The sequence below is a fragment of the Emydura macquarii genome, unplaced genomic scaffold, assembly GCF_026122565.2.
Source record: "Emydura macquarii macquarii isolate MOO-44397 ecotype Brisbane River unplaced genomic scaffold, CSIRO-AGI_Emac_v2 contig_295, whole genome shotgun sequence".
Taxonomy (NCBI): Eukaryota; Metazoa; Chordata; order Testudines; family Chelidae; genus Emydura; species Emydura macquarii.
In genome coordinates, this window is record NW_027130432.1 from 7,904,073 (window position 1) to 8,048,251 (window position 144,179).

At 39.8% G+C, this 144,179-nt stretch overlaps 1 protein-coding gene across 1 annotated transcript; it reads left to right on the forward strand.

The window, feature by feature from the left end:
* The first annotated feature begins 2,926 nt into the window (after positions 1-2,926).
* SLC6A2 (solute carrier family 6 member 2) lies at positions 2,927-105,809 on the forward strand. Its single transcript, XM_067551456.1, has 14 exons — positions 2,927-3,233; positions 31,591-31,722; positions 35,777-36,014; positions 49,233-49,371; positions 50,689-50,823; positions 55,514-55,617; positions 58,911-59,035; positions 60,617-60,729; positions 66,070-66,198; positions 71,900-71,999; positions 85,770-85,870; positions 96,510-96,677; positions 102,614-102,685; positions 104,346-105,809. The coding sequence occupies exons 1-14, from the start codon at positions 2,927-2,929 to the stop codon at positions 104,367-104,369; spliced, it is 1,887 nt and encodes a 628-aa protein (XP_067407557.1). The 3' UTR covers positions 104,370-105,809.
* The last annotated feature ends 38,370 nt before the right edge of the window (positions 105,810-144,179 follow it).

The window sequence follows — 144,179 nt, forward strand, 5'->3', positions numbered from 1 at the left end:
CCTTCTCCTGCCTGTAACTCAAACAGCTGTCAGGCTCCATTAGGCATAACAGGACCCAGACAGATTCAAGATTAAGCAACTTTTTAAAAATTCAATTGAGGACTTTGTTACCTTGAGGGTGCAGCAGATATTACATTAGCCAGATTGCCCACACTTTCCACCTAAGAGCAACTGTCATATATATTGACAATAAGTGTGGGCTTCCTGGATCTCCCCCCCTCCAAACACACATCTCATAAGAACCAAGATCAACCCCCCGCTTCCAATGTCCCTTTGGGGGGAAAAAGGTGTTCCCATCTGCTCCTAGCAAGATTTTATCTTGTTTGTCCGGAAGGGACCAGCGAGAGGCATGCTCCAGGGCGGGAGGTCTGGGTGGATTATTAATACAGTAATTCAATAGTGTGCAGAGAGGGGAGCCGGGGTTAAAAAGCTCTTTGGTGGATTGCCCGCAGCTTCTGCTCCAGGAGGGGCTTCCAGTCCCAAAGGAAAGACGGGCTAGTGTGGTAGAACCCAGAGAGAGAGAGAGAGCGATTCCCCACTTTGTTACAGACCATCCACCTCTTCTGGCTGCCAGGGCATGGGACAGAGCCCTTCTCAGGGCTATCTGGTGAGTCTGCCGGCATGTTTGCTTCAGGGCTCTGCAAGGTGGGGTTGAGGGTTCAGTTTCTTTGTGTCTAAATTAGAAGCAGAGTTTGTTTTTAATCCCAATGTACTCCTAATTTGGGGGTGGGGGGGTATGCACATGCTCAGTGAGTTTCTGGAGACTGTGTCTAGAGGAGGCGATTGTTTCTAGGGGAGCATAAGTTGATAGGTGGCAGGCAGTGTGTGTGTATGAAGAGCAGGGTGGGAGCCCCCAGGAATCTGTGTGTGCTACGTTCACAGGGGATGGCGCATTCACCGGGTGCATGGTATGGGGAAGTGTGTGGCTAGGGTGTACTGGCATGGAGTGTGAGTGTGCCCCATCCGTATATCTAGGGTGTATGCAGAGAAGACGGTGTGAGCGTACGTAGGTTCTATAAAGGCTAGTTGGCTGGTGTGTGTGCATACGATGGAGTAGTTACAGAAAGAGCCTGTGCAGTATGGTCCTGTATGGGACAGTGTGTATATGGGAAGCGTGAGCAGTGTGTCTGGGCGGTTGTGTCAGGAGTGGGGGAGGGACTTCTGCATGTGATTTATTCAGACACACTGAAGGCAGAAAATAAGAATATCTGGCTGCCATGTGTCCCGAGTATGCTCTAACCCTAAAGAGTCACCACACGCATTGAGATGTGATGCCTAGATAAGGATGCAGGATCCAAGCCACAGCTGAGGATAATGAAGAATTCTAGGCTGCCAGAACCAAGTGTCTTCCATGAGAAGGTGGAGAGTTGCCATCTCTTGCTCACTAAGAAACGGGTCTATTTGTGATATGTGGTCCGGGGTGAGGGATTTCCATTCCCAAACATTACCTCTCTCCTAACTGGGCTCCTTTCTCACCCTCTAAACTCCTGTGACTCCTAGCCAGGTCACCCTGGCATTTCCACAGTGCGGCTGGCACGGGTAGATTATAAATCCATTCAGAACGAAGGAGGATGGCCCCCCGCCTTCTTCGGCTGGAATAGTAGTGGTGTGTGGGAAAGCCAGGGCGCCCTGTGACTCGATCTGCAAAGTTAGGCCGGGTCGGGGCTATTTATTATTGGGATCATTGGAAAAAAGGCAAAAGTTGGATCCTGCCAGTTTTTGGCCCCCACCCCGGAATTCCACTGCCTAAAAGGGGAACAAGTCTAGCCATTGCTGTGGGGTGGGGAAGGAATCAACCCCCTAGGCCCTGGTGCATCACAGCAGATCAGCTCTGGAGAATCCTGGATTCAGCCAGTGTTGGGCCCCAGACCCCGTAATTCTGCCACCTAATTCTACTCTTCTTACACCAACGAAATCCAGGCCCCACACATCCGGAGCAGCAGGGCTGCAGATATCCCGATCTGGCACCCGGATTAGACCCAGACAGATCCTGGCCCCGCAAATTCTGCTGGCTAAACGGTGAACAAACCGAACTACTCCTGCTCCGGCTAGGGACAGGAGAAGGGGGGGGGGGGCCAGCCGCCCGTGCACGCTGGTGCTGCAGTGCTACCCCCACCCCCCATCCAGCTCTGGCGGGTGCCCCCGCGAGTTCTCGATGCCCATCACCCAGATCGCCCCGATCCCGGGGCGCGTGCAGCCAGAAGCAAGCCTGGTCTCCGGCTGGAGCATGAGCCGGTTCCCTGCACTGGGCTATATTGGGGGGGGGGGGAAGGAGGGGAGGCGCCCCAGGACGGCCGGGGGGGGGGGGGGGATCGGAGGAGCCGCTCGGCGTGTCCCTTTGGAGGCCGGCCGGCCGGTTCACGCTCTGCATCTGTGGCGCGGCCGCATCGGAGTTTGGCTGGTTCAGGTGCAGTGGGAGTGGCTGGGTCTGCGCCCTATTTAGGCAGCGGACCGTGGGTCCCGGGGCCAGGGGCAGGCGGGATCGGGCTTTCCCCCAGCCCCGGGCTTAGCTCCCATGCCAGGGACCCCCGGCACGGGCGCGCTGCCGCCGCGGTGGGGCGGGCTCGCCTGGGCACTTGTCCCGCTGCTGATCTAGGCAGGGGACGCGGACGGAGCCCGGCATCAGGTGCACTTGGGAAGCGGGCACAGAGTTTGTGACTTGGGTTTCTCTCTCCTCCCCCCCCCCCCCGAGTCCAGGCTCGGGAAGCCCGGCTCCGTCTCGCACACCCCCCGCCGCGTGTGCAGCCCGCTCGGGATCCCCCCTCTCCCTGCTCATTTGCATGCCTTATTACGGCCTCTCCGACACCGCCGGGCTGGTGCGCACAGAGTCGCCTCCCGTGGAAAGTGCACTTCCGTTATCTCCTTCTCCCCCACCCCCTGCGCCGCTCCCCCTCCTGAGCTCTCTTTCTGGATGTTCAAGGCGAGGATGAACAAACAGATCCAGCCCGATCGCAGAGTGCCGGCGGTGGCTCTCTTGCAGGACGGCTCCGGCCAGCAGCAGCAGCAGGAGAAGAAGGATGTGGAGCTGATTCTGGTGAAGGAGCAGAATGGGGTGCAATACACCAGCAGCAGCCTCCTGCCCGCCGCCTCCAGCTCTCACTGCAGCTCCGGGGGGCAGCAGGAGCGAGAGACCTGGGGCAAGAAGATCGATTTCCTTCTCTCGGTCATTGGATTCGCTGTGGACCTGGCCAATGTCTGGAGATTTCCCTACCTCTGCTACAAAAATGGAGGGGGTAAGAGTACAATTTACTGGGTCTTTCCCATCCCCACAGCTATAGCTTTTGCAGACCGTATTCACTTGCCAGAGTTTCCAGCTATTTTGTATTTCAGACTGGCAGGAACCGCAGCTACGCTGTGTCTCTCTAGACTCTCCTTAATGAGCTGTAGTCAGATTCACTGGTAAATAGCTATAGCGGCCCCTCTGCGTAGGGCAGGGAGCGAGCGCTCCACCATCTACTCCAGAAACTCTGTTCCCTCCCTAATATTCTGCAGAACATCAGCCCACATGGTTCAGAGCTTCCTGACAGTTTCTTTAGTCCACTGAAATCGATCAGATAAGAATTACACACACATCCCACGGAGTAAAAGTTTTGAACGGATGCTACTAGCTTCGGCAGCCACTTTAGTCTTTTAGAGCTGGGTTTATGTCAAACTGCTTGTTTTGCAAAAGATCTCTGAGTGTAAGGGGCAAGCAGGGGAGGTGTGGGGGGGAAATACCTGTGAACAGTAAAGGAGCATCTGGAAAAGTTGTAGCTTGACAGGGAAAAGTTTCTGAGTGAGACACCGCTTTTGTTTTGGATTTGATTTCTACTATCCAGGATGCAGTTGAAAGTTTTTTGTTTTGTGGCCAATAGGCAGAAGACTTGTCAAAAATGAAAACCGTTTCTGCACATCACTGGCAAAACTAGATATATACTGTATATAGATATAGCTATCTATATTACCACCTTAATTACATTCAGTTCAAATAATCTAGCACATCTAGAGCAAGACCTTAACACAATGAGGCCCCTTTCATCTCTGTGAAATGTAACATGCTGTGATGCCTCCCCCCCCCCCCCCACTGCGATGGAGTAACACCATCTGCAGTTGCCTACAAATCACACATACGCAGAACAGATCATGTCTACCAGATGGAAGACAGTTTGCCTGAATGCTGAATGCTATGGGTAGAGGGATGGCTGGATAGAAAGCATGTACTGTTAGACACAGCTATTTATGTCTCAGTGATATGGTTGCTTGGTGATACAGGCTAACGGTTTCACATTTGTAACATAAAGTCTTCCTTTCCTATGAAAAAAATACTCTGTGTGGGAAAATCCCACTCAATGTAGACAGCTGAAACGGAGTTTTATGATAACTCAGTACCTTCATTGTCTCTCCCTTAAAACTTAAGCTGATAGTAGGGGCTGGCACTTAAAAACTTAGCCTGCCTTAGTACCACCAAATCTTTGGAAGGAGATCAGATAAACCATACTCCTGCTACCCATGAAGATGTGTGCCAGCTGTTCAGCAACTGGAAAAATAATCTCCAAATGTACTTTGATTCAATCCAAGATGAGACACTCCAACCTGTGGTGCCACGCACTGCCCCTTTGTAAGAAAACAGGTAGGTGATCCTTGAGGTTTATGGCAGGTATATCAACATCACTGTCCATGCCATTCTACCTGTACGCATCATTTGGAGAATGTCTATTTACCTGGCATTCAGTGAACAGATTTGATTTTATTTTCAGGGAGAGGGCAACATAGTCCCTTCCTTCCCCCCCGCCCATTTCACTGTAGAGTAACAGAAAGGTAAAGTCTACGATGGTCAAACTCACTGTGTTTACCCCATGATACTGAGTCACATCCAGGCAGATTCTTCACCTTGTTCCGTAGTAGTCTACTACTAGTTCAGGCAGAGTGGGTACTGGATTCTGCAGCTTCCTATGAATTCTGTGAGCTCTACATTAGCTGTTTATTGTAACTTCAGCCAGGACAACTGAGACATGGCTAGCATGGTTTACTGGAAAAAAGTGTGAGATGGCATCTGGCTGGCTTTTTAGTGTGCTTGGCTTTTTAAAGGATTCTGTCTATTGAACCAAAAACTCCCACATGATTTAGTTTTTGGGTTATATAACTTTAAAAAGTCACACAGTGACCCCTCTGCTAAACTCCTTGACAAGATGCATGCATGACAGAGCTAGTGTATGTTCACACGGAGCGCCCTGCGATCATCCACTCAAAAGCTTTCTCTCTCTCCCAACAGCAGGAAAGTGAAATCAGGGTTATTGGTAAGTGGCCCCTGAACATTAGGGGCTCCCCCAATGCTAACAAAGTCTTCAGAAACTGAGAGTGGCTCTGCTCGTTGATTTGGAGACTAACACTATTTTACTTCCTTCGCTCCTCTACCTTCCTACCTCAAAATAAGACTTCTCTTTTGCCTGATCACATTCTTAGCAGGACAGCTCCTCCTGGCCCTGGAGGAAATTTGTTTCATTGAGGAGGAAAGGATGGTTTGTCATTAATGGGCAGGAGTCTCAACTTCTGCCAGAAGGGCAGTCACTAGCCATTGGCTTTTCTTTAAGGGTGTTCTCAGGATGGAAGATAACCAAGGACACTGGAGGGAGCTGTCTCATGGAGCCTGTGCCAACATGAGGAACAGTGTGCTTTCCACTCCGGTTGGTTAAACTGCAGGGCTTAATCACAACTCCATACTGAACATGGTTTGTCTGGATCTATGCTGATGACTAAACCATGGCCAGCAGTATGTCAGCTAACAGTGTTCCGACCTGGCACAGATTCCTAGCGCAGATCAGGCCTGAGGAGTGGGAAACAGAACCACATATTGGGCTTGGCTACTACCTTCTTTCTAGTCTCACTCTATTACAATTATCACTCCGGTATCTGAATTCTTTTCCATCCACCACCACCATGTTTGAGATAAGCACTGAGCTTGCTTGATGATGAAGTAGAAGCATCTGTCTCGGTGAGTTGGGCAGAGGAGACTAAGGCTGGGTGAACCTGCTTTACGTAGTGTCAGGCCAACTCAGTATTTTGCCAGTGTGAAGTTTGGCTGCACATTTGGACATAGGAGGGTGCTTGTTCTACAGTTTTCCCTGCAGCAGCTGAGGAGTGCAACTCAATGTAGAGAAGAGGAGTGCCGTCTGGGTTTCACTCCCATCTCTCCATCCCGGAGAACCACAGGCATTCTCAAAGGCTTGATTTGCAAATACAGCAGCACCTGTGAAAGGTGCGATCCTAGGAGCAAAATGATGGCAACACTGCTTTTCTCTCACTGCTGCAGAAGAGAATCCCACTAGCATTCAAGGGAGTTTTGCCGACTCCATTTTAGTAGAGTTTGAGCAGGGATCATATAACTTCAGGTTTATGCATCCATTCAGGAGATGTCACAGGCAGAAAGAGACACACAAAAAATGTGATTCTAAAAGCAACAAAAGAAGCAAGTGATACCGTTATCAAAGTAGTTTTGGTTTGGCTGCTCAGTTTGCCAGAGGTGCAGTATCAGTTTGGATTTCTGGTGTTAGAGATGACGCCCGTTGAATAGAATATCCTGAGGCTTTTTTTAAAGGAATTTTAAAAGGAATTAATTATGGTTTTCTATTCTCCTTTTTGATGTTTATAAGGGTCTTTTTAAAGGACCTCATCGTACATGGGAAATTGTGAAACTGCATATATATAGAGAGTGCGCTGAGATCCACAAAGTAAATAAACAAAGATCTAGAGCAGGTTTTAGACAAATGTGATTTTCAAGTTGGTGTTCCTTTAATAGATTGTTGTGATAACTGCAACAAGTTATCCCAAATGCAAGACAGAACTAAGCCAGTCTGTTCTTCTTAAGGCTATATGTAATTTTTTTTTTTAATTCAGAGTAGCGTGTGATATATCAATGAACAGAATTATATTCCCATTCCAAAATCTATAATTAATAAGGCAATAGTAGGGGTTTACCACAAACAGGAACATACACGCATACGAAAGACTCATCCTGAAAGTGTAATGTAGAAAAAAATCCCCCTATTTCAATGGGGAGGGGGATGCTGTGTGTGTGTTGTCTGGGGTCCTGTTATTAAGATTGGCTCTGAATAGTTAAGACATTGTCAATGAAAGCTCAGCAGTACACATAGAGCCTTTCCAAGCGTGTGAAGATTAAGTTGTTCATGATGTCACAGTGAGAGCACTTGTAGGAAGCAGCATGTTTTACGGGAGGCAAGTCTGAATACACACTGTACTCACCTCATTCAAAGCTGAATTTTACAAGGATGTGTATGTATATACACACCCACCTCTTATTAGCCAAATCCTTGAATTCCTTTGTCAGGCAAACTCCAGGGGCTTTCCTGTGTAAGAAGTGGAGATATGGCCCTTTGGGATAGAATCTAAAGCTGCACACAAAGACAAATTTCCACATTAGCTTTAATGGGAGTAGTGCCCATGCCAGGAGCACAGGGTCAGACCACCTGGTTGTAGTTTGATTCTCTTCTGTCACAGTTTGCAAGTTCATAAACTTCATCACAGGTGTTTAAAAATAAATAAAAATGTCTCTGTTTTTACCAGCGCGCAATAAAATGCCAACAACAAACAGAATAAGACAGACCCAGTAGCATTAGAATGTTAAATGAATAGCTAGAAACATCTGTGTTTTTGGCGTATCTTACTGAGTGACTCCAATGGGATTTCTGCACAAAAGATAGAGGGTAGAACATAACTCTGTGTGAGCAACTGTAGCTCTCAAAAATATCCTTCAACAATACATTCAAAAGTAAAGCCAAACAAAAAATCTTGAGCAAGATTTAAAAAGTTTGAGTGTCCATTTTGATTTCACTTACCTGCTGTCGCTGATTTTGCTTATTTTGCAGGTGTAGACAGCATTCAATGTCTGAACAGGTCAAAGGTGAATTTAAGAGGCAACTTTCAGTTCAAATATACTGGGCCTAATCCTGCTCTCATAGATTTCAGTGAGTGCAGGACTAAAGCCACTGTATATATTCTAAGCTAATTTACTCAGTGACAGGGGAAAATTACATACAGATAATAAGTTACTGCAGCATCTGGCAGGCAGACAAGAGGATACCCCAGAGCTGGGAGGTTCTTGAAAGTTCCCACAATGGTTTGGGCTATCAGTAGTTATTATGGATAGTTTGTACTTGACCTACTGAAAACTGTAGTTTTCTTTTGTGTGGTGAAGGCTAGTCAAGTACTTTCTGCAACAATCCATTTTTAAATGTTTAGAAAAGTCAGGACTTCAAGAGAATAAGACTTTTCAGTGAGTAAACTATCAAATATGCCAGGGTTCGATGATTTCCCTCCTTTCATAAATCCTTGATGCTTATTAGAACTCATTTCTCTTGTAAACCTCTCGTAAGAGGTGTTTTTTACTCAGTTCTTGACTTTGCTTGTGTATATAGGGATCTGATCACCCTTTCCTTAATCAGGCAATATCACATTTGGTGCCTGACCTCTCACACATTTGTCAGGAGCCTGAATTCAGTTTTGCCTGAGTGATGATTGCTAAAAAGAGCCCTGAAGAGTTTGCCAGCACATCTAATAGCTTTAGAATTAAAATCTCATAAACTTGAAACAGGATTTATACTGGTAGTTTAGAATGTATCTAATATCCAAAACTGATGCCAGATGATGTTGAAGCAACTACATGCTGCGTAATGCCTGGTATGATTAATTGGTCTACTCCTTGTGGGTGTAAGGTGATACTTTGCAATAAATAACAGCACAATTACAACATATTTTTTTAATATTAACATTCATTTTTTTAAGTTTTCCTGAAGTTTGTAAATAAAATGAAATGTGATCTGCCATCTAGAATATTTTGAATTCAGATTTCTAAGAAAAAAGACTTGTTACACTATCGTGCATTTTTTTTTGTGATATTTGTAATATTGATAGTGTTCAGATTTTTCATTAGGAAGCATGTAATTGTCAGATTAGTCAACAGATCCTTATCATACTATAAGACTCAAATTAAACTTTTCATACATTCACAAAAAAGCCTCTAATAAATATTTTAATAGTTCCATGGGTATCATAATATATGTATTTTAATCTCTTCTGAGACACTTCCTCCCCCCCACTGTTTTAGACTGATTGATTTCCAGGACTGTATATTTGGTTCAAAGCATAATTCACCAACAGTCAGTACATTTTAGCAGAGAAATGCAGCCCACCGTTAAAAACCTGATTATCCCACTTTTTGGGTCACACTGAAGTCACCTACGGAGTACTGTCTCTTGCATTCCCCCAAAAGTATATGCTCACATCTCAAGTAATTTCAGTCAGTTTCACTAAAAGTTCTACCCTGGAGTCGGCCTCATTAAGCAATAAAAAGTTTGGATTCAAATGTAGCATTTAAATTTGGTTTCCTAATACAGGGTATCCAAGTTTCATTAGCAAAGCTGTGCCAGGCCAGTGAACTCCCATATATCCTTCAAAATGTTATGCTTGGCTCTCTCTGCACTGTATTCATAAGCCTTTGGTCCCAATGGATCTGTAAATGGCAGATTGGAAGAAGTTAACAGATTAAGGAGTTGCCGTGTTTCTACCACACAGCAGCCCCTTCTTTTCAGAGCCTCATCTACTTCGCCTCCTTGGCTGCTCTTCTGCTTCCACGTATGCCCACTTCTTCATTCCCCAATCCCTGCTTGCTGGCCATCAGTTCTCTGGCATATACAGAGCCATCTCTTCTCCTAGCTCACCAGCACAACAGCTAATGGGATAGTGGCCATCTGCTTCTTACAATCTCCCTGCTGCTTCTCTGTCTTGCTACCTCATCAGAATGGTGTCCCAGAATTGCAGTTTCCCAGGTCCAGGCATCATAGGGTTATATGTTAGCATTGCCGTGCCTTACACAGGATATTTAAGAGATGTTGCCTGTATCTGAGAAGGAATAATGTATTCTTCCTGTCTCAAGAGATCAAATCCCTACCTATTCTAAGTCTAGTTTCTAACTCTTGAGTTCAGGATACTATGAAATCTCATATAAATGACAAGATGCTAGTAAAATAGCACTGCCAATCCCAAATGTACAAAAATCATGAGATTGACTTTAAAATCATGAGAGTATGGTAAATATAATAGATTTGGTGTTTCTTTTATTTGCCTTCTGCTTTTTAAGCCTTTAGGGTGCACCGGGGGTCACATTTTGAAGCTTTCTCCACAGTCACTAGAGCTAGAAACTTACTTTTTCTTTAAGAATGAGGGCTGAAATCATCACATATCCACTTGACTCCAGGAGCTGTGGCTTTAAGGAAAACAATAATTATCATGAGACTCATGACAAAATCATGGGAGTTGGCAGCCTTGGTAATACAAACTTCCAGCTAAATCATCTCTGACTGGAAAACTTGCATTTCCCTAAACAGCTTCCAGCAGGCTTTAGCTCAGGGGTTCTCAAACCGGGGATTGGGACCTGGTCACAAGATTATTATGGGGGGGGGGGCGGGCCACAAGCTGTCAGCCCCCACGCATGTTGTGGTGTGGCTGTCAGCCCTGTGCATGGCTGACGGCCAGAGCCCTTCAGATATGGGTGGCCAGAGAGCAGCGGCTGCTGGCCGGGTGCTCCGAAGGCGGTGCCACCCCCAGTAGCAGTGCTGAAGTAAGAGTACAATGGCATGGGGGTGTGGGTGGCATGGCCTGGGGGGTCGTCACTTTTGGGAAGAGTCACATCCTGAAATATTTTCAAAGAAATAAAAATTTGAGAACCCCTTAGCTTGACGTTCAACAGAGAGTTAATGGTATATCCAATTGAGGTTTATCTGGAGGTCTGTGAGTGACTAAGGCAAACTGGATTTGCCACTAATAAATCCTTTTTGTGATCTCTTCTGAGAGAAGCCCCAATACATACTCCCACCAAAAGGAAAAAATGGTTTTTTTAGGAACTATAGTGGCTGCCTCACACCTTTCCTTAAGTCAGTGCTTGCATATAATAAACAAGGTTAGTGTTATTGTTAGCAGATTAATAAATTCTGCTGACAGAATGCAGATGTTCCTTTCTAACAGTGCTGAATGGAGCTGAAGGAATAGATCATGCACAATTAAGGATTAGAAATCCATTGATACAATTTCAGTAGCATCTATCACAAAACTGGCAAAATGGCACCAAATCCTAATTAAAGGGGGGTTTCCTCTGAAAGTTTAAAAGGTTTGGTTAATGTTTTCATTTTCACCCCCTTGTGCTTCTCTTGGTTCAGTTTGGAACTGGCAGAACTGAAGTATCACTAGAAAGCCTCTTCTCATAGTATTTGTAGTTTATCTGAAGAGGGAAGTCCTAAAAGTCACATTCGAAAGTCTTTTCTTGTAAGTATAACAGCCTAGTGAAGCAGACCCAGGAGTTCAGTGTAGTGTGGTTAAGAATGCTAATTTTTGGATACTTATCCAAGCTGAAATGCCAAACCCTTGAGGTTCACCCATTCACTCACTGATACCTGTTTAAATTCTTACTGAATTCAGTGAGAACTAGATGGGCAATGGAAAGCAGAAAAGACCCTTAATGAGACAATAATCAACAGATCCTTTTCATTGCACCTGCTGGAACATTTTTAAGAGGCAGCTGATGGAGGGAATTCATGCTGGTCTGCTCACATTATGAGCCTTGTTTTCACACAGTTTTTGACCAGTTTAATTATTTCAGTAAAAAATAAGTCACACCACTAAGTGAAATAGTTTTATCAATACACTGTGTAGCATGGATAAAGCTATACCAGCATAAAGATAGTTATATCGGTATAAATTGTTCTGCTGCCATATACTATATACCAGTATAAAGCACTTTTTCACTTGTGTCCATACAAAGGGGCGGCAGGCATGGGGGGGGGGAGGGGGGAACAAGGTGTGAGAGAGTTGTACTATTTTAATTTGTGTTTAGATAAGCCCTGATAGAAATTATTATTAAAATCAGCCTGATATACTGGACCACTTGCTGCGAATTTCAATGCAGGCAAATGTTTCAGAGCATTGCAAGTATTTTAAGAAGCATCACCCTTAAATGAATAAATTTCAAATAGACCGTGTCTTCAACCTTGCACTGCTTGGCTGAGAGTGCACTAACTGCTACCATTACTAGTGCCTTTGCCCCAATGCACTATCTGATTAAAATGAATAAAGAAACTTGAGGAGTCTAGGGCAAAAGTATGGAATTCCATTATTGGTTTCTCTTGTAATCACCATAGCATCTACATAGCTATGGTTATTGTGGACCTATTTTCTCTCAAAAGCATGAGGAAAATAAATCGTTTGTAACACACAAATTTATGCACGTTCCTATACTTTGAGAGGCACTTATTGAGTCATTGTAAAACATTGCACTGCAGGGGACAGGCTCTGATGAAAGACATTTTTCAATGAAGGTTTTGCATGAGTACTTTCTTGTACATAGGACAAGTCCAGATCTGTTAAATACTCCTACCTCATTCCTAGTATTTCCTGTCTCCTACATAGCATTCATATCATTCACATGCATATGTAAAAACATGACATGAGATTTTCCAGGGAATCTTGCATTGAAAACAAAGTCAAAGCTTGTTTCTGTTTCTTTGCAACTCATACCAACCCTGTCACTGGAGCATTGAGTGACTGTGAGTAATGTTAGTGGAAAGTTACCTGGGAGAAGATGGGACAGATCCTGATCACCCTAAACGCCCCACCTCAAGTCAGTGAAAGCTGCTTGGGTCAGCAGGAACAACAGGATTTGTCCTGATTTAAAGAATCAGTCAGTCCTTATCTGACAAAAGTCTCTATTTATTCACATTGAAGAGATGTAAATACACAGATACACTGATCCAATATTTTATGATTTTCTAGAGCTAAAAGAAAGAGCCTTATCCAGTTAAAAAGCTGAGAATCTTCCCTTCCCAATGATACAAGTCTCAAATGTCTAGCCTTGGTAGTCGTGGTATTGGAGCTTTAACCTGTCACTAGTCTGGTATCAAATCTTGCTGGTCCTGCATCTCAGAACTATGTTTCTTTTTGAGTGGGGTGTGAGTGGGGACTTCCACATCTGGAAGTGAAAGGGGAAACCTTTCTCTGACAGGCTTTTTCTTTTACATTTAGTCCTTGTTCAGGGGAAATATTGTCTGAGTGAAATGCATTTTACCTGAGCACTGATTGAGGAAAGACTCCAGTAGAAGACCCTAAGGTTGTAGTTGTAACTACATCCTTCACTTTCCCCTCCACATAGGTTGTGTGTTCACATGTAGGCCACTTATCTATTACCTGGACCCCACATCTTGCCTACCCAAAACACCACCTTCTCCCAACTCCCATGATGTGCAGGAAGCTCCCGAATCCTCCCTTTTCTCTCTCCTCTCTGCACCAGAAATGTGATAGTTCCACTGACTCTTGGCTCTTCTGTGCCAGATAAGGGACGGATTTCAGCCCAAATGCCTAATTCATCTGCACTGTTCCTAAACTTAGAACAGAGGTTTCAAATTAAAGGCATTATGCCAACATTTTCCAAATTTGGCTGTTTAAAAATCAGGCACCTCAATCCTTATTTTAGGGATGTAATCCTTATTTGTAGAGGTGCTGAGCTGCAATTGCTCAGTACCTTTAGGGCACTTATATGCCTGGATATAGGATTTGTTTGCCTAATGTTAGCCTTTTGAAAGAATTTGCCTTATTCCTTAAACAGTAGCAAGAGAACCACACAAAAGAGCAATGCCTACATTTTAGTATGCTATTGTTTTGTTATTTATTTATAGTAGAGAACTTCTCAACTCTATGTACCTTATCAGCATGGTTGAGTATTTTCTTTTCTTTTGTCATTGTCTTTTTTCCTGTCTTGTAATTAAATATACCTTGCAGTGTCTCTCTTGAAGTACGGCAAAGGTAATAGTGCAATACTCTGTGAGATTTAGGAATTACAATTCAGAAGCTGAACCTGTCTGCCAGAGGTTATTTATTGATTAAGTAATTTCTGTCTGTCTTATTCATTTTCATCCAAAAGATGTTTCAAAGTTTCCAGTGGATGAAATTCCATGAAACAAAGTGACATAAAATTCAGAAGTCAGCGAGAAATGGACAATTATCTATTGCCACCCTGTAAGCAGTTATTTATGATCAGAACTCTCTGATTGGTGGGGGAGCAATGAAGAAACTTGCTTTCATTGTTGACTTGCCTTTTGATGGAGGATGCTAATTTCCAATGCTCCCAATCTTTGCCTAAATCTTCACGAACACAATCATTTGCTTGCACAAAAATATAGACAGTTGCTGACGCTATTTTCTCGACATGTATTTACTGGTTTGCTATTGTTTAGTTATTACTATTGTTCGAGTTCATACTCCAGCTTTAAAGCATGTGTTAAATAGGGATTCATCACTATCAGACTGTTATTAGTCTACATATATATTATATAAAGCCTCTCAGCCTGCTCTGTTATAAACTCCTTCCTTAGAACATACTGTCACATCAGCGTAACAAAGAAACCTTAGATCACAAGAGCAGCCTATTGGTTTGATTCTGTCCCACTCAAGTCAGTGGGAGTTTAGATTCCGATGGTAAAAGGATCGACTTTTCACTTCTTTATAATTTTTTTTATCAGCACTTGGTGGGCAGGTGGAAGGTATATCCTTTGCTTTCCACACATTAAAATTAGGAGGAGAGTGATTAAAGAGCCACAGCTTGCTACAGCACCTTTAGTAGGCTCAGTAACAGTGGTATGTTTTGTGTGTCATTGATGTGCTGGGAGCACACCTGGTAGAAAACTGCCTTGCATTCATCTTCATATGAGCCTGCAGAATTGTTTGAGCTCAACAGCTGGTCTTCTGGTCCATCAATGGCATGGAAAAATGTACTCTATTTAAGTTGTCAATGAGCCAATGAAATAAGCTTTTATCCTGAGCGCATCAGACCTAAAGAAAAAAATCATCAAAGGTTTGCTTAGGAAATTTTTAGAATGGGACATATGTGGTACTACTGAAGGGCAAATCTTCATTTAAATGCAGGTGAAAAGAAGGGCTGGCATTTTCCCCCGGATGGTCTCATATTCTATAGTGCAATGTAACAGACCAAAACTTTTTTCAGACCACAAGGTGGAGCAATAAAACCTTATAAAGGGATAATTAATGTAAAGTCAATGTACTGTATTTAAATAGCCAGATGATTAAAAGCTCATCAGACAAAAAGTGACTCACTGCTTTCCAGTGTTGAACTGTATAATAATGGAAATGGTCTTTCACAACTGGCTCTTTCTTGGATCTTCTGACTCACTTCATATATTAGGGCATTCTAGGAATGGCACCTTTCAAAGTTGTCTAGTTGCACCAATGAGTTGACTTTTCCATAGTGCAGTAATGATGGTTGGAAAACTGCAAACATGATCCATGTGTTGCCCAAATTAACCCGCCATTGATCTACTTGAAAGAAGGCTAACATAAAAGTGGAGGCATGTCCCTTTACTGGAAGGATTGAAAGGGCAGGGATTATTTCTGAAAAAGGTTTAAATATCAGAGGGTTACCTGTGCAATCTTAAAGAATGATTTTAATTAGGGAAAGTGAACAATCCATGTTTCCTCCTAGAACACAGAACCGTATCCTGTATTTTTTACAATATTAAAACTTGCATCCCTCTCTCACTAGGTCTCAAAGTCTGATCCTACTTGTGCATAACAGTCTTTCAAAAAGTTGGTGATAAAAGTTAAACGTTTGCTTTGATGAGTGATAATAGTGAAATAAATTGGAGTAATTGAAATACAGTAGAACCTCAGAGTTACGAACTGACCAGTTAACCATACACCTCATTTGGAATCAGAAGCACAAAATCAGGCAGCAGCAGAGAGAGAGGAAAAAAAAGCAAACAGTACAGTACTGCGTTAAACATAAACTACTAAAAAAAAATAAAGGAAAAGCAGCATTTTTCTTCTGTACAGTAGTGTTTCAAAGCTATATTAAGTTGATGTTCATTTGTAAACTTTTGAAAGAGCAGCCATAATGTTTGTTCAGTTACAAACATTTCAGAGTTATGAACAACCTCCATTCCCGAAGTCTTCGTGACTCTGCAGTTCTACTGCATTAGAAATTTTCACATACGTATCATAGAAATGTAAGGATCATAAATCATTAGCTGAATCAGAACTACATTTGTTACCTGACTTTTCATCAAGACACAGGACTGCAACTGTCCATGGATGTTCAAAGAGATTGATCCTTCAGGAGGCTGAAAAGCTTTTGTGTCCCACTGTTAAGAGATTAGTGATACCCTGGCTGAAATTGGTTCATATGCACATCTTGTTTTAGGATTAATGAAAAGATTGAGGAATCTCATGTCCTAGGGGATGCATTTGTGTCTTATCTAAAGAGAAAGATGTGTAAGTGAAAGGCACACGTAAATGAGATCACTAGGGAGGTGTTGAGGAGAACAGGGCCCCCCAGGATTTTGTTTTTGGGAAGAATTTGATAGTTTGTTGCTTGTCTTTGTTACTCTTATGTATATATATATATATATATATATATATAGCTTTGTTTTATTAGTTTAAAAATCCATAGACATTTGTAAAATACAGGGGAGAAATCCTGGCCGCATGAAATTCAATGCGAGTTTTATATCAGGGGACAGGATGTTACAGCAGATAGCTGACTGGGATCGCTTAAGAGCTTTTGTGTAGACAGACTTCCAGATTTAGAGTTATGCAGGAGGAGAAACAGAGGAAGGCAATAGAAAAGTCTTAGTCCTAAACTGGTGTAGAAGATATTCACTTTATAAGAGCTCATCTTCACTCAGGACTCACCCTGTAAATAATGAGCAGGGTGTTAGATTTGTAGAAATTGTGGTTGTCATTAAAGGCACTAGATTTAAAGCAGGAGCATGAGGCACTCTCTTCCTGCCCTGCACAGGGCTTTCTTATTGCAGGTCACAGCACCCCGCTGAGATCAGCCTCCATTGGGCTTTTATTCACCTACCCATACAAGTTGGGGAATGGATGGAGTTTTGACTCTGCCCCTGGTCTCCCACAAGCCAGCCAGTACAGCTGAGCCACTGCAGGGTGAAGTAAACTTCACAAGGTATACAGGGTTCTTAACGATCACAATGTTATCATGAGACTTACAATGACATTAGGTATTTTACCTAGAGTCCCAGCTCACAGAGAAGTGATTAGGTGAGACTGTCAGCTTTCATTCCGAACTACAAGGAATTCTCTAGCTCTCACGTTGCAGAGGAAAGTCTGAAAATATGAACCAAGTGGTACACTCTAAAGCTCAGAAGGCAAATAAAAAGAACCTGATTTAAAAAAAAATATCTTGTGGTGTTAAGCCAAAACTCATGATTTTTCGGGACCTGATTCATACTTTGGGGTAGGCAATACTGAGTATGTGGCTGGCGCAGGTTACTTCTTCCCTGAAGTAAGTAGGGGAAGCTCGGGATCAGATTCTTTGAGTTGCAATTTGATTCTTTCTGATCTAGTCCTGGAGTCACAAATATACCTCACCTTTTACAAAGGACGGGTGACAAAAACATTCTCTAACCCTAAATTAACAGATCTGGATAGCTTAGAGGTCACTTAATTGTTTTCTACTTTTGCCGTACAATAGAAGTATTAAGAGACTGGAAACAATAACAATCAATGAAAGATTTCCTTTTATTGCTGCAAAACACAGTCCAGGCAACCTCCTGGCTTACTATAGGGTACAATGCAGTTACAGCATAAAGCTTACCTTACGTTTTCCATGTAAAACCTTAGTTTGGAAATATCTTGCTTTCAAATTAGACTGGGTCTCCATTTCTTCTTAGCAGGGAGTTATGATGGGCCCTGAGGTCATTTTCACATTCCTCGATGGAATTATAAGCTAAGAGGCCCCAGACAGTGGCAGTGACGTTGTGAGTACAGGCGAGTTTGTACTGAGGGGGCACTAGGCTTCTACATTTGTTGCTCATAGATGAATAAGAAAATAAAAACAACCAAAAAACCTTTGCTTCTAGCCTAGATAGCAGGCACACAGGGTTTTTTCTCCCCTCACCGAGCAAATGAGCAGAGAAATGACTAAGTCTAGTGCCTGGCCATTCCAATGCACCAGCTTGAACAGCTGAACCAATGCAGGGATTGTTGTAACTTGCTGTGGTCTAGTCCAGAATCGAATTCCTATCCCTTCTGATGTGGGGTGGGGATGGTGGCAAGAGAACAGGACAACAGGGTCTCAGTGACCCAGTCTTCCTGTGGCTACTGTTGGGCTGGTGCAGTTTACACAAGACGTTTTGCTGAAGGCCTTGCTGAAGGGTGCAGTCTATCCCAAAGATTCCTAGCTGTTCAAGGCAGGGGCATCATCTTATACGTGCACCGCATCTAGCATGTTGACATTGCTACCCTATCATACCTAATAAATGAAGCTTTCCAAATGATAGTGTTTTCAATAAAAATTAGCACGATTCTTGTGAAATTCTCTAGTTTCCCTAGTGGCTCTAAGTGAAGGGTGGTCAGATAAAGAATCCACAGTCAGCTGGCAGCTACTCTGATCCAGTGATTTTAAAAATCATATTGTGATCTGAGATGATGGTGTCTGAAATCTTTTAAAATACATTGGAGAATATTTTTGTATTGTCCGAGGCTGTTATGGACAACAGCAGCTGTTACTGTAATGGTAAATTTGCCCCCAACATAATCCCTTATTCAAATCACTGTAGCCAAAGAGAGTTTACAGACACGTTAAAATATTGTACAATGTCCTAATTAGCCTCACTTTAGTAAGGTATTATTTATAGTTAGTTAGCATACTTTTATTTAAATCCAAGTATATGAGGGATGTAACTGTACTTTATAAAGCTAAAAGCATATAAAACACAAACAAATTGTAACTGAACTATTGCTGGCAAAAAAAAATAGCTGGGCATCAATAAAAAATATTAGGGAAAGATTTTTAACCATCTGTACCTGTGTTTGACTACTACGTAGAAAAAATAATTATCTTCTTTGCTATATAGTACTGTATGAATATGCACAATCTTTGGTCTAGAGTATATTACCTCTGTTGCCCATACTGGTACCAGCAACAACATTGGCCCTGAAGACTCTATTATAAATAATGACTGAGAGCAAAACAGCATCCTGATTTGCTGGAATTCTTATTGGTAGGAAATTATAACTATCTTTCACTGCTGAGACAGAACATATCCCTTGACTGACAGCAAGAATTTGTGGATTCTGCTGCACAAGGAGCACAAGACAGTACAGAAAATATTCAGATATTACAAATAGACCTTGAATACAACCTGGAAGGACAGGGAGAATTTTGCTTTGGTCATTCAGTCCAAAAATTGGACTTAAGACTTAAAATAGGATTAATCACTGAACAGTAGGACAAGTTTTAAGTGTACCTCATGATGTTTATACTTGATTCTTCTCTAGCAGAATTTTAGAGCATTTACCTCCCATTGGTTTGTACATTAATCCTCTTGAAAGCTGCCTGGCACTTGTCTAGAGCTGATTTAAGATGTCTTGAGCACTTTGCTTCACCTTGGCACAGTTATAAATCTCATGCTGTCTAAAAATGGGTAGTTCATTCTCCCCAGAGGGTGCTGGCATTTTGGGTAGCTTTTTGTTTTGACAGGTAACTAAAGACAACCTGAAAAAAGCCATCTTTAAACGTGGCAGTCTCCATGTGAAGTTGCTCTGGAAAAAAGAAATGACATTACTCCTTTAAGCTTACAGAATGGCACAGTATCAAAAAATCCATTCTCTCAGATGCATAGCTTTGTAGTGGCACTAACGATTGAGAATTTGCTGAAGCGGAGGCTATAAGACAGACTCTGAGTGCCCTGCATTGGAGCATCAAGCCCATATGGGAAGCAGGGCCCAATATTTTTATCATCTGGAAGTCAATAACAAAAAACTCACTGCTGATATATTTTGCAGATGACACAGATTGGCAGAGTAGTAAATAAGGACTCAGCGAGAGCAGTGGTACAGAGCAACCTGGATCACTTGGTAAGCTGGGCCCATTCAAACAAAATGTCTTTTAAAATCTTAAGTTTTGCACTTAGGAACAGGGAATGCAGACCATCTGGAGCGCAGTGACTCTAGAAAGGATTTAGGGATCCTAGTGGACAAGCAACGACATGAGCTCCTAGAGCAATGCTGTGGCAAGAAGGGCTAATGTCCTTTGTTGTATAAACAGAGGAGAAGCGAGTAGGAGCAGGGAGATGATTTTACCTCTGCATATAGTTTTGGTGAGACCAATCCTTCTGGTGATCACATTTTTTTTTTTTTTTTAAAAGGATGTTGAAAAATTGGAGAGAACGCAAAAAAACCCACAAAAATGATTTAAAGGCTCGGGGAAAAAAGGCCTTATAGTGACAAATTTTAATAGCTCAATCTGTTTAGCTTATCAAAAGGAGACAGAGGTGACTTGATTAAAGTGTGTAAATACTTTCATGGGGAGAAAATATTAGGTACTGAAGGGCTCTTGATCTAGCAGAGAAAGGCATAAGAACCAATAGTTGGAAGCTGAAGCCAGACAAATTCAAATTAGAAATAAGACATTTTTAACAGCAAGGCTGATTAACTGCTGGAATAACTACCAAGGGAAGAGGCAGATTCTCTCTCTCTTGATGTCTTCAAATCAAGGCTGGACGCCTTAAGGAACAATATGCTTTAGCCAAACATAAATTAAGGAGGCTCAATACAGGGGTAACTATGAAATGTAATGGTCTGTGATATATAGGATATCAATCCCTGCTCCATCCTAGTGCCCTCATGGATGCTAACTATGTTCTAAAGTTCCAGAGGGGTAGCCATGTTAGTCTGTATACAGCAAAGACAACGAGAGGGCTGAGAAGGGCTGAAAACCCCCTGAAATAACTCCCAGAGCTGGCTGGTGCAAGCTGAACTACATAGGAGCCCCCTCAGGACCAGCTCTAGCTAACTTCGATGGAATTCACCTTGCAGGCCTCCAGCCGCATTGTGGATCTTCCCCATTCCCTTAGCATGCTCAGGTTTACAGCATCTTGCCCTATGCAAATAGGTACCGTGTTTCAGTTTGCATGTTCCAGCCGAAGCCATCCCAGAAATGCAGCATTGTCACTCCATTCTGACCAAACAAGTGACGTTTGAAGCATAAGTTTAACCTTTCCCCATAAGAGAGAGGCAACAGAGGGCAGAATCTCATTCCATTTGTACTACTAAGTTGTAATTTACCTGTCACATTCATTTTTCATAGCAAACCAAAGGTGGGATTTTCAAAAGTATCCAGTGCTGTATCTAACTTGACTCCCATGAAATCAAGGGTTAAGCTCCTAGCTACATTAATGAGAGCAGTTAGGCCAAGGATGAGTGTTTTTGAAAACTTAACAGCCAGTGTGTACTCTGTACAACATAGTTCTACACACTCAAACCACAGTGCTCTCTCTGCTGTGTGTGGTCGTGTACTTTGAGTTTCCTGAAACATCACTGTTATATTCTGGCCAAAAGTCATGCTTATTAAAAAAGCTAAAACACCACTTAGGACAGTCAAGCAGTATTGGCTACTGCATTGCAGGCACCTCCTACCAAATTTTCAGATGCTTGCAGAGAGTCTCCCCCACTGCAACTGTGCAACTCATAAAATGGCCCAAGAGCCATGGCCACCTCCTTCCTCGTCATGCCCCCGTATGAAATGAGTACACAAAGCCCACTGAGTAAACAGAGCATTTCAACAGAGAAGAGGAAAACTGAGACTACAGTACAGTAGTTTAGTTTGCTCTTCTCTCGTTTATCAAAAAAGGATTATTGAGAGGTGATTTGATTACAGTGCAAAAGTACGTTCACAGGGAGAAAATAGCAGGTACTAAAGGGCTCTTAAATTTAGCAGAAAAAGACATAAAAACATGAACCGAATGCTGGAAGTTACAGCCAGACAAATTCAAAACAGAAATAAGGCACACAGAGAGTGAATAACATTGGAACAAACTATCAAGGAATACCATGGATTCATCATTGCTGGATATCTTCATATGAAGACTAGATGCCTTTCTCTAAGATATATTTTAGCCATATACAAGTTATTGGCCTTAGTACATGTGTAACTGGGTGAAAGTCTATGGTCTATGATATACAGGAGGTCAGTCTACATGACCTAATGGTCCTTTCTAGCCTTAAAACCTCTGAATATATGAATTGTGAAAACATTCAGTCTTGATTACTCTGGATTGAGACAAACAAATAGGAATGAACAAATGGAGCCTCCATGAGAGCAAGTGAGAGAACTGTGAGTAATATTTTGCATCTGACCAGAACCAAAATGGCAGTTTCCTCAACCACCCTTTCAGCAAGCAGGGACTCCTCTATATTAAAAGAGGTAGTACAGAGAATATGAATTGACATCTCCTGGCAAATACGTAGCTACCTACTATACACCCCAGAAAACAACTACTCAGTCCACCATCTTTCAAGGGAAACCTAGTATAGGAGGGTCTGGTAACCGGTATTTCTTTTGGATTTTGACTTCTAATTTTTGCACCCAGTTACATGGATCCATGGACTGAGAAACCAGCTCTTTTCTGTTCTAATCACCAAGGGATGTTTCTTACCCACTTAAAAAAGTCTTGAATTTGTTGTCCTTGACACAGATGTGCTAATGTACAGGTTGACAAGCTCTTTGCCTGCTGACTTTTCAAGATGACCCTGCAGTTTGTGTTTTGGGCCCCATTGGCTTCATTCATTTCTAAATGAACTTATCGCTTAGACATATTGCTGTACCACTGATGATTGCAAGGATATGAATCATGCACCTATGCTAATGCAGTAATATATGACAAAATAGGAATAACTATGCTAATAACTCTCTTAAGCTTCTAAATACATCCATTGTGAACTAGATTTTTTCAAAAGCTTAGCAGTCTCACTCTGAGCTGGGTTTTTAGTACTGTGAACTTCCTTCAGCCAGCCCATCTCGCGTGCTATCTGAACATTAGTGATGGGAGAGAGATTTTCCTTAGAGATAGAACTAAATGTTCTGCAGGCAGCCTTTTCTACACTTCATCTTTTTTGGTGTTTGTGACCTGGCTAAACTGGCCAAATCACTAGCAAAAGAGGCACGATGCCAATGGAAAAATGTGGGCCTGAATGTTGGCAGCTAGACCTTCAAGTCATTAAAAACTGTAGGTTAATTTTATTTTTTAATGTAATTGTCAGAATTGACAGCACCCCACAATCTATGTGCCTATAATCAAGGGATTATGTTATTGTGATAGTAATGCAGCTATAAACTGGTATAATGTAAAAGATTACATGATCTCTGCAGCTCTGAAAAAATATTTTTGCCTTGTACGTACATAGAACAAAGGGTGGGAAAGGCCTTAATTATTCACCTGGCCACACCCCTAAACCAGCAGCAGTGGCAGATGGTAGAAAAGGAATCTTTCTATACAGCAGCGCTGCAATTTAGGACTTTTTCTAGTATGTCTTTTACAGGTTAGAGGAATCACCATACTTAAACAGTACAATGCTCCATTTAGTTCAGTGCCATGGAGCTGGCAATAGCCAACATCTGATGTTTAAGTGGAAGGTGTGCAGGGCACTAGCAGGATGTGACAGAGGGGTAATTTTATGACATAATGCACTACTGGAGGGCACAAATATACTATATGGTGATGAGTACAGTTTAAGAACCTATACAGAATAGAATACCAGACAAGGTAGGCCACTGGTCTGTTCAAGTACAGGAATTGCTGTACTTTGTGAGGAAGGAGGCTATACCAGGCACTATGTTTCATATTGGCACACTATGGAAAAGAGAATTTGTACAAAGCTCTTAGTCAACAGCTGTGCTCAGTCATTTAAAGAGAAAATTGTTTTATGAGTTACTTTCATTTTCTAGCATTTCAAAGTCTAAGCTGTCCTCCACAATCTTCCATAAAAATAAGTTAGATACCAGTATGGATGCTGCCCTTTTTCCCTCCTGGATTCATCAATATATATTTTTTTCTGGAGCTAGTTCCTCATTTTAAGCCTCTTCCATCTTTCCACAACCATCTCTTTGGTGATCTAATTACTACAGTAAGGCCTCCTCTACCTGAGAGAATTTCCCATTTCTGGACAGCTCTCCATTTTCCTCCACTGGAAAGACAGAGGAGGTAAGTGGATTTGATCGAGATGCTGCCTTTCTTCTTCTGATGTTGTTGTGTTTTTATGACCCCCCTTGCCTTACCCTCTTTCTCAAAGTGAAATCATTGGAGTGTGGCTTACATGCAATTATGCTTGAAGATCTCTCTGAAGCTTCAGCTACTAGCACTGCACTACGAGCATTACCACACTGTCAGCTCCATTAGCTCTTGACCCTTTTCCTGGATTGCCTATGTTTTCTCAAACTCATCATGTTTTTTGCTTTGATTACTCTTTTAAATTCTTGCTGAACCAGATGGGCCTTTGCTGCCCTTTTGACTGTTCCTGTGATTATTTTTAAATTACATACCATTGTAAAAGGTGATCTTTTCATTAATTTATGTAAATAGGACCTTATTCAATGATTTAGCTATTACTTATGAATGAATCATGCTGCTCTGAGTGGCTGGATATATTTAACTCTCTTTAATTTGTTCCAAATAGCTTCTAATGGGTCTCTTTAGCTCATTACTCTTGCAGCAGAACGCAGAGGAGATAAGGGAGTTTGTCTGGAGGAGATGTGGTAACCCTTTCTCTTATTACCCATGATCAGTTTAAAAATAGGCAGCCATAAGTAACATGGCAGGGGAAGATTAGCAACTCAAGATAACACATTCAGACTTTGGAGAAAGTAAGTCAGTGAAGACTTCAGCCTCTTTATTCCCCCCTTTCATTTGGGTGAAAGGAGGAAGTTATGGAAAAGTCAAAAGAGTTGACCCAAAACTGAAGATGAAGGCATAAATTGACTCAAATCTAAAAATGAGCCAAGTTAGAGGGGGGTTGTTGTAGTACAAATTTTGTAAGAAATGCTATACATTACTAATTGCGATACAATGCCATTTGTTGTAAAGTGGAAGAAGAATAAGCTTCTGAGAGAAACCTATTCATGTTCTTGGAAGCTGTTACAGTAAGAAATACTACAAAGGAATTGCTGAAGTTTGCAAGGCATAGCACTTGCAAACAATGTTTTGTTAGATGCAGCAAACTATTTGCAGCAGTTAGTCTTGACTACTATAACCTATTTCTGTCTGTGCTTGACATCACGCTTCAAAAAGATGTTGCTAAATCATCTTCTTGGCTTGTCACTTAAATTAAGTCTCTTCCTCTTTACAAGTGTCTCCCTGTAGCAGGATCACTACCTCCACAGCACCCCTTCATAGCATGGGGTGTCCGTACAGCATCCCTGCCTCAGTCTCCCTCTCTTCTGGGCTTCTCATTAACTTCACAAAGGCTGTCTCATAGCTAGTAACACCCTTACTTGGGCTGGCTTATTATCAAACAGTTCCAAAATAAGGTGCTCAGAGTCCAAATTAAGAGTTCTTATTCTTTAAGGTTTATATGTTGTCCTTCCCTATTCTTCCTCAAGCCACTCCTAGGCCTTTCCTGACTTGGTAGGTCACTCCTAGCCGTATGTAGTTGCAGTCTTTTCTCCCCCCTCAGGATCTTCCCCAGGACCTACTGACTTCCTACAACTCTCTCTCCCTTATTCTCTCTCAGACATCTGCAAAAACTCAGTAACTCCCTATACCTCTTTCTTTCCTAATATATCATAAGATCCTATAGGCCCCTTTCTAATGCTTTACAGAAATCTTTTCCCTTTGCATTCCAGACCACTCCCTTATCTATTCCAGGGGCCTGACTGGGTCATATGACCCTCTTCATTTTCTGTTCCTGGGGAGGCAAGTTGGCTGTGTCATCTCCCTTTAATGGGCTAGCCAGAGTGGGACACTCCCCTTTCCCTATATCAAGCACAAGCACCTTCACCTTCACGATATAGCCCTACTTGCTCCACCCACCAAATGCTGCTTTTGCTCTGTGAGTATTTCCAGTTTTCCACTCTTACTAGTCAGCTGCTCCCTCCAACACCTTTGTGTTTTCTCCCACGTGAACCTGTGTTCAGGCAAACTCTGACAAATCCAGCTAACCATAAGTGTATTCACTTTCAGATTCTTTCTCCATGTTTGTGCTACCAGCTGATGGTAGTTAGACAGCTGGAGAGCTAGAACTAAGGCTTGCTGTGCTAGGACAGTCTTCTATTAATGTTACCCTGTTTTCTCTGTCTGTGGTTGTCTTTTCTAACCTAGATATCAAGATAACTAGAATTGCCTTTTTAAAAAGTGTTTGTACAGTGCCTAGCACAATGGGGCCCCAATAACTAAGGAGGCTCTTGGACAACAGCTTAGGAAAGATAACACAATAGAAAAAGTAATTTGTTACTTGCATCTGATGCTTTTCAATTCAGAATTGTCTGAAGAGATTACAATTTCTGCACTCTTTCTTAGTTGTCCAAGCAAATATAGTTCATTCATTTAATTGCTTATGAACTGTTGCCAATACTTTCAGTGTTCTTTGTTCATAGTTTGAAATTGTTTTTGTTTTGTTTGAATCATTTTTGATTGGACACAGAGATTAGTTTGTTTTTCAGTTCCCTGACTGAAACACCATCATTTTTAGAATCAAGTTTCTAGCATGAATGCTTGAAATACTCTTAGCTGCAAATACACTGCAATGTTTGTTCAAAATTTGCTGCCAGTCAATTTGTTCACTAGAATATTAATGGAAAGCAAACTCAAAAGAGTCATGAATGCACCAATACAAATTGTTTTCAATTGTTTTTCAGGTAAGTTTGCCCAGCCTGTCATATCTGTATTAATAAATCCATTCAAAATAAGTGACACCTTATTTTTAGTCACCTTCTTTTAGTTTTAGTCACCTTCTTTTGATCCTCACTAGCTTAGCATTTCTCTTCTTCGATCTCTAAAATGGAGATAAATCTTTCTTTTAAGGACTGATTGATGGAAAGATATTTGGAGCAGTTCTCTTCTCTACCCTCCAAAATAGATGGTTTCAAGAATATTTTGAATATTGAAGCAGATTGGGATCTGTTTGAAACTCTTTTAAGGGATTTCACTACTACAAATGTCATTGTAACAAAAGGTTTGTTTTTGTCACTGGGTTCAGGAATGCTAATTGTGATTGTAAACTCTAGGCCATATTTTGACCAGCCTACAGGAAACCTATTACTGGTTAAAAAGTCGTATGTGAATTTCAGCCTCTCGTTTCCTACAGATGATTCTGGCTGGGATGGGAAGAGATGCAAGATTTGACTTTATGTAGAGTGAATACGGGAGGCATGGTTTTCTTTAATTCCCAGATATTCTGAGATCTAAAGGGAAATATCATATGGAAATCATGGCATCTGTAGTATGAGAGATGAGGCATTTATGCAGTGGTCCAGTACTTCTGCACTAGTCTGTGTGTTCCCAGAAACCACACACTTATAGGATTTCTGCTGTTAGCCACCCAACTCCTTCCAATAGGGTGATAAAATCTGAAGAAGGGGAAATCTCAGCTCTAGACTCCCTTCCCAGTTCCCACCCCTGTAACATGGCACGTGAAGAAGTCCTATGGTAGAGCTTCACCTGGCCCATGTCCTAGAGCTTCTTTCATCTTTCACACCCAACATCTTTCAGACCCAATTTTGTCCACTGTCTTCTCTCATCAGTAGCTCATAGTCTAGGGGTAGAGGGTTCCTTATCTTGAAAGGCAATTCAGTTTGTGCTCAGTGAGACTGGCTTTTAGCTTTACCACAGCCAGGCTGACATAAACATAGATGCAATCATACTCTCCTTTGACAAGTCCACGATATGAATATATGGTCCAATTTAAAACTAGACAGCAGTCCTGTTGAATATATTAGGAATGACATACTAAACCTTCTCCATAAACTCAAGCTGTGCCTGAAGCAAGCTTTTAGGAGGCTGAATAGAGGTTGGTTTATTTCTTTTCCCCTGTTTGTTTTTCATTGTTTGTGCACCTCTGTGCTTCGGCTAGGAGTGGAAGAGAACTGTCAGAGTAGTGCCAGAAAGGCCACACTTTTGCTGTTTTCTGAAGCTGACTGCACAAAAAATCTCAGAAGATTTGCAGACCATTTTTGGAAGACTGATAAATTTCAAATAAGCATTTAGTTGTTTATCCAGACTTTGAAAACTTCACCCATCAGCAGTATACATCTATCTACACAAACGGGAACTCTCTGGTGTGAGATAATCCTATACCATGTAACCGCCTTTTGTTGAAAATGTCACCATGACAAATCGTGAACCTCTCCTGAAGAACCTCATTAAAACTGGGTTCACTTGCACCCTAATGTACTTGTTTAAGTACAATACACTTCAATCAACATATTAGTCACACTTGGAAAACACACACTTGTAACTATGATTTAATATTTATATCCATTACACAGTCTTTTTATTAAATGCTTCAAACATAATATCCCTGCTCAGTATGGAGTGTTGTATTTTCTATGGTCTCTTGACATTAAAGGTAATCAAATAGCTTTTTGTGCAAACTTCGACAAGAAGTGCCTCTCTGCAACATGCCAGGTTTGTGATTCAGTTTTAGTCATTATACGACTACCTAAGATAGACCAGTGGTTTTTTTGAGATTGCCACTCACAAGGTCTATGAAAGTATATCACCTAATGTAATTAGTTAGATATTGGCCATAATGAGAATAATAGGTCCTATACTAGAGTGTGGTTCAACACAGACCCAATTCAGAGGTATTATATATCAGTGGGAGTTAGGCACCTAAATAACTTTGAGAATGCCACCCCAAATTCTCATTAAAATATAACAGCTCACAATAGCATTACTACTACATACGATTTGTCCTGAATTATATTATTTGTATTTCCGTGGCACCTAGGACCCCAGTCATTGACCAGGACCCTATTGTCCTGGGCACTGTATAAACACAGAACACAAAGATACAATCTATTTCTGCTCTTACCTAATCATGATTTGACTGCAAACCGTATTTACATTTATTTATGCTGTGAATATTTCGTGGCTGTTTCGTGGCAAGATTTCAATTTTCAAACACTGTACTCTTGATTGGATGAGCTGCATAATCCTTTGAATTTGATTTCTGCTGTGACTAAAAAATTAGTTTGTTTTTCCATTCAGATTCTTCAACATTCACTTGCAGTGCAGTCCCTGAACACTCCTACTAGTTATTTTATTGAAATATTTGTGGAAAACAAATACCAAAGGTAGGGGAAGAACATAGACAAGTGAGCTTTTTAACTTTGGCTGATTATTTGCAGAAGTTCTTTTTAAGATTCACTCAGCCGTACTTATGGTCATGTTGTAGACAGTGGCTCTGACACTTCGAGCTACATTATAGGGATAGACTAAATATAAGGTTTTCTAGGTTTTTATTTTTTAGAAACAGAGGGGAGACTTAACATTTTGCCTTGCAAGGGAAAAGAGTTTTCAAATTCATAAACCAGTACAACAGAGTTTGATGCACAGAACCAGGCTTACACCTTCCTTTTATTTCAACCCCCTCCCCCCTCACCCCGTATTGCCCAAAACCTCCACAAAAGTAATGAGACAATTTATTTTTTTCTTTGATTATATGGGTCATTTAAACAGGTATCGCCTATTGACCCTAATTACACCTTGGTATATAAATTAGAAACATGCTGATTGGAAAATATATTTCTTTTCTTAGGGAGAGAAGCCAAGTCCAAAAAATACATGGATATATATTTACTCTATCTGCAACCTAGTTAGTCCAACGATCCAGCTGTATTTTATGTTCACGGATTATAAACGAATAAAGGTTTTCTGGATCCACTAAGATTTATGCAATAAAATGAGAACCACATTTTGATAGCCTCACAAGTCCATGGACTGCGGAACACCATGACAGAATGTATTATTAAACATGGCACATGCTATAATTGCTTTATGGCTTCACATGAGGATATCCAGCCCTCTGGGAGTCTTCAGTTCCTGTGGTTTAGATATCATGGTGTGATATAGCTTAAAAAAATGTTCAGATCAGTTCTACATTAAATTATCTATTTTTTTTCTTGGGAAAAACATCTTTTAATATATAAGTTGCTTAAGACCATTTTTATGAGAGTAGCACTGACACAGCAGGACTTGCCATTTGTTAAGGATTTCTGTATGCTGAGAAGTTGTGGACCAATATCCATTTCTTAAAGAAGGATGTTTATTATACCAACAGCCACAAGTCCATTTCTCAAAAGCACTTAATAATATTGGTCACCAGCATCTCCTCCATATACAGTTACGTTTTTCAAGCAAGACAACTTAGCTAGTCCCCTGCCTGTACAATCTCCCAAGTCTGTTCTTATAGGATTCTTTATACAGTACCTAGTACCCTATTGCTGACCTCTAACACATTTCCTAAGAGGTGGAAAACCTGCATTATAAAGGGAACCAAACTCTGCCCTTTCCCAACATGCTCTGCTAAAGAGAGCCTGACAGAAAGGCTTCCCTACTCTTGTAGTGGTGAACGTCTGCTTTGCACCATGCCTGCGTTTTGTTGTCTAGTTAAGGATACATTTCCCAGTGCCTACTTTCTGGCTTTTTGACCGCTGAAACCAGACTACTGGACTTGGGTAACCCAAGAGGAAAATATGTTCCATGCTTTTTCAGTGGTCCTGTCTTTGGATCCCAAACAGAGAGCAAGCCAATGTGTTAGAAAGCATGATCTCATCCTTCCTGATGCCCAGAGACAGTTAGCTCTGTCACTGCAAAGGGAAAGAACTAGAAACACTTTAATGATAGAGAGGAAAGCAAAATGCAAGCACCTCTGGACATTCAATCAAAACTGTCGAATGATCTCTGACTCCCTCTGCCCTGTGCGGATGGGCTATTTACACCAACTCTCTTCTCTCCCGCCTCAGATCTCTTCACTTCAGCTTCACTCCACACCTGACCATCTTCTCTTCTCCTCCCCTCTCCACCTCTACCACCTTCCCTTCCCTTTTCTTTCCATTTAGCTGATCCTCACCCCCTCCCAACTAAACCCACCCCCAAATGAAAACAAACACATTGTGGAACGAAGGATATATCTACACAGCAAAAAAAACCCACAGCAGTGAGTGAGTCAGATGGCTCAGGCACACATTACGGAACTAAAATGAGCAGTGTAGACATTCCCACTCAGGCTGGAGCCCAGGCTCTGAGACCCTCCCCGCTTGCCAAGTCCCTGCGGCTGGGCTCCAGTCTGAGCCTAAACGGCTACACTGCTATTTTTTAGCCCTGTGGCATAAGCCCCACAAGCCCGAGTCAGTTGGCCTGGGCTCAGAGAGGCGCTGCTGGGTTGTTGGGTGTTTTTTTGCTGTATAGACACTCACGAACATGACATTTGCTGCCATCACATTTTTCACTCTGATTATGTGTCTACCCCTTCTCCCACTCTGTGTCTGTCTTGCCTATATAGACTCTGATATTTCAAGTGTAAGCTCTTCAGGGTAGGGACTGTTTTTCTGTTCTGTATTTGTACCACACCTAGCACAGTGGAGTCCTAGTCCATGACTAGGGCTCCTAGACCCTATGATAATACAAATAATAAAGTCAAAATATAATATAATATAATATAATTAATAAATAATATAGTAATAATAAACCTTAACAAAAGCCTAGATTTCACTGGCTGTGTGTAATTCTGTGTTTCCAGGTGCCTTTCTTATCCCCTACATCCTCTTCTTAATCATTGCTGGGATGCCCTTGTTCTACATGGAGTTAGCCCTGGGACAGTATAACCGGGAAGGGGCTGCTACGGTGTGGAAAATCTGTCCACTTTTCAAAGGTAAGTGCCAGTTCTCCACTTGGGTAGAGAAGAATGCGAGGGTTTGAAACAGGTCTGATATTAAAAATAGAAAAGGTCTCTTTTTTTTTTTTCTTTCTTTCTTAGATAGCATGAAAGTTGTTGGCCTATTGGGTAACCCCACAGTCTAAGGTCCTCTTGTGATCACAGAACAAGCACAATGTGGGAAGAAGCAGGAGGATCTTCCAAGGAGGCGGGGGAACAGTGAGGAAGAGTCTAGTTCAGATTCCTTGCTCGCCGAAGTTTTTGGTCTCTTTGCCGAAACTTCCATCCAGGGTGCTAATTAAAGCCATTTGTTGTGGCTGTTTTTCTTGTGATATAAACTTCTCATGTTAAACTCTTTGGAACAAAAGGTTCAAATCCCAACAGGTCCTGTGAACCCTTCGCACTTCTAACATGGATAAATTAGGTTTTCCATTCAGTTTATTCTCTGGGATTTTCTTTTTGAGACCTTTAAAGCCAAAATGTTATTGGTTTTTACAGAGGATTAAAACGCCAAGGGTATTGACTAATGACTATGGCAAACATCCTCAAAGATATCTAGATGCCTAACTCCTATTGGAATCAATGGAGGTCAGGTGCCTAAATACCTTTGAGGATCTGGGCCTAAAGGTATGCAGCCTACTGTTGCTTTGTACATTGTGTGCTAGGTGTTTAAATTTTTTCCATCAAACGGGTGGCTGCATTCCAGCAGCATCTGGTGTGGGTGGTGTATGTTTGTGTGGGTGTGCAGACATATAGTTCAGTGCGTGTGGTATCCTTCAGGATGTAAGATGTGATATGCTTCCAGAGTAAAATATTAATACTTTATAAGGACCCATGCTGATCAAAAATGTGCCAATTGGTAATGATTTTAGATTTCAACCCATCCTGTACCTGATTGGATCTAACCTCTTAGGTGAAAGGTTCTGCAAGCCAGAGCTGTGTGACATGAATGAAAAGAAACACAAACCCACAAAATATGTGTTCATCAGGATTCTTGGTTTACTTAGAAGTATAAAATCAGACAATGTTTGTAAAATGATTGGTGAAGGGTGATGAGCTTCACAGTGGCTATCCACTCTTGGCTTAACTAGAACTTGACTATGGGTTATCTTGAGCTAATTTTAGGCTTTTGTTGTTGTTGAACTCATGTACAGTTTTCCTTTTTGTAGGGGTTAGAACTCAAAACTATGAGAAAACAGCAATTTTAACTTTGTCTGCTTTGAGATCTTGCTTTCAATCATACCCCATAAAGTGAAGTTCAAGATATAGAGACAAGCATAAATGGACACCTAATTGAAAATATGCATGTGACACCTTTTAAAATGAAACTGCTTAGTTTTGCCCATTCCTGTTGTTATCCTGTTACTAAACCCATCTCTCACACACACACACACAGAGGGAGAGAGAGAGAGAGAGAGAGCCTCCAGAATCATGTTATATCCCTAGTCAAAAAAAGTTCTCACTGATGTTGGATAATTTTTTTTTTTTATGGCAATGGAAATTTTACTTGTTAGGACCGCAAATTTTGGCTTGGAGGATCTCGCAAAGTCTGATCCAAAAAACACTCAAGTCAATGGGACTCTTTCCATTGATTTCAGCATGACAAGAAGATGAGAAAGGAACCCCAATGTTTATTTCATGTCTAGGATTTCATGCAGAAGCTTGTAAATATCCAGGTGCTTTTAAAGCTGAGATTTTCAAATCTGCCTAAGCATATATTAGAGTTCATTGTTAAATGTTTGTGGTACTGAATAGTATAATACAAGGGATAGAGAATATTGGATTGTAAAAGAATAAGAAATGTTATATTTTAAATCCCAGTAGTGGGATACTGTTAGTAAATATGTTTCAATACTTTGTTAAATACACCAGAGTTCTTTCGACATATCTCTGGGTTAACTCAAATCCTTCACTGAAATGAAATGTATACAGTCTACCCTCAAATTTATAACAGTTTCTCTATATGAAAAAGCAATATAATACTAATTTTAGCTATGAATAATACTGCTATGAGAGCTAAGACTCTAAACTTAATTAAGCATTCTCATAAGGCGAGGGATCAAAAATGTATCTTATAACCTTTGCAGCCCAGCCGATTTGCATCACAAGACTTGTCAGGGTTTATATTAGCAGCTTGGGTGGGACAAAATTAAAATAAATAAAAGGCTGGGTCCAGAAACAATGGAGCAGATTCATGCTTGGATTTATCCTATTGTTGTCAGTGGAGTTACCCGGGGGATGAGTTTGGTCTAGTGCCTTTGAATTTTCACAGTAAATTGCAGTCATTTTCTCTCCAGAACTGAGAAAACAGCATGTGTGGGGGTTTTTTTAAAACAAAAACTCACTATTTCAATGCAGTATACAGTCTTTGAGGAGAGTATATACATTCTAACATACATCATCTTGGGAGTGTTCCACTGCTTTGTTTACTATCATTAGCAATATAATGCCAACATTAAGAAGTCATTCAAGTCCCATGATTCTTGAGACAGTTTCAAGTTTGTTTTCACCACTTTTTGCTAGAAGTTAGAGATAAACAAACTGATTCCTATGTAAAATGGTTAACTTTCTCCTGATGAACACAGTGCATGCCTGACACAAACAGTATTCTTTAGACCGTTGGCTTCTGAGAAGTTGGCAGCTACTCCTTACATGAATTTAACCATTTTTCTATTGAGCAATGGAACAGTGTTGTAGCAGTTTTACAGACCATCTCCCCAAGTCCCTGGTACTTGCTGATCTGCTGCAAGCAGTTTCTTCCTTGGTTTGTCAAGGTGCATAAAAACCTGGTGGCATGTGATTGTTAGCTAGAATCTCATGCCATTATTATTGTCATGTTTCTGGACTGACCAAAAGTAGAAATGAAGCCTTATAGTTAGGTGTTGAGCTACCACCCTGATACTGCTGGTATAAGACTGAATAGTCTTCGCCTATTCTATTTAATCCAAATGGCTTACATGTAGGATTCGGTAAACACTGCTGCCCATAGAAGAAAGAAACCGATGGCACTGGCTGAAGCAAAGCAAGCTTCTTTGCACAATTCTGTTATTGAATCTCCACCCTGACCTGCTGTTAGTACCAGAGGCTTTGCTTAGAACATGTAACAGTGATGAACTGCTTACATGGTCCATTTTCATGATAGCAGAAATGCTCACTGAAGAGACTATACATTGAAACGCCACACACACCTCACGGTATTCCAAAAGGAAACCCAAATCTCCAGGGGCCAATAGGGAACGCCCAGGCTGGAGAGCCCATACAAAGCCCTGCATACTATTTAAGGATTTAGGGTTAAATTCTGTCCTTATTTATACTCTGCAGAACCATTGAGGTTATAAAGTAGCATGGGGTGAAAGTCAGGGTCAAATTTGGCCCTAAGGTTGAAATTCACCATGTTTCTCCATATCCCTTGCATAATCTGGAATAAGTGTCATGTAAACCAGTGCACAGAGTGGCAATGGGGATATTCCAGGAGAGGGAATCAAAGTCTGTAGTGGTTCCAATATGGTTTGCAGGTCAGGACAGGCAGCAGCCACTTTTGAAGTTCACAGATGGGAACAGCAACATGTAGGGGTACTTCCCTACAGCCCCATGCTTTGACCATAACTTTAAGGGGAGGGAGGTGGATTACGCTGAATTTGAATTTTACTCTGGTGCTGTGAATATTAACCCAGGGTTTATGGCCCTCAGCCCTGCATGCATTTTCACCTGTGAATATAGAACATGGACTCTAACAGAGTTGGATCAAAGCAGAGTTTTGTCCTTTAATAGCAAAATTTCTATTTTCCAGCAAGAACAGGCTTTATTAGACACCAGTCAGTTTCATGGACTCATTATTTTAAATGGTCAGTTTTTGCATGCAGCAACTGTATTTATAACCCTTTGCTAAGTCCTTACAAAATCCCAGGCAAAAACAAGCTTGTGTTTAGGAACTGGCCTTATCTAAAAATTAGTTTGCAGAGTAAGCATGGGTTAGCATCTAGACAACACTGTTGGAGAATATTGTTGAATATGAAATGCAATGTATAATCTAGTTTTCCTTTGTCTTTAGGTGTAGGCTATGCAGTGATTCTCATAGCTCTTTACGTGGGTTTCTACTACAACGTTATCATAGCTTGGTCTCTGTATTATCTATTTTCATCATTCACATTTGAGCTTCCCTGGACGAACTGCGGCAACAGTTGGAATAGCTTAAACTGTACAGATCCCAAACTCTTCAACGCCTCGGTGCTTGGCAATGGCACTAAGTACTCCAAGTACAAACTCACTCCTGCTGCTGAATTTTATGAGTAAGTGTTGATTTGCCTTTACTGTTGCATAAAAGTTCCACTCTAGTTAAAGTGTTGATTCATATGTCTTTAAGAGTGTTTCTCTGATGAGGGAACATGGGCTAGGGGACAGAACCCTAGACTAGGAGTCAGGAGACCTGAGTTATATTCCTGGCTGTACCACTGACTTGCTGTGTGACTTTAAGCAAATCACACCGTCCCTCTGTGCCTCAGTTTCCCCAGTTCAGCTAAGTGATGCCACTGAGTGATGTGGCATTATAGACAAAGTACACAATCTTCCTTCCAGCTGCAGCTTTTTTCATCCTACAACAACACTGTCAGAACAGTGACACTTGTGTTATGAAAAGGAATAATACATACAAAATAAAGGTGCCTGAATAATTTAAAACTAATCATTTACCCAACATATTTAGCTTCTCTGCTTGCCAAACCTCTCTGAGCTGATCTCTTTTTTTCCTTTGCTGCTTCAGTAGCTTGGTGGGATGAAGCACAGAACAGGAAGGAGATAGTAGCAGTTGCAAAGCATAGGGCTTGATCCTGTTCCCATTTAAGTGAAACTGAGTTCTGCTGTTGATGGTAATGAGAGCAGAATCAGGGACATTGTTAGGCTTTGAGACACTGCAAACTAAAAATCCTCTTTGGGTGCATAGTGGTAACAGGACTGATTGCAAATGGGAATATGAATGAATGATGGAAAATACAAAACAAGGATGTCTGGGATAACAGAGCATAGGTCTCAGTATGAACGATTGGATTCTGATCCCCCTCACAGGGAAAAATAGGATTGGATTAGTGAAAGGGGAGCGCTAGCTGGACACCAGACTAATCACATCAACTGCTAAATTGGTTCAGATTAATTAGTATTTCTGTTTCGGAATTGTAACCATGGCAGTATATGTTATCTAGTGAGCAATGGCCACGCTATCAGCACGGTAGGGACTGTCACCATTCCTCCCACAAGCAGCCTAGCCTGTTCGGTGGCTGTGCTATAGTTGGGATCTTGTGGACCTATGGTAATTACACTGACACATTAATGGCTCGTTTCCTATTAACAGGGAGGGTGGGAAGAGGCAAATTGAAAAAGCTGGGCGTGATATACAGTGCAACCAATGGGAAGAGAGAAAGGTTTGCTAAACTCTGTACTTTGCAAGAGACTAATGAGTGGCTGTGACATATAGGAACTTGATACAGTGTTGAATAATGTCAGCCAGGAAATTGGCCTCTTCCCTACAGAGGAAAAATATACTCTTAGTATTGTGATTAATTATAGCAAAAAGAGGCAGTAAATATGATACACTGTAGAAAATGCTATTGGAGTGAAAGAAGAGTTTTGAACAATCTAGGAACACTTCCAAATGGGAATTACACTACTGCAAATTTGAACGTTATGTCATTTTAGAAAAGTTCCCGTTTAAAACTCACATATATGCTTAGAGCCAGATTTTTAAAGGTATTTAAGTCCCTAACTGAGGGATTTAGGTATCTAATTAGCTTAAATATGACCCTCAGACTTGTTAAAACAATCATTGTAATAATCTTACTTGCTCTATCCACTTCTACATTGCTCACTAATTGTCTAATAACCTTTTGGTTCTATCAGTTTTGCTATCACCTCTTATTTAGCATTAGGAATTGCTATAGTTCTCTCTCAATAAAACACTCATCATTCTTCTAGGTGGTGGGATATCTGACACCTTTCAGCCTGAGTGAACTTTTACTGCTCTGTGAAACTCAACTTGTGACTGCTAAAACACAAGACTGAAAGTCAAGAGATCTGTGTTCTCTTCTTAGCTCTGCCAAGTAACGTATATCCCTGGTGGGATTTTCAAAAATGCCTAAGTGAATTAGGTACATAAGTGGCATTTGGCTTTCACTGGGATTCATATTCCTAATACTTGGGTGCTTTTGAAATCCCAACACCCGTATTTACTAGGAAGTAGATTATATGGCAGAAATGGGAAGAATAACTAGGCAAATAACCTGTCTTTGACCTCTGCTTGCCCATCTGTAAAATGGAGGGTGGGGGGGGAGAATCACAAAGTGTGTGATGTGCTTAGATATAGGGTTTTGTTTAGCTAATAGTGGCCTACTGTAAAGCTCAGTTTTGGATCTGAGGTTACTGAAAGTTTTAGGAGGGTTCAGATTCAAGTTCCAGAATTGGGCTCACCCTTTTAATAAAGGTGTCTCTTTTGCCTTACTCATGAGAGCAGAGGATCTAATTCACACCCATGCGGTGTTTGCAGTAATTCTATAGCTTTGCATTAGAGCGATTATTTTCTTGGATTGGCTAACTTGTCTCTGATGGGTGGAGTCAGGATTGACCATGTCTATTTAATCTATGAAATTGTGAAGGTATCTAACCACATTTAGTGGTTTAAGGTTTGTTGTGTTGTGTTGTGGACAATGATATGGACAATGGTAAGAACAGTTATTTAGGTCAATAGTTTTGTTGTATGAGGTTGCAACATCTCTTTTGTGTTTTTGTTACTCACATGGAGAAACACTGAGTTCTAAATGGGGAAAATAAAAAAAGAAGCAAAAGTACATTCTGTGATCAGAGCAAAAGCGAAAGAAGCTACAGCACCTATTCAGCCTCCATATTTTTAAGGCAGGCTCTAAGGAGATAGCTGACGTGGTAACACATAAAGGGGAAAGACCTTGTTGTAGGCTCTACACTCCTTTATGCCAATGCTGCTTATAACCATACAAGTGTAGGCCTGGAAAGGACCTCAGTAGGTCATCTAGTCCAGTCCCCAGCACTCAAGGCAGGAGTAAGTAAAAACTAGAGCATTCCTTAGAGATGTTTGTTCTTAAAAATCTCCCATGATGGAGATTCCTCAACCTCCTCAAGCAATTTGTTCCAGTGCTTAACCACCCAGACAAATAGGAAGTTTTTCCTAATGTCCAACCTAATCTGTCTTGCTGCAATTTAAGCCCATTGCTTCTTGTCCTATCCTTAGAAGCTAATGAGAACAATTTTCACCCTCCTCCTTCTAACAATCTTTTATATATTTGAAAACTGTTGTTATGAGCCCCCTCAGTATTCTCTTCTCCAGACTAAACAAACCCAATTCTTTCAATCTTTCCTCATAGGTCATGTTTTCTAGAGCCTTAGTCATTTTTGTTGCTCTTCTCTGTATTTTCCCCACTTTGTCCACATCTTTGCTGAAATGTGATGCCCAGAACTGGACACAATATTCAAGCAGAGACCTTATCAGTGCAGCATAGAGTGGAAGAATTATTTTGTCTCTAGTTAATTTAATCTCATTTTGTGCCTGGGCCTTTCTAATTTTGCTCCCACATGTTTGTTGTTGCATGCATGCTTAGCAACAAAGCTAGCTTAAACAACTAGCTGGAGATCTGGAGTAAGAGAATCCCTGCAGTCATACAATGGGAATAGCTGTTTGTATACCCTCTGCTATTGGCCCCTCCTAGCATAGGGGCATTCCATGGGGTAAGGTCAGAGAGCTGTAGTCCAGCAGCCATAGAATGGCTCTGGTGGAATGGGAGGGGTTCTATTTCAACTGGCACAAGTTCCAGCAGTCTTGGGGCACCATTGACTTCACTGGAGCTATGCTAATATATATTTCCCGAGAATCTAGCTTAGTAGGGGGAGGCTCAGACAGTTGTTTGGTTTGCAGAGAAACAGAAGCTGTCATTCTCCAGCAATACAAGTTAGTACATAATTTTGGTTGAACTGTTCATATATTTCTACTTAATACCATGTTTTATTACATAAATTCTGCTGCCAATCCTCCAGTCTCCACACAGGCAAAATTCCCATTGACGTCAATGGGAGCGTTGCCTGAGCAGGTGGTTGAAATAAATCATAACTTATTTAGACACTGAAAATCAGGCAAGGTAAGTGATGAAATCCACTTGTTTTATTCTTCTTATGACCTACCAATAGTGGAACGGGATGGCTCACAACTTGTGCTTTTCTGCTGGGAATGATAAGTCACACAAGAAATCCAGCTAGGAATAAAACATCAGATCTACATTACTTTGTCAACACCTATCACTTTAATTATTTCTTTATCCTGTGGTTTGGAATTCACCCTGGAGAATGCAAACTGCCTCCCATCCACTTTAACTCTGTTAAAATAAGTCATAAAAGATATCACTTTAAAAAAATAGAAAGTCCCTCACTGGAAAAACATTGCTCTTAAACCTGTCTCCCCTCCCATGCTTTCCAGTGCACATCTTACTTATTCAAACATTTTATGTGATTATAGACCTACTGTATCTTTGTTCTCTCAGTTCTTGCTCCTTGGAAGGTTTTGTTACCAAACTGTCAGCAATGACAGTTATTTTCTCTCAATAGCACTTTCTCAAGACTGTAATCCTTTCCTCCAGTGTAATAAATAAAATATGTTTTAAGAGCAAATTTTCATGCCCTATTCACTGAAGCAAATTCACCAAAGTTTTGCAATTAAATGTGTGCAAGTCTGCCCAGATATGAGTTATTAATTGTAAAAGGCTACATAAGCAACCATTTGAAAGTTCAGGCAAGATTGAATCAACATAGTCCACATCTATTATACTTATGAGCATAAATTTATGATGTGTGAAGCAACAATATGCTGCAGAAAACTAACTCCGCATAATGACAGAATCAAAATTGAAGTTATTTAACTTTACTTGGCCAATGGCGTAGTTAGTGGGTTGGGCTGTAACTCCTAATGGGAAATGCCATAGCAGATCAGCCCAGTGGGTCACATAGTCCAGGATCCTGTCTCTTGTCAGGGGCCAGTACTAGATGCTCCAGAGGAAGGTACAGCAAACCCACTCCACAGTGGACAGTTATGGGAAAAACTCTTCAGAGGAGAGAGATTTTTTTTGTACCTACCATAAATGAGTAATTTATGTAAAATCCTCATACTTGAGGGGATATCCCTTAATTTTTGTATTCTCTTAAGTAACTGCAGGGTGTGTGTGTGTGTGTGTGTGTGTGTGTGTGTGTGTGTGTGTGTGTGTGTGTGTGTGTGTGTGTGTGTGTGTGTGTGTGTGTGTGTGTGTGTGTGTGTGTGTGTGTGTGTGTGTGTGTGTGTGTGTGTGTGTGTGTGTGTGTAGAGAGAGACACACATGTAGCCCTTTTTAAAATCCTGCTGAATGCCCTTAATTTTTTGTGCAAGTGAGTTCTACTCCATGAGTATACATTCTTTAAATTTGTGTTGCCTTACATTGTTGAATGTTGACTACCACAGCCCTGTTAATAGCCTTCCATTTGATATAACAGAACAGAATTGGGTATCTTGCTTAAAATAGTTTCAAGAGCAAGTGTCAGCAATTCTGGTCATAAATAAAATAGGACATCAGAAGCCAAAAACTAATGAAAAGGGACAGTCTGATATTCCATTAATTATGTTCCATAAGAAGAATAATCCTAGCTCATGCTAAGATGAAAAGGGTCATGAGAGGTCAGCAACTTTCAATTCTATCCCAGTTTAGCAGGTAACAAGCCTGAGATCTAGAACAATGCTCTACATTTATGAACACCTTTGAGCCTCACAGAGTGTTTTTCCTGAGCTCAAGGTGCAGCTAGAGCCAATATATACAAATCTGAGGGCTTGGTTAGGAAGTAGAGAAGTCCATAATTTTTGTGGATCTCTAACTTAATCACCTCTTTGGAATGTTAATTGAAAGGGGGGGGGGGATTTCTGACAGGTGTTTCTGACAACGTTAGAGGTGGGTAACACTTGGGGGTTTCTCTTCAGGGGGGCTCACACAAACACTGAGCTTGGTTCTAGCTTTGTGCACCTGTACCAAATCCATTGAAGGCAATGAAAAGACTCCCACTGACTTCAGGGGGTTTTGAATCAGGCTTCATATTGAATAATTTATCCACTGAATCTACGCTACTGGAAGAGCCATGAGCAAGTTGCCTCAGGTTTATTAGCTACTCAAATATTCAAGAAATATTTTAGTGAATTATTTCTAACCCCATGGACTGACCATGAACAGTTCTCTGTGAATATTGTATATTTGCTAGTTACCATGTTAGTTATTTTTAGGTTAATCAGATAAGTCATATACTAGTGTTTCTTTTCTTTGACTGGATGAGTGTGCAAGCATTTCTGGTACAAATACTTGTGTGCAAATTTAAAATCACTTTCCCACAAATACTCTTGTGCACAGCTGGGATATTTGTTTTTCATAAGCATTCACATCAGTAAAATGTGCTTGATGCCTACTCACAGAAAGGGAAACACAAATGAAATGTGAGCAGAAAGGAAACAGTCATTGAAACATGTATGCATATTCTTAGGAAACGTTCATACTTGTCCAGCTCTACTTGAAGGGTTCATAAACCTCAGCAAGTCTGATTGGTATTTAGTATGATTGGCAAACCTGAAACTTGGGGATTTAGTTACATTTGTGCTACTTTAAATTCCAGAAGGGCTCCAAGCAATGGTATCTTGCAAACAGTCAACATCAGTAGATTACACCTGTCCTGCATGCAATACACTCACTTTCTATTAACTTCTGGGAGCAATTCAAAGTGTTAATTTCCATAAATAAAGCCCTGTGTGATTACCTCTTGCCATGTAGACAATTAAAACAGCTGAAGTCAGCTCTAGAACTCTTGTTGATTTTCCCTAAGTTTGAAATCTTGACAACCTGAGGCGGAGCCTCTCTCTGTGGCCTGTCCCCAGTTGTGCGTCTTGCCCAAGGCAATGCCAGTTGGTGTATCATCAGTTATTAAATACTCATCCATTTAGTTAATTCATCCTTTTTCAAAATACCCTCTAATGTAGAATGTTGATGTGAGGGGGTTAGAGCCAGTTTTCCATGTAACTCCCTGACAGAGGAAGATCCAGAACTGCCACTTCCAAGCATTAGGCCAAGAAAAGATTTCAACCCTGGACTCACTGCATAAAGGGCTTGGTATTATAGCAAACTTTAGCCATAAAATGAGCATTTGCGTGTTCATCTCATCATCATGCAGCAGACCCAGGGCACTGGGGCCCTGCTCTTGCAATGAGTTCCATACAGGCAAACTCTTGTGCTTGCATACAGCCTCGTTGAAATCAGAGGGTGTCCACACAAGCTCAGATCTACCTTTAGTGAGCTCCTTGCAAGGTTGGGACTTTGGTTAACAGACCTGCATGGCAAGAGTTTTCAAAACTCTTAGTGAAAGAATATTCCATTGGCAACCACAAATGATACGTACTTCAGCGCACATGAATTTTGCTGAGGTGCCCTTGTTGCTTTGCTTCTTACTTCTAAAGAATTTGAACATATGCCAATATGCATCACTTTGTGTGTCTGATATTCATTAGAGCAGTCAAGGGGTTAAACCAACGTGTTCTATTTTTATTTGCAAACCTCAAGAGAGTTGATATAAAATCAGATTTAAAAAGCAGCTGCTTCAAAGTGCAGTGTAAACTTATATGTGCCCAAGCATTGTATACATAACAAGGGAGGCCAGTATTAATAATTAAATGGCAGCATTAAGTAGAGCAAAGACTTCTGTGGTTTGGGATTAATAGTCTCTCTCTGTGAAGCATTATATCCCAAAGTGGCCATTTATCAGCTCAGGATTAACATTAATCAAAATCTAATACCATTTCATTTAGCTTAACCAGCAGATTATAATATACCAGCCAGGGACTGTGGAGTGTCTCAGTCACTTCTTCCTTGTGCACCACACTGGTTTTCTCTGGGCTTCTTCCTACTTCCCCACTGTCTGTGCAGTTTGGGGTGTGGCCACTGCCCTCACCAGCAGGGAGTTTCCAATCAGTTTCAGCAGCTCAGTTCATCAAATAAGTATTCCCACCTCTCTTCCCAGTGGTCAATTATTCTCTCTCAGCTAGGAGTGGGGGAGGGAAAATGGTCAAGCCCTTATCCTCCCAAGTGGGGTCTTACCCACAGTTTGAACATTTCTCCTGGGGATTGTTCTGTCCACTAGAGCTGCCAGGTGGCTTTCTCCCTGCAGCTATCCTCTCCTTCATGCATGCCTCCTGCTTGACTATCAGGGTCTCCTTCTGAGCAGATCCTCCACTTGGAGCATGTACCACAGCTGTTGAGGGGCAGGACCTTCTTGACCCTCCGTTAGTCTCTGTGTGGGGTCTGTAAATTGCACCACAGTGGCAAAACAAGCCTTTTAATTGAAGTTGGAGTGGCACTTGGAATTCTCATTGGACATGGCCTGCAACCACAGCCTCCATTTTGATATATTCAAGTTGATCTGCTAGTACAGTAATCTCCTATACTTGCAAAATACAGCATTGTGAATCTCTTGGTAGGAGTTAGTCACACAAATAAGCTACTGAGGAATGTCTCGGTAGGATTTGGTTATACAAAGGGCAATACCACTCTGAAACCTTTAGCTTTTGTTTTTTCCTGGCTATGGCTAAAAATATTTGAACAGTCCATATACTGAGTAATTTTCATGTCTAGATATGAAGTGTTCTTTCTATTTGTTTAGGTTCCCTGTTTATGCTTTAATACTTCCACAGTTCCATAAAAGACACATTCTCAAAATAGATCCCAAAAAGGATATAAAGGTCCCAGATCAGGGGTGACCTAATAAAAATACCCATAGCACTTTTCATCCATAGATCTCAAAGCACTTTACAAAGGGGATAAAACCGCACTCCCTTTGCAGATGGGGAAAGTGACACACAGTGAGAGGCAGTGACTTGCTTACAGTCAACTGGGACTAGAACGCACATCTCTTAGGTCCCAGTCCAGTGTTCTATCTATAAGGGTGCCCTGCCTCTTCAAATAATGCCTTTTGTTTAATGGGAGCTGTGTGTGTGTATGCAGGACTTTACCTTGGCTCCTTGGGATCCACGATCTGAAATCACAGAGGACCTAGATATATTACGGAGGCAGAACAGAAAGCAGGGGTGTAGCAAATAGCTCATTACTGCTAGCCAGGTGTCTGCTGGTTTCACTTGGGATGAGCTGCCTCACTTGGGTGGAAATTCAAGGATTCGGGCGTGGGAGGGGAAACAATAGTCCATCCAGGAGAAACTGGGGTTAAATCTGTCTAGGAAGAATAGGCTGAAGGATGGAGTGCGGTTAGGAGGAGTCTGCCCATGAGGAGAACTACTTTCCAGACACAAAGAGCCAAATGTGTACTGCTTCCAAAATAACAATAAAAGGGCAAACATAAAATCTCCCTGAGAGAGACAGCAAAGTCTCTGACAGTAATATCCTCTAGCCTGAAACCCCTCACAGCCTTAACCCTCCTTCCCCGCCCAGCAGCAGACAGGCAAGAAGACTCTTTGGGCCTGGCTATCTAGTTATTCACAGCTCTGGCAGAGCAAAGGGCCTCAAAGGTGGTGCAGACATAATGTATGGACTCTTTAAGTTCCCTTTACACTGCCAGAGTGATGTGAAGTAGCCTTAGTGTAAATACAAGAATTAGGCCCTTTGCATTTACACACCCCTTGACAAGAAACTGGACTAGATTCACCACTAAGGCAATTCTTGTTTTCCTATCTGTCTGCATGTTCTTCAGTATTATTTCAATGCTGTATTCAGCTGGAACTCTGTTCTGAGGGAGAGGCTGCAATATTACAAAAGTTGTACTAAATGATTTATTAAATCTTGGGTTTTACTCAGCCTAATGTAATGGGTCCCTTATCTACTTTCTAATAGCTCTTCTCTTTCTCTCTTCCCCCTGTGCCCAGGTAATAATATGGTAGTGTTTTTCCTTACTTTCATTTTTCAGTTTTTCTATATTTTGCCTACAGATTTGTATTATGGATTATGTTACTACATCTTCTGACTTTTGCCTTCCTTCACTGTCTTTCTCTTTGGCTGTCACTCTGACCATTTCCTTGTTTTTCTAATGGAGCTAGATAAATATATCACTACCTGTAACACAGGAGTAAGTCTACTTTCACTAAGTATCCTCCATAGGATAGTTTTAGATTTAGATCTGCTTAAAAAGATTGTGGCAAAAAAAACAAAAACAAAAACAAAACCCACTTAAATAAGTTTATTCACTTAATTCTGTGTTTTGTCAGGTTTCTGGACTAGTGAATCAGCTAAGGACTTGAGGAGACTGGTGATCACAGGTCTGACTTGAAAATAAATGTTCCTGTTTATGTCCACTCAAGGTGATGATATTTTAAATAGGTCTGTAGGATTTATGTTACCTCAGAACACATTAAATGGTAGGCTCAAAAGCACATTTGCACAGTGTTGGAGGAGATATGGGATTATTCTTCAGTTAGTGGAGAAGAATGGACTCTGGTCATTTTGCATTACTCTGTCAATGCCAACTAGCCCTCAACCCAAATGCTTCAACCCTGGAGAATCTCATAGGGGAATCTTCAAATGGCCTAGAGCTACTAGACACCTGGGAAGTCACCTTCCTCATCCCGGCAGCTGTTACAGAGAGATTGGTTGTGGGGCTCTCTTAGTCCAGCTGGTCCCCAGCTGCCTTAAGAGCCTTTTAGCCTAATCTAACCTGGAATCAGTTGAGCCACTTGTGGAATAAGGCACTGCTCAATCAGAAGAAGGATGGCAGACATAGACCACAAACTGGGTTTTGTACAGAATCCATCACTGTCATATGCAAGCATTAATAAACTGGCATATGTTAATTTCATATAAAGTTTGCACATCATCCAAAAGAGAGTTCCTCATTTTTTCAAAGAACCCCATGAAATTAAAGATTTAGAAACATGATGTGAGGATGTACTCCAGCAAAGATTTTGCAGGTTGTCTCTTCCTTCCTTTTGTCCTTCCTTCCTCCCTCTAGTTGGCAGCAAGTCTTATCGTAAAGCACAGACTTACTGCCAGATGTTTTACTATGTGGTTCAGCAAGAACATTAGTGTGAGCTGTGTCAGTAAATTCTGATGAACTGTTCACCAGCACCTTCTCAGAAAGGACATTCCACGAAAAGCTATTATGAAGTGAACGTAAAACAGTACTTAAATTGCAGAAGTTTAAGAAACAAACAAAGAAAAACATCCCTCTGTTATGATTCTTTTTCCTTATTAAAGGAACAGACGGCTTGGAATCAAGTTTCCAGTGCACTTACTTATAAACCCAAATTTCAAATTCCTCTTTTGGCAAATGTTCCTACCAGCGAGATCATTTGTGAGATTTTTTTTCATCACCATACTCATTTAAACATTCAGAAGAATATTTGGAGAAAATGAATGTTCACTGAGAACCAGGCATGCAGGATCAGGTTTAACTTTTCTGAATATCAAAGAGTTGATGTGGGTTTCATTCACATTTTTAGCAAAGGTTTAGATGAGACTTTTGTGAGTTTATTCAAAACGAGGCCAACCTATTTATGTGCTTAAATTTGGCTGAAGAATTTTTTAAAACATCATAAGGAGTCTCCCTATATATGTTGTTAATGTTTCTACAGATTTTATCATTCATTGTTCTTAAAATATAAAATAAAGCTCATCTTTTAATTTCTAAGAAAGAGAAGATTCTTGAAGGTGCATCACATACACGCTGATCCACGTGCTTTCATTCCTTACTTCTTATTGGCCCTACAATGTAATAAAAACAGAGCAGCTACCTAATGTGGCATGATACTTTAAAAAAGCATCTTTCATCCAATTAAGGCTGAAATTAAAGAACCAGCCAAAGATTATAGTAATTCTTCTTTATTAGATGTGATGACCTAGCAAAGCAAAACAATTATATTATTTAACATCCCACTTCCTGATGCTGTGGCGACCCAGGTTTCTAGTTGAAATTGACTGCAATCCTTTAATAGTATCAGAAAGCTTACTGCAAAGGACTGTTTTCTTTAGAGTGATTCTGCTATTTAAATAATCAATTCAATAATTAAGTAATTTATAATTAATATCAATAAATTGAGTATTGATTATTAATTCATTTTAATACATTTTATTTGGTAGCTTTTTTCTTTAAGACGAGACAGGTTTTACTTTTACTTATTTTGGGGTCTATTCAGCTATCCCACTGTCTGGGTCGGCTCCAGAAGACAGGTAGACTAAACTGAACTAGGAGTAGACGGTACCCTCTAAGAATGAAATTTCTGGTGCTAGAGTATGGGGATGAGAGTTGAGATGTGTGAGTTCTAGTCTCTACTCTGCCACGGAAAGAAGGAAGAGACTTATTGAATTATCATCATTATTATTATTTTATGTATTTGTATTTCAGTAGCATCTAGGAGCCCTAGTTATAGAGCAGGACCCCTTTTTTCTAAGTGCTGTACAAACATTGAACAAAGAAGACAATCCTTGTCCCAAAGAGTTCACAATCTAATTGAGTCCATCTCCCTATTATACACTAGTAAATGTATTTTGTCCAATCTAGTTATAAATGTCACCAGCTATGGGGCTTCCATCTTACCTTATGAGGCTGTTTTACACCCTAGTAGATTTAACTATGTAGGTCTCAAAGTCATTTACAACATCAGTCTCAATATTATTCCTGCTAATAACCCTACCCTATCCCTACTAACAACATCCAGCATTATCTCATTTTCGATTCAATGGCTGCTGCTTCCCCTTTCAAGACCTCATGTCCAACTACTGCTCTCCATTTCAAACCTCTCTGTTACTTCCCCTTCTGCATAGGAGCTGGCTAGCACCTTCACAACTCAGCACCTGTGAGAACAGGAAATCAGGCAGCTGCCTGCACACTCATCGGACAAGGAACTGGGCAATCAGTGGGAGGCACCTGTAAGAATAAACATGTCTTAGTGTAGCATGTGCAAGGAGAAGAGAGGCAGCTGCTGCTATTGGCTGTTAAAGAGTTGGCCCCATAAGCCATTTATGCAGGCTCAATTTGGACACGGTGAATGTGAGATCAAAAAATGGAAAGGACATAATAAAAATAACTTCATAAAATATTGGTATCACTTGCTGCCAGTGCCTGATAATAAATCTAAGTAAAATCTAGAACTGGTCAAAAATGAGGGGAGAATATTGGTGAAATATACTCACACATATGAAAATTAATATTTTTAATCAATTTCACAATCTGAAATATTTCAACCAGCTGTACAGCTGGTGAATAAGGGGAAGAAATGTCCACAAATTCTTCCCCCCCCCCCTTGTGGTTTAGTCAAGATAGAAAAAATCAACTTTTTTGTCACTTGAAATATGCTAAATGTTGACCAGCTCTAATAAAAACTAAATCAAGCAGAGAAGCCACTGATATTGTCATTCAGCTTTCATGTCTACCTACAGCCCACAGGAAGAGAAGGACTAAGCAATGACCTAACTTTTTTTTGGTGTCTCTCCCTTTCTTATGTCTAGACGAGGTGTACTGCATCTGCATGAAAGCAGTGGAATCCATGACCTTGGCTCACCCCGATGGCAGCTCTCGCTATGCCTCTTGGTGGTGGTAATAATTCTCTTCTTTAGTCTGTGGAAAGGTGTGAAGACTTCAGGAAAGGTACAGCTAATATTGCCCTTGTATCTCAATATTGTTCGTTGTCCTTTTTAGAAAGTGATTTTTGATAGAGGTGGGGGGAGGATGGAAGGGGGAAGGTTTGTAAGTCATTGTACCTAAGGGTGCCACTAGGACCAAAACTTTAGGTCAGATCTTTGTAAATCTCTTTTACAAAGTGGAGTGGACATTTCAAATACAGCTCTTGTTTTACTTGACTCAGCAATTACGTCATCTTTGCTCAAGTGAGGACCAGTATTACAAAATTCTGTTAGCTTTTTAACTTTAAGTTCAGTATTAGTGGCTTGAGATAAAGCCCATTAAAGTCCATGAGTGAGTCTTTGATTTTGGATAAGGGTTAAAGGTTGTCTCTTGCTCTCTGCAAAGCTTGCTTAAAGCTTTCATTGTATTATTTAAGGGCCTTTGCTTTTATTAAATAAACATCCATTCTAATTTAAACATTTTATCACTTCCAAAGATTTCTGCAGCTACTCTTTGAAGTACCTCAAGAGATGAAATAAAACCACCTGGATATTTACTTACACACCCTTTGGATATTTTGAGATTAAAACATTAGACCTTGACTCAACTTCATTAACTTGCTGAAAAGAAGTTTCTAGCTTCCAAATCTCAGAATATTTTTGGTTTTGATAAATTAGCTTCCACTTCAACAGTTTTCATCCGTTAATGTTCACATTCATGGTTTAATTTAAAATATGTGGTCCACTGCACAAACCTTTTTTATTTGGCTGCTCAATTACAACAATAGGATTAACCCACCACTTAATGCCATATATTTTCAATAATTGCCAGCATTTCTTTATTTTTATGTTGATATTTTACTTAATTGATCAGGATAAATGGAACTTTTCTTGGTGATGTGAGGTGGACGAATCAATCTCAATGTATTGTTTGCCTCTAGAAATTCTAGCCTTGTAAGACATCTGAGAATTCTTGCTGTCTGTGGTTGCTGCATATATTTCTATGGTATTTACAGCAAATATCTGGTTCATGTCTACTTATACTTCTGGAAATAATTCACACTGAGCATGCTCAGAAGTTTAATACAAACATTAATATAGTCACTCCATTGCTGACATATAATCTCACTTGCCTAACCAATCTCATACTTGTAACATATTATCTATCTTTACATGTGGGAATTTTCCTAGTCTGATAGCTAACAGTTCTTTTTGCTATGACATTTCCCCTTATGATAAACAATCAAGATATCCTCCAGAGAACAAAAGAGAAAAACGCAACAAGGGGACAATAGTATAACAGTAGGTTAATTAACGTTTGGTGTCTGTTTGTCCTCTGCAGGTTGTGTGGATAACAGCCACTTTGCCTTATGTTGTATTATTTGTATTGTTAATCCACGGAATCACATTGCCTGGTGCATACAATGGAATAAATGCTTACCTTCACATAGATTTCAGAAGGTTAAAAGAAGCTACAGTAAGTTCTCTTCCATCTTCACTTCCTATAATGAAATAATAGCCCTCCCAGAAAACTCCTAACAATTGTCTGAGTTAATAGAGATGAAAGCTATTATTAAATTGTCAGTGTTGGTTTCTAATAGGAGATATTTATGTTTGCTGACTCATGAACATTATTATAGTTTCTACACTGAGCCGAGTTTCTGGCTCTCTGATGGTGAGAAGAGCATCAGGGAGCCATATCAGCATGGGTCTGCATAACTGGACACTGGTACAGGTAGAATAGCCTGGAGGCTGCTTAAGCTCATTCCTGTTTCCAGTGATCTCTAAGAAACTATACATGCCTTGACCACAAACCCAACCTATGATGACTTGCTTCCTATCTGAACATGGGGTTGACAAAGGTAGGCTGAATCAGCCAGTTCTGTGCCAGCTCAGAACTCTCACAGGCTGGGGAAATAATTGGTAATATCTAGTTGTTTTCTGGCCCCTTATGTTGAACAGTTGCTAGTAGATAATAATGATCAGAGTGGATTGAAACTTTTCCATTGCAAAATAATTTCTATAGAAAATCGCTTTTTATTGAAAATGAAGATTTTCATGGGAAGAAAATAATTTTTGATTACCTTTTCCAGTTTGAAAAGGCACTTGAAATTTTGGGTATCTGAACTGAGGTTTGCTCATCACTGGTAATGAACTTGTCAGGGCCATTCCAGTGAAAGCCATTTAATTGCACTTTATAATGACTGAGACTTTCAATAATAAGGAATTAGAAACTTGATGCACGTATCACTATCTTTTCCCAACATTGTAAGTAAGCAAATATACCCACATAAATTCAATTTGTAGCCAATATAGTCCTTTAGGCCTTAGCGCCCTGGGAACATTCAACCTAGTGTATATTAGAATTAACTTCTGCTATCAGCCCACAGTATTAAAAAGATTTGCAAGTCAAATCACTCAGTTCATTATGAAATCACCCTCATTTCCAAAGCCCCAGAGAGTAGAAATTTAGTGATCATGAACAGATTTTATCCCAGGGCTGGTTTTTTTGACTTAGTGGGGAAAAAAGATTTAAACAATGGCATCCCCTTGGTATGGACCAGTGTGAAAATGTTATGTGCTTTTCAAATAGATACAAAATAGAAAACTGAAAAAACAACATAGAAGAAACAAACTAGCATGAAAACACCTAGTCCCCAGAGAGAGGCCCATCAGAGTTATAGCTGCTCTGTCTGAGACCTCCAAACTCATCTTGTTTTGGTTTTACTTGACTCACTTTCATAAATAACTGAAAAACTAGCCAAACTTAATAAGAAGCCTGAGTATCAAAATCCAGGACTACTTTATGTGTTGTTATAAAAACAGCAGCCCCCCTCCCCCCCCCTTTTTTTTTTTTTTTTGGAAATGTTAATTTTATCAGCTGTGCACAGCCACTGTTCAGGTCCCCTCACTGACACTAGGCTGCAGTATAGCATAGCACATCTCTAAATCTGAACCCACTCCTCTTTGAGGTGCTCAAAATCCAGATTGAAATATTACAGCTTGAGTGTCACCAAAACAATGTCACTCACATCATACCAGAAATGTGTAATATACAGTAACGGATGTGTCTGTATAGCCAAATACAGGGGAAGGGACACGTGAAGGATTTCATTTTCTTTAGCATTTTGAGTGGTGTTTGGAAACACAATAAATATTCAGTGCCGGATCCTCACCTGGAAGTAAATGGAGCTATGCTGACTTGACATCAGCTCAGTATCTGTTTCTCAGTACTCATAATTGTGTTCTGCATTTGTAAAATATATTTGTGTATTGCTCTTTTGGGCTTTAAGATTCCATAGCTGCTATTGGGCTGGCCATAAAGATATTTATTTATGAGATCAAGTTTTCCAGATTACTTATATAAGAGAGAGAGAGAATTCCTACAGGATGATGGATGACAATTTACAAGGAGAGGAAGTCCAAATTATCTGTTGTATTATTCTTTCTGCAGCCCCCTCTTAGGAGGCTGGGGCCCCTGCTGGCTCTATTGACGTGTTTTTGTGCTTAATCCTTGTTATTGGGCCTGGGAGATTTGACAGCTGCCTGAGTATCAGTTCAGTGTGTTTTTGCAAGAGCCTTTGATTTATTAACTTTTTTTCCCCAATGAAGAACAGCAACAAAAATAAAATGAAATGTCAAAAGAAGTCACAGATAAACTGCAATGTTCTACAATATGCTCTGCTACTGGATCAAAAGTCATGTAAAAGCCATAAGGTCCCCTCATGCCAAGAGTTTATAAGTCTCACTACTGCAAGGTGTTCAGCAACTCCTGAGAGTCCTCTGTTGCCAGAAACACCATCACTGCACAGGATTAGACCTATCAAGAATAGACAAATGTAATTTTGAAGAAATCTTAAGAGAACAGGGTCTACACGCATTCCTTGCTGAAAGTCCAGCAGCACAACGCTTAATCCTTTTAGCTCCACTACACAAAAGCAAGTGATTAACTTAAAAATCTGTGTAGACAGCAGCTGTATTTCTGTTCCACAAAAGGAACAGCAGTGAGTGATGAATGAAACTGGAGTCATCAGGAACCCTAAGTCAGGCAGGAGGTATTTGCTCCTTTGGACGTCATAAGAAGTTTCCTGAAAATTATATCATGTCTGGGGATTCACTTAGTACTTCCCCTTCCTCCCTATATTGTGCAGTAACATTGCAAGTCCATAGATAGAAGAGAAAGTGTAGGAACAAAAGTTACAGTAATATAAACAGGAAGGAAGCTTGAAGCGAAAGACTGGCTACAACCTCCCAGAATGTTTTTAATGGTACATAAAAATTCAAATAATATACAATTAAACTCGATCATGGCATGCGTCAAAAGTAATTTCATTGATGTCATAGAATAACATCAGTGTAAGCTGTAGAAGAACTAGCCCCCTTGTCTCTGTGTTGCATCCTGTTTGTTGTTACAAGGAATATTTTGCATGAAACCTTGACTTTTTAGTGGAGTTTCTGACTTCTGCTGCTAACTCCTTATTTTCATCTCCACAGCAGCTAATTGGGATAACACAGAGGATTATTTCAATCCAAGGTTCAGATTTAGTAAAGCACAAAGCACATGCTTAACTCTAAGCCCATGCTTAAATCCATCCCTGTGCAGCATGTGCTAAAGTCTCCTGGTCAGCCAGTGAGACTTAAATGCAGCTGAACTGGGCCCAAAATACATAAGCAGCTACAAATCCAGTGGTAGCACACAAAGTGGCAAAGAGCCAGGGATTAATCAAAAAAGCAATACAAGTACCTTGTGGTGTCAATATGGCATTTCCAAGTGTAGTCTGTTTTTAAAAATTCCTTGTATTTAGACGTTATACAACTTTTCCAACAAGTGGGATGGGTAGCGTTAGTAACAGCAGCAGCTAATTGCAATACATACTTGAGTTTTTTGCCCAACACACACACACGCCGTAGGCAAAATGACTGAGTTTTTTGCACCCTTAACTTTTCGACACATCTCTAATTTAGAGGAAACACCATTTGTAGAGAATGACCCCTTGCTGGTTGTTTTCATTTGTGTGGCACTGGTAGGGGATTCATGATCCAAATCCAACTGAAACCATTGGAGAGACTTCCATAGACTTCAATGGACTGTGGCTCAGACCTTAGGGGTAACTGTATCATACTGCACTGCATCAGTCAGGTTGCTGTCTGCCTTTGCATATGGCAGTAGCGCAGGTGGAAACCTTTCTCTATTTGGAACAGGTCAATGATAATGTTGTGTGAAAGTTTAATACTGAAACCCCAAACCAGATGGAACCCACAACTCTAGCCAGGTTGCAGAGTCTTAAGGATCTTTCAGCAGATCCCAGCCAGTGAATGCACTTGGGCTGATGCTGATTTATTATGATTTTCTCCATTTGGATGGAGAACAGATGAAATTCAGGGGTGTTTCAGCCTGAAGCTACATTTGGCAGATTCAGCTAAACCCAAACGTTCTGATTCTTAGAGGTGCTGAGTACTCTCAGCTCCCCTTAATTTCAGTACCTCTTGGGATTGAGCCATGAGCTTTTGATTTCTCAAAGTGATACTTCAGGAAAGAGACATTTGAAAACCTTCATAAAACAGTTCAGATGAACTGCTCTGCCTGTGTTTTCAGGCTCCCATTGTGGAAGTCCACGCATTGTCTCTGCACATGGGCTATGCACAGTATGAGCAGATGAAATGGTGGAATTTAATGAATCAAATGAGTGAGGATTGAGAAGGAATATCTCTAGGAAGACCTATTCATAGCATTTCAATCAGACTTCAGCCTCTGACACAAGAAAGCTTCATATAACCTATAATTACAGCCCCTTTTCTTTCTGACTGTGCAATCCAAATTAACCCAGTGCTAGTGTGAAGTTTATTGTCTTAGCACAGCAGAAAAATCAGTTATTTTATTGAACAATAAGCAACCAGCGACCTATAATGCCGCACTGCACACACTTAGGTCTTGCTGTTGCTCTAGAGTTTGCCATTTTGTTGAACCAGTCTAGTCCTTGACTGTATCCCATGCTTTGGTTATTGCTGGACTGGGAAATATTTATTGTTCTCTAGTCATGGAGAGTGATCGGTATTATTTCAAACAGATATCTAAAGCTAGGTCTAAATATACAGTTCTTTCATATCACGCGACTTTTCTCTTTTAGTCTGAGCTAACATCTAATAATGTTCATCTCTTTATGCAGGTATGGATTGATGCAGCCACTCAGATATTTTACTCTTTAGGAGCTGGGTTTGGAGTTTTAATTGCGTTTGCTAGTTACAATAAGTTTGACAACAACTGTTATAGGTAAGAGAGTCTATTTCTCATTACCATTTAATTGTGACAACTGATTTTATGACATGATATAATGCTATCCTATATAATATACTTATAATATAATAAAATATACCTGTTTTATATAATAATATATTATATAATATATATACATATATATATATAAGTATATTATACTATTGTTATTATTATTATTATTTAGCCAGTGGAACTCATAATTACAACCTAATATGCACCAAAGTTTTCTTCTCTTCATTCACTTATTTGTGGTTTTATTATTGACAGGCAATCTGATCTGGACATGAGAACCAACCCAAAACTTGAACCAAACACATCCAAATTACCTCCTTGCTGAAAGTTTAGCAGTAAGAACTTGCAAAGTTATTGGGTCCTCTGTGCAACAGTACAGGATTAATTTTAGACTTTACATAGCTGTGTAAACTGCAATTATATTTGTCTTTCACAAGTAGCACTAGAGACAACAGAGACTATTAAATGAAATCTGACTGGTCCACAACCCCAGAGTAGCAGAAGGATGTCTCCTCCTTTGTTCAAGTTTAACAGAAATGAGGTTTTTAGGGTCAAATCCTAAAGGACTTTTATATTTCAGGATTATCTATTTCTGATTTTACAGTAGACCCTGATTCAGCAAAACACTTAGTTCAAGTTAAGAATGTGCATTAGTGATTTGCTGAATCAGGACCATAGTGCATAGAGGTCCCTACGAGGGCTGGAGTTCCGAGCGTGGGAGGCATGGTGCAAATAGTAAGAGTTGGACACAGTCACTATACATTTTAATGTCAATAGTTTGAATGTGTATTTTAATTGTTCTATGTATCTCTACTATACTGTCTTATAGAAAGATCATTAGAATGGAACTAGCTGAAAAATTCTGAAGGGTTTTTAACCAATCAAATGGACACGTTTTGTACAAATTTTAATTAGTGTGTGTCCCCAAGGACTCCACTATTTTGACTTGTTTGGCTTTAAAGGACTCATGCTCTGGGGCATTTCATTTGGGCATTTGTGCATGTATCAGCATTTGTGGGCCAGACTCTACAGGAGTACAGCCAAGTCTGGGGTGCAGTGGGGTAACTAATGGTGACAGAGGTGGAAAATCTGGCTAAGGCAAACTCTATCATTAGCAAAAGCACTCTGCTATGACTGATGTCCACACAGTGGAGATAGGACTTCAGTTTTAAAGGTCTTGTCCAACAGTAGACTGTATGGAACTCATTTTATCTACTTTTAAAACCAATCTATTTTGACAACCCTGTTGTGATTCATTTGATTTTAACCAGGGGCTCAAGAAGCCCGGGTATTTCAAACTTAAGGCTGACAGCATTGAACAATCCTCTCTGGAATGGAGCTCATGAGATGGCTAAAGCCATTGAATCATATTACTTACATTTTTCGTAAGGCTTGACATTATGCTACTCATCAGGATCACGACCAGGACATGGATGGTCAGAGCCATAGATATGGCCAGGTCTGGGGGTTAGCCCAGAGCCAAGCTTCAGTCAAAGATCAAGGCCAAAGGACAGCCAAGGGCGTAGCTGGGAGCGGAGCCAAGAGTCAGACACAGGGATCAGAAGACGAATGCCAGAGCCAATGGGCTAGCTGGAGACATAGTCGGGAAGCAGAGCTGGGGCTCAGAGCCATAGGTGTTGAGGATGGGGAAGGGCAGGAACTGAAGTGGGCACAAAAGCAGGCTGGGTATGGGCAGGAGCAGATACAGGTTGGATGGGAGAAAGAGCAGGAACAGGAAGTAACGTCAAGCACAGCTGCAGTGTGCAACGTGGTGAGCAACCAGCAAATTTTGGCAGCTATTGGGCCAAGTAGCAGCTTAGCTCCATCACCCCCACCAATCAGGAAGTACAGTCAATGAGGCAGGGCAGATGCTGCTAGGGTTGGCTATGTCCGGTGCGTTGCTGGGAGACTGACCCTGCTGCAGCTGGCTCCCTGTTGCCACTAAACATTGACCATTAACTGTTCTGGGGAGTTACTATGTTGAAGTGGAACTTTCAGGTGCTCCTATGGTACTACCATACATTTACATTGAAGAGCTGGCTAAACTTACACACCCAAAAAGAAAGAAATCTACAAAGGAGAGATTTGCCAGAGAAAATCTGAACAGAGTAGTTCACAGCTAACAGCCTTTGAGGTATATTGCATGTGTCATTATGAAGATGACAGATTTGTAAAAGGCAATGAGGTTTATGAAATCTTGCTGTTATTGATATTTAACAATGGGGGGAAGAGGCAGAGACATTCTCAGTCTCTGAGTCCCTGCCTCCTACTAGGCATTAAATATCTAACAAATTATGATCACTTTCTTTGTATTAATGTATGTATCACAGATAAATACTAGAGCTAGTGCAAAAGGGGAGGTGGGAAGGCGCAATCACCTCTTTTTTTAAACATTTGAAATTTCAACAAAAAATGTTCAATGAAATTTTGAACTTCAAAAGCATGTAACCAGTTGTCATACATTCATTAGGATGGGGCTGATATTATAAATTAATATTGATAACTGTGGCCAGATTTAATCTTGACATAAATGTGCATAACTCTATTGAATTCAAAGGAGGGTTGTCTGCTTATCCCAAGGCTGAATCTGGCCTTATGGATTTTCCTTTATGGGTCCTGTCATTGATCTAAAACAATAGCAGATTTATAATAAAGTTATCAGCATCTTTGTTAAATTCATGACTAAACTGATGGTTGCATCTTAATATTATACAATGATGACTGTATGGTCCAATTCCACTCTCATTGAGGTCCATGGGAGTTTTGCCATTGATTTCAATGGGAGCTGAATGAAGCTTTTCCATGCATCTTATCTGAAATGCCTGCTTAAGTGGAAGGATTGATGGACAGATTCTATGCAATACCTTGAAAATGGCAGCAAAGCCTGTTAAAATGCATAGCTGATATTGTATGAAAACATTCACAAGAGTTTATAAGTATGGATTGGTATTTGCTAGTATTCATTTCCCTCTATGTAGGCTTTTGTTCACTTCTGGTTACTTCTCCGTTCTGTTATTGCTGCCAGCTAAGACCATCTTACAATTTAATAAAGTTATTTAAAATATTTGAACACAGATTAATTTCAAAACAATTTAGGAAATAACAGTGGGTTCTCTCCCAACACAATATTCTGTTATGAGCCTTTGATCATCAGGATGATTACTTAATTGGTGTGTTTCTCTTTTTCACAAGACTCGTATGAACATTATAACACAATTCCCACCTACTTCCTAAAGTGTTTTTCACTATATTGTTCTCTCTCTCTCTCATATTAGGGATGCTTTGCTGACCAGCACAATCAACTGTGTCACAAGCTTCTTTTCAGGATTTGCAATTTTCTCTATACTGGGCTACATGGCTCATGAGCACAAAGTAAAAATTGAAGACGTAGCCACTGAAGGTAGGAAAGTTCATTTTACCCCATATTTACTGAAAAATTAACCACCTTCTCCACTGCTGCCCTGCAAATCTGGTTATATTAATTTCCAAGACAAAGAAGCTAACCTACAGTGGACTCAGTTGCGGTCCTGATTCAGCAAGCTACTTAGGATACGTCTACACAGCAGTTGGGAGCATGCTGCTCAGTGTGAATAGACGGACACATGAGATTTCTGCTGGAGCTAGCACTCTAAAAATGGCGGTGTAGCTGGCGGAAGCACAAGTGGTGGCTTGGGCTGGCTGCCCACAAATGTACTTGTGGGGCTGGGAGCTGGAGCTGCTGCCTTTGCTACCCCTAGCTACATGGTTATGTTTAGTGCGCTAGCGCAGGCAGAGCTATCATGGCAGGTGTACCCAGTTAGGCCATACTGACTCTGGGTTTGTGAATTGCCTCACTGAAGTGACCTGAATGGGACCACTCAAGTGCTTCAGGTCAGGCACATACTTAAGCACATGGTTGATTTGTAGCCCAGGCAAGGTGTTGAGTGGTCCAAGCTTTAGTCAGTTGAGGGTGCTCGACCCCTTGCTGGAAGCACGTAATACTTTAAAGGGTCAGGTTTGTACTGAACACATACATAATCTACTGAGACAAGTTTACTGGCTAGTTCTATAGGTCACTGCCTAAACAATGTTCAGATATGACAATCTCATACATAGAGCCTAGGAATGGGAGTAAGTAGCACAGAACCACAAAGGGACTTAGGCACCTAAACTCTAGTTTAGATACTACTGTGATCCATATAACCCTTCCTCAGCTGCTTCATAAATTCATTCAGTGCCTACATTTTCATTGTAAAAACTCCCTTTGTGCCTAAGTTTAGGCTTGAAATTAGACAAAGGTTTCTAACCATCAGAGGAGTGAAGTTCTGGAATAGTCTTCCAAGGGGAGCAGTGGGGGCAAAAAGCCTAACTGGATTCAAGACTGAGCTTGATAAGTTTATGGAGGGGATGGTATGATGAGACTGCCTACAATGACATGTAGCCAATCCGTGACTGCTAGCAGCAAATATCTCCAATGGCCAGTGACGGGAAAATAGATGTGGAGGGCTCTGAGTTACTACAGAGAATTCTTTCCCAGGTGTCTGTTCAGGGTCTAAGTGATCACCATATTTGGGGTTGGGAAGAAATTTTTCCCTGGGCGAGATTGGGAGAGACTCTGGGTGTTTTTCACCTTCCTCTGCCACATGGGGCATGGGCCACTTGCAGGTTTAAACTAATGTAAATGGTGAATTCTCTGTAACTTGAAATCTTTAAATCATGATTTGAGGACTTCAGTAACTCAGCCAGAGATAAGGGGTCTATTACAGGAGTGGGTGGGTGAGGTTCTGTGGCCTGCAACATACAGGAGGTCAGATAAGATGATCATGATGGTCCCTTCTGGCCTTAAAGTCTATAAGTCTAAGTCATTCAGATACTATGGTGATGGGCACCAATGTAAGAATCTAGGTAGGTCAAATCTTGTTTTCATGAACAATTTTATAACTTTGCAAAGTTAACAGAAACTTCCTTGCAGAAACAAGTTTTCTTTCCTCTTGCTTTTCAGGAGCTGGACTAGTTTTCATCCTTTATCCAGAAGCCATTTCAACCCTTTCAGGATCAACATTTTGGGCAGTGGTGTTCTTCATAATGCTTCTCACACTGGGCATTGACAGTTCCGTGCGTATCTTCCATGCCTGTCGTTTTTCCTTTAATAACATTCTCTGCTACTAAGTACGGAGGCACCAGACTGATTCCACTAGGTTTCAAAAGCCACATGCTGTGCTCTCATTGTATCTGTTTTCATAGTTAAGGCCAATATACCAAATAGTTTTACACTCAGCAATTTATTTAATTAGAGATTCACAGTGTGCAGAAAGCTTGGGAAGGGACCAGGTAGTTTATGAGCGAGCAGACAGTGCTTGCTGGTTTCTATGATTCTGAGTTAGGCTCAAGCAGCAAAAGTTCTAACTCACTGAAGCTAATGAGAATTTGACCATTGATTTCTACAGCAGCACACTCAAGGCCTAAAAATAAACTTGAAAAAAGTACAGGAACAAGATGCTGAATTGCACTTAGACAAGGCTACCAATGGTTCAGTACTGTTTTGTATCAGTGACTTCCATTTGTTATTTCCCACAGCATCATAAGTGATACTCATGACACAAAGACTGAGTATAGCATCTAATTATATTTTTGATTTCCTATTATATGGAACTGTATGTAAGGTACTTTCCATACAATAATAGTCTCATTGTGATAATATTTTTAAAATCAGTTTCATTTACACTATTATTTTGTGTTTGTTAGATGTCTTGGCAAAAGGCAACAATGTAATCTGCATGTTGACAGATAATAAAAATGTAGTAATGGTAAAGAATGGACACTAAGAAGGACTGCCTTGTTTTACGATTAAATTCAGTTTTAGATTTAGGTGTCTGAATTTTATTCAATATGAATGGGGAGTATTTGTGCTTTCTACAAAGTGAAAGTATATTGCATTGGGATAAAAAATATCACAGAAACTTCAACCCTAAATTAAATATTCTAAGTACCCTAACAGCATTTATATCACCTTGTTCTTGCCAAAGAGGCATCAAAACTTCCTTTTATACTTCACATAAGAGTTAATTTTCTTCTGAGAAAAACAAATAGCATTTTTAAACAACAGAACAGTGAACAGTCATTAGTTATGTTCATAAGGATTTTTTTTACTATTCTAAAATAAGAATTGCCAAGAAGAAAGATACTGTCCTGTCCTGCTCAGAATGTACAGTGCTGATCAAGGAGCCAGTAATGGGAAATGGCAAAAGCTAGTGTTCAATCTGCGTGCTCAGTTAGATGAAGTTAACTCATTTTCAAAAATAGAGAGGGAAGGAAAAGCAAAGACAAAAGAGGGAACAAATCTGAAAAAAAGAAGAGATCACACAAGGGAGCTTTGATAGACATCTTCAAGTATTTGAAGGACATATTCTAGAAGGGGCTTGAGCTCTGAAGTTCAGCTCCAGCTCTAAACTCTTTCCAACTCTTTGAATTTTGAATTTCAGGTCAGGCCTGTTAGAGATTAGATCAAGTTGTACAGTTGAGACTCTGGAACCTTATTTGAAAAACTTGAGGAAAAGTCAGATCTGGAGTTCCTGTCTGCACCTATTTGAAGAAGGGAGAAGAGTAGAGTAGGGGGGCAAGAATGACCAGGAGTAATGAGGCAAAATTAAGAAAAGAAAAATCAAGGCTGAATATTACAGGGTGAGCTCTACTAGGCCCAATCCTGCAAACACTTAGGGACTTGTTTAACTTTACTGTGGTAAAGCACATGTGTAAATGTTTGAAAGATCAAGACCTTTGATCGTAGAATAATAATTTTTCAGTGGAAGGGGTAGGGCTTGTCAAATTATTCAGAGAGGATAAACTGACAAATATAGCATTTTTTTTCTGTTCTTGATCAGGCTTTGATGTTTATCTGTTTATTTGCTGTTCATAATTATTTTCTCACAGGGAAAGGGAGGGAGAGCTGTGAATACTACTACATTGAACATTCACATCTTATTTGTCACATAGACATCCCACCCCCCAGACAAAGACCTTTGAAGACACTGACATTCCATTGAAGGAAGACCAATCCAATGTGTGACTCCTTCGGTTATAGAACCTCCTGTGTCAACTGACTAGGCCAGAGAAATAAAAGTATTCACCTATTCAATGTCATAGCCATCTACATGCACCATCAGCAAGTCACCCTTTTTACAGAGGCATGCAGAGCTTTGGTTTCATCACCTTGCTATATGGAGCACAAACTTGGCCATTAAAAACAAGGAGAGGAAACTAAACAGTTTTCAGTGTCAAAGGTTATGGTGGATTCTTAACATCCATTGCTTTGATTTTTGTCATAAACAAGGAGATACTAAGATGATTCTGGCAAGTTGCAGCCTTGCACAATTTGAGAAAAGATGACTGCAATGGTCAGGTCATGTCCAACATGCAGAAGAAGGTATGGTTTTAAAGAAGGTTTGTAGAGCAGAGACTGAAGGAAATAGAACAGAAGACTGACCATGAATGAATCAGGTTGGAAGATGCAATTCTGAGAGATTTAAGAATCATAAATCCTCCCTGTCATGGGGTTTTTTCACTGCTGCGTAGCGTCCTTATGGCCCATCTAAAGAGGAGCTCACACCCAGTCTAACGCCCCCTCCTTCTTGTTTCGCCTCCTTCTCTAGAGTCAGGTTACTCTGTCTTCATCACTCAGGGTGCTCCCTCTTCATGCTTGGCCCTTCAACCAGATCACTATTGTTTTCTCCTTGCATGGTATCAGCATCCCAATGAACGACTATCCTAGGCAGTCGTTTGCTCCACTGCCCAGTCTGTACCACTTCCCCATTGGCTGGTTCCAGCCTGGGATCCTACAACCTGCAGACAAGGTTTGCACTGTTGTTTCCCTGGGTTGCTTCCTACTTCGCCTCTATCAGGCTTCTTCTCCTCCACTCTCCTCTAAGTATGCCCTTCCCCCAGGGCCAGGGTCTCAGGGCTTCTGTTCTCCTCTTGGTTTCCTCCTTTCCTTCTTTAAGTCCAGAGAGTGACTGCAGGCCTTCTGCACTGCAGCCCCCTTCTTACTCTCTACTTCCTGCTTAGCAGCTTAGCATTCTCCTTGCCCAACTGGGTTTCATCATCAGTTAAAAGCTTATCAGCCCTGACTCTCCTCCAGGAGAGTGCAGCTTCTCACAGGGTTAATTGGCCCTTTCTTTCTGGACTCCTGCTGAAAGAAAAAGTCTTCCAAGGGACCATTAAGATGAAGTCCATTCTATGCACCACCACAGCTACATCAAAGCCGTGTGAAGCTACTGCTCATAATTATTTACTGGTTTTATGCAAGCAACTTCAGACTGTGGGACTGTTTGCAGAATGTCCCCTTGATTACCCAACTCACGTGCTGTGAGATTGGTCACCTAAAACATGTGGTATTGTTGCATATCTCTGATTAGAAAACTGAAACAAAATAAAAAAGAGGAATAATGCCTTAATACCCTTGTTCAAGTCCAAAGCCTCTTGTTGACATATGGAGACAGTTTTCTGGAACTCCCCCAAATGTTTATGGAAAGAGAAACTTCCTCCTGAAAGAGTTAGTGGGTAGCAAATTAAAAAGGTTAGGAATTAGAATGAATATCTGTAACACTGTTTTTTCAACATGCAACCATCTCTACATAAGACATTAACAACTGGGATGAACAAAGCATTACATTTGGAAGGAGTCCTGAACTGATAGGATGGAGTAGAGAATCTTTGTCCATTTCCAGCTTCTCTGAGTCTCTCAAAGTGTAGTAAAACATTGCGAGTGTATGAAATATAAACACATATTTAAGCGGTGCACTGAGATTTAACTGTATGATTTCTGTTGATGCTTGCAGAAGTCACATGGCTAAAACCCCACACTATGCTTTGACATTACTCTTGAGATTTGCTAAAAGAACATTTGCCCTTCCCGCTGCAGTCCTCTAGTTTTAGAAGTGAATCCTTCAGATACTATGGAGATTATTCTCAACAATTGACTTGAAACAGAGATGTTGTTCTCCCCAACCTGCTGCCCTCCCCTCTCTCCCAACCCTCCAGTATTTGGCACATTTCTCTTCCATGGGCAGGAAATATCCAATATTGAGTCTCCCCAACTGATTACCAGATTTTTAAATAAATTAAGATTGCTTGTTCATCCCTAGCAAAAGCAGGATTGGCTTTAGGGGTGGGCAATCAAGTGGTTGCCCTGGGTGTGAGCATCCAAGATCACCAAATCAATAGCAAGAGGTGCATGGTGGAGGGGATCACTACTTGACTATTTATTTACTTATATGTTATATTTTTTGCTCAGCATTGTGGGAAGTGCCAAAAATACTTTGAACTGGGCAGCAAAGAGCGGGAAACTTGGCTTCATATTGATCTAAGCTATGAGAAAAAAAACAAAATGCTTGCGTAACTGCACAGGACATAAAACTCATGAATGGGAACCTGCATCCTACAGCAGTATCAATGAAAGCTTGGGAAATATTTCAGCTACCACAGTAAACTTCTCCCAACAGCAAAAAATGGCTAACAGAGAGTGGCTACATCCAGAGGGTAACATAGAATTCTCCTATGGTATCAAGAATTTTTGTTACTATAAAGTTCTCAGAACTAAAGGTTGTCTCTCTAATCCTTATACACAGAGGTAACAATGTTGTTTGAATTGCCACATTGTGTAGCTCTGCTCTCCATCTGACTGTTCCTTATAACTAAAAACAGCAGCCACAGGATGAGGGAAATGGAGACCTATTTATTCTTATTTCTAACATTACAGCTTTGTGCAAATATGAACAACAGGAAAGAATAATCCAGGGTGAAATCATATGTACATTTTACAAAAGGAAAAACTCTTTTTAAATAAAGAGAAGAAACTCAATCAATCGTATGCAATGCTGTTTCCTAGCCCTTATCCAAATCCAGTTCTGTAAAAGGCTTTATCAGTAGATTCACAGACTAGACTCTTTGATCATTAGATTTCCTCTCAGAACACCTTTTTTTTTTTTTTCATAGTTTTAGTAGGAACACTTGTATCAGTAGAAGACTCCAACCTTTTCCTATGATTATTCAAACATATGCCGCATTTCCAGACCACTTTCTGCCATCCAATGAGTCAGAGTGCAAAATGCACCCACTTTGTTTGATGACCATTTGTAAAACCACAGCAGTTTGGTGTCCAATTTCTAACAACTTTCTGAGCAATCTACCCAAGAAAGTTAAGAGGCCCTTGCTGCTTCAAAGATGGTATGAGGACATCTTTCCAGATTTTACAGCATATGGCTATAAACCTTCCTGCAACCCTTCTACAGCATCCATCTTTAAATTTCTTTTCAGAGTAGCAACAATGTATAGATAAGATGTAAGAAATCGCAAAAGGAAATAGAGATGAATCTCAAACTTATTTGTATTCTTCTGTTTGTGGGTAAAATGTCTCTGTCATTACTGCCTAACCTAGCTCGCTGTGTTCCTTTTCCTTAGATGGGTGGAATGGAAGCTCTCATCACTGGTTTAGCAGATGATTTCCAAATACTGAAGCGGCACAGAAAGCTTTTCACATTCGGTGTCTCCTTTGGCACTTTCCTGGTGGCTCTTTTTTGTATCACAAATGTAAGTACTGCAAGGGTTTCCATTAGTAAGTTAACTTAACAATGCAAATATTCCTAGAAGGGAGACAGAACTGCCAGCAGCTGGGGTTGATCTGTATCTTTGTGTACCTGGAAGGTTTAATTTTAACTAACATTATTGTCTGAATGTTATATTAATTCTTCCATAAATGATACCTCTTCACTCCTGTTTTGTACAAGGCTATTATCTATCAACTGATCTCACAAACCTTTATTCCCAGGAATTATGCTTACTTCTACTGCAGCTTCATCATCTGCAATGGGACTATGGTCACTCCTTACTCTTGTGTGTAGGAGTTAGCGTTTTGGGGACCACACCCTTAGGCATCTGAAAACTCTTTTCACAGCAGCACAAGACAATTCATCAATAAGAATCATTTACTTCTTGTAAAATTATACTTCAGTACAATAATCCCATTGCCCTTTCCTTGAGCATAATAATAGCTTGGCAGCATAGCATATCATAGTTACTAATGCATTGAGTTGGATGCATTTCAGTGAAGGAACCTTCCTATTTTTGAATATCAAGGATATGAGGCAACCTGCTGTCTGCATTACAAAAATAAAGCAGAAAAATAATGGTGACGTGCGTGCACTGGATATGGGAAAAGGGTGCGGGGAGCCCTTTGCCAGGTGGCAGTCATGTTGTGGCTGTTTTTGCTGTTTAAGAGCAAAGGAGAGAGAGGCACTGCAAGTGCTGGCAGCACACCGCAGAGAGGACATGTCTGTCTGGGCTGGGGGGTATGGCCAGGCCCTTGCCTCTCTCTATGAGCCAACTAGTGCCATGAAGAGGTTGAGAGTGCCACTGCTGTGCATGCGTCCCACAAGGCTACCAAAGGCATTATGTTTTGGGTAGCCCTAATGAATGAGCCAGTGCTGGGATCCAGTGACCGTGCCCTGTCTCCCAGCATTCCACTGCCTCTCAGACCTACAAGTTAGCAGAAAGTTATGAAAATGGTACCAATTAGTGAATAGTACAAAATTTTTAAAGTTAACAAAATGCATTTTCCTGGTAGTTTTTTCACTACCGTCTTTCATTAGCTAGAAAGAGTTTTCAAAACCTGAAATGAAGTATCATATTAATAATACAGATAATTTATACTAATAATAAATATTGGCCCTTTTTTACATTTTTCAGATTTCTCTGTCATCTAAGACAATTGGACATGCTACTTCCTTGTTCAAGGCTTCATCTGGGTTAATAGTTCTGGACCAATGGGTTAGAAGAAACATAACGGGTCAGCTCTTTAGCTGGTCTAAATTGGTGTAACTCCATTGACTTCAACTCAGCTATGCCAATTCAGATCATGTGAGAATCTAGTTCAGTGTCTTTCAAATTACGGCACCTCTGTGGGTTAAATTCTCAAACAAGATGGACTGCACTGAATTGCCTTGACATGTACCAATACATTAGTTCATGTAACAGAAAAAGTTGATGTCAAATGTGTACAAAGTAGAAATCAAATCCTTTGTGAGACCATAGAGTTAAAATAATCTCTTGAATTTCTCCTTGAAAATCTTTGGGATATATTTTCAAAGCAGTCTGTTTCTCATACACACATCTTTCATCAGTCACCTTGCTGGATTCTAAACTAAAGGCATTCAAATAATGAACAGGTGTGGAGCAGAATTTCTCACCTAAAATACGATTCAATATACTGTCTTTTTCATATTGCTAAAATATTTGCCATACAGGTTATTAGGTACCCCATGTTAATCCAAATTTGGCCAGATATCCACGGCACATCTCCAGAGTTGATAACTGAGAAATGCCCAGACAGCTGTCTCCACTGGTTACTGTAAATAGCCACATCTCTGCTACAAAGTCTCTGTACGTTATAACAAGAGAAAAGCAAACTATGTCTTTGTTGATTAAACAGAGTAAAATCATCAGGAGAGCTACAAAACGAATGGTATTTATCCTCTTTTTTAAATTGTAAAAGATACTAAAGACAAAATCCATACTAGGATCAGGCACGTTCATAGTGGGTTTGTTTATAAATAAGATTGTTAGAATCTACCGTGACTGGAATTCTTTATCAGCTGTTTGCATGAGATGAAAAGGTAACAATGTCTTAAAATGTTTTGCTTTGCTTTCATTTCAAATTTCAAATTTCAAAATGATAGGGAGTTTCATCTGATACCAATCTCTCCCTTTCTCTTTACTCCAAGCTAAATAAAATGAAACATTTAATAGTTTACTCAAATGCCAATCAAATAAAACTAAGTCAAATGGGGCTAAGAGTGTCTGAAAAATGCTTTTGCAAAAAATCGTCAATGCAACTTACGGTTCCAAATCAGTGCATTTCAGAAGAATATAGATGCCTTTATTTTGGATATTTATGTGGGGTGAAATCCTGTCACCACACTTCAGCCACGGAAAAAAGAAACAAACTGTAGCACAGCCAGGGCTATACTGCTGCACTGCTGGGGAGACTTCACAGCCACTTGTATGCAGTGGGCCACTCTACAGGAGCACAGGGATGGGACATTGGATCTAAGATTACAGATCCACTGGACCACAAACCTGGAGATGGGAAGAAGTGGAGTGGTAGCAGCCACTCCTGTGACACGCATATGCCTTGCAGCTACTTTGAGAAGGAGCTCTACACTAGCAGTAGTTTGGGCTCAGTTCTACAAGTTGCTCAGCAGTTCTGCAAGGCAATGAGAGACCTCAGTTCTCTCTGACATTACTGGGAACGGAGGGCGTTCCCTAACTGAGTGCTCTGGGGGAGTTGAGTGAGAATTCCAATAAATTTTTTAGCTCCCATATTGTGGGTGAACACTAAGCCCATTTACAAGGGTTGCGCATTCAATGGCACCATTTCCCATGCAAACCAAGGGATGCCCAAGGTTTCCACTCCTTGATTAGACATACTGAGATTAATATTATATTTCTAAAATCAGACCTTGGGTACCTGGAGGATAAACTTTAAAGTAGAAGAATTTTAACTGTTTCTTTAAGATCTTTGAGGAGTCTTTCTCTTTGAAGTCTCTGAGTGGTTAATCAATTCCTGGTGGTGGTGAGGGGGAAGCTGAGCTCAGCTAAACAGGGAGATCGGGTATAAAAAGTCAATTGCTAGGCAAACTCAAAGGCCATGAATGGAAGCAGCTAACAGGAGAGTTTTGGACGGAGTTGAGAGAGGGAGTGTGAGAGGCCTTCCTTTCATGTTCAGCTCTGTGATTTTAAGATGACCAGTGATAGAGCAGTGGTGGTGACCTGCAGCAGATGTGCCATGTTTTCTTTCCTGCCTGAAATGAGAAGGCGCTTCCCTGTGCATGAAGTACAAGTTAGTGGCTCAGCTGGAGGAAAACATTCTTGGACTGGAGGAGCAAATAGAGATGCTACTGAGAATTGGAGGCGTTCCCACATAGGTCTGGGAAACATCAGTACCCTGGGTTCAAGGAAGAAAGGAGCTGACCTCCAGCTCAGAGAGGAGGCCTGGCAGTTCATAACCACTAGAGGCAAGAGATCAAAACAGTATTCCTCACAGCTGGAGACAATTGAGAATGGATAGGCTGTGGCCATCAGAGAGATGACGATTAGGAGGAATTCCACCCACCTAGAATTTTCCAATCAATATCAGGTCCTCAGTGTGAAAACTATGGAAGACTCCTCTCAAGATCCAGCTGGTCCTAGGGAATGGAGAGCTGTACAGGACACACCTGTGGAGGGCAGATAAGCCCAACATATAAGAAAATCAAGCTTATCCACAAAGAATTCTTCAGCTATCCAAGAAAGATAGATGATCTTTGTTGGAGATTTTGTACTCAGAAGAATTGAAAGAACATTCTGGAAGGGACAGATGGACAACAGGACAGTATGCTGTCTTCCTGGAGGCAAGACACACAAGACATCACTCTAAAATGGATAAGCTTCTGAAATCAATGGGCAAGGATCCATTCATGATGGTTCACATTGGCATTAATGACACTGCATCACGGGATATCTCGCAGAAAATAGACGACCTCAGGGAACTTGGAAGCATGCTAAAGAAGAATAATGTCCATACAATCTTCTCTGAGATCCTTCCTGTTCCACAAGCAAAGGAAGACAGAAGGCAGAAGATTCTGGAATTGAACCGCTAGATAAGTAGATGGTGGAGGGTGGAAGATTTTGGTTTTGTGGTAAATTGGTCGACCTTCTACAGGGTGTAGAGGCAGTATAATTTGGACAGCCTCCACCATTGGAAGGGGAACCAATCTCCTCAGGAGCAGTCTGGCTAGAGTACTCAGGAGAGCATTAAACTAATAACAAAAGGGGAGGGTAAAAACAGGGAAAATATGAGCATTTAGCACAGAATCAAGATGTTGAAAACAAAATTAATCAGGGATCCAAAGGATAAGAAGAGAAGAAATTCTTTAATTGCCTATACACCAATGCTAGGAGCCAGGAGAACAACAAGATAAAATTGGAATAGCTCATCTATGAGCCTAAATTCAATCTAGGTTGTATTACTGAAACCTGGTAGGATGATTTGTAAGGCTGGAATATTAAAATCAATGGTTATTTAGGAAGGATTGAATGGGCAAAAGGGGAGTGGTACTGTTTGTCAAAAATGGCATTATCTGTTTCCAAGTCATTGACAACTTGGATGAAAATTATCTTGAATGCTTATGAATCAATGTCCTAACGTATAAAGCACAAGATGAAGTATTAGTTGATGTCTGCTACACACCACCAAATCACACTAGGGAACAGGATACCATCTCCTTACACCTGTAACTAATAATGTGTAGGGGGGGAAAAGCTGCATGATCTGGGGGGCTTTAATCTGTGTGAAATATGCTGGAGGTCTCATGCTGCCAGTAGTAAAACATCCTTGGAATTTCTAAATATTATAGATGACAATTTGCTAACCCAAAAACTATTACATCCAATGGGGGGAATTCTATATTAGACTGAGCCTTCACAGATAAGAGGAACTGATCACAAAACTAAAAAATAATTGTAACTTAGGTACAAGTGATCATCACTTGTCCATATTTACAATATGGAAGCAGAATAAAGTCCAGACTAGTAATAGATATGCTTGGTGCTTTAACAGGGCCAATTTCAAGGAAATTAAAATAAATAATTAAAAAAATAAAAGGGTAAACAGGATGACCCAAATAATTACAGGCCTGTCAGTCCGACAGCAGTCCTGGGCAAGATAATGGACATGGGACTTGAATTAAAGGAGGGTAATATAATTAATGCCAATCAATATGGTTTATGGAAACTAAATCCTGTCAAACTAACTTGATATATTTTGTGATGAGATTACAAGTTTGGCTGATAAAGGTAATCATGTTGATGTAATATACTTTGACTTTGTTAGGCGTCTGAATTGGTACTGTCTGACATTTTGATTAAAAAACTAGAATGATATAAAATTAACATGGCAGATACTAAATGGATTTAAAACTGGCTAAATGATAGGTCTCAAAATGTATCTGTAAATGAGGGCTCATCATTGAGTGGATGTGTTTCTAGTGGAGTCCCACAGAGATCTGTTTTTGGCCCTACACTAACATTTTTTTTGAAGTTTGGATGTTTTTCTAAAAGATCTACTCTAGGAATAATTTTGGGGATGTTGTCTGGCCCGTGTTACGAAGGAAGTCAGACTAGACGATCACAGTGGTCCCTTCTGGCCTCGGAATCTATGAATTTATTATACTTGTTGGATTTGTTTATGCCACAGGGTGGAATTTACGTGCTCACACTACTGGATACGTTTGCAGCTGGGACTTCAATCCTGTTTGCTGTTTTAATGGAGGCAATTGGAGTTTCCTGGTTTTATGGTAAGTGCTTTTCTTTTTTGGGGGGGACCACAAAAAGTCTTGTAAAATGTTGGCTGTCTGCATGATACCCTGGGACCATAGCGGTAAGTAATAATGAAAGAGTGTTGTATAGTAGAAATAAGAAGAGCAAGTGTTTTAATGCAATGTATCTGATTTACAAATAGTGACAAGAATATATATGTTCTATAGGTCAAATTTTGGAGCCTTGCACAAAGCCAAAATAAACTGCCTTGGGCAGAGGATCACTGTAGGGGACCAGAAGCCTCCTACTTGTCCCAGGGTGTTGCAGCTGCTCATAGAGCCTATGGGTTGCAATCATGCCTCTAAATCATGTAGAATTACAGGCCAGTGAATTAGCCTAGTTGCGGAGCCACGGACACTGTCCCTACCTCCTGCAGAACCTCTCTGCTACCGACAGGGAGTGTGGAATCTCTTTGTGGTCTCTCCATGACCTACACAATGGACACATTGTGGCTTGTCCCTATAGGCTTGTATTCATTTCTTCTTGGGCAGCTCTTGTGGTTTGTCTGCTATGATAATATATCGCATGGTGAAATTCTCCCATAGCACTGATTTTTGTTTTGTTATATATGTCAACATACAATGCCTAGCATATGAGCATATCCATCAATGAACTGATGAACATTAGAAATAGGTCATATATATTAACATGAAGTGTTGTGTAGCAGTTTTGGGGCAGATTTCCAAAGGCTCTAATGGGAGTTAAGCACCTAGCAGTCCTTTGTGACTTTAAAAATCTCCCTCTGTAAATATCAGCACAAATTATGTTGTCATAATAATAATGTATATTAACAAGGATATGATGAGCAAAGCTGGGGAGCTGTCCATTGACACTATGGTGTGTGTGTGAAACTATGTTGTAAATCCAAATAGGAATCTTGCCCAATTGACATACTTTGGTAATTCTGGGAGATTTTCAAGGTGCAAAAGGTAGTTGGGTGCCCAACTCTTATTACAAGCAAGTGATAGTTGGGCATCTAACACCTGATTGTGTCTGCCCGATAGGGATGCATACTGGGAGCTTGGAAAGGCACAATGGGAGTTTAGGGACTGCTCTGTTCATATCATCCCTAGAGTGCATTACACTACAAAGGGCACAGAAGGGAGAGAGAGGAAGTAGGGCCATGTCCTCCTCCCCAGAATGCAGAGAAGGCTCTCTCTACAGAGGGTTATATGTGACACCTTGTGGGGTGTAGCAACAAGCAAACCCCCATGCAGGTCAGTCTGGAGGTATTCCGACGGCCACCTGGCACTCCCTTTACACTGGAGTGACTTTGCTCCAACCCCAGTGCAATGATGTGCCAGTTAGCCCAAAAGGAGAATAATGCTTATACAAAGTATGGGCCAAAATCTGCTCTTAGATGCATGCACATACCTTCCATTTACCTCCTTTGTAGTTGCACAATCAATATCTAAAGGCAGAATTTGGCCATTCGTATTTTCTGTTCCCTCAAATAGCTAAGTATCATAAACACAGAATGGGTCATTAAATACATGAGAGCTATGTAAGGAAGAAGAAACAGAGACATGTATTTTTGCTTTCCCAGTGTGTAAATGACCAAATGTTGGCAGCCAGCCACCACTCATTCTCCTCCAAACCAATATGAATTCACTTAGGTGACCTTAGCTGGAAGAACAGCATATTTATTTAGTTTACTAATATAATGGGACACTGAATCTGGGTAGGTCCAGTATTTAAATGACAGGAAATTAAAACAGCTGTAATCTTGTGGAAAATGTCCTGTGTCACATATGTCTGCCAAGAAACAGGTGTGTCAGTGATTAAACTGTTAGAAAGCCACTTGAAATCTAAGATAATCCTGAATGCCAATTGGATTGTAGCATCTACTATGTCTAAATGTACAACTCTTCCATCTCATTCACTGCTTTGCTGTATAAATGTGATCAGTTGGATCATATCCAACTTATGTAGAGAGTTTACATTACTTACACTGATTTTTTTTTTCTTATATATTTTGCTTTGGAAAATGTATTCTTCGACTGGGTTCTACATTGATAAAAGCTTCTTCCATCTTAGGTACCATTTTAAACTTTTGGTTTCAGGCAGAGACTAGTGCCTGTATTTTTCCCCTAGACCTTTAGATTGTGTTTCATTCTGATTTCAGAAGTCACAAGGACTCATCTGTCTTAGAAAGGGCCTGCACTCCTTTTTATGTTGCTGGCATGCTTTCCTATTGCTAAAATTAGAGTTTTGACTGCCTCTTTGTTTTTGAGGCAGCTAGATTGCTCAACTGTGTATCAACAATAAAATGTCACTTGTTACTGTATAGTAATATGATTGTGTTGAGATATGTAACTTAATAATACTCTATGATTCAGTGATGACAGAGTAGACTATTTTCATTCCTGAAGAACGGAAGTGAAAACTTAAACTGTATGTTATTTGGACTAAAAGGATCCTATGTACACAGGGCTCAATTCTGCCAATTATTCGATAGTAATGAGACTACTGGATAGTAAGGTAATAAATATAAGTGAAGCTGGCAGAATCAGGCCTATATTTATTTTGTTCAAAATGCAATGCTCAATGTTTTTTTTTAAACTCTTCCTAGCCATTGTCTCCGAAGCTTCTCACATCTTTTCAACCCAAAGAACTAAATTTAGGGTGCTGTTAAAGATGTGGAACCTTAAAATTCCACTTGTTCTGTAGGAAGTTGGGTTTTTTTAAAAAACAAACTCAATGTTTCTCCAGTGCAAGAGAGAACACCAGCTGAGAAATGGAGGAAACTTTAAAACTCCGTTAGTCACTGAACCATACCAATACTTCAGGCAGAATTTAGTCTGTGTTAGACATATCGTACTTACAAATGTAATGGAATTGATATTCCATTTCCCTTGGCAGGGACATTTCTTGAATTGGTCATTGCCAAAGTTGATGAAACTATAACTTCCTTCTCTGAATAGCCAAATGGCTCACTGAAATTCTGGAGTCTCTCGGGGGACTCCATAATGTAACCTGAAATGAGCGTGGGAAACTGTATTATAAACCTTTGGCATGTTTTTGTCCTTAAATGACCTGCTAATGTACATTTACACAAATCTGGTTGTGAATTAGCTGCCTGTTTTTATTCCCAGTCCCCTATTCCCAAATAACCTGGTCTATTGTTGTTGTGGATCTTTCAACAGTCTCTTCCAAATAACTAATGCCCCAACTATGGATCAAAGCTCTCAATACAAGTACAATTGGCCATGTTTGTAACCTCATCTGACATGGTTCCAGTCGACTTTTCAGACATCATAAACATTGAAAACGTGCATCCGAATAATTACTTCTGATTATTCTGTAAACAAATGCAGCTCAGTATTGATCTCATATAGAAGGTGCACAGAACAGTTCCACTTTTCCTCTTTCAAAATACAATGTAGCATTCAGGCTCCTCTTTTAATGACTTTGGGGTTACTTTGCTTATTTTATTTTTTATTTTATTTGTTCTACTTTCAAGCCAATTGTGTACGAGTTATCAAGGACACCTTCTAGGAAGCCTTTTTTTTTCCAATTCTGTCAAAGGCATTCTAAATATTTTGGGAATTCAGAACATCTCACAATGTTCAGTACACCACTCAAACAGTAGTCATCTGAACAATGCAATATCAAAACCTGTCTCTTTGCTTCACCACACACTTTAGAAATATATTGAATGTCCTATGGGTCTCATAATAATAATCTGTATTGGGTAAATAGTTCCTATTCATGGCAAGTAGTCCTGTTTTGACTATATCGTTTCAAACCATCTATCATACCTTAAGATAGTTGCCATTAAAAAGTCAATAACATTAATCAAGTTCCCACAGAGGCTGGTTTTGTTCTTCTTGGTCTCCTCTTTAATTCTTCACTCATGCTTTCTTCTCTATCCAACCACCTCTTCTCTGCTCACCATAATCAGCATTCAAGGACAGAGCAGGCCAGCATTCGAGAATATATTTTCCCCTAGAGATTTTTTGTGACTCATCCATGTCCTGATTACTTTGAAATTATTCTTCTTTTCCTGACAATCATCTTCTTTTCTTTTTAGAGATAGTGCTTTATAGCCACCACTGTGTGCTTTATACTGCCATTTACCCCCTCCGTAATCATCTTATCCCGCCTGCGCACATCTTTTTCTAGTTAAATTCCCAAATTAAAACTTTTGGCAAGCAAGTGATTTGAAGGGATGACATCCCTGTACACTACTGCTGAATCTAAGGAAAGAAAAGAATGTTAAACACACAATCTTCACAATGGTAATCCTGTCCAGCAAAGGTTGCATGAACCTAAAAGGTTATAATGCTATTTTCTTATATAACAATGAAAGGCACTAGATTTTAGAGGAAACTGCTTTTTAAGGGATGTAAATGTTAGAGTGTGTGTCAAAGAGAAGGATGCTCATACTCTAGTTTGGCAGCTGAGGCATAAAAATAGCATTGTTTCTTTAGTGATGAAAAGTTATCTTCTGTTATTAAAATGGGATTTACTGTGCTTCACAATGTCTAGGCTTGGATGAAGTCCACAATGTAAATCATCTGAGCTCAGTCAGGATTCACTTACTTGTTAGAACTTCTCCCGTTGCTCATCACCTCTGCTCCTCCTCTTCTCTCGCCCCCCCCCCCCGCATAATTGGCAAAATAGCTATTAATTTGTCTCAAGCAGCTGATAAATGTTTTCACTGACACAGTAAGACCTGCTGCTCTATAAAGAAAAATTTATTGTAGCCCCAGGTTCTATTAAATTATTGACTTATTAAATCTGGCATGGTCTTGTCCACCTTGTTTTCTGATAGACCTCAGTTGCTGTAGTGACCTGACAGGAACGTTAGCTCAGCCCAAAGGCAAACTTGACCTTTTGGCACAGACCAAAAATGTGGAAATATTTAGATTTAGTTCAAGTAATACCTTTGTCCATTAACTGCGAAGCTTTTGTTCCAAAGATGTTTTTAAGGGGAAAGGGGAACTGGTTTGTTTTAGCAAGTAATAATACTTGAATTAGTATTCTGTCTTAATGCCAATTTTCCTTGTGTTAACATAACATAGATACACATTCTTGGAAAAGGGGGAACCCCCCCACAAATTAAAATCTGTTAGTTAGCATCACTGCCGGGAAAAGCTCCATGTAGGGTTTATGAGTCACAATATCTTTTATGACATGTTTCTTTGAAGGAATAAGCTTAATATTAGTTAACAATGAATTCCTGCTTCCATTTTAGCCTTGCATTTTGAGTTGCTCAGAATCTTTTCAAATAAATCGTTTTGGGCTAAAACTTTCCATACTTGGGCTCAACTCTCATCTGAATTTGGTTGGAAAGCTTGAGTTAAACTAATTGAGCCATTTGGATGAGGGAGAGACAAATACTAGCCAGGAACTGACTTCTGACATTATATTTTTGTTCATGCATACATCTGTTCATACATAGATACAGGGGTGCCACCGAACAGACTGCAAAAGGGTGGGGGGGGGGAAACAATCAAACAATCCAAATCTAAATTTGAGTTGTATTGCAACCCTGTGTGCCAGACTACAATGCCACTCACTCAAATTTGGCCCAGCCACCCCTCCATCATGCCAGCAGAGAAGGGTATCTACCATTACCACACCCAGCTCCAGTAAGAGACCAAGGGGGTGGGGGGCTCACAGCTGGGCCTCTGCTGAGTTCAGATTAAAAAGGCAAGAGAAGGGGGATACACTCTCCTTCCCCATCTCTGGCACCCATGCACAGATACCAGTACAAGCATGAATGAAATATCTCTACAAACATTCATGTCAACAGAAACAGTTACAGAAATTGTCACCGAAAAGCAAACGCAAATGGTGCAAATATGACTGGAGTGAATAGAAATTTGGAATTCATAAATAAATTGGGGAAAATGCTCCCCATTCTTCTCCCATCTCTAACAGAAGTATCAGTTGTGGTGGTCTCCAAATCTCTCTGAATGGCACTAGCCATGCATTTCTCCTACTGCAGAGAGCACCAGGGTACCTCCTAATGTCAGCGGTCCTTCCATGTTGTGTTATTCAGTGACCACATGGCTACAGCACAAATGCTGTGCAGAGTTGGTTCCATAGCGCAATTTCATCAGGTGCTAATTGCTCCCAGTCAAGTACCTAGCCCCTCAACTTACATTTTACATATAACCTGTAAACTATGTAGTGTCCCCAGACATGCTACTGTAGTATCACCCTCCACCCCTTTCCCTCATTGCTCCTCATGTCAAGCGGTTGCTCAATTGTCTGATTGAAAAATCACTGCCTCTTTCATTTTCCCATTCTCTTCCTGCTTCTTAACACTTTGCTCCCAAAGGCCTCTCAATCAATCATTCCAGGGTCAATCCAGTGCTTCCAACATGACCCTGATTTTTCCCATGCAAATACATATGTCCTCACAATGCTGCCCATATCTGCACAAATAAAACCTCACCTAGTATTTTTCCAAACAAAAACTATGAATACACATTCATGGAAAAATGCACACAGACGGTAAACATTGTTGAACTAAATCAAGATCCAATTTTGGAACCGTGTCCATAATATACCAGTTACCTCTATTTTAAAGATTTTGTTTGCCTGCCATCATTTAATCAAATATACCATTTAAAATGTGATTGACATATATCCTCTTTGCAATTCAAAAATTAACTGTAATTATTATAAAACATAAGGTTAAAAAGAGTACGGAACGTGACCTTTTCAACAAAGCAAAATAAAATCGAAGATAAGCAATATATATATATTACTTTAGGATTCCAGATACTGAGAACTGGAATCATCATGTTACTTTTTGAATGCCTACCCCTATATTCTTTCAGATATACTCACCCAAAAGAGAAAACAGTTTCTCTCCAGGGCTAATGGACAATGTTTATTTAGGGTCTGAGTGATCTATGGGCCTAGTGCTAGCCCTCGGCACAGGAATGACTTACTCCCTAAATCCTTAATGAAGTCTTAAGCATCTCATACAGCAGAGCATTGTGTGAGGGCATCTGCAGTATATGAAATTTCATCCTGACTAAATACAGTGGTCTTCATGCAACTGAGATGAAAGCATATTGCTCCAATGTTAAAGGATAATTTTCAAGTACAACTGGTATCTATTTGTCATATTTTTTTACTAAGCTGTCCTTTTATGCCTATTAATTTGATTGCCATATCCAAAACAATCATTTATGCAAGAACTATGCCAAGTGTGGAATAGTAAAAAAATCATCGTGGACACATTGATAAAACAACTTCACTGTTTATGTAGTTCCGAGATTACACTGAAATTCTTTTTAGCACTAATGTATTTATCTTGGGTCTTTGGTCATAAAACTTAAGTGCAACATAGCTGCTTTCCCCAGTGAGAAACAGAGATGAGGTTCATGCTGGCAGTCATGTCTTTAAAATGATACAGATTCTCTCAACTGGTGATTAAATCAAATGTTGGGTTTATGATACCAATTCTTTCTCATGATTGCAACAGCCATCACTGTGTAGGATTTAATTTCCCCCCACTTTATAAAAGCACAAATGAAACTGGGATAGAGAATTTCAAGAAATGTGAAGAAAGCAAGCCATGTATATTGATAAATATAAATAGATACACATGCCTGATATAGAGGGCCCTTTTCAGCGCTGTTATTTGAAAACAAAAATACAGCATTAAAAAGAAGCATGTGGTTTGAAAGCTACTTTAAGAGGACTTGAATGATTTACCTCACTTTTTCAGTAGAAATGGAATTCTGTGTTTTGCTTTCCTTGCAAAGGGAAGTTCTCTAAGACAGAGGTAAGCTTGGATGGAGGGTTTTTAATGTAATTTCTGAAGGATTTTTAACAGAAGTGTCTTTGTCACACGCTTCATGCTTGAACTGAATAGCTAGTGGAAGAAAGAGTCGACACATACACTTTTGAATTCAATTTGATTGTATTTGTGATGCTTTCTGTGAACTTTTTTTCCAGTAAGTGACGTGTGTATGCCGTGATTTACACTGACTATCCCAATCTCCAGATGGCCCAAAAGCTAGTTAGTGGGAGTTTTGTCACTGAGGCCAGCAAGAGCTGGGTTTGATCCCAAGAGACAAGGAAACTAACTGCGGCATATATCATCATTAGGTTGCAATCCATCTGGTTTTTACAGTCCAGTTTTTTGGCTTCTATGTCCGGGTGCCATTTAGAGTTGCCAGGTGCCCAGTTTTCGGGGACCTGGCAACCCTAAATGGCACCTGAACCAAAAGTCATTAACCTAAGCCAGCCACTGCTCAGCCAGGGCCACCTCCTACCTGCAGGCAGGCTCCTTGAAACAATCCAGTGAGCATGGGTTGGGAGGAAAAGCAAGCAACATGGGTGGAGCCTTACGGGTCCGTTTGCCAGCAATTAGAAAGGTGGCAAGCCTATATCATGACCTCTTACATTTAAAGTATCGACTCTTTGACACCAAAGATTTCAGACATACTTAATAAATGAATATATATATTTATAGAACCTACACAGAGTTTATTTTCAGGGTTGCAAAAGGTTGTTCAGTGTACATACAGTAACATACCACTATTTTGGTGGCATGCAACTTCTGATCAACACATCAAGATTCAAAGAATTTAGGATAAGAAGTTAGGAAGAATACTTTGGATATCTGAACTAGGCAGAATTAGGAATGTCAAATGTTAAAGTCACATTGTTAAAATGGGGGAGAAGATTTTATATATGACACAATTTAAAATACTAAAAATAAAAGCAAACTTTACAGAGATGATGGTCAGTACAGGTCTGCAGAATTAGTTTGAGACTGTCAGAGTATGAAATACAAATAAAACAAAGAATTATTTTTTGTAACCACACTTAAAATTTATCTAAAACATTAATCCTATTTTATGTTATACATTTTTGTAATAAAGCTGTGCTTTGGAATGGACAGAAAAAAATGAATAACCCTGTTGTATTGAAAATGTTTGGTATTCAGGCCCTGATTCATCAAAGCTCTGAAGCACATGCTTAAGTGCAAACATGTGCATCCCACAGAATTCAGTGTGTTTGCTGAAAAGGAATGGATTGCTCCTGAGCTTAAAGATAAGCACATTCTTAAGTGCTTTGCTGAACTGGGGCCTTTAAACTGCCCATTATTAAAGCACTAAGCAGCTGTACTGTCTAATGGACTATGAGCCCAATTCTCAATTGCAGTAAGTTCCCTCTGCACTCTTCTGGCAATGTAAAGAGACATGGATGAAAATGAGAATCAGCTCCTATGGAATTTTAAAGACAGCATATCAGAGCCAAACAAGTTTAATAAAATATGGGAAACAGTGCAAACGGGTGTGCAGAATCCTATAACTACACAGAAACATTTCATAGAAGCAAAGTTTTTCTATAGGTTAAGAATTGTAGGTTAAGAACACCAAGGATTTGGTATGTTCTTCATATTGACAGTGATAGAACAAAACTGGACTGATATATTGAAACTGCAGTGGGTGATGTGGAGAACAAAGTCCCTTATTTTTCAGGGTTGCATAGTCCTACATTCCATGATCAAAAAGACTTCAGTCACAAAATGCTATGCTAATTGAAACATTCTGGGGGCAAAGAATGAGTTAAATGTGGTTACTGAAGCTAAGTTATGCAAGTCAGCTGGGTCCATTTGAATTGCTTCCTACGAATAGGCATTAGTACTGTGCTGAGCAGCTTACCACACCTTTGAACTCTGGTAAACAAGCTCCTATAGGAAAAAGCCTTCAAACTTATGGCTCTTTGCCTATTAGTTTTGGGATGTAAAACAAACCTGCAAGCTGCAACAAACTTCTCCAGTATATTAATATTTGGCAGTTCAGTACTTCTACATGAGAGTGTGACACTGGTCAAAGAGAAATATCGATCACTGAGACAAGAGCCCTTTTTTCTCTTGGATTAATTCCTTTACAGACAAGAAATCTTTTTTTACTTATTTATTTATTTTACGATGGATCTGACCAGGAAAATGTTTCCAGGCTATGACAGCTGTAGTGATCATGTAATTATAAACTGGTGTGAGAAACTAGTCTTGAAACAGATAAAACTTTTGCAAGGCAATAGCTCGTATTGGGAAATGCTACAAGGATACAATCAATTTGAGGATTTCAACAACAGATACAAAGAGGGGAAGAAATTAGCATTCCAACCATAGGGAAGGTGGACATTTTACAATTATTTTGCATAACAAATAAAACCTGCCTGTTAATGCACAAATTTCTATTCTAACAAAATATTATGGATGGAATGTGCCCCATAGAGGAGTAGATATTTTCAGTCAGGAATGAAGTTCAAGAAAGGTCCAATGAATATGAATTAGCATGATTGTTATAATTTTCTTCTTCCACATATGGACCTGTCTACAATTATCCATGTCTTTATCAGCTTAAGACTAGTTGCAATACATTTGACATGGGTTACCCTTGTATACTCTCAAAACCTCAGCTAGTACAGTCTACAGTAGCCCACTGGAGACTCTGATAGGAAGCACATCATGCCTACACACTGGCTCCCAACTTGGTCAGGGGTGAAATTCATGCTGAATTTCATTTCATTCAGCCTTTTGAAGGGGCTGCTTGCCTATTTGGAAAAAAAAACCACATCCCTTTCCTCATGTATTGCCACAGAATATGAAATGTGCTCAGGCACCAAGCTAACAGTCCTCTAGTTTAAATGAGCAGTGGCTAGAGGCAGGATGTCCCTCCTTGGTCCCATTGGGCCTGACACCCTTCACTTAAAGAGCATGCTACAAAAATGTTTATTTTCTCAGGCTTCTGCGAAAGGGAAGAGTTGAGGATAGTGTAAGTGAGATAAAGGGTGGGTGCTTGCCCAGATAGTTTGGTTGGCTGCAGAAGTGCTTATTTTTATGGCTTACATTGTTGCTTAGGTCTATATATTATATACAGGAGAATTTAGGTGCATTACTTAAATGGAAATAAAAGAAAATAATCGCATTTCATCCTTGGCTTTATGTTCCTGGAGAGATATGGCCTTTAAGGGCCTGATTCTTCTCTCACACCAGTTTTACACTGGCCGTAATTGGCAATCATGAAGCCATTTGAATAAATATTCCAGATTGAATAGCAATGGAAGCAGAACTATACTCTGATCTTGAAGTCCTAGCCTAGCTAACACTTTTTAATAGATGCCTTAGAAAGACCTTAGGTGGACAGACACTGGGGCTTCCTCCAGTTCACTGATAAGACAGTGAGAAGAAACTTGCACTGCCTCTGTGTATGTACAGTGTCTGGTCATTGCTTCTAGTTTTTAGTGTTGTCCACATGACACATCTCACAAGTACTACACACCCACACATTCACACACATGCAAAGAAGAAACAACAAACAAGGCATTGAAAATCCCAGCTATCTCATGGTTTAGAGGAATACCTGAGTGCTTCAATGATAGTTTGGTTAATTTGAGATAGTATGTCTGCTACTCCTCTCTAGCAAACATCAGTTGCATATAACTCTGCTCTGCTTCTCGTTTCCATGCATCCCTGTTGCCACAGAGCACAGTAACAACCATTAGATACAGCAAACTTTCAGTTGCAGTTTTTAAGTGGTGTTTGGTTATATGAGGTTTTGCTCACAGTGAGAATACTATGCTTATGTTTTTGCAAATGCTAAAACAAGTTTATAAATGCTAATCAAGTGATCAAGGTAAGTCTACCATGTTTACAAACGTGTTCTATGATATTCATTGACTAGAGCAAGATTGATTATTATTATTATTTAGAGTCTGATCTTGCAATCCCATCAAACAAACCCTGTCCCCCCACCTGTCCAATGATTTCAATAAGCAAAACTCCCAACAGTTTCCTATAATTGCTGCTTTTTACTTTACACATGTGGACAGGTCATTTATTTTCTAAAGTATTTTCCATGTCACAAGAATTAAATTAGGAGATATTGAGAACATGTACAGAGACGACAATTTTAGAAAAATTTTTGGTTGTATTGAGTAGTTTCCTGCAGTGCTTTGGGATATCTACACCAGGACATTGTAGCCTTGCTGTTATATCGTTATACCCATTAATGATCTGGAAAAGGGGTGAACAGTGAAGTGGCAAAGTTGCAGATGATATAAAATTATTCAAGATATTTAAGTCCAAAGCAGACAGCGAGGAATTACACAGGGATGTCACAAGACTAGGTGACTGGGCAACAAAATGAAAGATGAAGTTCAACATTGATATGTGCAAAGTAATGCACATTGAAAAAATAATCCCATACATATACAATGATGGGTTCTAAATAATCTATTATCACCCAGGAAAGAGATATTGGCATCACTGTGGATAGTTATCTGAAAACTTCAGCTCAATATGCAGCAGTGGTCAGAAAGGCTAATACTAGTAGGAAACTAGTAGGAAAGGGACAGAAAATAAGACCGAAATTATCATAATACCACTATATAAATCTATGGTGTGCCCACACCTTGAATATTGTGTCCAGTTCTGGATGCCCCACCTCAAAAAGTATATAGTGGAACTGGAAACGGTTTGGAGAAGGTCAACAAAGTTTCTCAAGGGTATGGAAAAGCTTCCTTAGGAGGAGAGACTAACAAGGTTAGGGCTGTTCATCTTAGACATGATGAAGGGGGAATATGATAGAGGTCTATAAAATCATGAATGGTGTGGAAAAAGGGAATAGAGAAGTATTATTTACCCTTCCTCACAATACAAAAACTAAGGGTCACCCAATGAAATTAATAGGCAGCAGGTTTAACACAAACAAGAGAAAGAACATTTTCACATAATGCACAACTAACCTGTGGAATTCATTGCCATGGAATGTTGTGATGGCCAAAAGTATCACTGGTTTCTAAAAAGCACTGGATAAATTCATGGAAGATAAGTCCATCAATGGCTATTAGCCAAGGTGGTCAAGGAAACACCACTATGCTCAGGGCAACCCTAAACTAGAGCCCTGCGTGGGACTATTCTTCAATCTCGCTCCCATCCGCTCCCATGACTATGGCAGTGGGTCCTGCAGGACCCACAAGATCCCAATCCCACGGCAGGGCTCTACCCTAGTCCCACACAGAACTCTACCCTAACCCTGTGACTACCAGAAGCAGGGAATGGAAGACAGGAGTGGATCACTCCATAATTTCTTTGATCTGTACAATACCCCTGAAGCTTTGGTATGGGCCACTGATGGAGATGGGATATTGGGCAAGATGAGAGCATGGTGTGATCCAGATGAAATGGTATGCATTATAAAGACATTGTGTATTTCTTCACACTTAGTACTGAGATGAAAAAAAGAAGAACTGGTATGCTCTTCTGGAAACTTAGAAACATGTGGATTTACTTTACAATCAGTGCCTCATTTCTATGTGGTGTTTGTGGGTTTTTTGTATACGTGTATGAGTGGGTTGTGTAATTTGACTACAAGTACCACCATCAACAAACCATAATAAAAAAAAAAAGCATCTGTATTTATTTTGCCACTTAAATGTTTAAAATGCATTGTGGCTTAACTGAAAATGCAGCTTTGTTGCTCAGTATGCCTTTCTCAGTGGTCTTATGATTTACAGTTAGAGTATCGTGTGAATAAACAATTAGGATGAAACTCTGGCCTCTTTGAAATCAATGGCAAAATTCCTATTAACTAAAATGGGGTCAGGATTTCATCCTTATGCTATTTCTGGTTTGGAAGTAACTCACTTATATTTTCCTGGGACTACAAATAACAAATATGTTTGGTTTTTTTGCCACCATCTAATCATTTTATGCCAACTTGAAGCCCGTGTGCCTTCTGTTTTTGTTTAAATTACAGGTGTGGACAGATTCAGTGAAGACATCCAACAAATGATGGGCTTCAAACCAGGCCTCTACTGGAGACTGTGCTGGAAATTTGTTAGCCCTGCTTTTCTATTGGTAAGAGAGGATATTTTATTTATTTATTTATTTTTTTTTGGTCCTGGAAAAAGCTCTATGAGGATGCTTCTTACCAGCTTATACATACTAAAAGCAAATTTACAACATTTCTCATTAGGGCCAACCCTACATGTTTTGTTGCCTAGGGCAGTATAGTCTTTCAGTGCCCCTCAAACAGCTGAGCAGAACAAAACAAACACTCTTCCCCCAAAATTTGGTGCAGACACACACCCTAGATGTTAATTTGGCACTTCCAGAAGTTGGTGCCCAGAGCAATTGCCCTGATTACTTGACCCTACGGATGGCCCCGTCACTCTTTGTTATCTCCAGTGTTGTCATCTGGGATAATAGAAGCCATTTTGACTCCCTTTTACATTTGAAGTGGCTGCATTTTGGGTGAAATTTGTCAGATAGGGAAAAAAAATGGCTAATGGTCAGGACCACCTAATACAATTGCGGGTATTACTTTTAGCCATTTCTTGCCAAACTGGCTTAGGAGATACTGGCTCTGCTTGGTAACCCACCAAAAACTCTGATGGTGGAAATGCTCTCCCAAGTGAGCGTGCATGCGTGCGTGCATGTTGGGAGGGGGGAAGGAGGAGCAGTCCTCAAATTCTATTTTGCAGAAAGTGAACACCAAGGGAGAGGTAAAGGTTGACTGTATGGGGTTTAAAGGCAAATAGCTAAATGGTTCAGCAAACATTTTCATCTTTTGAGGTTTCTCCATCATCAGATCTGTATGTAGCTCTATTGGCTATATTGAAGTTGGCTTGGAGAACTGCTGCGTGTGTCGTGGTACTTGTCTATATTAATGCTGAGGCTTACACATGTCTCATTTTATCCTCCTCTGATCACTGTACAGACTATAAGGCTCATGAATGATTTGGTGCCTTAATGCAGTGGCTCTCAACCTTTCTGGACTACTGTACCCCTTTCCGCAGTCTGATTTGTCTTGCTTTCCTCTAAGTTTCACCTCACTTAAAAACTATTTGCTTACAAAATCAGACATAAAAATACAAAAGTGTCACAGCACACTATTACAGAAAAATTGCTGACATTCTCATTTTTACCATATAATTATAAAATAAATCAATTTCAATATAAATACCGTACTTACATGTCAATGTAGAAGTGAATAGAGCATTATAAACAAATCATTGTCTGTATGAAATTTTAGTTTGTATTGACTTTGCTAGTGCTTTTTATGTAGCCTGTTGTAAAACTAGGCAAATATCTAGATGAGTTGACGTACCCCCTGGAAGACTTCTGTATACGCTCAGGGGTATGCATATCCCTGGTTGAGAACCACTGTCTCAGTGGGTTTTAGGTCAAGTTTATGTTCTTTCTTACCAAAAACAGCCATTATGCCTCTAGCTTCAAATTCACTTCCCTCATTTCAGCTGCCATGAATTCCATTTTAAAATCACACCCCTTTTTGATTGACTTCCTTCTTGGGAGCCTGAATGGTAGTGGGAGGAAAGGAAGATGAACCTAAAGTGTCAGGACCGGTGGTAGGGCCTGAAGAGAACCCCACTGCAGATGAAGTGGGGGTAATGATTTCCTCTGACCTGGTAGACAAGCCACCTGCATTGTCTGACACAGGGCTTCAGCCCGTGGCTGTAGTGCAGCCATATCATCCTTTTTTACAGTACAACCAAAGTGGACATTCAACTCCTTCCTTACAGTCCTCCACTCCTTGGTCCTGTAGAGTCAGAAACTCCATGACTGGTTTCCTCTTAGGATCAACTTGCTCTCCCTCACCTGAGACTGGTGGTGCCTTAGTGTTCCAGCCTGCCCCTCTCCTCCTAGAACTTGTGGACACAGGACCTGGTACAGATAGATCCCCATGCTTCTTCTTGGTGGAATCATGTGTCACGCTGTCTGGATTGGCTCATGACCAAGAGGGCCCACCTCAGGGCAGACTGTCAAAAAGCAGGGCAGATACCCCAAATGGGTAGTATGTTCTATAATTAGATTTCTCCAACCCAGGAACAAATGTGAACTCCCAAAGTACTACAATAGTCTTATAATGTTATCAGAGACAGTCCTCTTATACTCTCCAGTCTATCTTGCCACCTAGGCAAGCTGGACTTTGTAATAAATAGTTAAAAAATCACAAAATATTCAGTTTGCTCCCAGGACCAAAAGACCAGTCACTTACCCCAGATCAATTTGTACTTTAGATTTCACACCAAGATAATGCCTGTACCCGATCCTGTAATAAACTAACTAAAGGTTTATTAAGTAGGAAAAAGAAATGAGAATGATTGACAGGTTAAAGCAAGCAAGCACATATACGTAAATGAGTTTCAGTCTGTGATTCAAAAGATGACGGAGTTGTAAGTAATCTGTTTCAAGACTACCCTATGCCAATCAGCCTGGGGATCTTGGCAGCGTAAAAGAGATTCAGGCTATATCTACACTAAAAATTAGTTCAGTGTAACTTACATTACTCAAGGGTGTGAATAATCCACACCCCTGAACGATATAAGTTATACCAACCTAAGCTCCAATGTAGACAACATTGTTGTAGGCAGTAGTTATTAAGCTGATGGGAGAGCTCTCTCCCATTAGCTCAGAGAGTTTTCATCAGAAGTGCTAGAGTGCCACAGCTGTATCGGTGCAGCTGCGCCACTGTAAATGATGTAGTGTTGACAAAGCCTCAATTTCCCCTGGTCAGGGATTTTTATCCCCTCCACTCCAGAGTCCAAAACTGATGGGATGAATTCATGAGTAGATCTATCCTTCCTGGAGGGAGTTAGGAATGCAGTCAACAGGGCCTCTGTTCTTTGAGGCTACACAATACTTCATTTACCTTCAATGGGCCATTTTATTGTATTCAGGACGAGCACTTTACCTTAATTAATACTTCTTTTCCTGTTTCGTGAGTTACACAATTACAGTGGTTTACTATGAAAACATTCAATATAACTTTTTACTATGGGCTATAGAGGTGGGATCAATATACTTTCTTTCACATATACTGCCACTCACCTACCAGTATGACCTATTCTGTCCTTCCAATATATTTTGTACCCTGGTATTACTGTGTCCCATTGATTATCCTCATTCCACTAAGTATCTGTGATGCCTATTATGTCAATATCCTCATTTAATATAAGGCACTCAAATTCACCCCTCTTAGTATTTAGATTTCTACCATTTGTATATAAGCACTTAAAAATTGTCACTTTTTAGCTGTCTGCCCTTATGTGATGTAATTGAATGGGACTCTTTCATCTGACTGTTTCTCATCAGATCCTACTCATATTTTATCCTCTTCCATTCTCTCCTCCTTATTAGGATATAGATAATCTCCATTAATAGATCCTTCCCTAGGGGATGTCTCTGTCTGAACCACGAGTTCCTTCACACCTGTTGGCTTTCCCCCCAGCCCTTAGTTTAAAAACTGCTCTGTGATGGAGTTTTATGGAGCACTTCCCATCCAAGGATCTCAAAGTTCTTTACTAAATAAGGCTTAAGCAATACCCTTGACACAAGTACATATTATCTTTGTTATTCAGATAAGGAGATGGAGGCAGAGTGTGCATATATCACATCCTCTGGATCACAGAGAATGTCTGCGATAAAGCCAGGAACAGAACCAAAATTTCCTGACTCCCACTCCCAGATTTTTAACGACAATATCATACATTTAAAAGTGAAATTGCTACTCTTAATCAGTGTGATTGAAACTAATGGTTGGGGAACACATTATTACCAAAGAAGTCACAGACTGTAGGGAAAAAAAACAAGCTAAAGTTATCTTTATCCAGTTAGTGGATAATAAAGAAAATGCTGCATGGACTGTCAGGAAGGAATTATATGATTATAGATGGAAACTGAATCTGATCCACCTTTCTGTATTCTGGATCCTCTGCCCATCACTGGTTGTGGTTCCATGCTTCCACTTCAAGGATAAATATGCCTCATTATGACTACAGTGATGCACAGCAGATGTCAAACAAATTGATTAAAATAAAGCCAAAAATCCAATCCTTTCCTCCCCAAAAAGAAACCTCTGAGGTAACCAGGTACATGATTCCAGATGTTGCCAGAGTTATACAGAACTACAGATTGCCCTCCTTAAGGGACTGAACATATGAATTGCCATTCTGGATCAGACCAGTGGTCCATCTAGCATCTAATCCAACATTCTATCTCTAGCAGTGGTCAATATCAGATGCTTCAGTGGCAGAAGCAAAACCCCTGAAATACAATTTTGCAGTAACTTGTCTATGGGGAGAAATGCTTTTCTCCTATCTGTTAGGGCTTTGGTGTTTATCTTCTGATAGGTAACATCACTGACTATAACTGAGTTTAGCTTTTGATAGGCAAATGCTTGGTGCAAAATGTGAAATGTAGCTTGTAGAAGCAGTATCCAATACGTTTATTGTTGGAGTTCAAAAAGTGTAATATACACATTACAAAGTGAAACTATTTAATGATTATACCACTGAAACTGTCATGTTTGTAACATTGAGAGCAAAATGTATAAATTCTGTCTTCCAATCAACTTAATCTCAACAGAAATAACATTCTGCCAATTCAGGTCCCTCCCCAAAGTGTAAGATAAATAACTCAATATGGCGTGATATTTATACCTACTGTTTTAGGCAAATCGAAATATTTTGTGGGTTTTATTCAGTGCTAAATTTCTCTCAGCCATCTTTAAACAAATATTTGCCAATTAAACACACAACTTCTTGAGGCGTTACCATTTATGAATGTGTTTTGTTTTTGAATAGTAAAATCACAACAATATGCATGAGAATATGACTAGGTGTGAAATGTTTACATTTTAGTAACTATTTGTTATGTACATACTAATGAACATCATTCAGTGATTTTTCATTTGGAGGGTATTAAGATCACAAATGTGGTGTAAAGCATTAGAATATGTAAGGTGCAATTACTCCAAGTGGTTAGCTGTGTGACAAAGAGAGAGAAGAGACACATTAAATATAGCTTGTAAGCCCTCTGACGTGTATTAAGGAAAATAAATAGATGTTTCATTACATTTGAGGATTTTTTTCCCCCTGAAATGTGAAGGTAGCATTTGGTAGTTTTATGTAAAGGTTAGAGTCACAACTAAACTGCAGTTTTATATTGGGTATTTATACATTCATTGCAGTTTATTTGCAGATTGAAAGGTCAAGGTGAATATATGGAGATTTTGACATCATTGTGACCTAGGATATTTTCCATTGCATTAAAGTTTATGCTTTCAATTTAAAATTTAAAGTGCTAGTGCTCTGCCAAATAGCTACATCAAATCTGGATCAGATATTGTCTGATTACATTATATTCTCATGTTCAAAATTAGCTATCATCCAGCTAATTATACAAGGCACTCTTATCAAGACATATTTATGATGGGATACCCTGATGCATTTTTAAAAAGGAAAACATTTTAATAGCATACCTAGCATCTGATAGCATCCAGTCAGTAATGAGTCAAAGAAGCATACACTAAATCAGTCAGTCGTACTTTGTTAACATTCCATTTGTAGGTGTTTTATAAAAGATTAATAAATGATCAAAAGATATTATACATTGAAGGTTGTTATAAACACATCAGTAGAAGGTATAAATAGATAGTTATAAACCGTAGTTATATAAACAATCTACTGACCTGTTAAACTCTGTAACAATTGATTAACTATTTAATAAAACTTCTAGTAAGCACTTAGCAACCCTTTAAACACTAGCTATAAATATAAAGTTAGTATAAATTGTGACCCTCAAGGATAGATCTTGAAACCAGATCCACACAAATTTCTGGATCCAGATCCCAATCCAGATTGAGCCCCAATTCTACAAAAGTTTGAATGAAAATGCTGTATCCAGTTTTCCTGCATACCGCACTCTCTCCCACCCAACTTTTGAGAGTGAGAAGCCAAGATCTGGATTAAATTTTACAGTTTGAGCCTATGTCAAGGGTAGCAAATGAAAGATATTCTAATGGTGTTTTCCAGGCTACCAGGCTTCGTGTCAATTTGGGGTATTTGGGGTGTAACTTCAGCTCTATTGTCAATCACACAATTGCTCACAGATGTCTGTATGTAGGATGTGGGATGCTGCATGATGGTCACTGTCTTTCCAAAGTAAGATCACTCTTGATATAAATATGTTACCAATTGTTCTCTAAATTACTTGGTGATGAACTGCATGGTTAAGATTAGATAACTACCCACTTCATTGTAGGCAGGAGGTAATGGGAAAGTGAATTAAAAAAGCATTACTAATCTCTCTAAAGTATATGATTTAATATCTACTGTAAACATGAAAATATGCACTTTTCTAAATCAGTGCATGTTGCATCTTCTAGCCATGCATACAGTCCTACAAGACTTCCAGAATTAAGATCCAATATCATAGATCACTGACTGAGTGAAACAACTATACATTGATACTTCCTAATACATGTAGGGACAGTACACACATTTTAGAGGACACTGAATAACTTGATTCTAATGGTCTGTTTTTTTCGGGTGTCTTAAAAGATTATATGGACACTGTAAGTATGATTTATTAGGAGAAAAACATAGCCCATACAATTTTATTACGTATATTTTGTCTCCATAAGAGAGTAAATTTTGAAAATAAAGCACAACACCACCCCTCCACCCCAAAAAACAGAGAACAAATCTGAATTTAAAGGATGTATCAGAATTAGAGGGGGTTCAGAGACAGTGAGAAAGAGTGGGATTGTTTAATTTACAGGATATGAATAAGAAGAGGCATAAAATTATACAGTATGATGAATGGCACAGAGAAGGTAGATCAGGAACTTCTGTTAGCCGTCTCTTACAATGCAAGAGCAAGATGACAAATACAAAACTGATTAAGGAATTACTTTTTAACACAACTTACTCCGTGGAACTCATTGCCACATGAGATCAATGAGGTTAAGAAGGTGGCAGGATTCAAAAAAGGATAACAAAAATAACTAATTAGACTAGTTAAATATTTAATTTAAAAGAATTTTGGAAGGGATGTAAACCTGCATGCTACAGTCATAAACCAGCCTCTAACAAGTGATTGTTAAGAGAAAATTTTCCCTGGGGGTAGGTTATCCCACAACTGCCTAGTGCAGGGTTCCTTCACTTTCCTTTGAAGTATTTGGTACTGACCACTGTCTGTAACAGGATCATGGATTAGAAGACTCTGTATTCTAAATTAGTGTAGCAATTCCTATGTTCCTAAATATAAACAGGTCTTTCCATGGGATATTAGATCAAGCATTTGTCTCAGGAGTTTTAGATATCCACATATCGATGTTACATTAGCATGTATCTTGTTGAAGCATTATCCCCCACATTTCTCACAGCTATTGAATGTCAGCCAAAAAAATCTCTAGATGAACCAACATTTGTGTGTATTTAGCATTGCTGGCATTCTTGCTGATTTGAAAAGGCTATCTCAGTAGCCTTTGACATTCTACGCCTGGTCTACAATAGAAAATTAGGTCATCTTAACGATGTTGCCTAGGCGTGTGAAAAATCCACACCCCTGATCGGCGTAGTTAAACTGACCCAAATCCCCATGTAGACAGCATTAGGTCAATGGAAGAATTCTTCTGTAAACCTCGCTACCACCTTGTGGGGGGGTGGATTACCTATGCTGATAGGAGAACCCTTCCCGTCAGCGTAGGTAGTGTCTACATTGAAGTGTTACTACAGCTTTGCAGCTGTGCCTCTGTTGCGTTTCAAGTGCAGACAACCCCCAGCCTCTGAACATTTTAATCTGAAGTGGTTGCATGGGACTAAGTGGCACAGCACTGAGAACAAAAAGAAATTACTGATCTACTTTGCACATTGGGGTTACATACACATATTGATAGTCATCCAATCTATTTTCTGACAAATACAACACTGAAAAGCATTGCTGTTAATGTAGATAGTGACTGAGCCTAACTAGTATTGTACTACAATATTTCCAAGAAAACTCAAACATGTTATACTAAATCAGTGATTCAGAATATTTCTAGCCTGCATTGTAATATAAATCTAACATTCTTTCAGTAGCAAACACAATCCAAGGAAGATACATTTTGATGGGCATTAGAATGGCTGAGTTTTCAAAAGGTCATCTCCAACATGGAGCAGCAGCTAGAAGAAAATACCCTCAAGCATCTCATTTGCTTACATGGGATAGAAAGTGCTCCTGTAAATTGTGAAAATGGGACACCTGGCCAAGCTATACCAAAAACTTTTAGCCAGAAGAGCTTTCTTCCCCCAAGGTCTTTTCCCTAGAGCTGGGCAAGCAATGGTTTTCCTGACCCACAAACATTTTCAACATATCAAAAATTGTCCCACTCCACGTCCACGTCAGGATAAAACTGGAAACCTTTCAATTTTTGTCACAAAATAAAACCAACACACACACACAGTCCAACCACAGACTAGTCAATAATTGCGAATAGCCTGGTGGTGAGGGCACTCACAGGAGGTGTGGGGGACTGGAGTTCAAGTTCCTGCTCTGCCTGGGTTGGAGCAGGGACTTGAATCTGGGTTTCCCACATCCATGCTGTAACCCCTGGGCTAATGGCTATTCTGGAGACAGATGGACACACACACACACACTTGTATGACGATATAACACGGTATATACACACACTTGTATAACGATATAAAATTAACATGGCACACATTAAATGGATGAAAAACTGGCTAACTGATAGGTCTCACAATGTAATTGTAAATGGGGTTGTGTTTCCAGTGGATTCCCAAAGGGATCTGCTCTTGGCCCAACCTTGTTTATCATTTTTATCAATGACTGGTAAAAAACCATAAAATCACCACTTTGCAGATGACACAAAAATTGGGAGATTGGTACATAATGAAAGGACAGGCCCCTGATTCAGAGGGATCTGGATCACATATAAACTGGGCGCAAACAAACAATATGCATTTTCATATGGGTAAATGTATACATCTAGAAACAAAGAATGTAGGTCCTACTTCTAGGATAGGGGACTCTATACTGGGAATCAGTGACTCTGAAAATGATTTGCGGCTCATGGTGGATAATCAGCTGAACATGAGCTCCCAGTGTGACACGACGGCCAAAAGAGCTAATGCAATCCTTGGATGAATAAACAGAGGAATCTCAAGTAGGAGTAGAAAGTTTATTTTACCTCTATATTTGACAGTGGCGCAACTGCTACTAAAATAGCATGTCCAGTTCCGGTGGCCACAATTCAAGAAAATAAATTGATAAATTAGAGCGGGTTCAGAGAAGAGCCACGGGAATGATTAGAAAACATGACTTATAGTGATGGACTAAAGAGCTTAATCTATTTATCTTACCAAAGAGAAGCATAAGGAGTGATTTGATTACAGTCTGTAAGTATCTACTTGGGGAACAAATATTTAATAATGGGTTTTTCAATTTAGCAGAGAAAGGTATAACAAAATCCAATGGTGGAAAGCTGAAGCTAAACAAATTCCAACCGAAAATAAGGCATGCATTTTTAACCAGGAGAGTAACTAACCGCTGGATAATTTACACAAGGTTGTGATGGATTCTCTATCACTGTCCATTTTAAAATCAAGATTGGGTGTTTTTTTAAAAGATCTGCTCTAGGAACTATTTGGGGAAAGTTCTATGATCTGTCTTATACTGAAAATCAGACTAGGTGATCACACTGGTCCCTTCCGGCCTTTAAATCTATGGATATATGACAAAAGTTTTGTTGAAACTGACCCTTTCTATAAAAATATTTTGTTTTTGACGAATCGGCATTTTCCAATGAAAAAACATTTTGTCAAAAAATTCCCACACAGCTCTGTTTGTTCCTGATCAATGGTCCCCAAATTGCAAGCAAAGGAATTAGAAGGCTTTTAAATGAACAGAAAAGCAAAACTAAAAATCCCAGCTTTTATTTAAAGGCTACACCCTAAGCCTTGATTTACAGCTTTATTTCCTCAGATCATTCTCTTTCCTGAACGAGGGATTTGCTTTTATAGACATCCTGGGCTTTCCTGTGAATTCTTATTTGGGCTCTCATGCCCCACCCTATATTAACTACTCCATCCTTCAGCGCATGGGAGATTAGAGCAGGGAATTAACTGTTGCTCAGTTAAGATTCCATTCGCTCTTCACAGGATGCTCCCCACTGAGGGATGGGAACAAGGAAAGAAGAGTCAATTGGGACAGTTGGGAAAAAGGACAAATAGGGATCTTGAGGAGTCCTCAGGGATGGTTTGAAAGCCTCTGCCTGTAGTCCTGTACTGGATCCATAACTTCAGCCCTGAGAACTTCCCCAGCTTTAACTCTAGTTTAAACTACAGAATAACAAGTCAGACTCCCTGGTCTACTTCAGAAGTAGGGGAGGCTGTCTCCCTCCCACAGCACTGTTTAGTCTGCTGGTGATGTTCACTAGTACACAGGGCAGATACTGGAATTTTGTAATTTTTCTGACCATCAACATTAGTAAGTGTCCTAAGTGGTTCCACAATTTCATCTAAAAGGGACACAGTGTAAATGGGCTAAAGGTAAGGCCTATTCCATGGATCTAGCTATCCACATTTGCACTGGGCAGCCTGCCTGACCTAACAGATGAAGCTTGTTTTCCACTTGGGGTTTTTCCAAAGGTCTAAAATGGTTGTTCTTTCTATTCTTCTTTTCTTAGTTTGTGGTAATAGCCAGTATTATAAACTTCAAACCCCTGACCTATGACGACTACACCTTCCCTGTCTGGGCAAATCGCATTGGCTGGGGAATAGCATTATCTTCAATGATACTTGTGCCTGCCTACATTATCTATAAATTTCTGAACGTGCGTGGGACCTTTAAAGAAGTAAGTGGAGTGCTAATAAAATGTCATGAAATGTTATTATGAAATAAATGTAATGGATTTGAGCTAACAGTTTGCTTCTCTAGCTCCCCAGACACATTCCTTGTTATGTGACCTTTCAGATCCAGCTTTCTAACTGGTTGGAATTACAAGCTGGATTTAATACACCCTGTTCCAGATTCTAGACAGAAATTAGTCTGCAGAATGGTCCGTTGTAGTTCATAAAAGCATATGTATTGATTTATGCACATTTTTAAGTTGAATGGATAGATTTTTTTTCAACCATAGAAATATATGTAAATGGATGCCTTCAAATACAGCACCCAGAATAAAGTGTGGACCCACTCCAGATGCTTTCTCTAGACAGAATTTGGCCTGACATATGGCTTATGAGTCTAAACAGGAGTGCTGTGCACCTCTGAAAATCTGGATCCTTCACTGAGGTGATTAAAAGCGATTAGGCCGCTCATCTGACACTATGGCTCCAAATGTTTATTATATAGTTGATATTTAAAAAAAGTGGGAGGGAGGGTAATTATAGATGGTGTCACCAGCTCTATCTATTTTGAAGGTTGCCTGACACTTCCCAATATTAGACCGTTTTCAGTTGCTTATAATTTTTCATGCTGGGGGCTACCTCAGCCAAATATCTCAGGTATTCTTGGAGAACTTCAGCCACAATAGAGTGGTCATTACCAAAAATGAAGCTGTGAAAAATATGTTCTATTTCCCATATTAAAAAAAATCTCGGAAAAGTTTGAAATATCTCTCGAGCCCCCATTTTTTGGAGCAGGGACTTAGAATTTGGCAGGGGGTAGATGTTGCGTCAGGAATGTGCCTTTTACTATCCCTGCGGAAATCTGCTAAAATTTGGCCAAGTGATAAGCTTTGAAAAATTGCATTTCACACGTGCTCAGTAAAGACTTAAGGCTAGTCTACACATAGAGTTCTTGAGAGCTAGCTATTCAGGAATACCTATTAAGATTTAAATTCACACCCTATCTTAACCCCAATTAACTTTCAAGTATAGACAAATTGTTAGATTTTTGCAGCTAAATTCCCCAAAGATGCAGTCCACACTCCAGCCTGGGACTGAGCATAACATTCCCCGCAGTTAAAGCTCTGGGCTGCTGCAGGCCCTTCCCAGCACCTGAACTGAGAGCAGGGAGACTGTCTCTCCTGTACTCTCAACACCACCTTATGCTGGGCTTAGGCAGCTGCCTGATTTGAATGTAGAGGGGCAAGAGTAGGACCTGTGGGGGAGTCAAGGGGAGTAGATTGGGACAAGGACAAGGAGGTGGCGCAAGACTGAGGCTGCAGGCTAGTGGGGCAAGTAGGGAAAGGAAACTGGGACTGGGATGGAGACTGGGAATGGCTAGGCAAGGAGGCCAGGCTGGGAGCGAGGGAGGAAAATGGGATACTGCGAGCCAGGAGGTGAGAAAAGAGTGGACAATGAGTGGGAGCTGAGGAACACTGAAATGTGATGAGAAGCTTTGGGAAGCATACAGGGACTGAGATTCAGTGGAGATGGGAAACATGGGCAAGTGTGCGAGGGGTGGCGGGAGAGGGAGAATTGGGAATGGCTGGGCAAGGAGATTGGTATGGGGAGCCCAGGAAGGTGAGACTAGGACCTGCTGGGCAAGAAGACTGGGACTAGGATGAAAATTCTGAGGAGTGGAGACTGAGATGAGAAACCAGGGGTGGGGAATGCACAGGACTGAGACAGGGACAGGCTGGATGGGATGGGGCAAAAGGGATTCAAGCTTTGGGGGAAATGTGCAGAAGAGTCTGTGCACACTGGACACACTCCCCTACGCAGCTTGAATGGAACCCGAGATTCCCATGTCTCACCATTCCTTCGCTGTCAGCAAATGTCTGCGAAACCTGTGGGCAAATTGTCTCATCCCCTTCCAGTGTTGTTCAACAAAGAGGATGACAACCTACTGTTGCAATCAGTTACTCCGTTAGGGCCAATCCTGCTGATGTACCGTGTGAATATGATATATCATGATGGATATTGTATTTTGTTTTATAGGTGTTTTGGGACCTATATTGTTTTATAGGTTATAGGAAACTACAGGCAAACCACATTAAAAGAACATTAGGGTGGCAAAGTCAAGCACTCAGAAGTTAGTAAATGCCAGAATTAAGATTTCCTGTGAAATCTTAATTTGGCCCTCTTGTGCATATGTATTACAGTCTTAAATCACATGATCATGTATTATTTTTTCACGACTGCTTCCTCATTAACTGCACAAGCTGGAACTGCTCTGGAGATGAATCAGGGCTGCACTGTGAAGATTACCGTTATCTGTAGGACCCTTATTACATTTGTTGCAGAAGTTGAAAGGTGTGTAGGGAATAGAGCTGAATGGGAATTTTTTGATGAAAACCTGGGATGTAGGACATCCAAGTCATTGCTTTGTCTGATTTGGAGTAGGGACTTGACCTGCGTATCCCACATCACAGGTGAGTGTCCTAACCATTAGGAGGTCTTCTCTATTCTGGGATGGGGAGGAGCTCTCTCTGTCTCTCACACACACACATTTTTGTGAAAGTTCTCTGTTTTGTTTGGGTGTAGAATGAAAACAAATATTGAAACCTGGATTTTTTTTTATGAAATGGAATTCTGGTTTTCCATTTAGCCCTAGTAGTAAATGAGACAGGGGACTGCAGGAAGAGAAAGGAGGGTCCTATGGTTAAGGCAGTTCACTGTTGCTCTGGGGAGTTGGATTCCACTCCTGCCTCTGCCACAGTTACTGTATGATGCTGGGTAAGTCACGTAAAACAAACTTTTCACAGATGGTCACTAATTGTGTGTTCCTCATTTTCTGGGTGCCTGACTTAAGACCTGGGGCCAGATTTGCTGAAGTGCTGAGCACTAACAGCAGCAACTGGAACCAATGGGAGCGCTGCTTTTAACATATACTGTGAAGTGCTATATAATGCTACGTGCTCTGAAAAACTGGATCCCAGGTATTTCAGACTGGCCACTCAATATTAGTGGAAGCTTTTGATTTAATCTCTATGTGCCTCAGGTCCTCATCCGTCAAATGAAAACAACACCTCATTTAGCAAGGATGCGGTAATAATACATTAATGTTTGTGAACCACCCAGATACTATAATGATGAGAACCGTAGAAAAGCTCATGAGGAAATTAATAGTTCTATCTTCAGAGCAGCAGTTGAGCAACTTGCAGTAAATAAGGCATGAGGCAACACACTGAACAACAAGGAGAAAACAGAATATTGAATAACTGTTCATGAATTGAGCACGATCCATCCTGTGACCCGACTGAGACAGGCTTCCTGGGGCAAAACTAGTGCATGGTCATGTAACGAAAGACTATCATAATGCGTACGCAGAAAGGGGCTGAATAAAGGTTCCATAGGCAGCCCAAATTCTGACATTTCCTAACTTTTGAGTGCTTGACTTTGCTGTCCTAAAAGTGTTCTTTTAACGTAGTGTTTTCTTGTGTAATGTTAATCTAATGTGTTATTGTTCTGTTTAAGAGGAACCTGGTTTCTATGGTGAAAAAAATACATCTAATTATTTTTCATTACAATTTCACTGCTCTGTACTTTTCTCAAATTACCATTTCAAAATGACACAAGTTTAAGATTCACTGATCATATTAATTTTCTCATCACTGTCATTAGAAATTCTTATCCATGCTCCAAAGGAATCCACAAATGGGGCTTAGAAAACAAAGCCACCTTTAGATCTGTTTTCAGTCCTTTAAAAATACCAAACATATTCCTAAGACATTGCAATGCAACGATGATTGTTTTATCTTCCTTATAGTTCAGTATTTTATGACTTAAGCAAGTACAGTTTGAATACCATCTGGTTTATTGCAAGCAGGTGGATTCCAATAGTAGTATCTGTCCATAATTTGAAAAGATGTCCCTTCATTTGTCAAAATTCAGACTATAATAAAGAAGCATTTTATGATTTCTCAGAAACAATTAATGATAGCTATTTACTTTGCAACAATTTTTACTTTCTTTTCCCCAGCAAATACATGAACACTTCACATGGAAAGGTGCCAATTGACTTCAAATGGTTTTGGATTAGGCCCTGTAGTTCAGGAAGAATTTAACTCTCTTTTAAATGATGCAAATAGAGTTGTGAGGTAGCCGGGCATATTATTATAATTCAATATTTTATTTATGAGCCTTAAATTCAAATGGTCTCCTAATAAGTTAGAACAAGAGAAAGATAAGAGATGCAACACCATAGGGCTCAAATGTGAGCCCTCTTGCATGCACGGGAACAAGAGGGAGCAGGATACTTTTGATACCACTGTGAAGGCTACCTACTGTGTATACATGGAGAAGACAGTAACTACTGCTGGTCAGCTATTCCTTCTCCTGCTCAGATGGATGAGAGTGGACAGGGATTGGATGAAACCTTGACTTCACCCCCCGAGGACTCCTGTTTTTTCGCAGAACCAGCACAGATGGGGAGCCAGTAACTTGGCTGAGGCCCTCTGAGTTACAATCTGATTCCTGCACTGCCCTTTTCTCCTCATGGTTTATAGGGTTACAATCCAGCCCCGTAAACTCAGTGTTGTGCAAACCTTCTATCTTTCATTTCACAAGGGTTTGTGCAAACCCTTTATTTTGTTCAGTTCTCTTGGGTTTGCAAGTCTCTTTCAAGCAACACCAGAACTTCAAAGCAGAATTCATTCTAGCCCACAGAGTTTTACCTACTTGCACAAGATGATGACCATGGGTGGGTATCATAGGCTTGGGAAGGTTTAGCCTCCCCAAACAGCCAGGCATGGCCCCACCCATTCTCCGCCTCGAGGCCTCGCCCCTTCCTACTGCATCCTCCTCTTCCCCCATCGTTTTACCTCACACAGGCAGGTGCTGCAGCAGCTCTTCCCAGAGTTCCTTCTCTTGCTCAGCCTCATCCCTGAAGCAGGCTGGGTAGGGGCAGCATTGGTCCGTGACTCAGGGCGGTTGGGGCCAATGTTTGGGCTGCCCAGTGCTCTGGGGCTAAGGCCACCCAGTGCTGGGGCCACCTGGCTGGCACTCTGGGGCTGGAGCTACACCTGGCCGGTGCTCCAGGGCTGGGGCTGCTTGGGGCTGGGACTCAGGCCATCTGGGCCAGCAGCTTTGGCATTGGGCCATCTGGGGTGGGCCTCCTCCAGCCGTGATAGGGGGCTCGGCAGGGCTCTGGCAAGGGAGGGAGCAGAAGGGGCGGGGCTATGGGATAGCCTCCCCAAAGGGGGTGTTCACCGGCCACCCATGCTGATGACACAAAACCATAGGTCAAGCTCAGGTTTGCTCACAAAACTTGAACCTTAGCAATACCCAAAACAAAGGAGCTGCACAGACCTGCAGATAAAAGGCAAGCTACACCCCCAAATGCTTAGTATAAGATACCAAGGGCTAAACTGTGACTATTCAGCTTGCAGTGAGGGGAGAGAGAAGAGACTCACTCCAGCGGGAGCTCCTGGGGGCATGCACAATACCCATAGAAGGGCATGCCAGAGCAACGTTTGTGTGTGCTCCCAAATGACACTGCAGCCTAGAATTTGTGGATAATACGGTCAGCCTGCCCTCCCATGCTCCTTTTCTTCATCTGTTTGGATTGATACTGAATTCCAAAGGCTACGATGCCAACTAGCTCCTGGAGCCTTTTTCCCAAGGAGGGCGGACCAGCTAAAATTTAGACTTAAGTATTTGCATAAACATTCTGCTCCTGCTCTGTCTGATATTACGACTAGCACAGAGAAGATTATAATATACGTTTTCCTTTAAATAACTAGGTCTTCTCTGGACTCAATGTTGTTAAAGAATTAAGTCACTGTTTGATATCAAACTCACACTGCTTGCCTGTAAACCAAGGAATAACATTGCCCAGCTACATATCTAACCCATTTAACATGGCTAACTTTCTCTCCTGTGACTCTCTCTTCTTGTTTAGAGACTAGCTTATTGCATCACACCTGAGAATGAACACCATCTTGTGGCACAGGGGAACGTGAGGCAGTTTAAGGTATGTATTCCTTCTCTATACATCCCTGCCTGTACCCTAACCCTTTGCACCTTGAGCAAGTTTGACTGGCAAATGAAAGAGGGTTTGTTTCCTTTCTGCATTTTTGCCAATATGTTGCTCTGTGGGTGGGAAAATGCCATGTCCTTCAGCCTGCTTAAGACTTCTGGTACTTGTCTTTTACCATTTTAACAATATGACCATATGGAGTCCACTAGGTTATCCCACAGCAAATCTAGTTCCTAGCATCTTTGTTCATAACTGATCATGGTAAGGTCTCATCAAAGGACATGTTGGCAATGGTTGATCCCAGACCATCATGCAGTTTAAAAAAAAAACAAAAACGTATTATGGGATGTTTCCTCACGCCCCAGAAGTTATTTCATAGGGGTCTGGATTGATGATTTCTACCTCAAAGTCCAAATATATACCACCAGTCATGACAAAGAGGCAAGCAAATATTCTGTGACTTACACAATGGTCATGCTGAGATGATAGGATACTGAAATATAATAGGTTTTCCCCATATACCTATAGATGATTGAACATGTTTCCTTGTTTTGCATGGATGGTTTTTAAGCAACCGTGAAAAATATGCTACAAGTTTCCAGGGGGCCTTAGACTTAGCAAATAAAATGAGCTTGTTGAAAAACTCTTTCCTAAAATATAAAAATAATACAAATATCCCATTCTGCACTGTTATCAACATTCATACTGTATCGTTTTTTGCCTTCATGGTTAAACGTAACTAAGAATTTTGTACAATAGCTCAAAACTTGACCCCAGTTGCATAAGTGTAATTTGGATGTTGATCATGAAAAATAATGTGAAAATTTGGCTGTGTGTGTTTATTTTGGGGAAAAAAGCAAGAAATTGAATAAGCAAAATACTTGCTGTATATGAAGGAGAATTCTTTTTGTACATTTTAGTGGGTTATAATATAACTATGTTCCCATATATTTTAATGCCTCAAATGTAAGTAATTATGGCACAAGTTTTCAAATGTGTGTGTTTCCATATTTTCTCTGTAATTACTGCACATATATATATACAGTATATACATGGGCTATACGCACACATTTCTGCACAATTCTGGAAGTTTGAACCCAAACAAATAATGATAAAAAGTATATTTTCAGCTATTTTGGATTTAAATTACAGAGTTTGGGGAAAATATACACAAAGTAGAAAGGCATAATTTGAAAAAGGCAGAAGTGGGGCTCTGACAATGGAGTTCTTAGATGATGTGTCAATCACTGAGGCCTGTGTATTGACTTAAGTTACTGTGTCCACATAGCCAGCATCAGGAGCAGAAAAACAATCATGGTTGTTGGACACGTTAATCTTATTTAAGCATCTTAACAGAACATTAAGCACTGTGTCCATCTTATGGTGCAACTAGTTTTTTACTTAGGTTTCCCTAATGTCCAACTGTTGTGCATTTTAAAATGGTCAGATTATTAAATGATTGTTTTATCAGACAAGATGGCTGTTAATCAATAGAAACGGACTCATTCTGAAAATAATACTGGAAGTCATTTTTTTTTCTTCCTTTTCTGTACTTCAAGATTTGTCATCTCCCTTACTTCATACTTGCTCTCAACACTATCATTTAAATCCATAATATATTATTATATAAATAAATGCTTCTGTTTCCTTTCAGCTTCAACACTGGCTAACAATATGACAACTGACAGATTGAGGAAAAAGCCAATACGTTCAACGAAACTGGGAATAAACAAAAAGTCAAGTTCAAAGCTCTCTTGATTGTGCTTGGACCAGGGTAGCTCAGAGCCCATCTACTGATTCCTTTGAGGGAAGACATCTTCTGCTCTCTGTTTTCAATGCCTCCTTTCTATTACTTGGTTTCAAACGAACTTACTGACTGGTTTTCAGTTTCCTTATATCTTTCAGTGCCATGAGATTCACACTTGACCAAATTTGCGAGCTTCGCTAGAGATAGAAGTGGAGGAGGGAGCAGAAAAATCAGCATTAAAGGAACTCTTGTCTTGGAGAAATAAATAAAAAACATAAATCCTTTAAATATTCCTGTCACAGCCTTGTTTAGACCAACATTATATACAGAGATGGCTGCATCTCAATTATGAGACAAGAGTGACTTTAAGTGCATATTCATGTCATTTGCTTTCTTTCATTACTATCCTTTGGGGTATAATTTTGCATCCTTCTGAAGTGAAGACTTGGTGCTTCACTTTCAGTGGTTTGTTATTAGTCTCTTCCCTTGGTGAAGAAGGGTGTCTTTGCTATATGTGTCTGTGCCATTTTCTGTACAGTTTAACTATACATTCTGAAAAGTAACAGGGATGGAATTAGATTCCTATTGTTGAGGCTATTGAGTACAGAAAGCAGTTTTAACAAAACACTGTGCTTAACAATGCAAACATATTCCCTTATGTCAACTATTAAAATGGCTTTATTTATCACATGATCCATATTCTATAGACTTTGAGTTAAACACCAAAAATATTTACAAGTAGTTAGACTTTCCTTCTACATTTTGTTATATTGTGTGACAAATAAAGAATGTATAGTATATATAACTATATAGGAACAGAGACAATGATTTTTAGAATAAAGCCAATCTATCCAATGGCACCAAAATATCAAATGTTGGCTTTGTGCAAGTGCACTATTGTTATAAATGTCCTCTAGGTTCAACTGCCAGAACGTTATAAGAGTTGTGTTGGATGGAGGGATCTTCTAGGCATACTCAGCTATCTAGGCCTACTCCCTCTCTTGTCTATTTCACGAAGCTTTATGCAATCTAGAAAATACAAAGCAAATTAAATGAGATAGGATGCTGTTCTGTATGGTCACTGTTTTAAAGTCACATCTCCTCAGTGATCACTACCTTGCAGTAAATGTGAATTACTTATTACAGGAACAATTCTAAATTTTAGAGACCACAGGTTCTCAGTTTAACCTAGTCTGGAGTTTGAGCCTTAATACTGAATTCTCTGCCTTCATATGTTCAGTTCAGTTTCTTAATGGTTTTTTAAATATATGTAGTGTTTCCTTTTTTTAATGGTAATTTAAAAAGTTTTGTTTTGTTTCTTAAATCTTCATTTTTTTATAATATCATCCTGGAAGTCTGAAAATAAAAGTTTTCCCTATTGATTTTGTCCTTTTCTATTTAAAAACCATTGACTTCCTTCTAACCCCCAATGTTTCTAATAGAATTGAAATATATCTGCTTTTCTTTTTACTTTATCCTTTATGCCCCCGCATGATTGAAATGCTAGAAATTTTAGCAGTTCTTAAAATAAGTTTCTCTTCTATTTTCAGTGTCTGAATAACAAAATGTTGTCATTGTTGGGGTTTTTTTTAATGAAAATATAGTATTTTAAACCCAAAGGGCAATATCAGCCTTTTACCCAAGCTAATTAACAGTAACCTGGCAGGACAGCTATGGTAATTTATTTACAAAAATTAAAGAGTTTTAAATGTTAAAATTAAAGTAGTGTAATTACCTGAAAGTCCAAACAACACCTTCTATAAAGAGGAAAATAAGTTTAGGATTCTTTTTTAAATAGCAATTACATAGTCACTCTAATCAACATTGCTTATTAAATTATGCCAGGGCCTTATTTTGTAAATATAAATCTTACTTTGAGAATGATATAGCTTGTCCAGTCACTACTCTGAGGTGGCTGAAAAGCTTCTCAGGATGGTATGGCTATCAAATTGAGAAATACCAATTTCTGCTAAGTGTGCAGATCATAATATATCATCACAGGATATTCTTTTAGATCTGCAGATAAATGGTAAACTTACAAGCTAACAACCTACAGCAAAGTTTATTTGTGAAAATCTGCCAATATACAGTGAAATGCTACAGATGTAATGCTCTCACATGATCATGCTGCTCTGATGTCTGTCTGGTTTCCCATCTTCTAGCTAAGGGGCTTTGGAGTTGGCTCCAACCAGCACATTAGGGATTTGATCCTGCAAATACTCACTGGTTCTTACTGCTGTAGTAGTAGTAGTAGTTGTTCATAGCCTCTGGTGGCTGTGCCCAAGGCAAGGGTGATTATTCATTACATTATTATTGATTTGTATTGTGGTAGCACTTAAGGACCCCACTTATGGAGCAGGTCGTCATTGTGCTAGGCACTGTACAAACACAGAACAAGTAAATGGTCCCTGTTTTAAGAGTTTACAGAGGGTTTGTCTAATCTTGTAGCTGCACCGCCCACTGTAGCACTTCAGTGTAGACACTACCTTTGCTGACAGGAGGGGCTCTCCCCTCAGCATAGGGAATCTACCTCCTGAAAGGCAGCAGCTAGGTGTGTGTAGCACTCTCTACACCAAGGGCTAGGTCATCTTAACTATGTTGCACAGAGGGTGTGGATTTTTCACCTCCCTGAGTGACATAGATGGGTCAATGTAACCTTTTAGTATAGGACCAGGCCTAAGTAGAAGGAGCTGAGAGTTAGACGAAATCTGTTGTTAATGGGATTACTCAGGGTAGTAAGTACTTGCATGACTGGTCCTTATTTAAGAGTGTCAGCAAGAAAGCATCTCCCACAATTAATACAAGGCATTTCCTCTGTCCCAGGGATGGAAAATGTTGTCCCTGATTCTCCATTAAATGAGGGAGCAAAATGACTCACTCCGTTTCTTACTTGATAAGGCAATGTGGAGAAAATTTCAGTCAATGAAGGATCAGTGAGGAATTAGGAGATTTATTAGAGATTTGATGCCACACGCTGCTCCTTTCAGAGTGTGTTCCTGTGTCTCAGACAGTGAGGAAAGTAGCTAGCAAGTGCCTCGCACAGAGAGGAAGATTGCTCAAGGAAAGCAGGCTCACAGCCCCTGTGAGGTACTTCAGCTGAAGGGCTCCCACCATAACAGAGCCAGTATGTGTCTGGAACATCCAGCTGAGCAGCAACTCACTATTTCCCCCACACAGATGCCTGCCTGTGAAAGCAGACCCTCATTATGCTTCGGAGCCGTCCCATGAGACCCATTTCGGGTAAGGAGACAGAAGATGCTGGAGAGAAAGTCCATCCAGCTCCATCACATGCTTACTTAGGGAGAAGCAGAGTCTCATAAAACTCAGGATTAGCAAAGCCTAAAATCTCGTAAGCAAACTCCCCTCTTATGCTATCCCTTGTCACAGCTCATTAATTCCAGAGATCTCTTTGCAGCCTCTGTGGGGAAAAAATTCTTCCCGCTCCTACCTCCTCGAAACAGATTCCCTCAGAAGAGGAATACGAGTCTAAGCTCAAACCTTGTCACCTCACCCGCTTTAGAAGCTCACCTGGCATCTTCCCCCACAGATCCCAAACTCTGAAGATAAACCCCACACACACACACACACAATTCCTGGTAGAGTAAGAGGAGGCATGGTAGCTCATTTTCCTTCATCACAAAGACTTGGACAAGGCCCTGCTCATTTGTATCCTCCCTTTCTTTTATATATATATGTATGTATTATAGTTTGAGGTGTCACAGGCTGCTTCAGATGCAGCATTCTCTCTCCCTAAAAATATGCTTGAATGTGCTTGCTACTTCTGTAGATTGGACACTCATCTTGGCCTGAGGGACAGGGTGAAATGACTAGTGTAGAAAGCGTAGTGTAGGGCTAAGCAGGTTTATTTGACAACTTTGCAAGTCAGTGTATGTCTACACTGCAAAAAAGGTGTGTTCTTAACTCAGGTTATCAGCTAACTATAGTTAAAATAGGAGTGAAGGCACTGCAGCTCAACTTTTAAGTCAGCCCAGATTCAACCCCATGCTCCCATATTGCATTTAACCCAAGCAGATAACATGAGTTATAAGCCAATTAGTTATGTCTTCTATTTTTAGCGGAGTTAACTTGGGTTAGCTAACGTGTGAGCTAAGATCACACTTCTTTTTATTTGTGCTCTATGACTTGTTTCAGGAACTCTTGCTTCAGGGCCAGCAAGGAGAAGGGGTTGGTGCCATGTCTCCTGCTCCTGGATAGTCCTTTACTGCCTGACTGACACTGAAATTAAAGCTGGGCAAAAATTTTTCATACACACGCTTTTTTCTGAGAATAACACAGATTCGATGACACCAAAGCATTTTGCAAATTCATCTCTGTTTCCCTGAAATATTTTGATTGGGGAAAAAAATATCTGAAATTCATTTGGACTTTTTAAAAAAAATATTTAAATTTTTTGGTTCAAAACTACTTTTCATTTCAAAATGTATTTTAATATTATTTAGAAATAAAAAGTGTTTGACATGGTCAAAATCAAAATGGAACATTTAAATTTGTTACAATTAAACATTTCATTTGACTAGAAACGTTTTTTTGGAATTGCCAGCAAACTGAAAAATCCATTATTTGTCCAGCTGTAACTGAAATTTTGGGTCCATCCATGATCCACACTGATTCACCAAGCCACAGAAAACCAACTAGCTGGTAAGGAGAGAACTTGCTTTTTCCTTTGTATTCTTCTACTGTAGCTCAGCAATAGCACTGTGAGTTTTCCAAATATCTGCAATTTTCCACCACCCCATTGGTAAAATCCTTGAAATCTGGATTTCTAATGGAAATATAGTGAGCTGTTCAAGTCAGTAATTCAAAAAATACCAGTATGATTTAATGCTTGGCCTCTGTTTGACCTACACAGTGCTATATCTTGCCTTCCGTCATGTCCTGGGGCATACACATTGGCAGCACTTGAAAGGTATCTTACCATGGTGAGAAATTTTGCAGGAAATCTAGTATCAAACATGATATTGTAAATATAGAGTAAGGAGGAGAAGCACTTGGCTATTGCTACTGTATGTGACCGGCAATTGCTTGTGTGATGCATGTTGAATGTAATTTTCCCAGAGGAACTTCCTATAGTTGACCTTTTCCCACACTAAGATGAAACATTGATAAAACAGCCAAATTCAAACATCTAGTATATACATTCCCTTCTTACATTATTATTTAGAGATGAGTTTAATTTATTATTTCCACAACCTAAAAGGAGAAATGGCATACAGAAAATGATCTCATATTTCAACAGTTTTCTTACTCCAAAAAAGTTGTTAATTTAACATTAATTTGGATTCACATGGAATGCATAACACAGACACGAAAACTACATTTGTTTTTGAGCAAACAGGTTCTGTTGGTGGGGATTTTGAATATTGTCTTATTGTTTACCTTGAAGCCTTGGTCAAACATTTAAGAGGTTTATTCCTTAAACACAGGAAATAGATTTAGTGAAGCAACACAAAAACAGACCAAGAATTTCTGAAGTGACTAGTGATTTTTTGCTGTCTCATTTGAATTGAGACATTTAAAAAGGGCCCTAAGTTAGGCCCTGATAAGGTGTCTCAAATGGGCCCCCAAAATCATTGATTTTGTTTTAGACTCTTGGTGACAGCACAGCAAGAGGCAGATTTTATAATAAAAATCCTTGGAGATTTTCATCCAAAGGAAAAAGTCTTTGCACTCTGTATTGACCTATGACAGCTATTCAGTTAGAAGTCAGCCACTGTGAGCTCTTTGGGCCAGATCTGCACAGAGTACAGATCAGAAGAAGCGGGTCAAAAATGACCTTCTGGAGCTGCCTCTGCAGGGCTGGCCCCTCTGCACCAAGTTAGAGCAACATGAGGACTGTTCTCAACAGCCTGAAGGAGCTGAATATGAAGCAGAACATCAGTGCAGCGCTTGGGCAGCCAGGCCATTGGCTCCTCTGCCACACTGGCAATAAAAAGGATGCCTGGGAATGGCATAAAACTTTGGGTATCCAAGCATTGGCTGCACCAGCTTTAGGGCCAGATTATGCCAGCAGAACAGTGCAAATTGGGTGCAGAATCTGGTTCTTTGGAATTTAATTTATGGGAAATAAAAAAACCCTGCAGTTAAACTCAGTTAGTCCTTTGAACCCTCCCTCCCCCACCTCCTCCACACACATTATTACTCTTCCTTTGCCAAAGGAGCATATTCTAATGAATATTCTTCTACCTGGAAGAAATCTAAAAAAAAGTCCATTTTGGGGCTTTCTTGTGTTATGGAATTGATCCCCTGATACATTTTTGCAGTCAGATTTTTTTTAATTCCAATCCAGGTGTTGGAACCCAATGCTTTGTGCAGCACTACAATGAGTTGTTGTTTTTGGTTTGTTTGTTTTTTCCTAACCAATATTCCTGGAAGGCATGGTTTGCTGATGGTGGGATAATGGGATAAGACCTGAAAGGCATATTCTGAAAGGAAACTTATCCCTGTGTGTAGCTGATTTTTTTATTATTAATATTTAGACAAAAAAAAATTCTGAACCTGGTTCTCCCATTCATAGTGAATGAAGGTCACATGAGTAGGAGAGGGGTGGGGAACACCTTGGACTTTTGATTTTTGTATCACAGTTGGTTCAGTATATTGATCTGAAGTGGAACGGAGAAAAAGGTAAAATATCAGGATAAAAGCAGAAGCAAGAACAGGCACTTCCTTCATCTAAAACTCTGAACTTTTGTGAACAGAAGTTATAGACTAGCTTTTTATACTGGCACTAAAACCAAGTCTATGTGATGCTGGAAACTTGTGGATGTCAACATTAATAAGGATACAACTTTTCAATGTATTAGGCATAAAAAGTATTATCTTTAACTTCAATGTCAGTATTTTTTAGCAAAACTTGTCTTCTTGAGCAGAAAAAATTACTATGGCAGATACAAGGGAAAAATTGAATAAGAATTTTAAGAAATTATTCATTTTTACTTCCAAGGACCTCACTGGTAAGGAGGAATATTCTAATATCTATTGTCTGACAAAATTTTCCAGACGATACATAGGTTCTGTATCACACTAGCAAAGAGAGGGTTCAATATCCGCTCTGCTGAAGTGCCCAGTTTGTCTGTTTGCACCATCGGGAAGAAGTGGCTCAGCTCTATTTTAAAATTGGCAGCAGCATTGGAGACATCAGTAGCATTTTGTGTGAGACAAAAAAGCTCACAGGATACTTTATCTGCAAGTATCCTGTCCACTTTGGTGCTGTATGTGGCCGCTTGTCTTCAGTGCCACTAATATGGGCCCTGTTTTCTACACCAGTAATCCAACTTTTGGATATTGACATGGATTTTACTGATCTTTGCATCTGATGGACTAGAATGTGCCCTTTAGTTCTCTCATCAGACAGTATCATATAATAACGCCAACAAGAGGTGAAGTAGCAGTAACTATGTCGATGAACAGCAACAGAAAGAATCCGTAGCAGTTTTTCAGTTAGTTTTTGTTGTTACCATGATCTGAAATGAACCAGTTCTTGCATGCTACACTTTTGTGAATGCTACTTATTGCCTGTTGCGTATCATGCCCATGTCAAGATGACATGGTTCCTTTTGCTGCATCAAAAATGTGAATCCTCTCTGCCTATCTATAAACCTCAGCTCCAAATTTCATTCACACCTGAAAACACTTCAAAGGTGGATAACTAAACAGCCCAGTGCACATCTTTTGATGCCTACAAGATTCTGCAGGAAAAGGCATCTTCGATACAAACGTGTGGAATACGATCATTAGGACAGAAGCTGTAGGTTTTATGAACTCATATTATTTTCCGATTATTCACCAAAGCACACTGTAACTCCTAAGAATGGCAAGTCCTTGTAAACATAAGGCCAGATACTCAGTTGGGTGGAAATCTGCATAGCTGAATTGTTCATCACCTGGGGATATAGACATATTATCAAAATCAGAAGACCACCTCTGGATGCTCTCTGTTTAATTTCTTTATCTATGTCCATCAGACATTTATCATTTGGACTACTGGAGAGAACTGGCTACAGCTCAGTAAAATCTCAGCCAGCATAAGATTTTTTCTTGTATTTTAGATAAGTAACAATGTATAACGATAGGGGTTTTTTGTTTGTTTGTTCCCCTTCCCCCGCCCAGTGGCCAAAGGGAAACCTATTTAGTCATATAGCAATCGTTTGAAGAAATTGATGTAGAGGGGAGAAACAGAAGAACTAAATGACCAAATGTAGTATAGAATAATGAATGTTTTCAATTATACTGACCTCCTTTGTAAAGTGCTGTGCATGAGCTAGATAATATCAATAAGACTGATTCAGTGAATTCATTGGAAGCATTCCTGTGTACTTCAATAGGTTTTGAATCTGTCCCTATGTGAAACATTTTTAAAGTCTTTCAGTCCTACCCTGAAGTCTTCACGTAGGTAAAACTTCTATTGGCATCAACTTTGATGTTGAGATCAACAGACCTTGCTTAAGTATTGACTGCAAGACTGGGTCACTTGTATGTTTGTTTTCTTTTCTAAAAAGGTGCTTACTTTTCCTCTTTTACTGCAGCATCATATGGTTCTTAAATTGCTAGATTTCTTTAACAGGGTAACATGCAAAAATGCAGTGAATTCAGAAAAACACTAAGTATTAAGTTGTCTCTGTTTAAATGTGTCATGTTGTTTCTAGATCACTGCCAAGACAGTGTTAAATTTGCAGATGACCTGCATTTATCATTTATTATTATGTTGCACCCTATCTATGAGCCTGTTTGTGAGAGCTTAACATTTGTGTACTTAGGGAAAATATTAATTACAAAGGAAGCTTTTCCAAATACTGCATTTTAAAAGTAACTTATCAAGGTTTGCCTTACAAATGAAAGCTTTATAGGGAGCATTTACTTGGTTTACACAAATGTTTTACTTAATTTGTAATGCCTTTTTATATCAGAGATTAGAATTTATCTGAAATAAGGGTACCTCTGTATATGAATATTTTAATATTTTTACCTGGTTATTTTTATTTTTAACAAAATGTAAATGTATATTGTAAGGCGAGAAATAGATCTTTTGTGTAATCAAGTTATCACATAGGATAGGACCTGTGTCTCCATTATAAGTCTATGTAATCAACCAGTCTAGTTCTACAGTATTTTGGCCTCTTGATTATAAATGTAAATGTGATAAAGGAGAATAAAGCATTACTAGCTACAGCTAAAGTGCACTGTAGAACAATATTCCCCAAAACTGCCTTAATCTCATAGAAGGAAATCAAGCATTTGTAGTCTATATTCTTAAGAACCAGTTAGAGTATATTTTTGGCTGTAATTTTGTTTTGTTATGGAGAACTGTACTTTAAATAAAATAGAGTCTAATATAGGTCCCTATCCAAGTCAAGAAATCCTATTTAATTTCCAAGAATTTTTCATAGAAGTTGACAATTTCCCAGTAATTGAACATTCTCCAAAACACCCCAGTGGCCACAAATGTGTGAACAATGCCACTGAACTTTCACATCTACTTCCATCAGTTTGTACAATCTGAAGATCCCTTTGTCAACTATTTGATTTCTGCTAATCATACATTAACACCTTGGGTTATCTGGGAAGAACCTGCATTTCAGTTTTATCTTTCAAAAAAAAAAAAAAAAGAGGGACATATTTACATATGTTTGTAACAGAAACAACTACATTACTTATAAATATGGATGTATGTGTGATAGATGCGCGGTTAACCATGCTCAAAATGTGGATAAAGTTGGTGAATGTAAAGTATGTGTCTTCATTCTTCTGTCCTTCTGTGATCAGTGTAAATAAGAATTGTTTTAAGCTGTGCACCAGAAATGTAATAGATTATTTCAATATTGTGTACAAACTCTTATTTAAAATAATAACAATTCTGACAAATATGCACATACAAAAACAGAGTATAAACAATAAAGATTATCTTCTGTATCAACAATATAGTCATGGTATTATTGCATGAAGTGTGTTGAAGATGTTAAAATGAAAATTGAGTTAAGACATCCAAATGGTTCTTAATGGATAACCCTGCAATGATCTCGATACAGGTGAAAGTTATGCCCTTGATGTGAGTGGGGTACTGAAACAATAGTCCTCAGAATATGCTAACTTGCCACTTTTAACAAATACTTTCTCAGGCTGATCATCCAGACTGGTAGCCAGTTAAAAATAGCAGGCCCAAAGTAGAAAGTGCACACAGTTCTTATCTTTGCTCAAGTTGTATACCACATCCTTTTAACATTCAGCTAATTAAATGGATTAACAAGACCAAAGTGATCATTTCATTCCTAGAGTGAGTGTAATCCAAGTAACACTTTAAAGCTCACACAATAACCACACACTAAGTGAAAAATCAAAATTTAAAATTCTCTCAAAATGCAAGACACAGGAACTGAAATTTCCCAAAGTACACAGTTAACTTTTTTAAGCACTTGCTGTCATTTATGTTCTTCTGATCAAATATGCCAGAACTATAGCAACAACTATAACAAAAATCAACCTTAATTTATGGATTAACCAGGAAGGAAAGCTTATTTACTTTTTTCCCCCCTTAATTGCTGTCACTTTGTTTTTAAAAAAGGGATAATTTGATTATTTTGCCTACAGCTGAAACCACCAAATATATCATTGCAAAGTTTGATTATTTTTTAATTAATAAAATAATTTAAAACCCACTCACAATAGGTCCAATTTGAATGCTTTGAAATGTTCCACAACTCTTTTTGACCAACTCTGCTGTTGAAGGAAAGCCTCTCTTTGGATAATATAGCAGAAGACACCGCCTCTCAAGTGCAGCTTAGACTATAGAGGACCAACAAGGCAGTCAAGCCTATTAGTAGGGTATTGTTTCAATAAAGGTATCAAAAATAAATATACTCTAAGTTTTAAATGATGTGGTAGAATTATTTCTACAGCATAAATATTGTCTGTAAAGTCTGCTCTTCTCTTAAATCAGAATGTCAGATGTGTTCATCAAGAATAAAAAATATAAAGCTCATGCAACTCCTGCGTCAGGTTGGAAACTGATATAAATAACCCAAGAGGGAAGTCAGAGCCACTTCACACTGCAAATGGGTCATGGTGGGCAAGGCCACAGCTCACTCCAGCCAGGCTGGAGGCTGGTTCTGGGAGGCACAAACTACACTATGTTAAAGAGATTAATATTGTTGCTGCTTTTAAGCAGGCTCCCCCCAAGCACCTGGAACATTCTACCTGCCTTGTTTTCCGAAGACAGAACGATGCTGCATCTGCACCCACACACTCCTTCAGGATTATGCCCCTTGTAAATCCTCAAATACATTTTGTTTATGGAGAAAGTCTCTGCCATAACTACACTGCAGGATTGCCTGATAGGGAAATAGTTAAGGAACTAGTGGCAAGTCTCCTTTCCTGAGTTACAGGAAAGATCATAAAACTTTTTCTCAATAAGGAGCTACTTTTTTTCTCTTGTTTAGGTCGTAGATAGCTTGGCCTCCTGGAAGTTTGTTACCTTCATCAGTTACTGAATTTACATATTAATAAACAATGAGGAAAGTTTAAACAGCCTAAGTGCCAGATTGTGGCATGCCATGGGGAGGAGGGTACAAGAAGGTTTTCCCGCTAGCCTCTGTAAGAGCCAGACAGAACTGAAGGTCTGAGGAAAGCTCCAAGTTCATGTTTATGCCTCCGGGTATATGGAACAAGATCAGGCTGGAGGAAGATAATTCAATTTTGTGGCAACTTTTGAGGTTTCTCTTTTTGAAAACAAAACCTTTTGAACATTTTCACAAAAAAAATGAAGTTGTATTGAAATGTCTATTTTCAACTCAAAACCTGATGGTTTGTGGGGGCCAGAGATTGGGCCTGGGAGAACAAGGTTCAAGTCCCTGCTCTACCTTAATTGGAGCACAGATTTTTAATCCAGATCACTCTGAATCAGCCAGAGCAGGGACTTGAACGTGGGTCACTCATCTACCAGGCCAATAACCAGACCACTAGGGTATAGAGCATGAGAGAGCTTTTCTTACATGCTCTCACTCTCTCTCTCTGGTCAGAAGTAACCAGAGAGCCCTGGACTCAAAGCATTTTCACAATGAAAGCTTAGTCAAAACAGATTTGTCTTGGCAAAACAGCAGGTTTAAATGAAATTTAGTTCAGTTGAAAATATTCCAACCAGCTCCATATGGAACCCCTAAAAATCAGACAGGAGGTGGAGACATAAATCTGCAATCCGATGTTGCATAGGGAGAACAAGCTGCACCCCATAAACTGCTCCCCCTCCATACCCAGGCACCTAAAAGACCAGTCTCTTAAGTGAGGCAGATTGCCTCCCTGTGCTTCCTCAGGGATAGGGTGAAAGGACATCTGCACTTACTCTGGACCAGTTTAAGAACCTAATCCTCCATTCACAGATTTGCTGTGACTCACGTAAAGCAAGAAGTTTGGCTGAGTTGCCATTCATTTTAAGATAACAGGATGTAATAAATTAAAAGTTCAAAGGATTCCAATATTAGTGCTCAAGAAAGGATACAAAAATGGAGTAATCCCATTGCACAGAAAAAATGTTTATTATATTTTTCAGAAGAGAAAAACCTGTTAATCATTGCATTGGTTTAACTTTGACGTGACAATATTTCCAATTTTCTCCTTTGTTTCTTTGCAAGGCTACCATAGCTGGCTGTGTGGATTAGTGAACTATCCATGTTGAATGCCAAGCAATTTGCAAAACCATTATAAAAAATACATTAGCTAATGCAATTTTAACAGCAACTATGGATTTGGGTAAATGAAAGATTCTGTGATTCAACTGCCACAGCTCTTACGGTTTTAAACTTTCCTCTATTCATAGTTCCATCCAGATACTCCCTCTAGTCAAAATGTCCTTCATGATGTAATGGTCCATGCATTAATACAACTACATCCAGAGAAGACATGGGGATTAGAGCTGTGTATTATGGGTTCTCACATCTCCAACCCTTGGGTTACAGGAGCAGCAACATATTACACTCAATAAGAGTATACTGCTATAACAAGTAGACTGTCATGACTGCAGGAGAGTGCAGTGGTATATATATATTTATCATGTTATATATTACACAACACTCTCAGCCTACTGTCACTTTACACCTATCATGTTGCTACAAAATAGGGTGACAAATAAGTAGAACTAGATAGACATACCATATAAATAGCTACTACAGAAGTTCAAGGTTGGATGAAACCAGCAGGGAGAAGCAGCAAAGATACCCTAAGGATTTTGCAAAGTTGAAGTTAGTTTAACCACTTCTTGATGTACTGTGTCAAAAAGCTGCCCACTTCCAGACTACTACTTATTGAGCATGAATTTATCATGCTCGATTCTGTACAAAGGAGAAAGCAGTTCCTTCTCCTAGGATCTTACAATCTAAATTACCAACAGATAGTCCAGTTTGTGAAAAGTTGGTTGAAAGCTGGTCTTCAAGTGGGTGTATTTAGGCCTGATCTATACCAGAGAGTTTTAAAACAATCCTGGTGTACACACTGCAATGACCCTTTTGTCGACAAAACTGCCCTGTTTTACTGAAAAAATAAAACCACCTCGACAAGAGGTATAGAACTTTTTGCGATAAACTTTGAGCAACAAACATCAGCGTAGACACTGCTGTATGTTTTTGTCGCTGTAATCAGCCTTCAGAAATGTCCCACAATGCCAATCCTGATCACCCTGGACATCCATTTGCACTCCGCTGCTCTGCAGCCACCCGCCCCTCCCCCTTTGAAGTTGTGGTAAGTTTGAAATTTTTATACCACTTCCTGCTTGGTCAGCGTGGAGAGCTTGCATCTCATCTTCCCAGCTGATGATGGCAACTCCACACAGCAAATGCTCTCCTGCTTGGAGCACACTGGAGCTGCTGGCCCAGATCAGCATTTGAGGGTGGAATCTGCTGTGCAGTCCCAGCTCTGCTCTAGCTTAAGGAACTTTGATATGATTTCTCGTGCCATGGTGGAGTAGGGCTATGAGTGGGATATGCTGCAGTTTCAAGCTAAAATCAAGGAGCTGTAGCAGAACTACCACAAGATCAGAGAGGCAAACCATCAGGCTGGTGCGGAGCCAATGAGCTGCTGCTTCTACAAAGAGCTGGAATCCATCCTCAGTGGCGACCCACATCCACCCCCAAGACACCCTTAGACACCTCCATAGATACCCAGGGCCACAGGATATTGGCCTGGACTGAAACCCAAAGAGGTCATCGATGAGGCAGTGGAGCTAGAAGATGACCCGGAGCTGGGGAACAATCCGGTTGCTCAGGCTGGGAGTCAGGAGCATTGATGTCAGTGAAACGTCCACGGTGATCCACAAGCGTCTGGAGTACCATAAAGAAGTGCCTTTTCCAATTGATGTACTCTGTAGCAAGATGGCCCGGTGCCAAAATTGGAATATGCATGCCATCTATTTGCCCCGCCATAGTCAGCCGCAACTAAACTTCTTCTCCCGCATTCCACCAACTCCCCCCTCTAGGATTTGTTTGTTTTGTGTGCTGTTTTGTGTTTAATAATAAAAGTAAGCTCTCAAAATAAGAATCACTCTTTATTTCAGGGAATCCCATTGCTGTCCCCCCCATTGCTGTGAAGCCATCCACTATTTCACACACATTTCCCAGAGTCACAGTCCTTCGCAGCAGAATGCAATTAATGGCCCTGCACACTTGCAATAACAAAGTTCCAGTGGTGGATTTGCCGACTCCAAACTGATTATCGACTGACTGGTAGCAGTCTGGAGTTGCCAGCTTCCACAAAGCGATTGCCACACGCTTCTCCACCAAGATGGCAGCTCTCATTCTGGTGTCCTTGCACCGCAGGGCAGGTGCCAGCTCTGCACAGAGTGCCATGAAGGTGACTTTCGCATTCAAAAGTTCTGTAGCCATGGCTCATCATCCCAGACCTGCTGAACGATGTGATCCCACCATTCGGTGCTTGTCTCATGAGCCCAGAAGTGGAAGTTCACCGTGTGCAGATGCTCCGTGAATGACAGCAGTAATGTGGTGCTATCTGTCTGCATGTCACTCAGCACGTCAGGCTCCTTGGATTCCTGTTCCGATTCGGAGCTCGTGATGTACTGCGTGACCAGCTGCAATGTATTCAGAACACTGAAAGCAACAGTGGAGAGTAGTGTGGGATCCATCTTTTCAGATGGAGATGGTGCATGTGCAATAAAGGGTGAGCCATTTAAAAAATGGCACAAGTCGCTGCCAGCAACCCAATAAACGATGCCACAGAAACACAATGAACCATGGAACATTGAGCCAGCACCCATTCTGCTCCGTGCTTCTCTCCCCCATCCCAGAATTCCTAGTGGCAGAAGCTGCTAAGTTGCACAGTGTGATACCTGCCCACAATGCACCGCTCTCACTGTCGATGTTACAGAACCAAATGTAGATGTGTTTTTTGTGACAAAATGAGTGCTGTGTGGACGGGCGCGAGCGCTGTAATTATAGTGCTTTTTTATCACCAAAAAAACTACCATCGACAAAACTTTCTAGTGTAGGCAAGGCCTTAGTAGAGGTGGTCAGGAAACAGAATTTCCATTCTCTGGGAAATTCCAACAATTTTGGGGGAAAAATCATTCCAAATCAGAACAAAAAGCCTTAATTTCAAAATTTCCTGCAAAAGGAACATTCTGAAAAATTTCTATTCAGGAGAGACATTTTGATAATGTCAAATTGTCTCATTTTGATGAAATTGTGCCAGAAAATCGATAAGTAAAACATTTGGTTTTGACTTTTATATTATATTAATTCTACTATTATAGTATATTTGCATATATATTATATTCAATATATAATATAAAATATGTTAGCATAACATCAAAGATGAAACAAAATGAATGAAATGATAGTCAAAATGAAACAAGAAAGAGAAAACCATTCATTTTGACTTCTTCCCACCAAAAATTGTCAAATTGACATGTTCCCACAAAACATTTCAATTTAGTCAAAATTGCTTTTTTCGATGGCAAACTGTTCCATCAAAAAAGTTTCCATTAGCCCTAGTATTTACCTACCTACGTATAAATTCATAACTAGATGGATTGTCATTCAAAGATTGCACAGAAAAAGTGTGTGTTTAAAGGAAGGGTATAAAGTCAATGCGAGTGGAGGGCACTCTGACCCTGATCACAGCAAAAGACACATATAGACTAGGAGAGAAAGATGATTTCAAGCAAAGAGGCAGCCTGGGAGAAGGTACTAAGATGTGATAGAGAGAATAATACAAAAGGAGCGTTTGGAATGAAGGCTTAGAGAGGTGATTATTCTTTTAGCTATTGTGCCTCTGGGGTGTGCAATTCATTGACTACCACAGTTGTTCAGAAAAGTCAAGTTTAAGATAACATGCTCAAAAAGAGCACTAAGTCCAAGTGTTTCTGTGGGTATTGGAAGAAAGCTGGGGCAGCTGAGGTTAGTTTTCCAGTGGGAAAGTATGGAGTTAAGCCATATTGGTTATATGAGTATTGATCAAATGATGTGTGAAAAGAAGAAGTGCAGTGACTTTCGAGTATTTTTAATGTTGCATCTCACATATATGAAAGGGAAGGGTGCTCAGAGCTCTGAATGTATGTCCTCTTGTGTGGGGTTTTTATAAGACAAAAATCTCAAATAATAAAGCAAATACAATATCTAGGGTCAGTTTGTAGAATCTTCATTTTGTAATCACAAATGCAGAAATATAGATTTAGGGGGGTGGTCTTTTAACTGATTTTAGCAAGATATTCACTCTGGATGATGCTATAGCATTGTTTTATATATTTGGTATGTCATAGTGCACTGAAGTGTTAGAGAAGTTGTACATATCTGTACACATCTGCAACGTATGGATGTTTGAAGGCCAAAATAAGAGCATGACACACAAGCAACAAGAAGGTTAAAATATCCTTAAGCTGGTCTCCAGTACTATATGGCTGAGTATGCACAGCAAGTCAGAAGGAGTCCAATATATATGGTAAAGTTGTAGGAACTCCCTAAATAAGTTGAACTCATACCCACTGGAACTTTAAAGTTTGACTCCTACATTTTAACAGCACTTTTTTTCAAACGACATTTACTTTGTTATCATAAATGAATCACCATAACGAGGACAAACCCAGTCAGATAGAGGCTTATTTTGGCATAGATATTTTGTGAATTAAAACTCTCAGCAGTGTATCACCCCATCTTTCATTCACCCACTGTGTTCTCAGATGAAATTCTGCAGAATTCACACATCACCCTTATTCAAGACTAATAATGAGGCCTCAGCAGATGCAAGCTTTGAGAGTCAAATGAAAACTGGAAACTGACCATGATGGGGGCAGTGGGAAGAAAAGAACAATTGCATTTTTACAAGATTAGGGAATAACAATGCAACTTAGTCAAAACTGTGCTTAATTTATTGTTGGCATTTCTCCTGTAAAATGTACATTGACCTTGATAATCAATCAAGCACTGATGTGAGATGGGAATAGTTATATGACTCTCATAGCTGTGTTCATTTATGCTGCAAGATGAGGATCACAGCCCAAAATGTAAACTGTCAGTGATGAGAGAATGCACTAGGTTTTTGAGATGTTTAACTTCCCGTGTCTGGAAGGTGAGAAATAATGTGGCAATGATTACAGAGAGTGTAAGCTGCTGGATAGAAACTCTAAACACTAGAGTAAGTTATTTTACATGTTGTCTGCAATCCTGTGTAAACTTGGATGAAGGTGCTAAAGGAAAAGTTTAAAAAGATATACCAATTAACTGAGTTTGTTTTACATAAGTTAATATAAACACATGCAAATCACACTCCATTTATTTGTATTTCTCACTAAATGGAATGATCACCCATTACATTACATACTTTGCTGATTCACCCTGCTTCAACAGAGCACTTAAGCACTAATTTAGCATTAAAATAAGCATTTGTTTAAATCCCATGGAACTTAATTACACCCTTAAGTGCTTTGCTGAATTGGAGCCTCATTTTCCAAACCTCACCCCACCCCCAACACATCAACCCCTCTCCCTGTTGTCATGTCCACTACATGCAATACAACAATCTGAAGGGGGGAATAAGACTACTGCTATAACTGGTGCAGTTTGCTTACACTGCTGAGATCATCAATATTCTGAAGAAAAAATGAACCATTGCTTTCAGTCTGCAGGCGAGGGAATTAGCCTAAACACTAGCAAAGAGAACATTTTAAGTGTTGGATCCTTTTGAAACTGATCATTTTGTTCATTCCACAATAGAGACATTCCAAATGTTTTAAGTAAGGGAATCACCACTCAGGAATTGATTTGTTCAGCAACAAAACAAAGAGGAAAAAAAATCTCCTTTTTTTCCTTTCCTGAATGTCTGCCCACTTCTAGACGCATATCTGGTCTAAACTGTCTGATTATGGGGTTGTTTCATTTTACAGGTCCAAGTTCTGCTATCAGTCCTGCCCATTGACCTTGTCTCCCTTCACTGGCATGGTAGCAATGCTTCTTACAGCAAGAAGGAAAGAATATTTTGTTCCCCGTGGCTAGTTAAATCTGACAATTCAAAAGCTGAGCCCTTTCAGAAAAGTTACTTTCACTATTTGGAATTTGATTAAAATGCTAGAGCCATAGAGATTATACTCATTAAATCAAATACTATGGCATCAAGTACAGCTCTGCCTAGTCAGGAAAAATGCTTCCTTCTTAGATGTTTTTTCAGCTAGACAAACAGCAGAGTTGTAGGTATAATTTATTGATATTCCTTATTTCACTTAATCTAAATCACAATCTGTTTTCAGGCCACACTTCTCATTACTGTCTTAAATATTGTCAATTTGCCACGTTAATTTTTGCATCAAACTTCTGTTAATTGTTTTGCAGCCTTTAAAATCAACATTATTAAGAACAACAACAAACTAATTAAGTTGTGCCTCTTCTGTTAGAGAAGCTAAATCTAAAATTAATTAATTTCAATTTCATGTCCTTCCCAAGTTGAAGACTGGATAATGGTAACAATACATGGTATTAATTACATTTTCACATAGCAGTAATATTACTCTTTGCCTCTCTTTGAATCTTATGAATAAATTTGAATCTTACATTTAAACCCTTACCATTTATCTGAATCATGAGTTATGATCCATATTCAATGAAAAATATCAACAAACAGCTTGAAATGGGGGTTAGAGAAAAAGAGGAAGCATCTGATTCTCAGAACAATGAAAATCAGGGATAACACTGACAAAGCTAGTGGAGTTATACTGTTATTAAACAGGTGGTGAAAGTGAAGGAAAATCAGATGTGAAGTGTTTAAGGATAGCCCCTGTGATAAAACTTATATTGCCTAATCACATCTAAAACTGAACAATTTCATTTTATCCAAAAAGAATTATATATATTTTGTCTCAATTCTAATGTAATAGTAAAGGGTAGATCAGAAATGCTCTGTTGAACCATTTGCATAGTATGGCAGCCCAATCAGTAATTTCAGCAATAAAACAAAATTGTAATCCTACAGGAAGGGGAAAAGATTTGAGATAATACTGTACCTACCCTTGTAAAACACTGCTCAACCTTGAGCTGAAAAGAGCTAGAGTATACAAGTGCCAAATATTAGTACTATTCAAGTGTTTTATTTCTGTTAAAAATGTACTAAAGTACAATAGGTACAAAATGTACTCTGAAAATGGTCTTTTTCTGTAGTTTTCAAGAAACTAAGCTTCTTGGTATACTATGGAAGTAGAAACAGAACAGGTTATCTATCCTGCTGAGAGCTAAAATCTGGAGAATGTTGGCCTACGTTAAAGTGAATTAGAGAGCACACAAGCACATAAAAACATTAAAGGAGATTTGAAAGGTGACTTCAGTGTCATTGCCTTGTGGCAGTAGAAAAGCAAGACCATGCAATTTGTTTCTAGTGGCTGTATTGCACTAATAAATACTCTCACACTTGAAAACAAGCAAGCAAGATTTGGATGCAAGAACTCCTTAACCTTAGATAACACAAAAACTTCTGCAGTAGTCTCTCTCAGCATTCTCACTGCACGCTGTGGATAAACTGTAATATACCAAATGGGGGTGATCTCCTTTATCACCTCCTCTTATTATTCAAAGCCCAGTGCCATTCTGCTGTAACTATCACATTCTCCATCCCTGATTTTCACATTATCTCATATACAAGTATGTAAACTTGTTACTTATCATGGAAGTTCAGGGCCTATTCTGTTTGTATGAAGTTTACAGCCAACAAGAAGGGTGGAAAGTGGCATGTAATAGGATTTAGTGAGCGAGTTACAACTCTTATTCATGCAGTCTTCAGTTTCTACTATTAACAAACCCTGATGGATACCTGATTTTTTGTCAATGTCATTCTCTTTCTACCTTTTATAGCGATGTATGGTTTATACAGTTTTGTGATAGGCACATTAGAATGCAATAGATAAAAAGTAGTTCAACATCCACAACCAGAATCATGTAAAATCAAGCAGTTCTAGATCAATGATTTTAAGCTTGGGATTCTTTTTATTTTTCTCCATAACCAAGAGGGGGAGAAACTTTCATGAAAAAGGCAGAGACTCTCTGGTAATCATTTGATTGGGGTTTAAGAAAAATGCCAAATATTACTAGAACTTTAACAAAATCTTAAGAACTGGCAACATCACATAGTATTTAAAAAGCCCTAGCATACTCTTCTTCCAGTGCAATGAAGATACAGAAATGTTTCTGAAACCTGAATTGAAAAGGTAAAAGTTTGAGACCTTTCCATCCACGTGAAAAATAACTATCATCCTAAATTTTGCCATTGACATCAGAGGTATTGTTCAGGGGCCATTTTTTAGATCCATGAAAATACATACTCAAACATTAATCAAAAAAATCACTAAAAGTGACATTCTAGGAAGATCTGGCTTTTTAAAAGCCCAGTAGAACTCTTGAATGTCATGTTATTCTATATTAGCCTTGTATGCTGTCGTATAAAGCTCCAATATTTTTCAGAAAAAAATTATGATTCACTATTCATTGCTTTTTTGAATTAAAGGTGTTATAATCTGTATAGAAAATTAGCAGCCTTTCCTCACCTCAGCAAATATTTAATAGCAGATGCTATATGTATATTACATAGATGTATACAAAATATACATATTTATTAATATACAGTATTATATAGTATAAATAATTAAAATTATGACTGACAAAATAAATGAACAAAGTACTATTTGTGTTCAATTAATTCTATATAAGAGCTCGGTATTATTATTAGGCTTGTGTTCATTCATTTACATGTTAAGTCAAAAAATTCAGTCATTCATGATGAGTTTCCCAGCCAGTAATGTGAATTGGCAAAGTTCTAGCCTATATATAGATAGATCTTTAAGCTGCACACAGACCAGATGGCAATCCCTGGAATAAAACAGCTGCTATTCTTGAAACTGAATGATCTATAGAGAGTACTTACAGCTAGCAGATCCCTTGGATTTAATTTTGCCGCATCATTGAAGATGTTGTAACAGTGAAGACCTCTGTAAATACAGATTTTTAATATTAAACATATAATGCCCTGTTGATCTTACGTTCACTATTATATTGCTATCTCAAGGTCAATAATAATAAACAGATATCTGGGTTAAACAACCACTATTATGCCAAATAGCTTTAGCTCTTCAACACTCACTTTTCCTTGGAAAAGTATTTGAATAATCAATGGAGTGACCAATCTCAAAATCTCGATCTATAGTCCCTATCAATATTTGTAACAACTGCATCTTGTCTTTATAATGTCCATGAAATGTACCCCTGCTGTGATATTCATAAACCACTATTGTTTAGCACTGGACAGAGCAGTGGCAAGCTGAAGCATCTCTTCTGCAAAGATCTGTTTCTTTTACTGTTCCTCGACTTCTCAACCCATCCTCACCTCCCCCCCTCCCCCGGTCCGCCCCGTGCCCATTTCGTCCACCCACTGCATCCGGTTGAACAACTAGACCCCAATCCCAAAAATACTTATGCACATGTTCAATTTTATGCTCATCAGTAGTTCTATAAAAATCAAAGAATTTACAGGAATGGGGTCCTAAAATGTGAGGTTTGCAGTGCAGGGACTGTATTTTCTGTTACGTGCCTGTAGAACACCTTGCAAATGGTGCCCTGCTTTTTAATTTTGATGCCTATGCATTACCGTTATATAAATACATACAGAACAAATATATGTTTCTAATCATATTAGGAATTACCCTAGTAGTGTAGAGGGAAAACATTTGTTTTAAAATAATAATTAATGTTGGTTGTATTAAATAATTAATGATGGCAAAAAATGCAAATTGGCAATTTTAATTTAAAAAATAAAAAAGGAAAAGCAATGTCAACTACTACTTTAATATTTATTAAGCTTCTTCTCCATGACACAAATGTTTTGAATTTCAGTCATCAATAGTTTAAAAGCAGATGAAGACAGCACACCACCAAGGAAGAGCCAAATGAGAAATGGTGAGAAAAGTCAAACATTTTTTTGTGACAAAAGAATAAATGCCATGACTTTTGTTGAGAAAATCATGGCCATGACAAAACATACAGCCTTACTTATAATGTAATTATATATTTAGCATGAGGCATAAATGTTTGGAAATCTCCTTTCATGTAAAATCTTTGTATATTTCACCTCTGCAGCCAGGTGGAGTTATTTTGGGAGTGTTTTTGTTGTTGTTTTTAAAGGCCCTGTGGCAGACTGTCCTTTCCGGCCCGGTCACTGGGGCTCTCCCTCGGGTTCTGGCTCCGGGGGAGGCCACAGCGCCTTCCAAAACAAAGGGGAACTGTTAGCTCTCTCGTGGGCTTAGCCCAGCCCTCCGGTGGCAGGCAAGCAAGCAGTCTATCGCTCTGACCCTCAGGCAGGGCGAGCAAGCAAGCATTGGGTTCCTTCTCTCTGGAGTGATAAGGAGGAGGAGGTTTTCCCGGAGTGGCTAGGAAAGGGGGTGGGGAGAGGGGGACGCAGGCCCACCCGTTTCCACTGCGTCCCAGCCCAGGGCCCTAGTAGTGGCAAAGGCATTGCCACTCAGTCAGCGGGGCTCCCACTGCAACACGCCGACGGGGCTTGCCCCTGTCCCAGCCACTAACTATGGGTGTCCCTGGGCCACTTCCTCCCCGTATCCCCAGGTACCTGCCTCCTCAGAGTCGCTGGGGCACTCCGTGAGGGGTACGCCCGCCAGTCCACGGGTGGCAATGCGGGGAGCTCCTCCGTGAGGGGCAGCTCCTCTAGGTCATTGGGCGCAGGGAATGGCTCGGCTTCCGGCAGCTCATCCAGGTCCTGTCCCAGGTCAGGGGGCTCGGTGGCCGGCAGCTCCTCCAGGTCCCGTCTGACTTCAGGGGGTATGTTCCACCCGGGTTACTCCAGGGGCTCTGCCCAGTCCCAGGGCTCCGGTGGCTCGGTCCAGTCCCGGGGTTCAGGTACCTCAGCCCAGTCTTTCTGGCTGGGTTGCCTGGTCCAGCTCCTTGAAGGCCCCACCCAGTTTCCAGGTCGGGCTGGGGGTGGTTGGAGGCTCTTCTGGGGCCTAGGCCTCTGCCGGCGGGGCAGCACGTCTGTCTCCGGTGGTGGTCTCTCCCAGACTGAGCTCTGGGGCCTGTCCTTTATACCGTCCCTTCCTGTAGGGGCTCCACCTCACCGCTGCTGGTTGGGCTGGCTGGGCGGTCCTATTGCGGCCTGGTCCCTCTGTTGCCAGGCAGAACTGTCTGCTGGGCTGGGGTTGGTCCTCTCAGGCTGCTGGGGCCCTCCCTCGGGTTCTGGCTCTGGGGGAGGCAACAGCACCTTCCTACAGGCCCTCAAAAAAAGCTCTTGGCAGCCCTCCATGCAGAGAAATGAGGCATCCCAACTCTCACAGCATGCTTGTTGGCTACCATAAACATTACTTCTGACCATATGGAAGCAATCCAATCTAGGGGTTGGGGTACACTACATAGAGGTTTAGGTTTTTGGGTTTTTTTCCCTACCTATTAACTTTCTGGTGGTGTAGACTACTTGTTGCTTTCCTCTAGTGGGAGCCTGTTTTGGCAGATAGGAAGTGTTTGTGTGTGGACACTCGTGTGTGTGTGTGCGTGTGTGTGTGTGTGTGTGTGCGCGTGCGTGCGTGTGCGTGCGTGTGTGCGCGCGCAAAAGAGAGACAGATCTATTCACTGTTCCTGCCAACCTCTAGTCTATGGATACACTGACGGTGGCAAAGTCACCGCCATCAGATCGACTTCTCTGGATCGACTGAGCAGTCAGTAAAGACCCGCTCAGTCGATCCAGAAATCGACGTATTAAGACCACCTTCTCAAGTGGCATAGTACTGCGTCAACAGGAACGCGGTTCCTGTCAGCGCAGTGCAGTGAAGATGGCACGCAGAACAGAAGCAGAGAAGTTGATGGGAGTTACGCAAGTTTTTTGCATAGCTTGAGTAACTCCGATCGACTGCCGCCGAATCTCAGAGGTAAGTGTAGACAAGCCCCTAGTGGCCTCTTGTCCCTAAATGCTCAATGTCAAATGTCTGGGTATTGCAATCCCTGATGTGAGGAGTTAGATATGTTGCTCTTCTTGTCCTGCTTTGTGTGGGTAATAGGTCAGGAAAAGGGGGAAGGTTGATGAAGAGCGAGTCACAGACACAAAAGGGCCCTGAGATGAGTGTGGCAGATGGAAAAGTGCTTAGTGGGACTCTTCAGGTGCTAGAGCCCATTGCTTGGAGCATCTGCAGCACTTGACTCAAAATTTGTGGTACTTGGAGTCTGTTACCAGGCCTCTAGGAGGGATGGGGGTACCACAGCACTTGTAGCTCCCCTCCTGGAGTCACTCTAACGGATTCAGAAAAGGAGTAAACCCTGTTCCTTTAAACTCCAACTGAAACTTTTCTTAAATTTGTAAAAGTTTACTTCAATTTTTTTATTGCATAATATATTTTCATTCCAAAGGCCTGAAACTACAATGCCTACACAAATGGGAGAGCCATACACTTTGAAGGGTCTGAGTTTTGTCTGCCCAGGAAATGCAGCCTTGGTAGCTAAAATAATAGCCTGTGCGAAAACCTATACCAAAGAAACTCTCACTTTCAGGCATCTCACCTGCCTTCCTCGGGCCCTTTTCTCTTACCCTGCCACATCCCCACTTCTCTCATCTTCTTTACTTCTTCTTGCCCTGTCTGGAGCACTATTTATAAAACTGATGACCTATCTTAGGGATATGGAGTTATATAGAGCAGAGAATGGATCCTATGTCTACTGGGCCACTATAATCACATCACACCATATAATAAGTACCAAGAGAAGAATGGCCAGTCACAACTCTTCTTTTATTGTATCACCACACTTTGCACATTGCTATATGCAACGAATATTCTGCTCTTGACAAAACAAGTGAAAATTCCTCTCTTTTCTGCATTTTCTTCTTCCATTGATAGAGATTGGCAACTTTTGTATTCCCAGGTGTGAGAGGAGTGGCATGTTTTTTAAAAAGCTTATTTTAAGAAAAAAATTTTAAAAATAATCCTGGTTATTTTTCATTTTCTTCGACCAGAACAGGAAGTGTAAAATATTACAAGAAAGCCTCCAACATCACGTCAATCACTAGACAATAAGTAACTGCTCATCATCCCACAAGGTAAAAAGAGACACAGAGAAGTTTATCTCCGTGTAGTTAACAACATGCAACATGTTACAAAGAAACTTGTAACAGGCCACAAATAATGGGAAGGAACCCGAGGTGAGGAATGAAGAAAATATTGATGAAAATCTACATACCAGTCAGAAATGCAAAAGCTAAAATCACTATAAGAGTTAGAGAGGCACCAGTCTGTCTAAGGGCCTGATCCAAAGCCATTAAAGTCAATGGAAGGACTTCTATTGACTTTAGTGGGATTTAGTTCAGGCTCCAAGGCTGACACACCAGCAGTTGATCAGTGCATTATTGCCATCACTGTTCGATGTTGGCAGCACCATGTCCATGTAGAACCCAATGGAGCAAGGTGTATCCCAGGACTGTGTGGAATTAATTTACACTACATACAATCATAGGAGGAGGGTTGCTAAGAACCTTTTAGTAAAGCTGCCACCTTTCTCTGAGGACATCTTCCTCTTTCTACAAGTGACAGAGAGCAAAGAGCAAACATGCAGCCAAGCACATCTCTCTGCAGGATAACAAGTATTCCATATCTATAGGAGGACACGGCTCTTATTGAATCTATTTTTACTTGTCTGAATGTCATGCAAACACTTGTGTCCTTATCCTAAATCTGATCCCAATAAAAATCATACAAAACAGAGGTACATGTAAGATTATAGAAATTAAACACAAAGTTACTGAGAAAATGAACAGGCAGCAAGTCAGTCATTACCCTTACAAAAAAATATGCATTAAAAAATCCTCATATGAGGTCAGCGTCAACAATAACAATCACCAAAAGTGTGGAGCAGTTGCCATATCACACTACACTCCCACTCTCCTTATGTTTGTTTCTTTACCTATAGCGGCTTGGACCATAATATGAAAACTACCAAACTCAGGCTCTCACCACTGCCAGAGGGATGAATTGTACCAGTCACGGTGCCTATCCTGAGAGAGCCCAGTTACCAGGCTGGGAGAGAGCATTTCCGGACACCAGCAGGAAGAACTTCACAGTGTACCTATGTGCCATGACAAGATGTGGGGCTCAATCCTCCCCTGCCTCTAGCAGGGCCGTTTTAAGACCTTCATAGGCCCTAGGCACACTTGCATTTGTAGCCCCCCCGACCGAAATAACTAATTTGATTTTAAGCTATTAATAAATAGGTTTTTTAAACAAAAATAAAAAATTATATATACAAAAATTTTTTTCATAGGCCCTGAAAATTTTGTAGGCCCTAGGCACTGTGCCTATTGTGCTTAATGGATAATATAGCCCTGGCCTCTAGCCAGCTGGGGCAGTATGGGAGGGTCAGAATTCTTCATCAGCCCGGTGTGAATTCAAACAGCCTAGCAGCTACGCTTGACTTATTCCCCTGTCTCTGCCACATACCGTACACCAGAGTATTTGTCAGCTGGGGCAGGAGCCAGTTTTGTCAGCCTTACACTAGCAAGGAATTCCCATCGGCCAGGGCACTCCTCAGCTGCCAGAATCTGGCCCCTCTGTACTGCACCATAAAGGATAATCTGTGGGGTCCCTATTTATTTACTCATTATACAATTCTAGGTAATTTTTAACCTAGTATTTACATTAAACATTTTGTTCATTGATTATAAATCTTCCATATCCAGCTTCATCATCAAACTATAACAATTTTGGGGTGGAGCTCTGCAGAGGTAAAGACAAACTAGCTTCATCACATGTAGCAAACTAGCTTCATGGACATTCAGGGACAAATTCTGCTATCGGTTACACTGGTGTAAGTCCAGAGCAACCCCATTGTCTCCTATAACACACAATGGAGAAAATATAGCATGAATGACAACACAATTTTCTGCTTTTCATTATATAAAGGGAGCAGATTTTGTGTTAACTTGAATAGTCAGTTAACGAGAAAATTAGTGTTTAAATTCTTGACACTCCCATGACTGAACATTTTCACAAATGCTCAATGGTCACCTGAACACTCACGAATAATAAAAACACAGAAATTTTACCTAGGTGGACTCAGCAATTTTATTCGCCAACTAAATTAGAATTTTTACAACTCAGTCACCTTTAAATAAAAAAGCATCTGAAATTCTAGATGGCATCAGGACTTTCTCAACTTCTAGAATAAGCACAACTGGAAAGTTCATGAGAACAACCTGGCTTGTGGTATTCTGGTGGGACAGCTGCCAGCTTGGCTGACACACCAATGATTCAACTAGGGACGTCCAGAGCTAAAAGCATGAACTAAAGAGCCAAAGCTCTGCAGCAGGGGGCTGAATCACCCTTGTATCCACTGTGGACTGGCACAGAGGGGGATCTGTAGCATACACTCATCAGTGGACACTGGCATTTTCGGTTATGATCCTAGCAGCAAATGAAAAGAAGTGCAAGATTTCATGGAACTTCAACAAACACCTACTTACCCACCATCCTTATCTTAATGTTTTGGAACCTTAAAACAACAAATTTGGTTGAATTTGGTTCTGTATATGGACTAAGATTTGGGAATGTGTTTGCCTCATTTTTTTCTGAATCGGCTTGCCAATTTCCTATCTTATCTCAGATGTAATAACCATATTGCTTACATGTTCCCCCCCCCCCCCAAAAAAAAAAAAAAAACCTCATCTTTCTGCTCCCAAAATTACTATGAGATTAATTTTTGGTTTGTCAAGGACAGAAAGTATCCATTTATTTTGTTCTTATACTATTTGAAAAAGCTAATGGAACACTGTATCTGAATATTATAAACTCACTTTCAGTTAAGGTTAATATGTGCATCCACATGCTGAAGGCATCTCTGGAATACATCAGATTATTGTGCATTAGAATCCTGATGGACAGTACACTCAAGGATGGTGGCAAGGTTACAGTAACACAAGGCAGGGAACTGACTTTTCAGTCTCACAAAGGAAGAACATTATACTAAAGCAGCAATCTCAGCCAGCAGTTGAAATCTGGATTAAGCATGGATCGCACAATAGGAACAATATCATAGCAATAAATATGCATGAAAAAGAGTTGCTAAAGGGGACAATCATCATATCTTCCATTTGCAGATTCAGAACAAATTTACACATTTTAGAACATCATAAAATTGATACATATCACCACAAAAACACTAGTGGTGAATTTGGGATGAATCTGTACATCCGCTTTTAACTAAAATTGGAAGATACCAGCTGTGGGCAGATGTACAAACAGAATATGATGAGATGTAGCAGAAATGTACACGGCTGATTTCAGGACTAAATAAAAATTATTACAATATATATTTATTTTCAGAATCACAAAGTATGTGGTTGTTTTCACTTTGTCAATATAATTTAACTCTTCTTTTTCTTAGCACATTCATTTCTTTCTGGCTTAAACACTAGAAGTCTCACATGCTTTTCTTCTAACAATAAGTATACCTGAAATGATAATATTCATGCATTGCCCAGCAACCCATCTAAAGACTTGAAGCATATAATATTTAATAACACTTGTTTTTAGGTTAAGATGAATTTCATCTTTAGAGACTAATGTATACATTGCTGACTTCAACATTTCTCTCACTAAAAATAAACAAAAAAAAAACCAAAAAAACCACCACCTATTTCTCAGAATAAATGAAGAGACACTTGAAAAATTTGAACATATATAAATCAGTCCAGAGCTGGCTGAAATTTTTCATTTTTTAAATTGAAAAAATGGCCTGTTACAAAAATCAAAATTCTTCCATTTTTATTTATTTATTTTTTTCCTTTTTCTTAATGTTTTTTTGTTTTTGTTTTTTTTACTGAAGGGGAGTGGGACAAAAAAAGAAAAATAAATACAAAGGAGGGGCAAAAGAAGGAAATTAAGGGAGGAAAAAAAAATATCAAGGACTGAACCACCAAAACCCAAAACATTTATAATTTTTTGTTCAAAGCCTGTAAAGTGTTTTGTTTTTTCCCTTTGTTTCATCAAAACAATCAGATTTTTTTTTTAAATTATAAATAAAACAGAAAAGTTTTTTATATATATATTTGGGGGGGGGGGGGTTTTTTTTTTGCAAAACATATTTACCATTTTCCAACCAGCTCTAAATCAGTCAATTGAGATTATACACACACTAAGGGAATAATACTGTTACACAGTGAGTTTGGGATTTTATGGGGCTCAAGAACTAGCTCTGATAAGTGCCTAGTTTTTTCCAAAATCACGAGATGTAGAGAATGGAGAAGGCAGCCTGCTGAGAGACATACGCTCACCTCAATTCTCAGTAGCAGAGGGAGCTGGAAGCTTCTCCTGTAACCGTCATCTGGGAATGGACCAGAGTTGTTCCTATGCTAATGGGGAAGCAGGCACTGCCTGAAAGCCTTCTATATGCAGAAGCCTGAGGGGAAGGCTTAAAAAATTGGGAACAAGCTCACATGATGGGAAAGAGGCTGCAGTATAAGCTCAGGGTGGGAGGGCTTGTGTACAAGAATTGGACTATAATCCCCATATTAGGTAGTCCGACCCAGGAGGGTAGATTTTATGTTGAACTCTAAAGTGGGTGAAAGAGAAATTATACCAAAGAGGGAATTTGGATTTGGCACTGGATGTTGAAAAGACAAGCCACACGCTCTCACAGCTACTTACTGATGATTATTTGGAAGTCATGGAGAGAAGCAGAGGAACGGAAAAAGTAAGAGTAGTTCCTATTTTCAAATACAGCAATATGAGTGAACCTAAGAACTATAGTTGTATTGTCTAATTTCTATCCCAGTAAAATATTGAAGGAAAAGTGGGTAAAAGAAACAAAACAGAACAACAGAAGCAAGAAAAATAAGAAGCATAGAATAAATCTTTCTAACATATGATTGATTTGTGTTTAAATACATTTACAAAACTAGGGACAGCGATACTGACCTCCTTTGTAAAGCATTTTGAAATCTATGTATAAAAAAGTACTATAAGAGTTAGATATTATCACCACCACAAGGGTTTGGATTTTCATTACAGTGTTTGATACAGCATTTCATGAAATCTTACACTCATATAAATTTTAATGGACTTGGATGGAAATACCGACATATAGCGATATAGTCCACTTAGGACATTTAAAGCTAACCTGGACGATACACAGAACCTGCTGTAGGGAAAATTCTCACATAGTGTAGGAGAAGGACTTGACGACTCTACATATTTTCCCTCCCCTCAAAAAAAAATAATCACTAATTGGTAGGATTCCTGAAGAAGAGAAACCCATAGGTTTGAAAAGCTGTGCAGATGTACTTGAAGTGCACCAGGTTTGTGGGGGGTGGGCAGAGCAGGGTTTCATTCACTAGAACTCTGGGCCAGATAATTTTCTCAGATACACAAACACAGCTCCCACTGACTTGAGTACAGCTCTGCTTGATGCTCTGGCCTTTTATTATCTGGTGCCTCAAAAACAGAAAGGGAAATTTCCAGCTTTCATGAAGTGAATTTATGATTTCCAAAGAAAAGATCTCAAGTCAGCTCTTCCGCCTAAGGCCCCTTCATTTACAGCTCTTTTCACTGACACAGAGAGCCATGATGGTAGTCAAATTCTGATCTCACCGGCTAAAACAGTGGAGAAGCTGAATTTGTATGAAGAAACTATCTTCTATCTGAACTTCGTCCTGCCTTCAATATATAAACACTGCAGATTGACACATTCACGCATGCTTCACTATGCTGCTTTTGACTCATTTTAGAAGAGCAAATCCATGAGGCACTGAATTTGTTTGTCATGCTATGTAAGCATAACCGTGTGTTTACATCAGAGTGCTATGAGCTTGAACTGCTTACTTGATCCTTCCCAAAGTAAAGTTCTCCTTTATCCTGAATCCATTTCCCACTGTGATGTGATTAATTAGACTTTGAACTAGGGCTGTCCAACAATTTTAAAAAATCACAATTAATTGCAAGATTAAAAAAAATAGTTGCAATTAATCATAGCTACAACAGTGCCATGCAAATGCCTGTTCTCACTTTCAGATGACATTGTAAATAAGCATGCATCATTATCTCCCATAAATGTAAACAAACTTGTTTGTCTTAGCCATTGGCTGAACAAGAAGTAGGACTGAGTGGACTTGAATAGAGGTGAATTGAAAAATACTCTTTATTTTGTTTATCTTTTTTACAGTGCAGACATTTGTAATAAAAAATAATATAAAGTGAGTACTGTACACTTTGTAGTCAGTGTTGTAACTGAAATCAATATATTTGAAAATGAAGAAAAACAAAATTATTTATAATACATTTTAATTGGTATTTTATTATTATTCAACAGTGTGATTAATAGTGACTGTTTTTTAAATCTAGTTATCTTGTTTTGTGTTAATCGCTTGCATTAACTGAGATTAATTGACAGTCTGCTTAGAATCAATCATAAATAATACTGTTTCCTCCCCTCCCATGCAGGGGAGGATAAAGACAATAGGCTTAATCCTTCAGCACTTACATAAGAAGTCAATTGAAGTCAATGGGATTTATTGCATGAATAAGTATTACTCATGTGAGTAAGGGGTGCAGGTTTGCATTCTCGATATATGCCTAGACACACCACACCTTTGCTGCCCCTACTTCAAACCGCTCCCCCTTCCCCCCAAAAAAAATCATTCTAAGAGTATATGCTAGATGAATGAGTCACTTGATTCCCATTCACCACCTGCCAGCCTTCCCTGATGTCACGTAGTGACACGATGTGAGAAGATGGCTGAGGAGCTTTTCCACCAGAATCAATCAGGTATTTGCCAGAGCACCTGGTGATTGACTCACAGTTGCATTGCAGCTCCTCTAACTTGCAGCATCCAAATCCCAAGGATTTTACCTTAGGTCACATCTTTATTCACCTTTTTTTTTGCTACTGTAATTGCCAATAAAGCCATAATGGAAAGAGTAGGTAAAGCACAGCAACAGAAAATTTGCAGCCCACTAACAATTCCTCTGAGGTCCTTCACTTGAAGTTGTCATGGAGATTATATTTGTGTCATATGCAGAGATAATGACTTATAATGAGAGATAACCAAGAAGAGTAGTAGATGAACTCCAGGGAATAAAGATCTTATTTTCATGCAGAGGTGACTAGTAATAAAGAACCAAGGGTACACAATAGATAAAATATGCTGTTGAGAAGTCAAATAAAATGTTTTTCAAAGATTTCTGTGTGATATCAGGAAGTGTTTTACAGATTTTTTTGTTCAGTTATTTCCTATAGAAGTAATAATTAAGAAAAAGAGAATTTCACAAACACTGGCGTCTCCTTGAAAGGAGTACTTAATAACATGTTGGTGTCTAAATCTAACTGCGATATAGTACTGATAAGAGCTGATCTACTGTAAGTTTTCAAATTGGTGAGTTCATTTTCCACAGCAGGTAATGATATAGTATTGGACACTATAATTTAGTAAGTAACATCTTATATGTGCTTATTATCACAACAGTCACATTTTCCAGTTGCATGACTGCATAAGAGATTAAACTGTATTAAAGCATATCTGTTAAGTAAAAACAGGCAGTGCTAAGATATCTTCACAAACACATAGCAAAGTAGCACCTTGCTTTCCAATTGATTACATCCAATAAGTGTTGAAATAACTCAGTCTGTAAGTAGATTGTGATTTTTCCAATCTGTAAAAATTTGTGACTCAATGAGATGAACATGAAAAACAGGTTACAATAGTATTGGCTCTAGAAATTAAGCTCCTTCATGATAGAATTTCAACCTTCACAACCAACAGCACACTTGCCATACCCAGCCTGGGCTCCTTCTAATCTTACTTCTATTAATCATTCTGCATTGTACCAAGCTGCATGGCAACTTTATCTCATGCATGATCTGGAACTGAATGAGACCACCAAAACCAAATCAGCCATGTTTTTAATTATGACTCACTCACATTTGACTCAAGTATCTCCATCTGAAAGACTAGAATATCCATTAGAAGAATATCTGACTGGAGAGGGTGGAAGACACGGATTTGTGTTGACAAACTGGATTCAGTATGAGACTGCAAACAATCCACTCAATCCAAAACACACATACCTGAAATTTGGAGACTGGTGATGGATTTTTTACACCCCATGTCCATTTCTACCCAGGATTGATTCCAAAGAGAGCATATTTCTACCCACACAAGTGCCTTCTCAGCTTTATATTTCCTTTGGTTTAAGACTATGGTAAATGACAATTAAAGTCAAACAAACTATTTAAGGTCAAAGACAAGCTAATCCCCATCAATCATCTTGATATTAAAAATCAGATTCAGATTAATTACTGCATACATAATTTTTAATGCTAGGAACTGTCATAGGTAGACGCTGTTATTTTACATAAGGATAAAACAGATTAGAGAGAAATTTCCTTTTTGCTTTTTTAATGAAAGCACCCAACGTGATAAAATGATTTGTGTTGCTCAAGAATACAGTAGGTTAGCATAAAGGACCAAAGCCTTAAAGGAAAGAGAATCTGCAGCTATCCTTCAGGATTTTGCTTTATGACTTACTGTAAAATGGGTAGGTCAGTCATCTATAAATTAATATCTGTTTAATGTCTTGGCTTAGAAAGAGCTATAAAATCCATTTTTGCTTAAGGCCAGATATATATCCTGAGTATTGATTTTCATTTAAATAAATACTTAGTTTCATAACTGCATGGAAAAAAAACAGTTCTAATTAAGGTATCTGATGTTGTGTATGTTTTGAGTGGGTGCCAATTTTTTGACTTCACATTACAGCCATGGAGAAAGGAAAACAAACCTAATTTAAAAGGGACATTATCTTAAAAATATTTTTAAAAACCTTTTAATGTTATTAACATAATCATTTATTTCCATTTTAATGTTATAATTCAAGTCCCTTTTCATCATTTTTGTCATTTCTTTCCATTTTGTTAGTGCTGGGCAAGTAATTACTTAGTCAATTTTTTTCAATTAATTTCTATTTTTTTAAAGGCTTTTCACAAATTGTCCACACACAGCTGGCAAATTCTTGGTTAATTTTGATTGCTTGAGTGCATGAGAGCAACCCTTAGAATCAGGTTTCCAGTTTGAATTTTAATCTCAAAATGTGAGCATTCATATTCCACAAATATTCACTTAAAACTCATTGCTTCTGCAGATATTTCTAGTGACTGTGTTTGCTATAATATTAACAAATGTAAACATGATGGCTTGCAAATACAGCCAAGTGAATCTGACATTTGGGTTCAAGTGAATATTCATGAATAATTTTTGAAGTGTTTGCTCAGCTGTACTTTTTGCAGTACATTCAGGTTGGAGTGTAAAACTGGACCCATCAGTTTTGTTGTCTGTTTTCATGGTTCATGTTTTGGTCCTTATGTTCTATTGCAGTACTGGTGTGTTTGGATTTCCAACATTGCAGAGAAGTGTTCAGTTAAAATGCTTAAGTGTTCCATGTTGATAAATTGGAGTGAGTTCAGAGAAGAACCATGAGAATGATTAAAGGATTAGAAAACATGTCTGATAATGATAGACTGAAGGAGCGCAATCTATTTAGCTTAACAAAGAGAAAGTTAAGAGATGACTTGATTACAGTCTGTAAGTACATAGGGAACAAATATTTAATAGTTCTGTCTTCAGTCTAGCAGAGAAAGGTATAACATGAGCCAATGGCTGGAAGTTGAAGCTAGACAAATCAGACTGGAATTAAGATGCACATTTTTAAAGAGGAGAGTAATTAACCATTGGAACAGTTTATCAAGGGTCATCGTAGAGTCTCCAATCAATTGGATGTTTTTCTAAAAGATCTGCTCTAGGAATTATTTTGGGGAAGTTCGATGCCTTGTGTTAAACAGGAGATCAGGACAGATGATCACAATGGCCCATTCTGGACTTGGAATTTATGAATCACCTTGGAAAACTTTCCCACTAAATGTTTTTTGAAAACCATTCATGAAAATACTGCTTTTCAAATGGTCCTTTTCTTCTTCTACAGAAAATATATTTTTGACCTAAACTACGTAGGCCAGATTCTGGAGACTACCTCCTTCCATATTGCACATCTCAGGTCTGGGAGGTGTCAAGATAACTGTAAAGCCATCTTTATGATTCCATGATTCTTGGACCGCTGGGCACTGGACCAGTCCCAATCTGCAAATTTAGAGCAGTATCTGTTCTAAACTGTGTAAACTGCAAGATCTTGCAGGGCAGTTCCAGCTGCCAAGAATTGCTCAAGCACAGCCACACCTTTCTTCTCTTGGGCATGCCCCTTACTTAGTGGATGCTTGGAACTGGCTATGCTGGCTCTATTCCTCTTGGACTTTCCTTTATCCTACTAGTAGTATCTCCAGCAGGCTGGTTAAACTACCTTTCCACATGGACTGGACTGGACTACACTATTGAAGTAGTGCAAAGCAGGTGGAACTGGGGCCAAATCTGGCTATTGACCCTATTTCTTTCCTTTGAAATGTGAATAATGTAGTGCTGACATGACCTTTTTAGACATTTTTAGATGCAGAATGTTCTTTTTCATTCAAAATCATTCATTCTGATCTTTGTTTCAACTGAGTGAAAAATGAACTATGACTTACTTTGAATGGAAAAAGAGAGAGAGATTTAAAAAATGCATTCTGTAAGTCAGCAATCAGTATATTCCAATTCACTTCTTGAAAGTATAGGTTGGCAGTAATGGTTATACATTAAAGAAGATGGTCTTTTACACAAAAGTTTTCTTCAGAAAGAACCTGGCTGGCTATTTTCTTTCTGTTATCAAAATAAATTAAAGTAATGAATTAATGGCTTTGTTTAGTACATAAACTGGCAAGGCAAAAAAGGGACGCTTTCAAATAATGGTTTGTAACCCTATGTTCTGTTTGTTCATTCCAGAAGATTATTTACAGATTTCAATGAGTTGAATATAAGAAATCATACTCTTACTACAAGAAGCAAATGTTACACCTTAAGTACTCATTTTAGTGAGTGAATATGCTGTTGCTAAAAAAATCTCTCCTGTGACCATGTTTCTTCGCTATTCATAATTGTTAATTGTATAGATTCCAGGAATAAAATGGCTTTTCATTGACCTATTCACTAGCAGTCTATTAGCCAATTTTGAGATCACAGTTGTTAGAAACCATATATAACAATTTTGCAACATATTATTTTTAAAGCTAACAGTTGTATAGTGCTGCAGTAGATGCAATAGAAAAAAATCAACCATTTCCCAATGGATCTAGTGCCAATTCAATTATAAAATATTTTCCAAATGAATATATAATTTTTTAAGTATTTTTTGCTTGACCCCTGATGGAGCCTGGATCCTCATCATGCATCGTATGCAACCTTTTCAATTTGAATGAGCAAATATATCTATAAAACAAGATAAAACTGTATTCTAACCCCATAGCATCCACAAGAACGAATGCCCTGAAATGCTTAAACTTCGACCTGAAAGGGAAGCAGTGAACCAGGATATCCCCTTCTCCCATTTTATATTATCTTTAGCACTGGAATAATTGGCAACCATAAGTAATAATTTAATTAAGGGGATTGCTGGAATTAAGGGGCAAAGAAGGTAAAAATTGTGTGTAAAGACTCCCTGAGTTCATCCATGAAGACCTGACCCAGTTGACATTTAAGTCCCTCCTCAAAGATCCACTTCTTCTACACTGCTCACACTGAATTGAGTTGACTTGTGTATAAATTTATTGTTGTTGTTGTTCCCTTTCCCATAACCTGTGTCAATCTGTTTCTCCACCACAGAGTGAGAACTCTTTGGAGTAAGGATTGTCCAGAAAGCACATCATGGATGATATGGTAAATAAAATAAATCAATAATAGCACAGATGGCATTGTCTGATGGTCACATATAGCTCAATCCCCCAAACATGATGTGTTATAAAAGTGTTTGGGATGGTGCAACAGAGAATTGTCCCCCCCAGCCTGGACTGGAGATTTGCTTTATTTAACAAAGAATGCATATGTGCAAACCTAGTAAAAATAAACAATATGACAACTGGAGGTGGGGGGAATTACTGGGGCTTTTGTCAAGATACATGATGACTTCAACCATCTGAAACATGTGCCAGTAGCCTACTAATGCAAACGCTGTTGTGGTTTATTGCAATCAGACAATGGTTTAAATTTATATTTTATTATAATTTTTAAATGGGGGGGGTTACACTTCCTCCCACTGTCCTAATAAAAGAGAAAGAGAAAATATTAGGAAACAGGATATAAATGTTTCATCCTGCTATTCAGAATAAATTGAATAAATTTTTAATTTTTTTCTGAATCTATTTTTTGCAGGTTTTCTTGGACTCTTTAGACCACTTCCCTCTGAGAAGCCCGATTGTCCTTTCAGTTCTAGTTTGTGGTCCACCAGACATTTTTAGCTCCTTTTCTTTGGAAAAAAAAACCCTAAATTTGAAATATTGAGTAGCTTTCAGTGTAGCCTTCAACCTAGAAAATGAGTTCAAAGTGGCTAGGTGGGCCACAGAGTCTCTTTCTTCATCACTCCTATCCCTTATTGTCTTTGTTCAATCCCATCAAAATTTCCCCCATGACACATTCATTTCACATAATAGGTAAAGGAATTTTGCACAGCTGATTTAAGGCGTATCTTCATAGCACAGTTAGCTCAATTTATAACTTGAGTTTTACTCCTCACTCAACTCTTGTCCACACACAAAAGTCTGTAGGTCAAATTAAGTGGTGCTTTAATTGTGTGTTGGAAAATTTGCAACCAGCTCTCCTTCTGCCTTTCATCAACAGCTAAGGGTAATGATTGATTCTTGTGCTCTTCCAGGCCAGGTTTCCCCTGCTTAGAGAGTGCTGTTCAGTCTGAATCCTCAGAAACCTTTAGCTTTTTGTTCAGTGTTTATTCAGAATGGGAAGAACTTTCCAGTTATTTTGAGGGGGCCTAACAATATGGGATGAAATTCTTGCTGATCTTCTCATTTTTTCTGCTCACACATTTAGCTTTATGCACACAACCCTGAGATCTCCTCTCTTCTATCCTACATGCCTACTGTGGGGACTGAATTGCATAGTGGCGTCTGCAGCACCACATGCACTGTCCCCCCACGTGGATAAAGAGGCAGCCTAGGGAGGATTGACTCAGCAGCATGAGCCGCATGTACCTGTCTCCTTATAAGGAAATGAAGTGACCCCACCTGCTGGTGCATGGTCAGCAACTGCCCAGGATAATTGTAATCACCTGGTTGGCTGGTTCATACCTGCCCAGGAAATCAGGAGCACCTGGTTGGCTAAACTCTGAGCCATGACCTTAGAAGGTCATGCAGCAAATAGCAACCAATGGGGCTTAGCCTCTGCTGACCAGGGGGAAACTATAAAAGTTCAAACCCAGGTGGCAGAAGGCAGAGAGGAATTGAATCCACCCGGCATCCTGCATATCCCCCGGTCTTGTCGGCTCGGTGGGCTGACGCATCTTCACTAGCCCGCTTCACTGTGAACTGATCACTCACAATGGCTCTCTCCCGTCTGCAGTATCTTAAGCAAATGGCAACTGAATTTGGCCAGCATAGTATATCTGTACATAATGTTTGTGAGTATGGATTAACTGTTTTCTGTTGTGTTTGTCTTCTAACTTCTTTGGGGAACTCCAAAACTGGGCACCCTAGTGTCACATGCTGGCAGCCATGTGGTGATCCAGGAGAGATCACAAAACGCTAAAGTCTTGGGTGGCACATTTTGTCTTTTCGTGCACGGAGTTCTCCTGCCCTTTGCTATCACTGTTTGCTGTGCAATTGCTTGCTGTGAAACTGTTTATTATAGAAATAGAACTGTTTATTATAAGGATAGAATTGTTTATTATAAAATAAAGGGTTTATTGGTTAAGCAAACCCCTAGAATCATCACTGTCTTGCTTAACCCCCCGTATCCCAAACCGAACCTATCAGAGTTTTTCTCTCCGTTTCCACACCTACTACTGACAGACACTGGTTGGATTAAAGCTGCCCGACAGGAGCCCCATGAAAGATCACTTTCAAATGTACTACTACCCCTACAGCCCAATTTTCACCTCTAAGCAGAACATTAGGATCCTATTTAATGGTATTCTAAACATATCAATATAGCTATAACTCCACGGCCAATTACACTAGTACTGAGAATGCAATCTCATTCTGTCAAGGTACAATTTTTCATACTGATAGAAGTGTGCTAGATGCTCACTAGCAAGTGAATTTAACATGTTGCTACTGCAAAAGAAAATTTATTTTGCAA

What these genes read in the sequence shown, in the direction of transcription:
- SLC6A2 (XM_067551456.1), top strand. Translation starts at nt 2,927, where the DNA reads ATGAACAAACAGATCCAGCCCGATCGCAGAGTGCCGGCGGTGGCTCTC. An exon ending in TGAAGACGTAGCCACTGAAG is followed by an intron (nt 59,036 to 60,616) that starts GTAGGAAAGTTC and finishes CTTGCTTTTCAG; the next exon opens with GAGCTGGACTAGTTTTCATC. An exon ending in TGCGTGGGACCTTTAAAGAA is followed by an intron (nt 96,678 to 102,613) that starts GTAAGTGGAGTG and finishes CTTCTTGTTTAG; the next exon opens with AGACTAGCTTATTGCATCAC.